Source organism: Miniopterus natalensis, chromosome 13, assembly GCF_054644295.1.
Source record: "Miniopterus natalensis isolate mMinNat1 chromosome 13, mMinNat1.hap1, whole genome shotgun sequence".
NCBI lineage: Eukaryota > Metazoa > Chordata > Mammalia > Chiroptera > Miniopteridae > Miniopterus > Miniopterus natalensis.
Window position 1 is genome coordinate 39,507,953 of NC_142093.1, and position 121,896 is coordinate 39,629,848.

General features: G+C 36.5%; 1 protein-coding gene across 3 annotated transcripts; it reads left to right on the forward strand.

Moving 5' to 3' along the window:
- The first annotated feature begins 60,538 nt into the window (after positions 1-60,538).
- On the forward strand, positions 60,539-118,999 carry ZNF638 (zinc finger protein 638). Of its 3 annotated transcripts, none has more exons than XM_016202606.2 (27): positions 60,539-62,062; positions 66,429-66,490; positions 71,717-71,755; positions 73,094-73,386; positions 74,991-75,268; positions 76,357-76,503; positions 77,423-77,545; positions 85,245-85,297; positions 85,514-85,566; positions 89,020-89,070; positions 91,173-91,244; positions 92,572-92,658; positions 92,911-92,979; positions 93,359-93,399; positions 95,149-95,280; positions 96,813-96,941; positions 98,382-98,423; positions 98,618-98,752; positions 100,657-100,782; positions 104,815-104,852; positions 109,028-110,243; positions 110,836-110,901; positions 112,197-113,148; positions 113,958-114,062; positions 116,627-116,728; positions 117,477-117,595; positions 118,632-118,999. In XM_016202606.2, exons 1-27 carry the CDS (start codon positions 60,749-60,751, stop codon positions 118,701-118,703), a joined length of 5,916 nt encoding a protein of 1,971 aa, XP_016058092.2. In that variant the 5' UTR covers positions 60,539-60,748; the 3' UTR covers positions 118,704-118,999. The 3 variants fall into 3 exon arrangements, with proteins under 3 accessions (XP_016058092.2, XP_087679754.1, XP_087679755.1); XM_087823628.1 differs by having other exon boundaries at positions 60,669-62,062; positions 93,362-93,399; XM_087823629.1 differs by lacking the exon at positions 100,657-100,782 and having other exon boundaries at positions 60,669-62,062.
- The last annotated feature ends 2,897 nt before the right edge of the window (positions 119,000-121,896 follow it).

The following is a 121,896-nucleotide window of genomic DNA, read 5'->3' on the forward strand; positions in this document are numbered from 1 at the left end:
TTAGAAATGGGATGGTGTGGGCTATAAGGCCCACAGGTATAAGGGTGGGGCCACAACACTATCTGCTACATCATTCTATCCTTAGCACCTAGAACTGTACCTGATATATAGTGGACACTCAATAAATACATGTTAAGTGAACACTGTTCACATGTTAATCAAATATCACAGATATTTTTCGGGGTGGGGGGGAGGAGAACATATTTTGCACTCGGCTCTTAAGTTCTCGCTTCCTACATTGTCATTTCTTTCATTTCTTTCATTCCACCAACCTTCAGTAGAGTGGAATACACTTGGGCAGCATTGTATGGTGATGGTGTGGACACTGAAGGAGCAGAATCTACGGGAGGGATGTGTCCAGGAGTCCCAGGTAGAGGAGGGAGCAGGGAAGGGTGGAACAGGGAGGGATACATACAGAGCAGAGAATGGGGGCAAAAAGAGAGATGTTTGGAAAAACTTCTACTTTTCCAGTATCTACCAGATGAAGCTGATTCTTAGATGGGTGTTTGGGCATATAGCTTTCTCTCTATTATTTGAAAAGCCACCCATATATCAAATATTAAATTCCAGTATATCTTTGTGTCTATTCTGTATTCTGTTTTGTTTAAGAGTCCTTTCTCTCTGTTCTTTTGCCATTTTTGAAATGTGGTTTAACTCTTTAAAGCTAGTTGGGTATTTTGCCCTGCTTGAAAGCTTGCTGTTAAAGGAAGTTTAGAAGTGTGCAGGTAGAGGAAGAAAAAGGTGCAGAAGGGAGCAGCCAGAAGTTTGTGCGACTAGAGCATAGAGGTCAAGGACAGATTGCAGATGGGGAAGCTGGACTTGTAGGGAGGGTTTGCTATAGTTTGTGTGGCAGATTGTATTTTCCATAGGTGGCCACAATATCTCCCATCTCACATGCTCATCTACGATATGACCTGATACTCTTTCAATTGAGAAATGAAGTCTATCCACCCCCCTGCCCCCCCCCCCAGCTTGAATCTGGACAAATTTTCTTATAACCAATAGAATGTGGTAGAAGTGACCTGTGTAAATTCAGAAGCTGTAAAAAATGGATATGTAGCTTCCACCTGGAGTACTTGCACTTGGAACTCTGAAATATCATGTAAAAAATTCTTTCTACCCTGAGGCGGCCAAGCTATGGGGAGCGAATCCACAAGGAGAGGATACACATACATGACCAAGTCAGTAATCCTAATCTCCACCCAACCCAGGCACCAGATGTGTGAGTGAATGAGCTTTAGATGATCCCAGTCACCATTCATGAAGACACCCCCAGGTAAAGCCCTAGACCTCAAGAAGCAGAGACAAACTGTTCCCCCTACGCCCTTTCCAAATCTCTGACCCACAGAATCCACAAGTCTAATAAAATGGCTATTGTTTTACACCACTAAGTTTAGAGTAGTTTCTGACACAGCCATAATAACTGGAACACTGTGTCTGGGTTTGGGCTTTATCCTGAACCAACAGGGAATCAAAAGTGGTTTCTGGCTATGGAGTAACCTAGTCCCACAGAGGATTTAGAAGGCATATTCCAATAGTAATGTATAAAATACAAAACCTCAGTGCTGCACAACTCCAGGAGGCACCAAGAATACAGGGTGGGGCAAAGTAGGTTTACCATTGTTCTTATGGAATATAATACTATAATTAGTAAATACTAATACAAGAATAAACTGTGTAGTGTTTCACGTACTCACAACTGTAAGCCTACTTTTGCCCCACCCTGTGTAGAATATGAAGTAATGATGGCATCTAGAATCATGCAGAGTGGCAACTCTGGCTGCTGTAGATGGACTCTCAGCAGCCAGAACTAAAAGAAAGAGAGCTATTAATGAGGCTATAGTAATATTCTAGGTGGGAGAAGAGGAGGGTCTGAGCTAGGGTCAGGAACATTTCAGAAATGTCTCAGAGGTAGATCCAGCAGAACTATGAGGCTGATCCTAAGCAGAGGTAGAAGTCTGGAATGACTTCCAAGTGTCTGGCTCAAAAAGGATGGTGGTATGACAGGGGGCTGGGCTGTGAATAATGTCTTTGGTGTCAAGAGTGTTAGTAATTAAAGCCATGAATGTGAATGATGTTGCAGTCCGAGAAGTTATAGAGTGAAAAAGAAAAAAAAGGGTTAGGACTGAACACTGAGGAATGAAGATGTTTAAGGGACAGCCCAAGGAAGAGGACCTCGTAGAGGATTTCCTGAAAAGGAATTACTGAATAAGTGGCAAAAGAAATAGAAGCATCTCGTGTCAGAATAACCAATAGAGGAGAGAAGCTTAATTTTTTAAAAATGTCAATAATCTGCCGTATCTCGAAGAGCAAGGACGGTGAGGACTGAAAAGTGGACACTCCATCTGAAAATTACAAAGCCGTTGGTGCCTTGGAGAGAGCAGTTTCTGTGGATTGGGGGGAACAGTGAACAACGGGTAATAGACAAGGGCTTACGCAGAGTGAAAAGAAACATGAGTTCGCTAAGCAGGCCTGGAGAGAGAAAAGAGCATTGAAATCTAAAATGGCAGGGAGAGGAGAGAGAAGGGGTGGGTGAGTGGCATGACTCAATCCTTTGTCATTTATACTGCAGGCCTTTGTCCCTTAGAGAGGCACCATGGAGGCAGGCTGCCTGCATTTATAGCCCAGCTTCACCATCCTTAATAGCTATGTAAACTTGGGCAAATTACTTAACTTCTTTGTCCTTAGTGTCCTGGAAAGTATAATTGTAACCACTTCTTAGGTTTTTGTGAGTACTTAGAATAACATGTAGTAAGCACCCAATAAATGTCAGCTATCAATAATATTATTACAATTATCATCATTATTACTACATTTGTAAATTCTCTCTTTTTCTCTTAGTGATATCTACGACTCTTGCTCTACGGCAGCGATTTTTGAAGTGTGATCCAGGGAACTCTGTGGGTCCCTGAAACTTGTTCAGGGGATCTGGGAGATCAAAACTATTTTCAGAATATGAAAACATGATTTGGCTTTTTCACTCTCATTCTCTCACAAGCATATAGTGCAGTTTTTCAGAGGCAATGTGATGTGTGATATTGTCACAGACTGATGCAGAAACACATGAAAATCCAGCTGCCTTCTATTAAGTTAGACATTTTAAAAAAGAGTTTTAAAAATGTAAGGGAATACTACACTTTTCACTGATTTTGTTGTTTTGGAAAACATAATTAGTTTTCATAAAAATTTGCTATTTATGTTAACATGTTTATTATTTTAGATGATTTCAAACTAAGTATTTTTAAATTTTATCCATTTTCATTTCTAATAGTGTAAATATTCAAGAAATATTGTCCATAAAAGCTCTTTGAAGTCACTACAATTTTAAGTGTAAAGGGAAACTGACACCAGAAAGTCTAAGAATCACTGCTTCAAGGACTACATCAGAATCAGAATAGAAAAATGTTAACTAGTTTGTACTTCTTTCTCTAGTCACACAAGACTACTTGATTCTCCCCAAAAGTTTCCCTTTTGCGTTCATAGCTCTGAATCTTTGCTTGTGCTGTTCCCTCAGTTTGAAGCGCCTCTTTACCTTTCTTTGCCTGTGAAAACTCTGCACGTCCTTTAAGACACCTGTAATCAAAATGTCACTGGCTTATGGTGAAGTAGGTCCTCAGCTTCCCTCCTTGGAAGCTGCTCAGAATCAAGTGTGCTTATGCTCCCTCCCCATAATCCTTTATTATTCATCAACCACAAACAAAAAAATAGTTATGGGCCAATCTCAGCAGAAGCGTGGCCAGTGTCCTCAGTGCTAAGGGTGCTACTCTCAACGTTCCCATGGCAGGAAATTCTTGAGTTGAACAATTGTACTGTCCCTTCAGTTCTCATTTTATAGCTGCTGCCATGCTCCAATTTGAGCAGAAGAGGGAGAATGACCCTCTCCCCAGCTCTTTGCTAAACTTTATCACCTAGGCCCCCAAGCACTATTTGTTGTTCGCTCACTCTCACAAATCTGCTACTTTAGTTTTGCTCATAATCACCTTTCTATCAGAGACAGAGTCTGGGCCTGAATGAGAAACATGATACCCTGCTCCCCACACCTTCATCTCTCTTATACTCTTCAGGGGCTCAAGCACTAAAAATGTCCTCTTTACAACAGTAGTTTCTGTCAGGCCCTGAACCTTAATTTAAGCTTAGCTGGGACCCCCTCTTGTGGTCATCTTCCTCTGTCTCACCATCATTCTAATCCTCATATGTATTCTGATCTCCACAGTAATTCTGCAAGGAACATGCTATCCTATTGTATTGTTTATCCATTGCTATGTAATAAATCCCCCAAAAAACTTTAAACAACATTTATGATCTCATCGCTTCTGTGGGTCAGGAGTCTGGGCTGGCTTAGCTGGGTTCCCTGCTTCACAGGCTGCCCTCAGGATATCAGATGAGGCTGTGGTCATTGCGAACCTCAACTGGGAAGGGATCTGCTTCCAGGCTGACTCACGTGGTGTTGGCAGGGTTCAGTTCCTCACTGGGCTGCTGGCTGGAGGCCTCCTTTAGTTCTTTGCCACGTGGGGCAGCTGGCTTCATTATAGCGTGGAAGCTAAGAAGGCAGTAGAGAAAATCCAGTCAGTCAGTCTTTTGAATCCTAATCAGGAAAGAGACATCCCATTGCTTTTGTGTATTCCGTCTGTTAGAAGCAAGTCGCTAGGTCCAGCCCACAGTGAAGGCAAGAGAATTACACAAGGGCATGAATACAGGATCGCTGAGGGTCATCTTGAAAGAGAACTGCCACACTCATTCTCTTAGATGGTGAAACTGAAACTCAATGAGGTTCAATAATTAGACCAAGGTCACTCAGTAAAATCCTGTGTACTGGCAGAGGTGGGTTTGAACTTGTCTTTCTGACCCCAAAGCTTACCTCTAGCAGCTATTTCATATATTCTTACATTGCTTTTGTCACTGTGACTATCTCCTTCATTCTACTGCAGCCTTATTAAGGGCCTGAGACGCTTATGTCCCTTACAGTGACAAAAGTGTTGGTGAATAGATGGATGGGGGAATACATGAATCGACAAAAATAGTCCATATGTTGGAACTGTGCACACAGAAATTGCTAAACCAGGATTCAAAACAAAACAGAACCGTAGAACAGAGCACAGGTCAAACTGAGACAGGAGGATGGAAGTGAGCCAAGGGGCAACCCAGATACACTGTTGACCCTATGGAATTCTTCACATTTCTTCTCCCCCTGTGTGAAACATAGCCTGTCTGTTTTGGTAAGCAGAGACAAATCCTGTGTACTGCCAGAATTTAGACCGTATAATTGCCAAGAATACTCAAAAGGCATTCTGAATAAAGCTGGATCCACTTCCCACCCCACTGTATTTAGCCTGTGTATTTATGTGTATTTAACCCAGAAAGTCCTGATCTATGTCACTGGGCTGCTTAAAAGAAAAAAATGGCTGCAGGCAAACTATATATGCTAAGAGTCTGAAGGAGTGAAAATCTCATGCAAATCTGGACGTCCGGCTTGTTCCTTCACCTCAAAATAAATGGGTTATTAATATATTGCCTGTAAAAGGTAACATTTCTAATAACGCCTATTTTACTGGTGGATACTTTTGATAATACATTTTGTCCAGAAAGTTCCATTGTTCTTGCTTTTTATGTGGTCTCCGTAAGATGCTTTCAGATATGATGTTATGAAAAGGAGGCTGGTTTGCTTCTACCACTCTTACCAGTTAGGTGAGAGCTTGCTGAGAAATAGTTATTAGGCCTATCCCTTCCTTTTCCCCTACTGTATGTTTAGATTGTATGTTTCTGGCCAGAGTCTTGTAGAAGGCATGGCTAACGAACTGAGCAGAGGCAGCAGTTGTGCAGCCTCTTATATGAAGGGGAGGGAAGTGGCAGCCAAGAAGTCCACAGTCTGTGCTTGTTTGTGGTACTCCCTCTCAGAGCTGGATGAAAGTATTAACCCACTTTGCACAGCAATCATCACAAAGAACCCTTTCTTGAAAGTGGGGATGGGATTAGCAACACTCCTGAAAACATTTTTTTTAAGTTTTCTGTTGACTAGATCCGTGCAAGGTAAGAATCCACCCTACTCTTTAACTCTTTTAAAGAGGGTCAAAGGTGGCAATCTCTGTGGTTTAAGTATTACCGAAATGGTGGGCTCATGACAGTGGAGCTGAGCATTTAAAAAACTTAGCAATTGTCAAAGAGGATTTTTTTCTAAAACTTTTGCATAAGCGCCCAGGATATGGCTATTTATAGGATTAGCTAGGTCGTTTGTTGTTTTCAAGTAGCATTGGTAATGGCTGAGTAAGGCTCCTTTAGCCATAAAACTGTGCTAACCTCTCCAGGACATTCATTCCTCAACTCTTTGCTGACAGTACACAAGTTATCATATGGCCTGCATGGGAATGTGAGGTACAGGTCTATTTTCAGCTCACCCTCTGGCTTGCTCCATAACCTTGGGAAAATCACTTCTAGGCCTGGTGCCATAGATCTGCCACCTGTAACTTAGAGCTGGTTAGTAACCCTCCTGTGGCTAAGTCATGAATTCTGGGGTTGGGGAATTCAGAACTTCAACATGGTCACTGAGAGTCATTTACACATTGAATCTTCTGAACTTTTCTCACAGGCCAACTTTCTTGAACATTTGATTATGTTTTTGTTCTAACAACACTTCAGTATAGAACAATTTTTCTTTTCGGACAGCCTAACTACATTCCTTCCAGCCCTACTAAGAGAGAATGGGTATAAATGTTTCCATCTTTCATACTCATTTCTGCTCCCCCAGCCATTACCCAAGGTGTACCTGGACACCACGTCCACTGAATTTTGCCATGGCAAGGACCTAGCCAGGATCCATTCATTTTGTTTTAGCAGTGGATGGAGATCAATATTGTTAGAACAGATGAGAATTTTTTAAAAAATTTATACATTTAAGTGTCTCATAAACTTAAAACACACACATTTACTTCATGTTATCTTCTTCTCTTTATGTAAGGCAAATGTCAGCTACAGCCTCCCTTGCTTTTGTAACCTAAGTAAGATTGTCCCAAACATCCAATTTGGATGTTCGAAGCCCTTTCCAATATTACCAGTTATTCTGAGGGGCCTCATTTTCTTCTGTCCTCTCTGTTCCTGAGCCCCTGCATCCATGGGTGCTGTCTTTTCACTGTTCAATGGCCTCGACTTCAGCCTCTTCCTCCGTTTTTAAAACCCCATTCACACAAAGCTTTAGTGAGATTTGAGTAAACAACTTAAAATTTATCTATTAGACACTCCTGTTCTTTAAAAACTCCATTTTCCCAACCTATCATGCACTGGTCCTTCACTTCATGCAACTCCTTTGAGGCCACTCTCCTATCCCCTCCTTACTTGGCCCATCTCTTCTCACCTCTCAGGAGCAGACATAAATTCCTCCCACGTTTTCATGCACAGCAGCTTTTCTTGTGTTGGTAGGGCTTCTGCTTATACCCATGTTTCCAGAGTCTCACCTCATACCTGAAACAGTTTATCTGGGTATTTTCCCAAACAATGACAATTTTTTCTTTTTCCCCTAAGAGAAATCCTGGTACCATTTAATACTAAATTTTCTCTTCATTATACTTAACAATGTACATTTATTTATGTGCACTCATCAGGATTTACAAACTAATTTGAGTTCTACTTTTCTTAGTATTTTGTATGTACTTTCCCATTTATTAATGCAGAGTGTGTTTGCTACTTTAATAAACACCCTCTCAATGATTAGGTATTTGAATTTCCAGATTTATTGTGTTTTGCATTATGAATAGTGCTGCTATAAACATTTAGTGAAAATTTTCTTTTCACTTGGATTATATTGAGGGAATATATTCTCAAATTTGGATTATGGGACAAACATGAATTATTTCATAGATTTAGTGCTTTGCCTCAATATTTTCAAAAACAGCTGTCCCAATTAATAATTTTATCAACTTATGAGGTTAGCCATTTTTCTTAGCTCTGTCAATATTCTCCTTTGTAATTTTCGGTTAGCCTTGCAGTAAGGCTAATCATCCCCCCAAGATTTACTTTTCTGAGTTTCTTCATATATGAAATATTTGGCCATATACTTTTGACCTCTTGTCCAGTTAAGTCTGGGTATTAATTTTGTTTTGACACCTTTACTGAGATACAATTCACATAACCATACAATTCAATAAATTTTAGTATATTTACAGAGCTGTGCAACCATCACCACAATACATTTGAGAACGTTTAATTGCCCCCAAAATAAGCCTTGGCCCAGCCAGTGTGGCTCAGTGGATTGAGCATTGTCTTATGCACCAAGAAGTCACCAGTTCGATTTCCGGTCAGGGCACAAGTCTGGGTTGCAGGCTTGATCCCCAGTAGGGGATCTGCAGGGGGCAGCCGATTGGTGTTTCTCTGTCATTCATGTTGCTCTCTCTCTCTTTTCCTCTCTCTCTAAAAAAAAAAAAAATCAATAAAAACATATTTTTAAAAATATATCTTTATTGATTTCAGAGAGAGGAGGGGAGAGGAAGAGAGACAGAAAATCAATGATGCCCCCCACTGGGGATCGAGCCCACAACCCTGGCATGTGCCCTGACTAGGAATCAAACCTCGATCTCCTGGATTATAGGTTGATGTTCAACTGCTGAGCCATGCCAGCTGGGCAATAAAAACATATTTTTTAAAAAAGAAGCCCTGTACCCCCTAGCCTTTACCCCCAAATCCTTCCATCCCATCCCCATCCCTAGGCAACCACTAATTTTTTATAGTTTCTATAGATTTGCTTGTTTTGGATGTTTCATATAAATAGAACCATACAATGTGGTCCTTAGTAACTGGCTTCTTTCCCTTAGCATAATGTTCTCAGTGTTTCATCTGTTGTAGCACGTGTCAGTCCTTCATTCCTTTTTATTGCCAAATAGTATTCCATTATATGGATATATCACATTTCCTTATCCACTCATCAGTTGATGGGCACATGAGTTGTTTCCACTTTTTGTCTATCATCAATAATATTGCTATAAACATTCATGTACAAGTTTTTATGTGGACATATGCTTCAGGGTGTATATGTAGGGGTGGAACTGCTGGGGTCATAGGGTAACCATGTTTAACTGTCTGAGGAACTACTAGACCATTTCCCAAAGTGGCTGCACCATTTTACATTCCCACCAGCAGTGTCTGAGGTTTCTACTTCCTCCACATTCTTGCTGCATCAGTTTGCTAGAGCTGCCCAAACACACTGGGTGCTTTAAACAACAGAAATTTATTTTCTCACAGTTCTGAAGGGTGGCAGTCCCAGCTCAAGATGTCAGCAGGTTTGGTTTCTCTCCTTGGCTTGCAGATGGTCACATTCTCTCCGTGTCCTCACATAACCTTTTCTATGTGTGTGAATATCCCTGGTGTCTCTTTCTCTTTTTATAAGGACACCAGTTATATTAGACTATGTCACCCTTATGACCTCATTTTACCTCATTACCTCTCTAAAGGCCCTATCTCCAAATACAGTCACATTGGGGGTAGGGACACAGTTTATGAATCTGAGGAGACACAATTCAGTTCAAAACACTTGCCAACTGCTACACATTAAAATTTGTATGTTGAAACCTAACCCACAATGTGACATTTGGAGGTGGTTAGGTCATAAAGGCAGAAACCTCATGAATGGAATTCGTGCCCTTTAAAAGAGATCCCAGAGAATTCCCTCGCCCCTTCCTCCATCTGGGGAGAAGACAGGCATATTTGAACCAGAAAGCAGGTCCTCATCACTGAATCTGCCCAGTGCCTTGCTCTTGGACTTCCCAGCCTCCAGAACTGTGAGAAATAAATGTTTATTTTTTAAGCCACCCAGACTATGGTATTTTTGTTATAGCAACCTGGAGGGATTAAGATACTAATGCTTGTCATGATCTGTTCTTTTGATTATAGCCATTCTAGTAGGTATAACACAGTATCTAGTTATGGTCTTGATTTTCATTTCCTTGATAGCTACTGACACTGAACATCTTTTCATTGGTCATTTTAGATCATGCTTATTGGTCATTTGTAGGTCGTCTCTGGAGACCTGTCTCTGCATATCCTTTGCCCTAATTTATTTATTATAACATTATTTTTATTGTAGATTATCTGCATATGGATTAATCATGTAGACAGATATCAAACATACCAGCAGCAAACATGGGAGAAATTTGGGGGTAGTGACAGCCTTTCTAAGGTAAAAAAAATAAATCTAGAAACAAATAAAAATTAATTAATGTGACTATGAAAATAAAAAAACAATTCATTGCAAAAAATACAATAAACAAAGCCAAAAGACAATGTGGGTAAAAGATAAGTAATTTATTCACAATGGACCAATTTTGTGTGTGTGTGTGTGTGTGTGTGTGTGTGTGTGTGTGTGTGTGTGTGTGTAGTCTCTGAAAGGACATGCAAGAAGTGAATTAACAGTGGTAGCCTAAAAGGAAAGGCAACCGGGGGTAGTGGGTAATGGAGACTTTATTTTCATTGCATATCATGAATTTTTGACGCTACTGAAAATGTTAACTATGTCACACACATTACCTAATCTTTACGCAAAAAGACAAAAGACAAAAGACGTGTGTACTGTTCTGTGCTGTATTCATGGCCACCAGAATTCCAGGGTAACAAGCCTTTTAGTTCTCCCTGGTTGAAATCCCCCCCACTCCACCCCAGCCCCCAGCGCCCAGCCCCCGTTGCAAAATATAGGATTTTGATATTGGAATGGGCGTTATGTGGGCTTCTCTAGTTACCCGTTTCTTTACCTGCTCCTCCACCCGACGGCCTGGGAAATCCTGGAAAGCAGGGGACGTTTCTCATTCCCGTGTTCCCCGGAGCACTGTGGCGGGCCCTCAGCAGGTGCTCTACAAACAGCCACGGAGAAGCATTTGTCTTAAAAAGAAAAAAGACAGAGCGGCCCCCCCAAATCAGAACAGTCCCGAACGTCTTAGACTCTCCCAGATCTTTTATTTGCAAAGTCTGCTTCCCCCGTCCCCTCCTCAGCCACCTGAAGCACGTTTCCAGCCCTGGAGACGCGGCCCCCGGGCTGCTCACTCCGGGCGGGCGAGGACCGCCGAGCCACCCGAGCCCCGGGCCTCCGGGCCCGCTCCCGCCCCGCCCCGCTCCCCCGCTCCCCTCCACACCCACCTGCAGCACGACGCGGCGCCCGGGGCTGCTCACTCCGGGCGGGCGAGGACCGCCGAGCCACCCGAGCCCCGGGCCGCCGGGCCCGCTCCCCCGCTCCCCTCCTCACCCACCTGCAGCACGACGCGGCCCCCGGGCTGCTCACTCCGGGCGGGCGAGAACCGCCGAGCCACCCGAGCCCCGGGCCGCCGGGCCCGCTCCCGCCCCGCCCCGCTCCCCCGCTCCCCTCCACACCCACCTGCAGCACAACGCGGCCCCCGGGCTGCTCACTCCCGGCAGGCGAGGACCGCCGAGCCGCCCGAGCCCCCGGGCCGCCGGGCCCGCTCCCGCCCCGCCTCCCGCTCCCCCTCTCCCCTCCTCACGCACCTGAAGCACGTTTTCAGCCCTGGCGACGCGGCGCCCGGGGCAGCTCACTCCCGGCGGGCGAGGACCGCTAAGCCAGGGGCGTGGCCCGGCCGCCTGACTCGCTCCGGCCCCGCCTCCCGCTTCCCGCGCTCCGCCGCCCTCGGAGTGGGCAGGACCCGGGGAGCCGAGCCCTCTGCCCCGGGGCCTGAGGAGCGGCGCGCGCGGCGCGGGGGGAGCTGCGCCGGTGCTGTGTGCGCGCCGCCCGCGATGTCCCGGGACCGCGTTCCCGCCGGGGCTGCAACCCAGGCGGCAGCCGGGGCCGCGGCGCCCAGCTCCGTGTCCGGGACGGCCGCGGCGGCGCAGGCTACCGACCCGCTGAAACGGTGAGCGCTTTCTTCGCCACCCCCGGGCTTCCTGCCCTCGCCGGTGCTCGGGCACCACTGGCTGTGGGTCGGCAGGCGTTGCGGGCGGCCCGCAGGGTGGGCGCCCGAGCATCCTCGGGTGTCGAGGTTCAGGTCCAGACCACTTTGCCGCCCCCCCCCGGGGTGATTGTCACCCCGCAGTCCTTGGCTCTAAGCAAACTGTGGGTGCGCAGGGGCCAGCCGGGCAGCGAGTAGCAGCCGAACGGCTCTCGGGCACTTGTTGCTCCGCTTCGCGGGGCCAGCAACTCCTCTGCGGGTCTGCACAGGCTCGGTGGACGCCGCGCAGTGCGGGCGGGTCTTGGGGGACCACGATTAAGCAAACGATCATTTATACCTCAAGGGTATTGGGGCGTGGGGGGAGGGGGTGATAAGGGATCGTAAAATGGCCTTGTGTTCGCTTCTAAGTCCGTGAAATAGCTCCGACGAACACGAGCTCTTTTTAAACATTGCTCTTTTTTAAAAAATGGCATTGTACAATTGCATAATATATTGTATGTCATCCAAAAATAGCTTCTGATGTCTGGGTAGTATTTAAATGCCACGTTGACACTTTTGTTTCCTAAACAAGTTTTGAGCTTTCTTATTTTAAGAGTAAGAGATTTTTCATGAAAGGAATTTCTCAAGGTGCAGAAAAATAGGAGAAGGAAGCCATGCATAGTGTGTTGAGTCATCAGTGTTGAGGGACTCCCGTCCCGGTTTGCTTAGGCTCGCTTTCACAACTGCGTACCCAGGTTCCAGATTTTGGAATGGGGTAAATAGTGCGCGTGCCCCCGCCCCCCTGCGGCTGGGCGGTGGAGGGAAAGCCGGCCACGCCCCGGAGCCTCGCCGGGCCTGTGGACTCAGGACCGTCTGGAGTTTGTTGCAGTGATTTGCAAGTTCTTAGATTCTTCGGGAGGCCGGGCTGCAGGCTTGTTAAGACGCTGCTCACGTTTCAGCCTGGGGGGCCCTTCGTCGCAGCAGTAGCTCTCTCTTTTCACTCTGGTGGCCCGAGTCCTTTTGCTGGAGCAGGCTAAACAGACGCTTAGACTCTAAGTTCTGAACCCAGTAGCGGTACTGTACTGTGCTCTCCCAGATTTGTTTTTTTCCCCCCCTTTCCCAGTTTTTGTGGCTTTTTTTTGGGGGGGGGGAGTGGAGAGAAGGGCAGACACTTTGCAGAACGGAACGCTCTAGTGTTATGTCATGCTTCTTGGCGCTGGTTTCTAGGTCCAGGTTCTGATGACGTTAATTCAGCCAGCGTTGTCATTTTCCAAGTCTACGCGGGTTAGTTTGAGTCCAAAAGGAGTGCCTATTTCTTATTACGTAAGGATTAGGAAAAGGGATTGCTTGTCTTCAGAAAAAGGTGCTGGAATTTAATGTGTCGCCTTCTGAGGATCAGAAGATTAGGGATTTTTTTTTTTTTTTTTAAATGGGGGCAAAAGAACTCATGTGCACGCACAACAGTGTGGTGATTGCAGGGAGATGGGGGTGGGTGGAGGTGGAAGAGAGTATAAGGGGGATACATGGTGATGGAAAGAAAAAAAGAAAAAAAAATGAGGGCATATTGGAGACTGTAGAATACTGTAATTATTAGTTTTACTAAGGGGCTGGAAAACTAATGCTGCTCTTTAATCCAGTAATTAGGAAAAGTGTAAGTACCTTAAATGCATCCTTTAAAATGGCAAATGTTGCTGTGAATACTCCTGTCAAGTCAAAAGGCACCCTTAATTGATCTCTTCTGTAAATATATTTTTGCATATGCTTTCAGGACATGGGTAATGTTTTGCTGTCCTTAGTTGTCAGGATTCTTAGTGACTTATTTGACTTTCAAGTGTATTTTAGGGAGGGGAATGGGGGAAGAAGCTATAAAATGTAATAATTCTTTTGCCTCTGGGGTTGTTTTGTGGTAGCCAAGAAAACTTATTTAGTACTTATCTATGAGAATAGAATAGTTTAAAGAATACATTGGGGCCCGGCCAGGCATGGCTCAGCAGTTAAGTGTCGACCTAGGATCCAGGTGATCAGGGTTCAATTCCCGGTCAGGGCACATGCCCGGGTTGTGGGCTGCAGCAGATCAATGACTCTCTCATCATCGATGTTTCTATCTCTCTCTCTCCCTCTCCTTTCCTCTCTCTGAAATCAATAAAGATGTATGAAAAAAAAAAAAAGGAATACATTGGGAATTGCTTTTAAAAAAAAAGTTACATTGTGTTCATTATGATTTCTAGAATTGTATAGTATGGGATATCTCTTCCAAAAATAGTTTTTATTTTTTTAAAATCCTCGCCTCAGGATATGTTTATTGATTTTAGAGAGAAGGGAAAGGGGAGAGAGAGAGAGAGAAACATTGATGCCTACTGTTTGGGCCCCCACCACCCTGCAACCTGGTTATGTGCCCTGACCAGGAATCGAACCTGTGACCTTTCAGTGCATCAGCTGACACTCCAACCAACCGAGCCACGCGGTCCAGGGCCAAAAATTGTTTTTAATGTAGAATAATCATTTGAATCAACACCGACACTTGTGATTGTTAAATAAGTTTTGAGCTTTCTTATTTTGTGGTAATAACTATCTTTCATTAAAGAAAAGTTGAAAAATACAGAAAAATAAAAAAGTATATTATTTGAATCATCAGTTTTGAAAGTATACTTAGGCCTGTCTTCACCTACAACTTCATACCCAGGTTCCAAATTTGGAATGGCATTAACAGTGTTGAATGTACAATTTCCGGGAGTGTGGGGCTTATAGGTTGTATTAAAATTTTTAGTTTTTTCCATTGAAATGTCAGCACCAGCAGAGACTGTTATGGTATTTTCTCCTCCAAGAAAGGGAAATGATGATAAAATGCTTTAATAATTTTGAATATTATAACTGCTAACATTAAATACTATGATATTTTTAATGGCATCATGTTGGAAGGCTTTGAGAACTTGGGTCTGTCATCTCTCAGTGACATGTCATTGCTAAAAGAGTTCTTTTTCTTCTTTCTCTGAAACCTCTACATTTTTCTTGCTGTTGTCACTTTAATATGAAGTTTCATTACCTTCTTTTTTGACTTTTTGACATGTTACATGCAAAATTTTGCAATTTGAGAATTGGGGATTCACTGGGATACCTGAAGAATCACAGATCGAATCAGTAAAGCATCCTCTAAGTACTTTCCCCTTATATTTACTTTCCCATTAACAGTTAGTTAGGTTTTTGGAGGGCATTTTGCCCATACTCATTAAAATTCTTGAATTTTTAGATACATTTTTATCCAGCAATTCCACTTCTAGGAATTTATCCTAAGGAAATAATAATGGATATGCACACAGGGTTAGCTACTGGGATGTTTGTTGCAACGTTATTTATGATGATGAAACTTTGAAAACAATGCCCCTAAATAGGAAAATGGTAAAATTGATAAAATAAATTAAATCCTAGAATATATGCTGTAATAATTCATCTTATAATATATTTATTAATTCATATGTTAATATAATGTAAACTTATGCAGCCTTTGCACATCACATTGCAGAAGAAAGTTGACCAAATCGAAAGATGGGTCCTATCTGGTTTGGCTCAGTGGTTAGAGCATCAGCCTGCAGACTGAAAGATCCTAGTTTCGATTCCAGCCAAGGGCACGTACCTCGGTTGCAGGCTTGATCCCCAGCCCTGGTCGGGGTGTGTGCAGGAGGCAACCAGTCAATGTGTCTCTTATTTTGTTCCATGGATGTCAATCTCTCTCTCTTGCTTCTACTCTCTCTGAAAAGCAAATGGAAAAAATATCCTTGAGTGAGGATAAAAAAATATATATATATATATCGGAAGATTGTCATAGTACAATAGCAGGGTAAAAAATAAATAAATTATTTCTATTTTGGTTCAAAGAAATATACACTTGTTCTTAGCCAAAAGGCCGACAAGCTATTCATTAAAAGAAGTATAAAAAGATTCTGAAGGCAAGATTAAACTTGACCTAATATTCAGCCTTGGCACTTTGAGAGGAATCCTTCTGCATAGTAAAATTTAAAAGCCCTTGAGTTACATTGAAAGAAGGGGGGGAAAAAGGCATTGAAACCATTCTGCTTTGAAATAATCATGGAATTCCTAGAGATGAACAGAGAGTTTTCAAGTGTCCTTGCTTATCCACAAGGCTTACTCCTTTTTAGTTTATTTGAGCCTTTCTAATCTTAATATAGGTTCATAGATTTATTGTTGTGAGGATTAAGAGACTGGCAGTTAGGTTCTCAAGTTGGCATGCAAGTGTACGCATTCAATATGTGCGATATGATGGCACTGTAGGCACATCAAAATGTTAAAACTAGTTATCTCTGCAGAGATGAGATTTGGGGCTATTGTTTATTTTCATTATTTCTCAAAGTTTTGAAAATAATTATATTTTATATTTTAATTGTATACCAAGATGAAGTATGACTTAAAATAAAAAACTTTTTTGAGTAAGCAATAATTTCACAGGGTTAAAGATCAAGAAGGAAAAAAAAGTATACAATGGAAAATCTTCCTTTCCCCGTGTTCCTCATCTCCTCCATTCGCATTGGTCCAATGTGCCTGCTCTGGGTAGTCATTATTACTGCTTTATTGCTTATCCTTCCAGGGATATTTTATGCATATCTGAGCCAAAACAGGTTTACATTTTTCCCTTCTTGGCTGAATTTGCAGTTTTCTTCTGTTGCTTTTTCCACGTGACAGTGTATTGTAGATATCTTTTCATATTAGTACACAGAGAGCATCCTCAATAAAAGGTTTTTTCTTAAAAGTGATTAGCACAGAAAGAGAATATAGACAGAAGATAGACCTTGATCAAAACACTGAAGAGACAATTAAAAGAAGAGATTTTTCTTGGTGGTTGGAGTGTTGAGTACAAGGCTCTTGCTGAGTGAAGAGGAAATCACTTGGAGTATTTGAACATGATGTGAGGAGTTATAAAACTGTCCAGTTTAATTAATCATTAAATTATCAACAGGTGTGTCACAAGAATTTTTAAAACATGAGATACCTGACTATTTAGTCAGGGGCACTGACTTCTTTTCCTTTAGATTGTCAAGTAAAAAAATGACAACCAACACAACAATAGCCGTTTGGTGTGAATGAATCAGAATTATACTTATTTTTTTTGTCAGATCTGTGAAACAAATATTTTTTGGTGTGTTGCAGAATTTCAGTCATTTATGTGTTCCATGAAATGAAAAAGGTTGAAAAATCACTGGATTACAGGATAGTTAACACAATTATGTGCTCTCTTGAGGGTGGTTTCAATTCAGAGGCTTTTCAAAGATGTTAGAGACACAGAAACAATGGACAGGGCTTACTTAAGGCAAACATAAACCTTTTGCTAAAGAAGTTATATGTCTGGGGTGTGACTACCCACTATGACCTGCTCCGTTAGAAATTTCTGATCAGATCATCTACCCTGTGAGGTTACGTTCTGTAGAACCCATTTTTCATCCACAGGATCTTGGGGGACAACTAGAATTTAACCAGAATCATTTTTCCAGTATACAAATATAGAAACTTCTGATTATACTTCCAAATAAAAAGCTGATCTCCTAAATGATTTCCAGACCTAGCCTCCTGGTATCCACACCCTTGTGTAGGCTCCCTTGACATTGTATCAGGATTGGTCTGTATACATGGTAGAAGTGGCAGCGTGTGTGGATCCCAAGGCTTAGTCATAGAAGACATTGCTGTCTCCACCTTGGTCTCTTGGCTTACTTGTTCTGAGGAAAACTGTCATGTGCTGGGAACACTCAAGTAGCTCCATGAAAAGGCTCAAATGGGAAAAAACTGAGTTTACTCTGGGCCAGTGGCCACTCAGCTAGAAAGTTTATCTTTGTGATTAAGTTCTTGGGAGCAGAAGAGAGGCGTGCAACTTCTGATACTTGCCTTTATTTATTTATTTTTAATTTTTTAATATGTTTTTATTGATTTCATAGAGAGAGAGAGACAGAGAGAGAGAGAGAGAGAGAAACATCAGTGATGAGAATGTCATTGATCGGCTGCCTCCTGCATTCCCCCTACTGGAGACTGAGCTCACAACCTGGGCATGTGCCCTGAATGGAAATCAAACAGTGACCTCCTGGTTCATGGGTTGACACTCAACCATTGAGCCACACTGGCCAGGCTGATAATAGCCTTTTAAAAAAAGAGTTTCTCAATCATTTTTTCATTATCACTCCCCTAAGAAGCCTTTTCAGATATTTTTTCCTAATTGCCCCCAAGAAATTTTAATACCACAGATATATATCGTTATATACTGTAAGTTAATAGGTGTGCTTCATCCATAAAAGACTAACATTCTTTTGCCTCTCCACCCCCTGAGAAGCGGCTTTTGCCCCTCTGGGGGTAATATTGTCCCTGTTGAGAATGCAGGAGTTTAAAAAGGGACTGGGTTTGCTCTCTTCTTCTCTTCCTCCCTTCCCGGGGGCTGGAAGGGAGAATTGTGTGGGGAGCTAACTTCAACTAGGCAGACAAAAAATAAAGAATGTAAGCAACAAGATAGGAGGAAGCTGGAGGCTTAGCATCACAGAACAAAGCTGCTAGCCTGTTTAGACAGTTAATTGAAAAAGAAGCCTACTTTGATCTTATTTAAGGCATCTTATTTTGGGGCCTTTGTTGCAGAAGCTTAGGCTGTATTCTAACAAATATGCATACCATTTCTTCAAAACTGCTTAGAAATTTTAAAAAATTTCTGTTTTGTTAGTTCCATACCACCTCGGCCTGTTATGGTTTGTAATTTCAATTCTGATTCTTTGATCCAAAGATTATTTAGTAGAATGTTTGTTAATTTCCAAGTATTTGTGATTTAAAAGATATTTTTATTATTTGGAATTTTATTGAATGATTAGAGAATATGACGTGCAAAAATCTACTTATTTAAAATTTTTTTACCCATTGTTTACTTTGAATGACATAGTTGAGCATTTTTCTATAGGCTTTTTTTGCTTTTCATAGAGAAGGTTGGAATTGATAATGGCTTCTGGGTCAGATAGAATATGTGCCATGTATTTGAGTTTTGACATAAACTGGCTACAGAAACAGAGTTTTCTTGTTTGTTTGCTTTTCTCTACAGGCTTAGTTTAGAAGAGCTAAACAGCTTCATTCTGAGCTGTTTTCTTAGAACAAGGGCAGTTTGGGTGACAGAAAGTTAGGAGATGAGGCCGTTATAAAAGTAAAAAGAAAAAAGCTTAGGCTTTTTAGATGCACTGGGCATTCCGGGCAGTTAACCAAGATTTAGCAGAACACTGTTAAGCTCCAGCCAAAGAGGGGTGGCCTTTCTGTGTGAAAGTTTGCTTTGCTAGTTTTACTAAGAATATAGATTGGTATTGGTAGGATTTCGATCTCACAGTGGGTTGGTGGAGAGGATGGAGGGGAATTTATGACAAATTGATGGTCTGTGGACCACTGATTGGGCCCTCACAGTGTCTTACATATTTTTGAATTAATTGGCAACGCTTTAAAATCAATCAATCAATCACACACACACACACACACACACACACACACACACACACACACACACACCTGCATTTCCAGTGTTTAAAGATTTGGTAGCTCTGAGATTGCATTAGCTCGTGGCTGCAATAGGCTGGAAGAGCCTGTCTCTTTTAGAGAGACATGTACTCTTTTCACTTGTATGGTCCCCACCATTCCCTCTTGCCCCCAATGTCTAGGCTAAGTGTCAGTAGCCATTTATCCTTTGCACTTGTGCTGCTGTATTTTAGGTCTACTTTTCTTTGAAAGGGGGGGAAGGGGGAAAGCTTTTTCATTTTTTTTTTAAAGAAAAGAGATATTTTTGGGTGTGGAAGTATTTTGTGTATAGGTGGAAGGAAAGAATATTCCTATGTTTTAATATTCAAACAAAGTATATATGTGGCAAAAGAGCACAAATTAAGATGCCGTCTTAAAACCAACCATACATAGTAAACACCATAAGTATTCTACAGAAAAGATACAGTAGGGTTTGTTTTTGAATGGGAATTAAACAAGGGGTACCTCTTTGATATATAGTTATTTATTTGGTAAAAAAAAAAAAAAAAAAAAATCTTGCACTAGCCATTGGCCCATGGACGGAACGGTCCTTGGTTTGATTCTGGCCAAGGGCACGTACTTCGGTTGCAGGCTCAGTTCCCAGCCCTGGTTGGGGCCCTTGCAGGAGGCAACCAATCGATCTCTCTCTCTCACATTGATGTTTCTCTCTCTTTCTATCCCTGCCACTCTCTCTGAAAAGCAATGGAAAAAATATCCTCAGGTGAGGATTAAAAAAATATTCCTGGGCATCAATACTTTATATAGATGGTAAGTTTCTAAGCAGTGCCTTTTGGGTAGAGCAGAAATTATGTGCCTCAAACATAAAAAACAATCTATATGAATGTTCATATAACTGGAAATCACTAGTTCATAGCATATTGAAGATATGATATGGCTGAGAATTTAAAAGGAAGGTTACGTTACAAATTTAAATTATTTATAGCATTTTCAATTTTAGCTCATGAAAACACATATGTAGAATATCACCCAGTCAGCAATATTTGTGGTATCCAAAAATTTTAATGGGTTGAAAAACTTTTGGATTTATTGCCCGAGAAAGGGCCAGTATAAATGACTGATTTATGTGTGTTGGAAAAGTCTGTCAAAATTTAATGAAAACGGGTAAAAATCTATCAGTTTGATTATAGATAGTACTCCTGAAATAAGAGTTGAGGTTAACATTGGATATTGATGACATGTTGTAAGGATAAGACATAGATTTAATAATTTGTTTATTGTAGACTTTACTAGAAATAATCTTAGGCCAAAAGCTTAAATAGCATTATTATCACCATAAACTAGATGCTGATTCTTGAACTTCAGGTGTTTCCAGGTTTTGCAGGATTCATGATATGCACAACTCTAATCTTCTGTATGTAGTTTAGGCTGAAGGTGCTTTTGTAACTGTTAAATCAATCTGTACTTGTCATTCAAGGGAAAATCTTTGTCTTAGTTTACCAATGAAGAATGTCAAAGATTTGGCTCTTTTGGTTGACATTACAACTCATCTAAATACTGCAAATATTTCTTTACAGGGACATTCACAAGGACTGTAACATTTATATGATTCAGTTCTCCCATTTGTAGTAAATATATGTTTTTTGACAAACATTTTTTTTGGTAAGGAATAATCTGGATCGCTTTCATATGCCGAAATTAGTTTCTAGAAATGAAAATTATCGCCTTAATTTCATTCCCCAAATTATGGAATTTTAGACTGAATTCCAAGGCAGGCTCTTTGATCCTATGCTTTATGAAAATGAACTAACATTTCTCGATTAATAGCACTAATGTGAAATGGATAGCTACAAGTGAAAGTATTAAAAATGAAATATAACATCAGAGCACTAAAATTTTGCAAATACCTTTGAATTACCCTAAATTTAAAAATTTGCAAATTTAAAAATTTCATCTTTGCTGAGAATGGCTGTATTTAAGAGGAGTTGTTTTTGCACTTGAAACTCAAAACTCAATTAAAAAAATTACTGCTCTTAGTTCAAGGATTTAGGTCTGAATTCTATATTACGTTGCATGCAACTATATTGACATCTTGGTATAGGCAAAAGGGTGTCAGGTTTTTTGGCTTTAGATCAAAGGTATTATGAGCTACAAGAAATATTTAATAATTAAGTGTTCCTACTTTTTTAATTTGTATTTTTTCAGTTTCAAATTTATAACCTCTAATATCATAGGTGATTGTATAATGTTACATGTCTAAATCATAGTTCATTGTCTTTGATTTTATTTCTCACATTTGAATTTTCTTTTATTTTGATCACTTCAACTATTTATGTTACCAGCTTGTCCCCTATAGGTATTTGAGATTGTGACTGTCGTCACAGGTGAAAGGTAAAATTTTAGCTATATCCTTAGGGAACATGCCTTTGAAAATATAGTGGTCACATCTTTTTAATTAATTTTATGCTGTTACCACTTTTCATTAACTTAGGCAGTAAACATATTTTCATGTTGGCTTGTTTCATGGTGGCTGTTTTAGGAAATAGAAATAGAAAATTCCTTATTTATTTCAACATTTTAAGTATATATTAGACAGCCCCATATCATGTAACAATATTTTTTTCCCCCTTCACCCTCTCTCACCTTCTGTAGAATTGTCAATGAGAATTCCCTGTGAAAGCTTCAGGGCAAAACATTAAAAATTAATACGCATTAGATTCTATAGGATCACAGGGTTCCCCCAGACTATTTAGACATGTAATTCTGTTCAGGTGAGGACCCAGAGGCTGTGCTGTGTTTTGCAATAACCCCCGAGTTTCTGTTGTTGCCTCATTGAAATTCTTTGGGTCGGGAAAGCTGTCTGCCTTCTGTGAGAAGCTGCCTGGTACTTCCCTCTCCCTGGCAGTACTATCCTCACCCTGGCTCGGATGCAGCTAAGGCTCTGCCTTGTCAGTTGCTTGCTGTGTGTTGCATTTTCGTAGAATTATAGGCCTTAAAGACTCTCTAGTAAAGCTTTTTAGACCACAGGAAAAAAAATTTTTTTTCTAAAGTTCCAAAATTAACCCAAGGAAAACAGAGAAAAAGGGGACAATGAAAAATATTTTTTAGAAAATGTTCTTCTAAATCTTAAATAATTTGTAGGTTCTGAATTATCAGGTAATATATCGCCTTTTCCCCTCTAAAGTTCAGTGTCTATTTGGGTGTTTAAATTTTAATTTTGCTGAATGTTTAGAAAAAATATATTTCTTTAAAGAAATGACAATATCAAGGGGTAAGGTGGCAAGTCTCCACTCTTCTTATTCCTCCTTGCTCCCTTTTGATCCTTCTTTGGGGTCAGATAGGTGCAGTGGAGTTATGTTTCTAAATATGCCTTTTTGAAAAAATCCTCACCTGAGGATATGTTTCCATTGATTTTAGAGAGAGAGGAAGGGAGAGAGAAAGAAAGAGAGAAACACTGATTTGTTGTTCCACTTTTTTATGCATTCATTGGTTCCTCTTGCATGTGCCCTGACTGGACATCAACCTACAAACTTGGTGTATCTGAACAATGAACTGAGCCACCCGCTGGGCCACAAAAGTTTTTTAATTTTGATGAAGTCCAGTTTATATATATTTTTCTTTTGTTGCCTATGCATTGAATGTGTAGATCACTTTGGGAATTGTTGACATTTTAACAGTTATAAGTCTTCCAATCCATTTATTTGTTGAATGTTTTTATTATGAAAGGATGTTGAATTTTGTCAAATACTTTTACTGTGTCAATGAAGGTGATCACGTGTTTTTCCCCCTCCAATTCATTTTATGAAGCAATTTGAGAAGGTTCTCTCTTCCTATTTTTTGACAGTTTTTAATCAGGAATGAATGTTAAATTTTCTCAAACACTTTTTCTACATCAGTTAATATGACCATGTGATTTTTCTTCTTTACCCTGTTAATATGGTGATTATGTTGATTAATTTTCAGATATTAAATCAGCCTTCATCCCCAGAATAAACCCCACTTGGTTGTGGTGTATAATTCTTTTTATATCTAGCTGAATTCTATTTGCTAATATTTTGTTAAGAATTTTGCATATATATTCATGAGGGATATCAGTCTGTACTCATCATTTTTGGAATTCTTTGTCTAGTTTTGGTATCAGGGTAATACTGCTTCATAAAATGAGTTGGAGGGAAACTTGTGGTGATGGAAATGCTCTCTGTATAGATTGTATCAATGTCAGTATCCTGGTTGAGATATTTTACTATAGCTCTGCAAGATGTTAGGGAAAAGTAGATAAAAGACACAAGAGGTTTTTCAGTATTTTTTCTTATAACTACATATGAATCTACAATTGTGAAAAGTTTAATTTAAACATTTTTTGCAAATGAATTCAGTGAAGTAGCAGGATACAAAGCCAACACACAAAAATTAGTTGCATTTCTATATACAATGAACATCTGAAAAGGAAATTACAAAACCAATTCCATTCACGGTAGCATCCAAAAGAATAAAATATTTAGGAAGCAGGTGTAAGACTTGTACAATGAAAACTGCAAAACATTACTAAAAGGAATTAAAGAAGACAAATAAATGAATACATATTTCATGTTCATAGATTGCAAGACTTACTATTGTTAAAATGTCAGTACTGCTCCCAAATGATCTACACCTTCAATGCAATCTGTCTCAAAATGCCAATGATATTTTTTGCAGAAATAGAAAAACCCATCCTAAAATTCTTATGGAATCTCAAAGGATCCTGAATAGCCAAAAGAATCTTGAAAATGAAGAACAAAACTTGAGGATGCATACTTCCTGATTTCAAAATTTACTGCAAAGCTACAGTAATAAAAAACAGTGTGGTGTTGGCATAAAGACAAACATCTAGACAAAGACAAAGACATTCTGTATATATGCCCATGGAATAGAATGGAGAACCCAGAAATAAACACTTGCATATATGGTTAAATGATGTTTGGCAAGGGTGCCAAGACCACTCAATGGGGGAGGACAGTCTTTTCAACAATTGGTGCTGGCGAAACTGGATATTAACAATGCAAAAGAATGAAGTTGGACCTCTACCTCACACCATATACAACACTTAACTCATAATGTATCAATGACCTAACTGTAAGATCTACAGCAATAATACTGTTAGAAAAAAACATACAGCAAAAGCTTCATGACATTGGATTTGGCAATGATTTCTTGATATGACACAAAAAGCATAGATAACAAAAAAAATAGGCAAATTGGATGTCATGAAAATTAGAAATTTTTGTGCATCAAGAAACATTATTAACAGAGTAAAAAGGCAACCTGTAGAATGGAAGAAAATATTTACAAAACATAGATCTGATAAGGGATTAATATCCAGAATATATATGGAACTAAAACTCAACAACAACAAAAAAACCAAACTTCCTGGTTCAAAAATGGGCAAAGGACTTAAATAGACATTCCTCCAAAGAACATATACAAATAGCTAATAACCACATGAAAAGATGCTCAAGATCAATAATCATTAGGGAAATGTAAATCAACACTGCATTGAGATACCACCCCATGCCCATTAGGATGGTCAAAAAACAAAAAAGTGCCCTGGCTGGTGTGGCTCAGTTGGTTGAGCATCATCCTGAGCACTGAAAGGTCTTCAGTTCGACTCCTGGCCAGGGTACATGCCCAGGTTGTGGGTCTGGTCGCAGTTCAGCCCCCGTTCGGGGTGCTTATGGGAGGCAACCAATCGATGTTTCTCTCTCTCCCTTCCTCTCTTTCTCAAATCAATAAAAACATTTAAAAAAGTGTTGGTGAGGATGTGGAGAAATTGGAACCCTTGTACACTTTTGGTAGGAAAGTAAATGGGATGGCTGCTTCGAAAAACAGTATGATGGGCCCTAGCCAGTTTGGCTTAGTGATTAGAACATTGGCCCTCAGACTGAAGGGCTCCTGGCTCGATTCCAACCAAGGGCACATACCTTGGTTGCAGGCTCGATCCCCGGCCCCCGTTGGGGCAAATGCGGGAGGCAACCAATTGATTGTCTCTCCCACATCGATGTTTCTCTCTCTCTCCTTTCGACTCTCTCTGAAAAAGCAGTGGGAAAACAATCCTTCGGTGAGGATTTTAAAAAACAAACAAAAAACCAGTATGATGGTTCCTTGAAAAAATTTTTTTAATTTACCATATGGGTCAAGCAATTCCACTTCGTATATCCCCAAATGAATTGAAAGCAGGCTTTCAAAGAGATATTTGTTAACCCATGTTCATAGCGGCAGCAGTTACAATAGCTAAAATGCAGAAGCAACCCAAGTGTCTATTGATGCATGACGGGGGTAACCAAAATGTGGTCTGTACACGCAATAGTCTAGAACTCAACCTTAAAAAGGAAGGGATTCTGCAATATGCTACAACGTAGACAAACCTTGAGGACATTATACTAATCGAAATAAGCCAGTTACAAGATGTCAAATATTGTATGATTCCACTTATATGAGGTACAACTTACCAGTTTTAAAAATAGTCACAGGGATGTCAAGTACTGTGAAGCATAGGGAATATAGTCAATAATATTGTGATAACTGGCCTGGCCGGGCGTGGCTCAGCGGTTGAGCATCGACCTATGATCCAGGAGATCTTGGTTCAATTCCTGGTCAGGGCACATGCAGGAGTTGTGGGCTCGATTCCCAGTTGGGGGCGTGCAGGAGGCAGCCAATCAATGATAACTCTCTCATCATTGATGTTTCTCTCTCTCTCTCCGTCTCCCTTCCTCTCTCTGAAATCAATAAAGGCATATTAAAAAAAAAATTGTAATAACTATGTGTGGTGCCAGATGGGTTCTAGACTTATTGGGGGGATCCTTTGTAAAGTATATAATGTCTAATCACTATGTTGTCCACCTGAAACTAATATAATATTGTATACCAACTGTTACTGAAAAATAAAATTTAAAAAATGGGTAGAGGAATAGATACAGTGGAATTTCATCAATGTTCACTTAAGTTACTCAAAATCAACTAATTCATGTAGGTAAAAATAAGTGAAACATATTACTAAACAGGGGCAGGGGTGTGCCACTGCCCTTTGTGAGCACATAGTCCATCCTATAATAATCTGTGGATATAGTTTGTGAATAATTTTAAACATTTTACTGACCATTTGTAAAGAAGAGTTATGTGTAATGCAGGAGGCCAGACAAGTGAACAGTAGTGGTTTTCTTATCACCCGTGCAGGTCTACAGTACTTATTTTAAGAGAGTGTCTCACACATTGCAGGAGTTTTCGTATATCTGGCCCTCAACTGTTAAATGTCAGTAGTTCCTGAATTATCGGATCAACCAAAGAACCACCCCTACAGATCTTCAAACATTAGTGGGTGGGCAGGAGTTAGGAGAAACTGCCTCAGGTTGAGAACACTAGAGGGAAAAAAGAAGAAATAATAAAAGGCCATAGAGAAAGCTGAGTGAAGAATTAGAACTGACAACTTGGTCTTTGGGACTGGTTGCACAGAACTGCGTATGTTGTATTTGAATAAAGATTTTAAGGACTTTACAAAAATTATGACTCTAAACAAGGCACAAAAGCAGGCAAGGTGGTTGCACTTAAGTTCTATCTGGTATTTAAGTTGGGCTCTCAGTTCCCAACACCAGGAAGCTGCGAGCAAGTGGATTTTTGCCAAAGGGAATCATCAGTCTTCCCCTCTGACCCTCACCCCGAAGTGTTTCCCTGTGCCAGCAAGTCCCCAGTGCCAGCCTGTCTTTCCTCCCTTCCAGAGGCGGGGAAATGGAAATACCTTTGAGAGGGAAGACCAGTCCTGAATGAGAAAATAGGATAGTGACTAATGAAAAAAATTTTGATTTGGTGCATTGTGTTACTGGATTAAACTAAGGAAACTCAGAATGAATTCAGCATAAAGGAATGTTTTGAGCCCTGGCTGGGTTTGCTCAGTGGTTAGAACATTGGCCTGAGGACCCTAAGGGTTGCGGGTTCGATTCCCTGTCAAGGGTACTTTGGTTGCAAGTTCCCCGCCCTGGGTGGGCACGTGAGAGAGGCAACCAGTCTCTCTCCCGCTCTCTCCCTCTCTTTCTCTCCTCCCCCTCCTTCCACCCTCTCTAGAAATTGATGGAGAAAATGTCCCCGGGTGAAGATTTAAAAAAACTCAACAAGAACTGTCTTGAGAGTGTTCCACCTATGAAAAGGCACACCAGCTTCCCCTGAGTGGGGTCTTGGTGGAGTAGTGTTCCTCAAAAGGTTTTGGGTGTGGCCAGCCTTGGTCTAGTACTTCAGTAATAGACTGGATTGTGCCCAATTTTGGTCACTACACTTTAAAAAAATGATGTAGATAAATTCAGGAGCCCACAGAGATGATTAAAACAACTTAAAAGCAGGCAAAATATCAGCCCTAACTAAGATTGGCATTGAATTTTTTTTTTCCTGGAGCTTAGGCCAGAGGCATTTCACATTTTCAATAGCAATACTGTAAAAGACCACAAGATGGCAAAAGAACTCTAAAATACCTTTTATTTCCTTTTTTAAATCTAGATTTGAGAGAGATCAAATGTTTCCTGATAAAACAAGGAAAAGAAAGTTTAAGGATGTCTATATTTCAAAACTTATGGAATGACTAAAGTACTTGCTCTGGCAAATTTTTGCAATGCTTGCTTACTGTTTAGGCAAAGGATTTCATACCTGTTAAAGAACAATATTGTGGTATCACTTATATGTGGAATGAAAAAAGCCCTGAAACTCATAGAAACGAGTAGAAAAGTGGTTGTCAGGGGCTGAGAGGTAGAGCAAATTGGGAAAGGTTGGTGAAAGGGTACAAACGTTCAGCTATCAGATGAATAAGCATAGGAGGAGAGAATGTAAAATGTGATGATTTAGTTAACACAGTATTATATAATTAGTTTTCTAAATTTAAATATAATGCTTAAAGTACCCCAAAGATATTGCATATATTTGTATGATACACTTGTATGATAAAATCATAAGCATGAAATTAATGCCATGTACTTCCCACTCAGTTGAAGCAAGAGTACGTTAATAGCCTGGCCAGTGTAGGTCAGCGGTTGGGCGTTGACCCAGGATCCAAGAGGTCACCCTTTTGATTCCCAGTCAGGGCACATGCCGGGGTTTCTGACTACATCCCCAGTAGGGGGCGTGCAGGAAGCAGCTGATGGTTGATGTTTCTCTCATCGATATTTCTATCTCTCTATCCCTCTCCCTTCCTCTCTCTCTAGAAATCAATAAAAACATATAGTCACATAGTAGCTGTCTTTGAAACCAAATAAACTGTTTCAGTATCACAGTGCTGGTGTTCCAGTAACCCTTATAGTAGCCTAACGTTAGTCACAGTGCCTATTTACCTCACTTCATCTCATCACATAGGCATTAATCATCTCACATCATCACAAGAAGAAGGTAAGTACAGTACAATAAGGTGTTTTGAGAGAAAGACCATAGTTATATAACTTTTATTATAGTATATTGCTATAATTTTTCTATCTTACCATTAGTTATTGTTGTTAATCTCTTATTGGTCCCAATTTATAAATCATACTTTATCATAGGTACGTATGTATAGGAAAAAAACAGTATACATAGGGTTCAGTACCGTCTGTGGTTTCAGACATCCACTGGGGTCTTGGAACATATCCCTTGTAGGTACAGGGTGGGGCTACTGTATCTGGGTCATGCATTTTATCCATTTTGATAATCTTTGCCTTTAATCGGTTTGATTTTACCATTTACATTTAATGTAATTATTGATATATTTGGACTTAGGAATACTCTTATTATTTTTCCAGTTGTTCCCTCTATTTTTGATTCTTGTTTCACCTTTTTTGCTGCCTTTTGAAATATTTAAACATGGACAGAGATAACAGTATGGTGATTGCCAGAGGGAAGGGGGAATGAGGGGAGATAGGAGAAAGTAAAGGTGATAAATGGTGATGGGAAGAGACTTGACTTGGGGTGGTAAACACACAATACAATATACAGATGATGTATTGTATAATTGTATTCCTGAAACCTGTATAATTTTATTAACCAATGTTACTCCAATAAATTCAGTTTTTTTTAAAAAGAAATATTTGAGCTTTTTTAGTAGTTTGTTCTAATTTTTTATTGTGATTTTGAGTATATCTTTTTGTGTAGTGTTTTTCTATTTCTCCTTTTATAATGGTTTCTCTAGGGATTACAAAATACACACTAAGCTGTTCACAGTACCTACAATTAATATTTTTCAAAAATATATTTTTATTGATTTCAGAGAGAAGAGAGAGGGAGAGAGATAGAAACATCAATGATGAGAGAGAGAGAGAGTTACCTATTGATCAGCTTCCTCTTGCATGCCCGCTGGGGATTAAGCCTGAAACCCTGGCATGTGCCCTGACTGGGAATCGAACCTCAGTCTCCTGAATCACAGGTTGATGCTCAACCACTGAGCCATGCTGGCTGGGCTACAATTAATATTTTGTAACTTTAATTGGAATGTAGTAGTATTCTACTATGTAGGTTTATTTTTTCTTTCCTCTATATGCTAAAGTTGACTTATATTACATCTAAATATGTCCTCCCAGAGGACAATAATTTTTGCTTTTATATATGAAATATATTTAAGGAATGACAGTGAAGAATAGAACATTATATTTACCCAGATGTTTGCTTTTGGGGAGCTCCTCTTTTATTCTTGATTTTTTTGTATATTGACACTGAGTTGATATAAAGCCAATCTTGTCCAATATTAGTATAGCCACTTCAGATTTATTTTTTAAATAATTTATTTACTTCACGTTTGTTGAGAGAGTCAAGATGTGTGTTTGGATGCATAAATGGGGTAGAAGAACATGGCTGTTATTTGTAGAGGTGTAGTATAGAAAGAGTTAGAAGAGAAGAGGAGAGGAATTTTCTGGTTGAGACTATTGCTTAATGGTTTAAAAGATACTATCTCCCAAGAAAAGGCCTAAGACCAAGGTCTTCTCTATAGAAGTATGAATTTAACTCCTTTCACAGCAAGAAATTCATAACAAAGAGTAATATAAAATGTCTCATTTATTCAGCTGATGTATGTTTTTCCATTTTTTTTCTTTTTTTAAAAAAATATATCTTTATTGATTTCAGAGAGAGGAAAGGAGAGGGAGAGAGAGAGATAGAAACATCAATGATGAGAGAGTCATTGATCGAACCCGTAACCCGGGCATGTGCCCTGACCGGGAATCGAACCCTGATCGCCTGGATCCCAGGTCTAGGATCAACTGCTGAGCCACGCCCAGCTGGGCATTTTTCCATTTTCAACTGATGCGTATCTTTGAGTCTAAAATGTATGTCTTGTAGACAATATAAAGCTAGATGTCTTTTTTATAACTTTTTAAATTGACTGTAGAGAGAGAGAGAGGAAGGGACGGAGGGAGAGAAGGGGAGAAAGAGAGAGAGAGACATCCATTGGTTGTGCCCTGACTGGGGATCCTAGGTATGTGCTCTCTCTGGGAATGGAAACTGCAACCTTTTGGTATGCATGATGATGCTCCAACTAACCCAGGGAAGTATATTGGCATTTTAAAAAATTATTTTCTTAGTTTTTGCTCTAGGGTTTACCATTCTCTTAACTCAGAATCCATTTCAGATTTATACTAACGTAATTGTACTGATATTTAAACACATTATTCTTGTATAGCTTTATTGCTTCTTCCTATTTTTGGTGGAATTTTAAAATACTTATTACTCTGTGTATGTTAAAAACCCAAAAATATATTGTTATAAATATTACCTTTTTATATTATTTTCTGTTTTTTAAAGAAGTTGAGAGGAGAAAGGAGAGCAAGTATATAGCTATACAGTTTGTTTTACTAACCTTCTTATTTACTAGTTTTGGTTCTTTTCATTTGTTCCTGTATTTTCAAGTTACCACCTGGTGTCATTACCTTGCAGCAATACAGATTTGCTTTCGCTCAACTCTTTTTACTGTTAATGTCAAATGGATTGCATTTCTATGTGTTATAGGCCAATAATGCAATTATATACCTGTTTTTTATATGTACTTTTCAAAATCACTTAAGAAAGGAGAGAGAGAAGAAATATGCATTCATATTGCCTTCTATAATAACCCTTTTCTGTTGTTGTTCCACTTATTTATTTTTCTTCTTATTGAATTCATTGGGGTGACTATAAGGGCGTGGGTTTATTTCTAGGCTCTGTATTTTGTTCCATTGATCTATATGTCTGTTTTCACACTGGTACCATGCTGTCTTGATTACTATGGCCTTGTAATATAGTTTGATATCAGGTAGCATGAGTCATCCAACTTTGTTCCTCGTTCTCAAGATTGCTGTGGCTATTCAGGGTCTTTTGTTTCCAAATAAATTTTTGGAATATTTGTTCTAGTTCTGTGAAATATGCCATTGGTATCTTGATAGGAATTGCTCTGAATCTATAGATTGCTTTGGGTACTATGGACATTTTAATGATGCTAATTCTTCCAAACCATGAACACAGTATATGCTTCCACTTATTCGTATCTCTCTTTGTCTTTAACCTTTGCCATTTAAATTATGATGTGTCTTAGTGTGGGCCTCTATGGGTTCATCTCGTTTGGGACTCTATGCTTCCTGCACTTGTGTGTCTTTTTACTTTACCAGGTTAGGGAAGTTTTCAGTCATTCATTCTTTTTTTTTAAAAATACGTTATTTATTTTAGAGAGAGAGGAAGGAAGAGGGAGAGAGATAATAACATCAATGAAAGAGAAACATTGATTGGCTGCCTCCTGCATGTCCCCTGACTGAGAATCGAATTGATGACCTCTCAGTGTACAGGATGACACTCAACAAACTGAGCCACACTGGCCAGGGCTCGGTCATTATTTCTTAAAACAGGTTCTCGATCCTTTTCTCCCTCTCTTCTCCTTCTGGTACCTCTATGATGTGAATGTTATGCTTCATGTTCCAAAAGGCCCTTAAACTATCTTCATTTGTTAAAATTCTTTTTTCTTTTTGCTGTTCTGATTTAGTGTTTTTTTCCTACCTTGTCTTCCAAATTGTTAATTCAATCTTCTGCTTCATTCAACCTACTGTTTATTTCTTTCTGTGTATTCTTTATTTCAGGTATTCTTCATTTAGGACTGGTTCTTTTTGACAGTTTCTATGTCCCTTTTTATGTTGTTGTAGTTCTCACTAAGCTTCTTGATCACCCTGATAACCATTTTTTGAACTTTATATCTGATCAATTGCTTGCCTCCCTTTCATTTAGCTTTTTTCCTCAGAGATTTCTCCTGTCCTTTCATTTGTGGATTGCTTCTTTGTCTCCCCATTTTGTCTGCCCCTTTGTGTTTGTTTCTATGTATTTGGTAGATCTGCTATGACTCTCAGTCTTCGTAGGGTCACCTTATGTAGTAGGTGACCTGTAGGACCCAGTGGTGCAGTCTCCTGTTCACCTGAGCTGGGTGTCCCAGGAATGTCCCTTGTATGGGTTACATGGGCACTTCTGTTGTAATTGAGTCTTTATTGCTATTGACCCCTTTGTGGTTGGATTCAACCCTCAGGCTGACTGACTGTGAGGATTGATCCTGACCACAGTGTACAAACTTCTGTGGAGGTACTGACCACATGAAGTGGAATTCACCTCAGCAGATTCTGGTACCTGCTGAGATTTCCCTTTGGAGATTCTGCTTGTGAAGCTAATTAGATCCTGCTCTGATGTTGTCTGAAGCTGGCCACTGGGTGTGTTGGTTCTGGGGCCTCTTGGGAGGGCCAATGCAGGCCAATGTCAGATGCTTCCTGTGACTGGCCCTGGACAGCCTGTTTGGAACTACAGAGTGATCCACAGTTTGTGGCTGCCTTTGCTGGGCCTGGGTGCATGCAGGAAGAACCAGGCTGCAAACCAAGGCTGGTGTTTACCAGCACCAGGCCTGAAGGCAGGTCAGCAAAACACCCAAGGCACCCTGTAATCCTTCTCTCCCTGCCTCTGCCTGCCAACTTCCTGTTAGGCTTAGTCACTGAAAGTGCCTTTGGTTGTACTCAAGTTGCATGAGGTAGGTTCTCAGTGAGTTACCAGGTAGAGGCAAGTGGTATTCACCAGACTGATTCAGGTTCAAACTCGGTGCCAGTGTTGGGTCTGAGGCCACTCAGCAAATGTTCCAGGGTATACCATGTCTAGTTGCCACCCACTGGGTGCTAGCACACCTTTGTGGTGGGTCGGAGTTTCAGGGAGTTGTCAGGATGAGGCAAGCAGAGTTTTTCAGGCCCAAACAGACCAAGATTTGGCCTTGTGAAGGGAGGGCTCTGCTTCAGTCGGGCATGCGAAGAAAAAAAACATGGTCCCTGTTTCAGAGTCACACAGCTCAGTCTGTCCCATATTCTACTGTGAGGAGAAGGAACTCATCAGATTGTGGCTCCTGAGAGTGGGGAGGATAGGACTATTGGAACTCCTGTGAGGGGAAGGTGCTGGTCAGGCTTCAGCAAAGCCGGAGATTTTGGCTTCTGCCCCAGAACCATACCACTTGGTATCTATGTCTCAGATTTTTCCCAACCTTGGCAGGGCAGAGACACTAGGAGCTGAGAGGGTGGGACCTCTGGAGCTGGGGCCAGAGCCCAGCAGTGGGTCTGCTGCAAGCCCAGAGGGTGGTTCTAGCAGATCTCTCATGATGGGGAAGTGTTAGTCAGGTTGACAGAGAAAGTGGGGGGAATGGCCTCATCCCCAAACCACGCAATTCAGTCACTGACACCTCCTGAGTCTGCCCAGACCTCTACATCCTGGCCAAGGCAGCTGACCTCTCAGCTGAGTAGAAGCTCCACAGGGTGGGGCGACAGGGTGTTCAGAGGGTATGGCTATTGCTTTTTCCCAAGCTGATGCCTCTTGGATTGGAGTGCCCCACCCAGGAAAGATGGTGTCTGTGGTGCTGGAGAGTGACTCAGCACAGGGTTCCTGGCAGCTGTCCTCCTAGGTTTCTCCCCAGAGTCACAAACCCCAGGCTCTTCTCACAGGACTCTAGTCTGCTTTCCCCTCCCTCCGCTGGAGTCCCAGTGAGTGGCTGCAAATGAAAATTTGTGCATTGGCCCTTTAAGAGGATGCCTGTGTCTCTAGCAGACTCTAGCCTCTCCCTGACTGACAGAAACGCCTCTGTTTTTCACAGTCAGATGATAAGTGGGTACCTTTTCTGGCTCTGGCACTCTGGGCTAGGGAGCCTGTCTTGGGTTTTAAACCCCACGCTTCTCAGGGGGCACCCCTGCAGCTGAGGTATCCCTCTGGAACCTCAGCCACAGCCCATAGAAGCAGGCCAGCCCCTTTCGAATCTCCACCCTTTATATCAGTCTCGATGTGGCTTCTTCTGTAAATTTTGGGTTATAAGACTTCTTCAGCTAGTCTTTACTTGGTTATTCAGGATGATTGCTCCACAATTTGCTTGAAATTCCAGTTTGGTCCTATTATTTCCACCTACTTTGTTGCCATCTTCTTTTATAATTACTTTTACTGGTGTCTCTCTTTTTATATTAGGATTGAAATTATTGTTTGGGATCTCTTGTTTTCCACCTCAAGAACTTTCTTCAGCATGTCTGGTAATATAAGTCTTCTTGTAACAAATTCCCTCAGTTTTTGTTTATCAGATTGTCTATAATAATGTGCTACATTTCAGTCAATGACAGACCACATATATGATGGTGGTCTCATAAGAATATAATGGATTATAGGCAAAAAATTTGCTTGTGATGTTGAAAGAAAAGGCTGTACCCAACTAATTTGAATTTACTGCTTACTTTAGGTGGTTTAAATAGATGAGAAGGCTCTACATGTTTTCTACATGCCCTGTCCCTGCCCACAGCTGCAACCTGGAGATGGTGAGGGAGCTAGGGGAGAGGGTGACTCCCTCCACAGCCCTGCCCCTGCTTCTCCAATGTGCTTGTGCACACACACATACACTTTTAATTATACAGTATTTTTAAAAAATATGTTTTTATTGATTTTAGAGAGAGAAAAAGGAAGATGGAGAGAGAAAGAGAAACATTGATCAGCTACCTCCTGTGCACCCCCTACTGGGGATCGAGCTTGCAACCAGAGCATGTGCCCTTACTGGGAATTGAACCAGGGACCTCTTGGTGCATAGGACAACACTCAACCAAGTGAGCCACAATGGCCAGGGAGTATTATACAGTATTTTTACTGTACCTTTTCTATGTTTAGATATGCTGAGATACTGCAAATACTTACCATGGTGTTACAGTTGCCTACTGTATTCAGTACATTAATGTACTGTACAGGTTTGTAGCTTAGGTATATAATAGGCGATATCATCCAGGTTTGTGTAAGTGCACTCTATAATATTTGCACAATGATGGAATTGCCTAATGACGCATTTCTGAGAACAAATCCCTGCCATTAAGCAACACATGACTGTGTTTCACTTTTATTCTTGAAAGATTGATTTGCTGGATATAAGATTCTTGGTTGACAGGGTTTTTTTCTTTCAGCACTTTGAATATGTTATTTCACTGCCTTTGATGAGAAATCATTTTATCATGAGTCACTTTTGTCTTGCTGCTTTCAAAATTCTCTTTGCCTTTCAGCTTTTTTTTGGTTTTTGTTTTTGTTTTAAAATATGTCTTTATTGATTTCAGAGAGAGGAAAGGAGAGGGAGAGAGAGAGATAGAAACATCAGTGATGAGAGAGTCATTGATTGGCTGCCTCCTGCATGCCCCCGACTGGGAATGGAGGCCGCAACCTGGGCATGTGCCCTGACCAGGAATCGAACCCCGATCACCTGAATCCTAGGTCGATGCTCAACTGCTGAGCCATGCCTGGCTGGACTATCTTTCAGCATTTTTACTGTGATATTTTTGTGTGTGGATCTTTTTGTGTTTATACTACTTGGTGGAACTTCTTGGATTGTAAATTAATGTTTTTCATCAAATTCAAGAAGAATATTAGGACATTATTTCTTTAAAAATTCTTTGTGCTCCTTTCTCTGTTTTCTCTCTCTTCCTCTGGTTCTCCCATTATGCATATGTTGGTGCACTTAATGATATCCAACATATCTCTGAGGCTCTTTTAACTTTTCTCCATTCTTTTCTCTCTCTGTTCTTCTGGTTGCATAATCTCCATTGGTCTGTCTTCAAGGTAGTTGATATTTTCTTCTGCCAGTTCAAATCCATTATTGAACCTCTCTAGTAAAATTGTTATTTCAGTTATTGTACTTTTTACCTCCACAATGTGTATGTGGTTGTTGTAAAAAATTTCTTTCTCCTTTATTGACATTCTCTATTTGTTGCAACATTGTCATACCTTCATTTATTTCTTTTAGCATGGTTTCCTTTAGTTCTCCCAATATATTCATAATGGTTATTATGAAGTCTTTATTAAATCCAGTATCTGGGCCCTTTCAAAGGCAGTTTCTGTTGCCTGTATTTTTTCCTGTGTATGAGTCACACATTCCTGTTTCTTTGTATATCTTGTATATCTTGTAATTTTCCTGGGACTTATTTTTGTTGCTTTGTTTAGTGACTTAACTGAACTATTTTAGTGAAGCCTTTTGCCCTTGCAATACACAGCCTATGTTCTTGCTCCTCAGGGGTTGCAGTCTTGGATGTGCATAAGGCACTCTGGGATGACAGTGGTTTAGCAGGGCTCTCTTTGACTGTCTCTTTTTCCTGATCTCTCTGTTAAGCTGTCTGCCTCTGTTGGTATCACACTTGTACTTAGGCTGAATGCTCTGTTGTTTCTGACCATGCCCTAAGACATAAATTTCTCTACAGTCTGATATAATTCAGTTTGGATTCCTTTGCTAGGCTACTTTTTGAGACCAGTTTCTGACATTTTTTTATGTCCCCAGGAGTCTCTTTTCACTTTTTCTTCCCCTAGTTCTCTCCTTTAAACCTGCTGGACTACTAGTTTAGCTTGTTGATATCATGAAGCTATCAGCTTTCTCTTAATTTCTTATCCATTTATTCCATTCCTTCTGAGATTGCCTTTAGGCTTGCAACTTTCCTATACTCTGCTTTTGTTACCTCTGAGGAGAGCTTAAGACCTCCCTGTTTGCCTCACCTCCTGGCCAAAATTTCTGGGCCACTGCTCCAGAGCAGATTTTGGGGACAGTATCTCACTGCTTTTAGAATGACAACACTGGCTTATGAGCAGGACTCTGGGCAGGGACAGTAGCCTCTGGTCTTCTTGGCTTGCCTCTCCTGGAGTGGAACCTCTGCCCTACCAACGTGTTGGGACAGGCCACTGAGAGCCATAGTATTTTTGACCTGCTTCATCTGGGGTATATCATTCAACTTATGATTGTGGACTGGGTTTAAGAAGGGATCCCTAAAGCTCTCTCCTGTATGTGCTGGAAATTTATTTTCTGTAACACAGAGTTGGGAGGGAAAAGAAAAGTTGTTGGCTTTTCCTTCTAGAGGAACACTATATTCCTTGGGAGGAAGGGGAAGAAGAGACCTCCTTTTCTTATCAATACCAACTAGAATAGCTTCCATCACACTTCTGTAGCAGGTTATGGATCAAGTTCCACAGACTCTCATTGTTCTTACCGAGATTTAGTAGATTTTCTTGAATAAATGTTTTTTTCACTTGCTGTATGCCCTTTGGACAAATAACAGAGAATACTTGTTTTTAAAAATAATTTTCACTCGTATGGTTGGTTCACTGGGGAGTGTGTCTGTAAAACTCTTCATGCTTCCATTTATTTTTTACTTATTTTTTAATGTATCTTTATTGATTTCAGAGAGAGGAAGGGAGATGATGAGAGAGTCATCATTGATCAGCTCCTCCTGCATGCCTCAGACTGAGGATTGAGCCTGCAACCCGGGCATGTGCCCTGACCGGGAATCAAACCACGGTCTCCTGGATCCTAGGTTGATGCTCAACCACTGCGCCACACCCGGCCAGGCCATGCTTCCTTTCTTGAAGTGGATCTTTTTCTTGAACTGTTTTTGTAGCTAGTGTGTAAATTCTATACACAGTGCTAGAGGGATAAGGAATTTATAAGATGAAAATCCTGAAAATAAAGGATTATTATTTTATGCTTGAACAAACTATTAATATTTCTTAAATTAGAGTTCTAGTCAAAATTCTATTGTTTCTAAATCCCAGATCATTGTTCACTGATTGACGTATCAGGTTTTTATGTGTATTTTAATGAATTGAAACCTTAATCTTTAGATTATAAGTGCATTAGTTTTGTACTGCTGCTTAAAAAAATTACCCCAAAACCTAATGGCTCAAATGATAATATACATTAGAAATCTTTTTATCATTTCTTATTTTTAGATAAATATTTTTAAAATTGATTTTTAGAGAGAGAGAGGGATGGAGAGAGAGAGAAACAATCAATTTGAGAGCAAAACATCGGTTGGCTGCCTCCTGCATGCCCTCTACAACAGATGGAGCCTGAAACCTGGGCGTGTACCCTGACCAGGAATTGAACCAGCAACCTTTCAGTGTACCGGATGACACCCAACCAACTGAGCCACACTGGCCAGGGCTTTTTATCATTTCTATGGGTCAGGAATTCAGCACTGACTTATGTAAGCAGTCCTTGCTAGGGTCCCTCATGAGATTGCTTTTAGGATGTCAACTTAAGCTGCAGTCTTCTGAAGGGCTTAATTGAGTCTAGAGGTTATATGTCTGCAAAGTGGCTCACCCAAATGGCTGTGGATTTGGTGGTAGTTGTTGGCAGGAGTCATTATTTCCTCTCCTTATAGGCTTCTTAACAGGCTGTATGAATGTTCTCGTGGCAATGAAGCTGGCTTTTTCCAATGTGAGTAATCTAAGAAAGAGGAGGGAGAGTTAAGCAGAAGCTATCCTTTTTATGGCTTTCACAGTATTCTGCTCATTAGAAAGAGTTTGCTAAGTCTGACAACATTCAAGGAGAGTGGATTTCATTTCTTGAAGTGAAATGTATCAAACAACTTGTGGATAACCTTAACAGGAAAGAGCAAACTGATTTCTGGTCACCACTGTACTAACTTTGATAAAAACTCAGACAAATAACTGCTTGTTTTCTTGAGTTTCTTTTCTAAACTTCTATGTATACTGTATCTGACACAAATGTTGCAAAATGCAAGTATCAGTAAGAACCAGGTTTTCTTGATGTTTACGTTCTTTTGCAGAACATCAAATGGCTATGCTACTTTTCAGACTTTGATCACAGCCCTGTGTCTATCTCAAAAGGTAGATTTGGATTCTAAAGACCAAAGAAGGGCAATAGTTGCCCCCAAATCCTATTTATTAGGACGTTTGCATTTGAGATGAAATGGTAATGAGATTCTTTATGTTGTTGAGACAAAGCCCCATTTATGTTAACAGATCACAGGAACAGGTTTGTGATGACTGTTCTTTTTAAATACTTTCAGGCATTGATCAGTAACTGTGCTAGGTGGGCAGAAACTGAGCTTTAGATTGAGCCGCTTAGTACTTGTCTGGCCAATCAGAAAATAGAGTGGGTGAAAGAAGAGGGTGGGGAATTGTGAAATAGAGTGGTGGTAAGAAGGGGATGTGGGGTAGGATAGCTTTTTTTCCTCTTAAGAACATTAACAGTTTTAGATGGGAATGAAAATTTCTCTAAGTGGTCCAAGCAGAGTAGAAGACATAAAAGTTTGGAGTAGACTCTAACTTAGTAGACTGTAAGTTAAAAAAATTTTTTTCCTAGGAATGCCGTAAATATTTATGAGCATCTTTCAGTTTACAGAATTCCAGACATCTTATGGGCAAGCTAATCTCATCCCTTCCCCCTTTTCACTTGTGAGAAACTGAAATCCAGTGAAGTTAGTATCACTCGCGGCTAGAAATGTAACTTGTGATTCCTAGATCCAGTGTTTTATGTGATGGTCTATATTGCCTTGAGTGGTTTCCAAGGCTTTGTGTGACCTGGTTCCTTGCTACTTCTCCACCCTCATCTTATCCTTTCTTTACACCATTCCACCTCAGCTGAGCTGGTCTTGTTACTCCTCACACATCCAACATGCTCCTGTTCCAGGGCCTTCGCACTCTATGTGTCCTCTACTGGAAAGCTCTTCTTTCAGATATCTGTATGGCTTTTCCCTTCTTTCTTTACATCTCTGCTCGTATGTGACCTTAGCAGAGAGGACTTTCCTGATTACCCTTTCTAAAGCATTACCCAGCCCCTCCTTCATCATTTTACCCTTATTTGCTTTATTTTCTTTAGTTTGTTACCACATTATATACTTATTTGTTTATTGCTTCCTTCTACTAAAATGTAAATTGTATAAAAGCAGGTACTTGATTTTTGTTGACTGCTATATCTCCCAGTGCTTAAAATAGTGACACAGAGTATGTCTTCAATATAATGTAAGTCAAACTATGCCATTTCCTTGCTCAAAACCTTCCCATCTCATTTACAGTAGAAACCAAAGCCCTTAAAATGCCCTATGTTATGGACTAAATTGTGTTCCCCCCAAATTCATATGTTGATGTCTTAACCCCTAGTACAGCTTAGAATGTATTTGGTAATTACAGTTAAATGAGGCCATATGGGTGGGCCCTAATCCAATGTGACCAGTGTCCTTATAAGAAAAGGAGAGACACCAGGGATACATGTGTACATAGAAAAGCCATGTGAGGACACAGCAAGAGGGTAGCCAACTGCAAGCCAAGGAGAGAAGCCTCAGGAGAAACCACATCTGTCCACACCTTGAACTTGGACTTCCAGTCTCCAGAGCTGTGAGAAAATACATTCCCATTGTTTAAGCTGCCCAGCTTGTGGCATTTTGTTGTGGCAGCCTGAGCAGACTAATACAGCCTTTAAGCATTCTTGGTTACTCTCACTTCATCTCCTATATTCCCTCTTAGTAATGCTGTTGTTGCTTCTGGCCTACTTGCTATTTCTTAAGTATGCCAAACTGGCTTTCACCTCCGAGCTGTATGTGTCACCACCGCAAGGCTGTATGTGCCAGGCTGTACGTGCTATGAGGACAGGAGTTAATGTTGTCATCCGGTTTGCCACTGATTTCTTGGTGCCTAGAAGAGTTCCTGGCACAGAGTAGGCCCTGAAGCAATATTTATTGGATCAGTTAATAAATAAACAAATGAAAGTTACCCATGGGTAGAGAAATAGATTAGCAAGACAGTCTAGAAGGTCTATAAATTCATTTCCCATATAGGACTTAATCATTTGTTGTTGCCATTTTTTTTTTTTTTTTAAAGGGAAGAGACACGATAGGGCTCATGTTCTAGTGGAGAGAGATAGATAAGAAACAATAAGAAATAAATTATATGATGTGTTAGAAGGTGATAAGTGCCATAGAAATAAACAAAGCCTTGTTAGGGGGAAACATAAAGGAAATGAAAGGAACTTAAGAGGTTACTTTGCCCAACTCCAGGGAAATGAATTTGAAAACCTAGATGACATGGATGCTTTTTAAGGAGAATATAAACTACAAAAATGATTGTGAAGGAGAAAGAGACATTTTAATCAAATTACATATCATAAAATATCTAGAGAAAGTTGTTCAGGAGCAGCTCCTAGAAAAAGCACCAGACGAAATATTTCAGAGGTGAATTCTACCAAACCTTTAAAGGACTTGCAAGTCCAATGATATTTAAGTTATTTCAGAGTTCAGAGAAAGAAGTGAGGTTGTGGAGAAATTCTACTATGTATTTAGTGGAAGTGGGAATTTGTACAGTATAAATTCTTTGGAAAGTATTCCAAAAATATATTTTAAAATTATATTCATATATGTCTTTTAATCAAGCAGTCTCACTATTGGGATTCTAGGCTTTAGAAATAAAAAATCAGTTCATAAGGCTGTTTATATAAAGCAATGTTTGTAGTATAAAAAGGACTCAAAACAACTTTAGTGTTCAATAATAGGTTGAATAATTGATGATAGAGCCATATTATGAGTATTAGGCCACAATTTTAAAAAGAGAGGATATATATAGTTTATGTGGAGAAATGGTAGTAATTACAAAAGCAAATACCAGGCTAACATGTAAATTTTTGGGAAAAGAATAAAGAATATTTCCCAATACATACAAATAACATGTTTGTGTGTATTTGTATTTTTTAAAATATGTCTTTATTGATTTCAGAGAGAGGAAGGGAGAGGGAGAGAGAGAGATAGAAACATCAATAATGAGAGAGTCATTGATCGGCTGCCTCCTGCACGCCCCTGATGGGGGATGGAGCCTGCAACCTGGGCTTGTGCCTTGACCCGGAATGGAACTGCGATCTCCTGGATCCTAGGTCAATGCTCAACCACTGAGCCATATGCCCGGCTGGGCTGTGTATATTTGTATAAATAGAAAGAAATGTATGGATGGAAATACATCAAACTTTAACATTGGTTATTTGGAGTTTAGGGAGAGCTTGTTGGTCTTTTCTTTGTTGTTTTTGGCTTGCTGCCTAGGCAGGATTTTTAGTTTGAAAGGAAAATCCAATAAGATATATTTTATAAAAGACTTTTCTTTCAGCCTTTTCTAATGTGAATGAAAGAAATACATCAGCTTGGGTGCTAGGTAAAAGTGATGCTTGAAACGCAGGGTAGGTGGTATTATTTGTTTGCTATCCATAAGGCAAGACTTGTGTGTTTTCCCAGATTTTCCCCAATGATTGAGTTTTTATGTTGCAGTAGTAGAGTAACCTTGAGAAATTACTCAAATTCTCTCAGCCCAATGTTTTTCATCAGTAAAATAAGGGTTAAAAATATCTACCACACATAATTTTGTGAAATGACATATGAAAGGATTTTCAGAGTGTTAAACTTTTAACTGAATAAGTTTAACCTGAATTATAATTTCCTGACATTTTGAGTGGCTATGATATGTGCCATAGGGATGCAAAAAAAAAAAAAAAAGTACAAGGCGAAAAGATAAAGGCAGGTAAAATCTTAAGCATGCAAAGCACGATATCAAGTGCCAGATGAATATTACCTAATTTAATGTATTATTGAAGGCAAACATGATCAAGGGAAACCATGGAAGAGGTGAGACAGTGCAGGTTAGCGATGCGCATGATTTGGGTAGGACTGGCACAGAACGGGCAGAGGTACAGATACTGATCGGTGCTGGAGTTTTACAAGACGCCCGAGCAGACGCGAGAGCGACCCCTTTCGGAACCAAGCTCCTTTTTCGTGCCTCCCGGCGAGCGCGGCGCCGGCTGTACGCAGGCGCCGGGAGCTGAGGAGGGCTCCCGAAGCCCTGTAGGCGCGCATGCGTGCAGCTCTGTGGAGGCGGTAGCTTCTTCGGCGTCGAGACGAGGCTGAGCGCTAAACTGTGTGGGGCGCAAATGGGATCCGGCTGTTAGTCGGGTAGGCATAGGTAGGACCGCTGCCTTGCGGGGACGAGGGGGTTGGAAGGCGGGAGCCCGTAGCGTGGGGGTCCTGAGCCTTTCCCATGAGCTCCGGGCCGACTATTGTATCTGTGTCGCAGCGGCTGCGCACAAAATGGCGTCGGGCAGACGGCGGGGGCAGGAGGAGGCTGGGGGACCCCCGGGATGGGGAGGGAAGCTTGGCTGTCCTACTCCCGCGTCGGCTCGCCTCACTGCGCCGGAAGGCCGGGTCGGGCGCCGTGCTAGGACCGTGCTTCAGAAAGAGCCGCCTGACGCCGTCGCCCTGGGCCGAGGAACGAGGAGCTACCCTTTGGCATGGCCGTGGCGGCCCCTTCCCCATCGGCGCCGGGCCTGCCGAGAGCGTGCCAGGCCTGACAGCCGGAGCAGCCGTGGTGAGGGAGCACCGCGGAGGGAGTAACCATGCCCACTGGGCCTTGAAGAGAGGCGGTGGAGCTTGAGCTGAGTCTTTGGGCTCGCGACGCTGTGCAAGAAACGTGGAGAGAGAAGAGCATGTGTTGGGGCTGGGGGAGTCTGGATGAAAGGGAATGTTACCGTCCAGCGGCTTCTGCTGGTCCGCGTTTCTTGCGCCTGCCGTGTGTGGGCATGAAAGCAAAGAAATTGTCACTTCAGTGCGGGACACCGAGGGCTCGTAAATATCTCTGGTGGTTATTTCCACGTCTCTCAGGGGAATCTTTAATACGGATCGTTAGTGGTGTATTTTTGCGTGACTCCTGGCTTGGACCCCGTTCTGTTAAAGGTGGGGGATGAATGTGTACCACATACATGAATCCTTGAGGACGTTTGAAACTGTCTTTTGTCGTTTGAGGTAAATGCGAATGAAGGAGACATATTCCTCCAAAATCTTTAGTTGAACTAGACGATGAAGACTGCATCAAGCTAATTTTTGTTAATCTTAAATTTTACTGTTAGGCAGAATTTGGAGGGAAATACAATTTTAATCTGAAGGAGTTCTGAAGAAAAACTTGTTACCAGGATCCGGCGACTTATGTTGCTTCAAATTCTTTTGCTAACGAGCTTTTAGATTTGTGCACAAAATCCCCCCCCCCCTTATTTGATGTAAAGTGTTAATTTATTTTTCAGGGACTTTTTCTGGTTCAAATTTGCAGTTAAGATTGATAAACTGGAAAAAGGTTTTCAAAAAAGATGAAGTTAATCAAGTTTAGACAGAAAAATAAACGCATAATTTACATTATTTCAACATAGCTTTACATTTTGTTGATTAGGTATTCTAGACTTAGTGGGCTTATGTTGCATTTTTAAAGAACTTGACAGCATTTCATTACACTTTATTTTGTATTTTCATACACTGTAACATGCACTTTTAAATTCTTATGTGGACTCAACATGTTAATACACTACACTATGCTGGGCCATTCCTTCCTTGGTCATGTTAAGCAAGTACGAGTAAAGATAAAACAGTTGGAAGAAATCACAAAATCTCATTCATTTTTATTAACTAGTTATGTCACACATGTCTTACCTTGAATATTGGTTATATTTTAGTTTTACAATCTCTTGCATGTAATCTTTCATTATGGAGGGTGTATATAGCGGATACTTTGGTTTAAAAAAATGCTGCTTATGATCAGTGATTACTTTGTATTTCAAGGGTGTCTTAAGAGTTTTTCTCTTGGGTGCTCTTAAGAAGGTGATCTCTGGAAATTTTGTTTTCATGTAGTGAAAGAAAATGAGAGAAATAGTTTAGTGGAGAGAATAGACTTTGGAATCAGATCTGGATTCAAATGCCTGTTTTTCCTCTTACTGTTTGTGTGAGATTATAGGTTATTTTATTTTAGTCTTTCTGAATTTGTTTCCTTATCTGTAAAATGGTGACATTACTACCTGTTTGGGATTGTTGTGAGGATTAAGTGAGACAATGTATGGAAACCTCTTATCCCTTGGCACACACTAGCTGTTTAATAAATGTCAGCTGTTACTTTTATTACAGATTTTTAAGTGCTTAGCATCTTTTTTTTTTTTTTAAATATCTTTATTGACTTCACAGGAGTGGAGAAGGAGAGGGAGAGAGAAACATCAATGATGAGAGAGTTGTCATTGGTGGGCTGCCTCCTGCACAACCCCCACTGGGGATCCAGCCCATAACTCTGGCACATGCCCTTACTGGGATTCAAACCTGGATCTCCTGGATCTAGGTCGATGCTCAACTTGCTGGGCTAGACAGCATCTTTTGATAGAAAATTGCAACCAGTGGGTACTCCCTTTTAATTAAAAAGAAGGGGCTTAAAGGAATTTAGAGTAAATTGATAAAATTTTGGAGCTGAAAGATCACCTAATTTTTCATTAAAATATTTTGTGCATCTATAAACTTTATATATGCCTCTCTTGTAGCACTTATCAAAACATTGTAACCATTTATTTATGTGGTGGTTATGTTCACTTTGAACCTGTCCCAGTGCCTGTATATATTAGATACAATTAGAGTGAATGAACTCAGCTGATAGTTGCCAGAGCCAGGATAAGAACACAGTGCAGACCCTTGGAATCCAAATTCTGCTTTTTCTACTATAATTAAATGTATATTGGTCAAAGTTTAGATAAATCTTTCCAAAGTCTTAATAAAATGCTGTACACGCTAAGAGACAGTGCTTCCAGTATGGGTACCAGGTAACATAATTTGGGCAGTTTTGTGTAGAAATGAGATGTTGAGTGTTGAAATGTAGTTTAGAGATCCTCCAAAACGGAAAGTAGTTATATTTGTGGAATGCTAGTAAGCCTCTCTTTGTATATCCAACTTTACTGACTCTCTCATTGCTTCAGCTTTATTTACTGTGGCCTGAATTTGTGGTTGAAAATTAAAATGGAAGGTAAGTAGATATATGGAAGATTAAAAGAAAAAAATGAAAAGGAAGAGGGTAAGGAAAAGATGAGGTGTAGAAATAAAACACAGCTGTAAAGATCGGAGGGTTAAGAATTACAGGTTTTTCTTTGAAAGAAAAGGTTCGGGGAGCATAGGAGGAAGTTTTAAGATACACATATTTTGATATTTTCTTAGTCATTACCTTGGGGTGCCTGTGTTTTAGGTTATTTTTCAACCCTTGAACTCCTTAAATACCAAAATATATTTATTGTTCCAGTCTTGTTAAAGCTTTCATACTTTTTTTCTGTCTCATTTCTGCAGCCTTCATTTTATTAAACTTTAAACTAATTTTCTTATTGTCCCTGCTAATGAGTGAATATTGCCAACCTTCTTTTGTTTTGAATTTCTTTACTTCTTTAAAAAACATTTTATTACGGAAAAATTTTAAACATACATAGAAGCAAAGAGTATAATACAATGTTTCAACACCCAGCTTTAAAACTTACAAGCTAATGTATCTATCACCCAGCTTTAAAAATTACAAGCTAATGTCAATCTTGTCTACCCTCCACCCTATTTTTTTTTAAAAGCAGATCCCATATCTTTCATAAATTTATAGTTCAAAAGTTTTCTCCTAAATATTTAGAGAAAAAATGCTTAACACACCTAAAATAGTAATTCCTTAATGTTAGATAGTTAGTGGTCAAATTTCCCCAATGTGTCTCATATAGCACATACGTGTGTCTATAAATTTATATTTCTACTACAATATTGAAAATTTCAAAAATTATCCAGGTCTTAATAAAAGGAACAGATACGTACTTGCTTCTTAAATAAAACATTTTGTTTACCATATAACATTTTTTGAGCACCCATGGTATGTCAGGAAGTGTAATTTTAATTATTCTTCACATCAACATTCTTAAGTGAGTATTGTTTTTATTCCCATTTTTCACATGATCAAACTGAGGCTTGGGATACTAATTTACTTGGGGTGACATTTTTAGCAACCAACAGGCCAGAGTTAAAACACTGAATCTAGGGTCTATGTTCTTAAAAAACACTATGCTACATTAGTGTTAAATTTTATTTATGGGAGTTAACCACTTTTGCATGAAGTCATTCAGTGGCACCCCTCCTACAGGGCGGGTGTCTTCAGATCAGTGGAAATTCCCCCAAAGATCAGATTATTATGCATTGCATAATGGGCTGACTAACAGTCAATAGTTAGGAAGTAAGCATGATGCAGAAAAAGAAGGGCCAAATTCAGACATTTGCTTAGGGCTGACATTCTTTACCATATTGCAGGTTTTCTTCCTGTTGCCATACTTGCTTATAGTCCAATCCTTTTTTGACTTAGTATACTATATAACTAAGAAGTTAGATAAGTAGTGCAGTGTTGAATTTAAAACTTTGGATCATTGACTGTTTTTGAGTGAAGTAAAGCCCTGACTGATAGGAATTCCTTGTCTCCCCTTCTTTTTTCTCCCCGCTATCCTCCTACACACACCCACATACACAACTGCCCCTCTCCCCCTCCCCCAGAATTATTTGAGAATAAGTTTCCTACATTGTGCTCCTTTACCCTAGTTTATTTTCTAAGAATAGAATATTTTCTTTTGTAGTCATAGTACAATTACCATCTCAGTAAATTTAACATTAATAAAACTCTGTAATTTACAGTGTTATGATTTTGTCAGTTGACCCAATAATGTTCTTTATAGCAGTTTCTGTTTTTGTCCCCCCCCACCCCCAGTACAGGATCAGTCTAGGATTAGATAATTGCCTTTAGTTGTCATGTCTCTTTAGTCTTCTTTACTCTGGAACATTTCCATAGCCTTTCTTTATCTGTGAAATTGACCTTTTTGAAGAATACAATCTACTTTTTTTTTTTTTTTAATAGAACATTTCTCATTTTGGTCAAAATGTTTGCTTTCTCCCCCCCACCCCCCCTTGAACTAACTGACTTGTGGAGAGACATTTTAGGAGTATGCAAATGTTCTACTCTTCATCAAAATTTCACTCTGGATATAATGTGCACAGATGATTCTTGCCTGAACCAATCTTTACTAGGATGGTTACAAAAATGATGGTTCTCCAACTAAGCAGTCCCTTTACATTTGCATTGCTCTATTGGTGTGGAGTTATGGACTCCTGGTTTTCTCAGTGGTTTATAAGGCTTATAAACCACTATCCAGTTCTTTCTTTCTTTCTCCCATTTTATATTTATATATTTTGTCTTCTACAGTGAGAACCCTGGCTCCCAGCACTATCAAAACTCTTATTTGCTCAATCCTATATCTAATTTAAGAATTGTTTCGCCCATACCGCTACAAAAAACACACCCAAAAAACTAAACAAATTAAGAATTTGTTTATAGCTCTTTCTCCTAGCTATCCTAAAACTGAGGGTGTATAAATCAAATAGTGGGTTCATAACTAACTTGCATTAGTTGTTTTTTTTTTTAAATGTTTTTATTGATTTTGGAGAGTGGGAGAGAGAAACATTGATGAGAGAGAAACATTAATCACCTGCTTCCTGCACGCCCTGTACTGGGGATCTAGCCTGAAACCTGGGCATGTGCCCTGACTTGGAATCAAACTGGTGATCTCTTGGTGCATGGGATAGTGCTCAACCAACTGAACCACACTGGCTGGGCACATTGGTTTTCTTTTTCCCCTTCAGTGGGTTATAGTATTCATTTGGAAAATGATTTAATTAGTTTGCTTTTAATTTTAGATTTTTCCCCTCTTTTCCATTCTTTTCATTTTTTAAAAATGTAGATTGTTAACATGCTTTTAAAAGTTAAAACTATGTAATAAGATGTACTTCATGAAATATTCCCCCACTTTTTTTAAAGCCGTTCTATTACCTCTGTAGGTAACCAGTTTCATTGTTTTCTGTATTATCCTACCTATGTGTTTTTGTAACTATAAGCAGATATGTGTTTTTTTTATCTTCATTTCTTATACAAAAAGTAACATACTATATGTGCTCTTTTGTATTTTGTAAAGACTTTAAGGCATTTGACATTTTAGGCATACTTGAAGATTTTGGAAACCTATTTTAGGCAGATGGGAACATTTTTTGGCTCATGTACTTCATGAAAGAAGTAAACAACCAAATGGCAGGGAGAGCAAGGATGCAATTAGGCTTCAGGAACAGTTGGAACGGGGCAGTGAATGTCTTCAGTACTGTATTTACCTCTTGGTCCTGCTTACCTCTGTTATATTGGCTATATTTTGTTTCAGTGTTTTTGCTTTCTCACTAAAATAGTAAATATGCTGTCAACATTTGAGTTTTATCAGCATCTACCACTTTTCTCATTCCTGGTTTTAAAAACAATCCCAGGAAGATTTCTTTATTCCAAATTGGATTAGGTGGTTTCTCTTGGACTAATGTATTATATTTGTTGAGGGTAACAAAGCAGGACCACCAGTACACATCTCTGACATTATTTACTATGAATACAATGTTATAGTACTATGAGTACAATTATGTATGCAGTTCATATGATCCTAAAAAAAGTATATATCTGATTATACTCACATATCCTGTTTATCAAAAAGTTGTTTTCCTGGAAATAATAACTATTAAATCATTGCTGTGGGGTTGTTAATGCTTGGTTCTCATGGTGATTTGTTCCTGTCATTCCATTCCCTTTCTAATCTGAAATCATGTTTATCGTTTATCAATCTTTCCAGGTAGTGGTGAAGTTTGTGATGCCCTTCATGTTACCAAATGTTTCTAATGTCTGCTTATTGTTTTTTTGACAATTTCCTTGAGGTACCACACTTTAGCATTTTTACATACAGCGTGATACTCTCTATCCACACATAATGGCTCCTTCAGAATTATGACTTGCATACCTTTTGTGAGATACGAGGGTATAAAACTAATGGTAGAAAAGAGTTGGTTGAGTAAATCTCTGCATATACTAGAAGAAAATAGCAGATTGAATGCTAGTTAAATTGAGGAAAGCACAGATGATATGTACTCTTTTATTATTAACTAGCCAGTGTAATACCTACATTCTTAGGTGGAAATATGGATTTATTTATTATTGTAAGGCAAATAGTCGCTCTAACAAAGCAGTACCAATTGAGGTATGTGGATATATAGTAGAAAAGTAATATTAATGGTAGTTTTCCCTTTGTGGTAAGATTATATAAAGCTTTTTATTCTTTTCTCTATGTCATCAGAGTTATTTTTCTTTTGGGGAATGGGAGTCATGAACATATATTTTTTATAATTAGAAAAGCAAAGTTATAAAATAAATTTAAATTTTATGTATTTGGAATACAGCATGGAAAGAACACCGAGAGTTAAGGTACTAGTTGTGATCTTCCCACTTGGTTTCAAGGTCTTTACTTAATTTGTAAACTGGGATGCCCTTGCTTACAGGGTTGTTTTGTGGCTCAAATGAGATAATGAATATTAAAGTGTTTTGTAAACCATGAAGTGCTATAAAGTTCAAGTGTAGGGTTTGCGATAAATCTATTTAGAATCTGATGAAACCATTATGATCTGGCTGATTAATTCTTTTTCTTTTTTTAATCCTCACCTGAGGATATTTTTTCTGTTGCTTTTCAGAGAGAGAGTGAAAGGGGGAGAGAGAGAGAGAGAAACATTGATATGTGAGAGACACATTGATTGGTTGCCTCCTGCATGTACCTCCAGGGATTGAGCCTGCTACTGAGGTATATGCCCTTTGCCGGAATGGAACCCTGGACCCTTCAGTCCTTGGGCTGATGCTCTAACCACTGAGCAGAATCAGATAGGGTGGACTGAATAATTTTTGATGATGCTTTTATATTTATAGATTTCAGATTTCTTTACCAATATCTAAAGAAAACTAAGAATTCCTTTTCTTCTGAAAGACTGCATCAAAATAACAGGCAATTCTTGACTGTATAACTCAGAAATACTTCGTGGGAGCTAATGTTGATATCTTTTTAGTCTGTCAAACCATTTCTTCATGTTTGCCTCGAGAACTCAGTTTCTAATAGATGCTTCTGAAAGGATTTTATGGTTGACATTTTACTGAATATTTCTTGTTTCAGAGTGGTATGTTTTAGTTCCTAAAAGGACGTAGAAAAGCGTTTTTAACTATTTCTTGTCAAAATAATGTAAAAAATTTTTCAGGAGTTCACAGTGTTTTGTGACTATTAAATGTCCTGTTTTTGGGGAAAAAAATTTTTTATTTTTTATTTTATAGAGAAAGCGGAAGGGGGTGGGGAGAGAGAAAAACATCAATTTGTTGTTCCACTTATGCATTCATTGGTTGCTACTTGAATGTGCCCTGACTGGAGATCAAACCCGAAATCTTGGTGTATCAGGATGATGCTCTAACTAACTGAGCTTCCTGGCCAGGGCCTGAAAAATACTAATTACAGGAAAATAAAATGTTAATTGAAAATGGCAAATAGTATAGTTTTAATTTCATACAGTAAAATTTGGTGTATCCTACTTCCCTTACCATCCATGCATGCGTGCATGCATGTACACAAAACTAGAAGAAATATCAAAATAATAGTTCACTCTAGGTAATGGTTTTACTGATAAGGATTTCAGTTACTACTTTTTACTGTTTTCTTAACAAGCTTATGTTCTTACAACGTCAGGAATAAAATTTATTTTAAAGGGTTAATACTATTTAATTGCAATTGTTTTCAAAGGAGTTAATAATTAAAAACTCACATCTCAACCCAGATTTTTCCAAGTTAAGTTTAATGATTTCATAAGTTGGCTATCTGTAAATTCCTCTAGCTAAATGAACCTCTTTATGGCCAGAGATTTGGAGTTCAGTGAAAAAAGCTTTATGATGAGTTACTGTCTTTATTTGTTCAGTTGTTTTCCAGGGGTTAATGCCAAATTTACCTTTGTCTTACTGGTTCTTGTTTTTTTAATAACATTGTTTTTAGGTTATATCAGTCATTTTCAAAAGATAGAAAGGATTTATTTTCTTGGATGTGGCATAACCTAATTCTTAATCAGAGATTTCTAATCAAGAACCTTTTGCTTGTTTTGCTTAATTTTACTTTCTTTGTTTCACAAATTAGTTTTGATCACTGAAAAGTTATAATGAAACAGAAAAAGAGTAGAATATGAAACTTTAATAACTGGTAAGTCAGTTCAGTGAGATGGGAAGGACTGGTATAGAGAATAATGAAGTAACGAGATTTTTTATTTAAATCTGCATTTGTTATTTATACATTGCTTGTTAATCATAACAAGTTAGCTGATTTTGGCTTTTGTTAGACTTTGGTGTGATAACGTTAGATTGAGAAGTATGAAGTTGTGTTTGTTTTATACTCCTTTTTTGTTTTCTATTAATGTCATGCTTAATATTTAGCACTTCAACTTTTTATTTTGGAAATGTTCAAACATGTAAAAAAGTAGAGAGGAGCGATAATAAATCCTTATGAAACTGTCATTTAGCTTCCACAGCAAATATGTTTGCCAGTCCTGCTTCATCAGACTTCCTTACCCACTACCTACCCCTATGTCTTACTCAGAAACACCCTTTTTTTTCTAGGTTATTTTAAAGAAAATTTCAAATTTATCATTTCACTTTTTAAGTACATGAGTGTGTAGCATTTGATTTTTATGCCAGTTAATCAGCAAATCTATGTGGATAACTAGATTTTCAGTTTACAATAGCCAAAGAAAAAGTGTAACTTTAGGCTGGCACATACTATTAAGCAGTTTGGGGAGCTTGCTTGCTTCTGATTTCTTTGCATTTTGAACTTTTTTTTTTACTAAAGATGTTTACATTATTAGGAATTACTGCTTTAAGACTTTTATAAAAAGCAGCTGACCTTTTGGATTGCTTTTACCTCTGGGTTCCAGAGCACAATTACATTGTTCTTACAGAATAAGTTTTATTTTCTGGAGATTTAACTGTATTTTTGTGACTCTGTTAAGATAGAAAGACATTGTGTGTGAAAAGGGATAGGAATTATTTTTATAATTTCTGCTTTTCTCATCTCTTGCCCCCACCCCCACCCCAAATTTAACAAACTTTTGCTCTGCAGAAGCAGAGATTTAAAAGATATTGTTGCTCAGAACTGTGATTTGTCTGTTCAATGAAGGAGTGGAGGGAGAGTGGAACTAACATTTATTGGGCAAGTCCTTTGTCAGGCACTGTATATATTTATATTTTATCTAATTTAGTTCTTAATCCAGAGAGGAAGATACTTTCCCCACTTTATATACAGATGGGAAAACTGATGCTAAAAAGGTTAAGTATCTTGTCCATCAATAGTAAATGATGAATTTGTTAGAATTCAAACCTTTTTCATCTGGTACATATTACTAGCTTAGATATGAATTTGAAACAGAATTTTATGATTAGTTAGAAATGGAGAATATAATGATTGGAACCTTGTTGACTGAGGGAATTGGTGTAGAGAGCAAAGATTTGAAATTTGATAGTTTTTGGAGAAAAAAGTCAGTATAAACTGGCTAATATAAAATATTTTTTTCTGTGTTCATAGATGCTTTTATCAAATAGTTCCTGAAGTTACCAAAGATTCAAATGTTTTAACTGAAGCTGTATTTTTGTCTTGTACCAGAATTTTGTATTTTTGTCAGAAATATGTAGTTAATAGATTTATTTAAAGTCATTTCAGCACTGCTCTCTCATTACAGTACTTGATTCAGGACTTTTAACCCAGGCTATTCTAATTTTTTTATAAGTTGATAAGCATATGTTTAGTTAGACCTTATTATTTGAAATCTCACTTTTCCCAGTTCCCTCAAAACTATGTTACTCATCCTCCAAAACTCAAGCATTCATTACCTCTTCCAGAAATAAATTCTTTTTCTGATACTTGAGCATTGTAGTAATACTGACATATTGCACTACAGTTGGTTACTTTGTTTTTCTTGTTAGATTGCTTACACTTTGGCTATAGGAATCATGTTTTATTTGGTTTTAAAACTCCAGGGACTAGCATTACTGTCATTATTATTAAACTCTCAAAAAATATTTAATAAATTTAATGAATGATTCTGCATTTATCCCTTTCTACTAAAATAAAAAAATAAGGGGGAGAGAGATCTGTGGTAAAGAATCAGCCTCTGTGGCAGTGTGAGAGAATCAGTAGCTAAAAATTGGATATGGGGAGAGAAGTGTATAGGGAGTTTTCTCAACCACCTAAATTTAGGCCTTGAAGTCCTAGATTCTGATCCCCTAAGTAGGAGTTGTTACCCTTTTTGGGTTATAGGCCTTTAAAAAAATTGGATGATAGATTCTCTCAGTTTCAATTTACTGCCTCCCCACCCCCCACCCCTCACCCTGCTCCCCAAACAGAACAAAAACTTTTCTGGAGTATTGTTCCACATCCTGGTTTCAACATTTACAACTTGTCCTATGTCTCCAAATTCTGAAGCTCCTTTCCAACTCAGAAAGAGTTTCCCTGTTTTCTATGTGGTTCCCAAGCCTAGCCATTAAAAGCCTTTCAATATTGTAGCCTGTGCTCTGTGCCTGAAAAAATTTTTCATTTAGAACCTCAGTGGAATTAAAAAAAAAAAATTAATGTGTATTTCTCCCAAAGGCAGTGAATACTATATATTGCATGGCTGGAAGAATAAGAAAAATGAAAAATTCTAAATTCCTTATTGAAGCACATTGTTAGGAAGTATTTGTTTTAAAAACATTTAGCCCGGCCGGGCGTGGTTCCGCGGTTGAGCGTCGACCTAGGATCCAGGCGATCAGGGTTTGATTCCTGGTCAGGGCACATGCCCGGGTTGCCGGCTGCAGCCAATCAATGACTCATCATTGATGTTTCTATCTCTCTCTCCCTCTTCTTTCCTCTCTCTGAAATCAATAAAGATATATTTAAAAATAAATAAATAAAATAAAAACATTTAAATTGAAATGTAAAGGATTAATATTTTAGCTGTTAGGATACTCAGTTATCCTGAAAATGACATATTCTTTAACGGTTCTGGATAATAAAGATGATATTTACTGTATCAAGCATTTGTTCTAAGTATATGGCTATCACTTGTTACTCTGAATGTATAAATTCTGTGATATTAGCAATATTTAAAATTATCAAATTAATAAATGCCAGTGTTGGTAAAAAAAACACACCTTGGGTTTCTTTACTTCTAATAGCAGATTTGAAATACCTAGGACTATTACATTTCTCATTTTGGTGTTAGAAACCAACTTGACTTTATCCATAGGTTAAGTGAAGTAATACTGTTTACATATTTACATATGTAACACTATTGTATGGATGTTTCACTTTTTAATAGCATTTTATTTTATTTCTTGTCCATAGGCTAATATAAAAAAGGAAAATAACTTGAAGGGTTTTTTCATCCACTAGTTCTTATCCTTAGGATCTATCCTAACAGGGATATATAGCAGCATTCCGTTTTTTCCATATGCAAAATATGGACATAGCATAGTTTATTCAGCCAGTTTCTACAGACCCTCTTAATTGCAGAGGTGTGAAAAGGAAAATTTCCAGGAGATTTCTAACTATATTTTATCATTTTGATTTCTTTAATTTTTATGTGATACTAGCTCCATCTTAAAAATTGAAGTGTTAGCTCTGAAGGAAGAGCTCTGTCCTGGCTTAATAACCTTCTACTTCCTCACCTAGAACGTCAGTTATTTTGTAATGGATGAATAACAGCTGGATTTGAAATTACTCTGATATATTTATTCTTAGGAAGATAGTTTCTCTAAGTGTTTTAGCATTTAAAAAAAATATCCTGAATGACCTGATACTTGATTTTGGAAGTTTATTCCCATGAATCCATTGAGAACGTTGTAAAGTCCTGTGTTTCTATCAGGTGTTAGTATTTGCATTAAGTAGTTTTACCCTGGGGCATCATTGTTAGGACTCAAGTTTAAACTTGAGAAAGGGGAGAAAAGATAAGCGACAGAGAAAAGGGTGCTGATGGTGTGGGGGCTTGCCTTAAATTAGATTTGAAGAAATAAACGCTTCAGAATTATAATTGCAGAATGAAGGTTATAATGCCTGACAAATAGAAAGCTTGAAATATAAACACAAGCATCATTTTAGTTAAAACATCTTATTTGGAGTGAATGTGAATGATAGCTGTAAGACAATTAAACAGTAACTTACCTAAATGGTTAAAAGTGTGCTTATACTTTAAAATAAAAATTATTATGCAAAAGAAATATGAATATACTTCAGTTTCATTCACTAAGAAGATACAAGATTACTTAAGTTTTTTTAACCATTGAAGATAATGTTATTTGGAATATAGATTGTAGGCAGACTTTTTATTATAGTTTCAAAAATGTATTTGTCAGTTCTTGCCAATGCCCAACATTGTGTTTCATGTGTCTGATTTAAAATTCACATCATTGTAGTGAGAATAGAAATGAAGAGCTGAACACGTATATAGTAAAGTAATATATCATACTTTCTCTTTTAATGGTGTTTTGATGAACGACATTGTTGGAAACTTTTCAACCAGGATTAGAAATGATATGTTGTAGCATAAGAAGGTGTTTGATGGTTCTATATTAGTGGATTACTGCCTGAAAATGTTACTGAATAACAAACTAAAAGGAATTAAAACATGCTGTACTTCAAAGTCTGAAATTTGGAAGGAGTCTTGGGATAAAGGTTAGGAGAAGTGTTGGCTTAAAGTACAAGAGGGTTAAAGAAACTTGTTCTCAGAAAGGAGATTGGTGGAGAAGACCTATTGAAAGTGACAGTTTTGTGTAATGATGGATTTTCCAGGATATGCATGCCAAGAGAGAAACTTTCTTGTCTTTAACTAGCAGGTCCTGGAATTAGAATGCTTAATAAATAACTGTGGCTGAACAGGCCTCTAACTTGTCTTACTGAGAGAGGGGAGAGATCCCTTTGGGGAGCTAGGACTGTTAATTTTGTCCTCATTATATTAGAGTTCACAATGGACTAACAATATGGGAAGTCTAGTGTGATTTTTTTTTTTTAAGACCCCTAAAAAATGCAAACAGGCCAAACCTCTGCTCATTGATAGTTGAACTCTTTAATTAGGAAAAGGCCTTTTAATTCTTCTCTTTGTGTGTATTTTAGACTGTTGTGTGAAAGACTGGTGTCTTTTTTGAGGACTGATATTCAGTGACTACACACTGGTACAGATATACTAGTTGTTAAAATATTGAAATAATTTTGCCCTGATTAGTAAGTAGCTGTTGCCCCAAAGGTGGATGTCTACGTTTCCCACTTTTGTACTTCCTTCTTGAGAACCGCCCTGCCATCACCTTGTATACAGCAACTAAAAACTTGAGAGTGAAGGAAGGAGGGGCTCAAATTACTGTCGATTGTCCATTGCTTGGGCTTTACCAATTACCAAATATTCCAAATATCACTCCTGGGTATGTACATGAAGGAAAACTCAAGGTTGGGAAGTGCAAAATGAAAAAAGGCTTTTGATAAACAACAGGGCACCTCGGAGCCTTTAATATGCAATAGTTACTGTGCCCCTCTACGAAGGGTAGCACATGAATGCATTTCAAACTCTCTTGACCAGGGAACTAACTCCTTTGTAGAAGACCTACAGTCTTACAAGATACTAGTTTCTGCAGAATACAGTATGTGAAGAGCTGCTCTCTTGCAGTCTATAAAATGTATACTTACGTCAGTGTTAAGACAGTGCTGGGAACATTAGGAAATACGTACATAGATAGGCTTTTTACTTTTAAAGAACTTAAAATGTAGGTACTTCTAATGATACGTGCTCATAATTCCATGTGGTAATTAGATGACTGATTAAAATCTGTTCCTTTATTATTGGGGGAAACAATATTAGGAAGAATTTGTGCTTCTGAAGTTGAGAGAAATCTTCACTAGTTCAGGAAAGTAGTGCAGAAAGAGTGTAACTAGGTGACAGATTGCTTGCATAAGCAATGATTGTTTTTAAGGACTGGGTCAAGACAAAGTTCTTGGAAGTATTTTTGTTTTGTAGAAGGTAGGTGCAGTTTCATATGATTTGTTTGTTTAAAAAGACCTAGAATTTGTGATAAATGAACATTATTTACAGAGCTTGTGTCTGCTACTTGCATCTGGTGAATCAGAAGCCTGCATAATATTGTATTTTTGTGTTTCATTCTAATTTGAAAATTAATCATCTATGTCAATTATGAGGACTTTGGATGTGATCATTCAAATAGCTTGACAAATATTTGAGGGTATTTCAAGTAGGAGTAGAGTTATATATCCTTGGAAGATAAGACAACAGTGAACATCCCTTTAATTGAGACTAGATTGTTGAAAAAGACTGCACATATGAATACAAAAACAGGAGAGTAAAAAGTACAAGTCCCAAAATGATATAAACAATAAATAAGAAAGTTTGTTGGAAGACTCACTCTGGGTCTTGGTAGTCAAGCAAGTTTAATGGAGACTGACCTTGCAGGATGAGTAAAATAAAATAAATCAGGTCCAGGGCACAGTTATTTCGTTCATGTGTTTTAATTGGAAGGGATAAAGGAAGTGTTTGGTAAAGTTAGAAGGGTAGAGATTGGCTAGATTGGTTATACTTTTCACATAAAACTAAGAAGTAAAGGGAATGAGATTTTCTTTGATTTTTTTAACAGAGTAATGTGGCAAGAATGTCCTTTTATAAAGATTAAATGTGGTGGCAGCCTGCAAGATGGTTGGAAGGGAGAGTGTTAGCAGATAAAGGCATTTCTCAGCCAAATCACCATTTCATTAACATTATACTGTATATAAAGAAGAAAGTGTATAGTGGAGCTGTAGATGAAGTTATAGTTTGAATCAGAAAGTGATGATCATCAAGTAGGATTCATAGTATAGGTTTCCATAGTAGGCATACGTGCCTAAAAATCTCACATTTCCCACCCTGCATTTCTATTGTGTATCAAAGTAGGGACTTGATAGAAAGCCTTGGCATGGTTTAAGAAGGGAAGACAAGTCCTGTGACTGCTGACCTTGGTCCTGAATGGTGCAATTTCTCTGAGAAGTGGGTTGGAATGAGTTGTGCTGCATTCCAAAGGGCTGGGCAGCAACCAGTTTTAACTAATACACTGCCTGGGTACTGCAGGATGTTCTTGCTCACATCTATTGGTAGTTAAGAGTATGGATTATGGAGCCAAAATACTTGGAGTGCAAATCTTGGCCTGGCCACTTACCTACGTAAGTCACTTAATTTCTCTGTGCCTTAGTATCCTCCTAAACTGTGCATATATCAGGGGATTGCTATGAAAAATAAATCAGACCAAGTACATGTACAGTACTCTATAACACTATAAAGTTAATCATTGTTATTGTCCATATATACAGGGGTGGGCAAAATTAGGTTTACAGGTGTAATACAAATAATACAGTAATTAATAATACAAGAATAAACTGTTTCACGTACTCACAACTGCAAGCCTACTTTTACCCACTCCAATATTTGTCAATACTCTCACTCTGGAGGGAATCCAAGAGAAAGGTGACTGGTTTTGTTACGTATTGTTTTTGTATGTTATAATCCATGCTACTGTACACTCTTGTCAAACTCTGTAGTCAAGTTATTGGTGACAGGTTTTCGTCTTTAAAAAAACAACTGTTTAACAGTAGAGCCTTAAGCATAGTTTAATTGCTATATGGAATTTATTAGATGTGATTGCAAGGAAGTTGGGTCTTAGAGAAATGGGTCTTGGAAAATTTGAGGCTTACAGTTCCTGCTTTCATTGTTTGTACATCTGATAACATAAGTGTTAAGTGTGTGTGTGCATTACTAAGCATTTTTAATGCCTTCGTCTCCCCCCCCCCCCCCCCCCCCCCCCAGTATTAAAGCATGAAATAATCCCCAGTTACTCAAGATTATTTAGGAGTTGTAATTATTGCTCAGCACCTAGGACAGCGCCCAGTGCAGCACTCAGTGCAACACAGTATACACGAACCTCTGGCTTGAGGTTTGGGGTTTGTGTTCTGGATTTGGGAACGAAAAGAAGAGAAAGTTTTGGGGAAAGTTTAAAATCCTCGTAAGCACTTAATCTAAAAGTGTATGAAATGCAGAATCCTTTCATGGCTTTGTTTCAGAATGTTTTACACTGGCTGTAGAACCCACTTCATGAAGTAGTTTGAGTTAAAATGATCTAATATTTGTGTTTTAACTTTCAGCTTTGTGTTATTCTTGGAAAATTTCGCACCACTTGTGAATTCCTTGAACCTGGGCATTGCAAACCCACTTCTGTTGGGCCCATCTCCTTTGCACTTTGCTCAGATTAAGACTCAGTTGGCGCTTCAGCAGCTGAATGCCGTTGCCTCACATAGTTCAACACCACCTTATACTTTATTAAATCAGGCTTTCTTGAAAATAGCCATGTCGAGACCCAGGTTTAATCCTCGAGGAAACTTTCCACTTCCGAGGCCACGAGCACCTAACCCTCCTGGGATGAGGCCTCCAGGACCATTTATGAGGCCTGGATCTATGGGTCTTCCAAGATTTTACCCAGCAGGGAGAGCCCGTGGAATTCCACCCAGATTTGCTGGCCATGAAGCTTATCAGAACATGGGACCACAGAGAATGAATGTTCAGGTAACTCAACACCGAACTGATCCAAGATTGACCAAAGAAAAACTGGATTTTCACGAAGCACAGCAAAAGAAGGGGAAGCCTCATGGTAGCCGGTGGGATGATGAGTCTCAGATACCTGCATCAGTGGGAGTGAAACAGAGTTCTGTAACACAGGTTACAGAGCAGAGTCCTAAAGTGCAGAGCCGCTATACAAAAGAGAGTGCCTCAAGTATCTTAGCAAGTTTTGGATTATCTAATGAAGATTTAGAAGAACTCAGTCGCTATCCTGATGAACAGCTAACTCCTGAAAATATGCCATTAATTTTGAGGGATATAAGAATGCGAAAAATGGGGCGCCGGTTACCTAATTTACCTTCTCAGAGCAGAAATAAAGAAACACTCGGTAGTGAGGCAGTTTCAAGTAATGTAATTGATTATGGGCATGCAAGCAAATATGGATATACAGAAGATCCACTTGAAGTACGTATTTATGATCCTGAAATTCCAACTGATGAGGTCAAGAATGAATTTCGGTCACAGCAGAGCATTTCTGCATCTGTTCCTGCACCAAATGTGATATGTAATTCTATGTTTCCTGTTGAAGATATGTTTCGACAGATGGACTTCCCCAGTGAGTCCTCCAATAATCAGTCCTTTTTCTCAGTTGAGAGTGGAACTAAGATGTCAGGCTTACACATTTCAGGAAGACAGTCAGTCCTTGAACCTGTAAAATGTATCAGCCAGTCCATTAGCCAAACAGCTAACCAGACAATGAGTCGGTCTCTGATTCCTCCATCTATGAACCAGCAACCTTTTTCATCGGAATTAATTTCAGCTGTAAGCCAACAAGAGCGGATTCCACGTGAGCCTGTGATTAACTCATCTAATGTACACAGATCAGGAGGAAGTAAAAAGAATTACCAGTCTGAGGCTGACATTCCCATTCAGTCTCCCTTTGGGATTGTGAAAGCATCCTGGTTACCAAAGTTTTCACATACTGATGCCCAGAAGATGAAGAGACTTCCAACTCCTTCTATGATGAATGATTATTATGCAGCATCTCCAAGAATATTTCCACATTTGTGTTCTCTGTGTAACGTAGAATGTAATCATTTGAAGGTGAGTGTTTTTAAACATCACTGTATAATGATACTCAGCGCCCAAGTTTCCGCTAAATTCTCATGTATGCTGGTGTTAACTGGGCATTAAGGAAATGGCAGAAGTTAATTTTGGTTGCAACATGAACACTTAGTTGTAATCTGAGTAGTCTTGGCCTGAGTACTGAGTTGAGTGTTAGGCTCTCTGTATTCCTGTGATTGGGCACACCACATGGTTCTTCCATTTATTTTGAACTTTTGCTTAGTTATCCCAGAAATTTGTGCAGCATAAAATTTATATAACATAAACTGTATACTTATAAGACAGTGTCACATGAGTCATTTTAAACAAGAGAATCTGTTAGTATAAAAAGAAAAAGTTGGAATAAAACATTTGTACTATACACTTTGAAGAGTCAGTATATTGTAGCCTTGCATGTATCTACGTGTCTTGGGCTAAAGACAGTTCATGCCAATTTAATTCTTTTCTGACTTTATCTGGACTAGGATTATTAGTGTTTCATGAGAAGTAGCTTCCTAAAATAACTTAATGACAGCAAAATTGAGTCAATGAGTTATTTGGGTACCAGTTGTGGGTTCAGCAAATAGAGTGTAAAATGATGTAAAGAAGCCTTAACTATCTTCATGATTAATAGTTAGAAGGAAGTGTTTTATAGAGGTGCTGAGGAGTAATGTAAAATATACTATTAGTAATCACTGGTGGATTTGAGTAGGAATTTCTAAGTATGTGTTATTTACTTACGTATGTTTGGAAACCACTGTTCCATTTACTGATGTGATTTGTAGGTTTATATCATAAATGGTCAAGAAGAGATGTACTTCCCATGGGAACAAGCATTAATTCAAGGCCATAGCATTGATTGTGTACTTTGAGTAGGCTTAAAAATGTGTAGGTATTAATTCTCTTGTTTTTTCTCCTTCCACTGCTCCCCTTTTATTGTCTTTCTGTTACTCATCAGGTTTCAGCCAACAAGAATCTGATACCTAGAGCTGATGCTTTTGTCTTAAGGTTAACTCCAGCAAAGGAAAGCGGCATCCTACCTTTAGCCAGATTTGTTGAGTTCTAATAAATAATAGTTGCCTTACCCTGTCAAAGGGGATAGCAAACTTGATAAATCTCAGAATGATTTATAGCACTTAGTTATAATCTGTAAGTAGCCCCTGGCCTAAGTACGGAATTGAATGTTAGGCTTTCTGTATTCCATTTATTTTGAACTTTCAGTTAGTCATGATGAATCCAAGAAAAATACCTTAAAATAAAGAACTTAAAAGTTTTCATTTTTATGCCATAGAATAGAAAAGGTATACATTTATTCAGTTGGTATTTATTGATTACTAGTTTTATATATGACTATATTAGGTGTTGGGGCAGAGGTGAAGAACTATATAAAATTTAGATGTTTATAAACAGATTATTGAGTTTCACTGTCTCCTAATTACATACCTGAGGAGTTTAAAAAAAAAAAAAAGAGGACAACAAATGGTTTGGTGATTGTATTTAACTTGTTTGGGTATGCTTAGGGGAGATACTTTATATTTTTATCATGATTTCGGCTTATATCAGTACAGGGCAGCATTATCAATTTCCAACACCTATTCTATATTTAGCAGTATGTAACTAAAAAGTATGAATATACTTTGACATCAAGAAATGTGTCTAGTTAAATAAGACTAGTTAGTCTAGTTAAATAAAACTAATTGAGTGATGGTGACTAACTGCACTAAGTCTTTCTGGACTTGAATGATCTGAGAGGGAAGACTTTATGGAATAGGTTGAAGATGGGTCTTGAATGATGAATAAGCTGCAGTATACATGGGGAAGGAGGAATTACATTTCCGATGTGAGCAACAAATATAAGTACAAAGGGACTTGAAAAGCTAGCCTAAGAAGTTTAGACTTGAGGTGAGAGGCATTAGGAAGCTAATTAAGGTTCTAGATATGTGACGTAATGTGTGAAAATTATATTTTAGGGAGATAAATCTATTTGACATGTGCAGGGTGAATAGGAATGTGAGAAGAGATAGAGCAAGGCACTAATTCGAGGCTTCCCTGGTGAAAGGCTGGGTTAATTTATTCAATAAAAGTAAAATTTAGAGGAAAGGAAATCATTTAGTGATCATTAGAGCTCACTGAGATTGCCATTTAAAACAAATACTTTTAACAGTCAAAACAGCACAATAGGGCTAGCCAGTGAATGCTTCACTACTAGGTGACTAAATGATAGGGATTTATGAACATGGACTTATATGATACAAACTATCTCTCTTGTTTCTGTGATATATTTTGTTGCCTTGTAAGTGTGCATATATATGATGTTATAAATATGTGGCAAATAAATGTAAATTACCAATTGTAAATTTTTTCTTGCTAAGTAACATCTGGCAATATGATCCCCACCTCTGGAGTCTTTAAAAATGTAGCCTGAAAAAGGAAACTATATAATGTGAAATGTATTTTTATTTCAAAATTGGGATTTAGTTGTTGGAGGAGGAGCTGTCCTGAGTTTAGAAGGTATGATATTTTTTACTACCCTTGGTTCAGACGTCTGTGCTTGATTTTAAAGCTGTCTTTTTGACTGAAATAATTCAGCTCAGAAAGTACTGACTGACAAAAGATTTTTGGGGTAGTTGGAGGATAGTGAGTGAACTCTGATTCGGGTAGGTATTTTCACAGTTTGATTCTGGGCCCTCTCAACTCTTTAGTCCTTGCAGCATCTCCTGTTTAGGTAATGATCATTCTTTGGAAAGGCAGTACTGCTTTGGGACCTTCTTTTAATCTTCATATTGTTACTAGACAGTGTCGAAACTGGGGTGGCATAGCTATATCTACTGAACTTAAAACAAGTGATGTCAGTGAGTAAGTGGACCTATTAAAAGACAGGAGAGAGTGGGGCGTGTGTGTGTGTGTGCGCGAGTGTGTAACTGGAGAGAATATGCCTTAAATAGGGCAGCTGTCAGCGTCAGCTGATAGTTGCTATATAGAATACATGCCTAGTATTATGTCGTTATATTTTTTTAAGAAAAGCTGGAAATCTGGATTTGGGGGTAAAATCTCTGATGAATATTGGCATCTCTTTTAAATGTTGGCAACTTACTCAAACAAAACACATTTTAGTCCAAATAAATCATGCCCAATCCACTACCTGCCATTGTGTATGTTTCATGTAAACAGTGTCCAGTTACTGTCAAAGAAATGGTTTCAGCAGTACTAAAGACTCAGTAATTGCCAATCTCTACTAGCTTTCTATTTGTATCGCTGAGCAGGATGTGCAAACATTTATTATTTTTGTAGTCTACAATCTGTTCCATGGCTTAATGAAATAGTTCAGGGTTTGTCATAACCTGTTGTTGAGTATTGCAGGTAGCATTCATTTATTTTCAGATAGTTCTTGACAAGGCAGATTCCATAATTAGTGTCAAAAGGGTTTTAACTAGAAATTTCTAGTTCGTCTTTAGCAATGACAAAATAAAGTGTTTTTGAAATGGAAATGAGTAGCATTTTTCTCAAGAAAAGTTTTCAAATACAGAATTGTTTAGTAAGTTTTCTGCCTATCCAAATGCTGGAAAAACAGTAAAACACTGAATAATATATATGTTGCTCTTAACTAATTGTTTCACTTGGAAGACTGTATCTTTGAAAACTGTAATTTTTTTTTTTTTTATCAGATGTATCTTCCAGGAGTTATTTATGGGTATAGAATGTAATTTTAGGGCAGATTTGTAAAGGAAGTAATGTATGGGAAAGCATTTTGTTCATTGTAAAGCTTTATATGTAAGGGATATCGTGTCTTTGAAATGGTGTTACTTTCCTTTAAATCTTAAAAATAAATTAGATTTGATCATCAGCTTTTCATGTTTTTACTAATCTTACCCTTTGCTAATATAGTTTGGAATGGTACTGGCCTATGAGGTAGGATTTTTTTATTGTTAATGTTATTAGCTTGAAGTTTAGAGGTAAAAGTAAGTAAAACTGTGTTTTAAAGATGCCATTTCAAATACCATTTTATTGAGTTTTTTGTGTTCTCTGGTGTGTTGTTTTTATATCTGAGATGAGTTATTTATGATCCATGCTTTTATTTTTCCCCGTTTAGAGATATATTTGATTTCAAAATGAGTATACATGGGTATGATTTTTTTAAATGCTTAAATGTTTTAAAATGGCATCAATGAGATATGGTATTAAGTGACTTTGTTTGGAGGCCTTTATTTTTGGTTGTAAAAGATTTTATTGAATAGCCAAATGCTGTCTGTAACTAGATTTGCTTAATTTGGGAGGGAAAAGTATGCTGTGTCAACTTAAAAAGCCTAAATTCATAATTCAACATGAGAAATATGCTAATTTCAGCACTTTTCTCCTTTTACAATAGGATTGGATTCAGCATCAAAATACGTCTACTCATATTGAGAGCTGCCGACAGTTACGTCAACAGTAAGAACAACTTTTTTTCTTTGTTATAGGTAGCAAATTTATAAAATAGCTAATGCTCAGGTATAACTGTTTTAATACTTTTAGTATGGTACTTTAGAGAAAAATATTTTTGAAAGCTATTGTCTATTTGAAGTATTCATTTTATAGACGTTAAATTATGATCATTTCTTCTGACTTCTTAATTTAATATTAAGTAGATTTTTTTAATATCATTGGTTCATACCTTCCTGGCTTGTGTTCCTTGGGATGGTTTATCTATTTTAGAGTAGATAGCCTTCCTTTCTCCTGTCTCGCCCCGCCCAAAAAAACCACACCCCACGATAAATAACTAAAAACCACTCAACCCAAACACCAGTATTTAATTTCAGGTCTAAAGCTTTCTTCTGGCTTAGAACCTATTTTCAGAATAAACCTTAAGTAGGAGATGAACAGGCTAGGTTTGTTGGTTCCTCAAATCGATTATTTAAATCCTCTGACCTTTTCCAGTGCAGGTGAAAAGTGTGGTTTTGACAGTGTTCTCTTATGTCCCTTGGAGTAACACAAAATTAAATTGTTTTTCCCTAGCATCATTAAACATTTTGATACAGTTGAATGTCAAGTTCCTCGTCACTAGACTTACAGTAATATGTTTTGGTCAAATGGACCTGTGGCAGCTGTTTGTTTTGTTGTTGTTGTTCTTTATGAAATCATCACCAGATTTTTTTGAGATTATTTAGGACTCTAGTTGTAAGTGATGAACCTAACTCAAAGTAGTTTTCAAAGCAAGAGAACTTATTAGTTCACTTAACTGGGAAGCTTAAAGAGTGGTTCTAGTTTCAAAACAGCTGAATTGGCTGCTCAACAAAAATTGAAGTGTGAGAAATATTTTGGTTTCCTGGCAGTTTTCTTTTGCTTTGGCCTCCTGGGATCTCAGGCACACTTTTCTTCACAGAGCAAAATGACTCCCATAGTTCTGGACTTAAGTGACTTGCATAGCTAGTAATTTCAAGAGTTAAAAAAAAAAAAAGTAAACACCTCTTTCCTCATGAATGTTGCAGAAGTCTTTGGTTTGACTCCTTTGGTCTACTTTGGGTTAGTCGTCCATCTCTAAACCAATTATAATGATTATGGGAACAGGGTATTCTACGTCAGTTGTTGCCATGTGCCTACTCCTGGCATTGTGTGTGACATAAACCCTACCTGAATCATAAAGACTAAGAATGAAGATTGGAGTTGCTTCCTTATATAGATGCTGTGCAGAGAAACGTAGGTTATCATATAGAGATAATTGTTACCTGAATTGGATAGGCCTGACCACCACTGTAAATGGAAAATCTCTAAGCCATAAGTTTTCCCACAGATACCCAATGGGGTGTCTAATTTTTATGAAGGTGAGAGACTTAGGTGGGAATGAGTTATTTACTAAGGGGTTTAGGTAGGAATGAGTTACTTGCTATAGGTAGGCATTAATGTTAGTAAGAGGATTCTAGCTACATGCACTGACTTTAATTTACTAGAGCAAATGGCACAGATGCCTGTTAAAGCCTTTTCTGTAGATTGGCCTATTTTTTCCATGCACATATTTTAAAGCATGGGCTCTCCATGCTTGCCACTTTAATAGTCTATCCTACATTTTTACCTTTTTTCAAGTTGTATTTTCTTTTTTCTCCCCCCTTTTTGTCCCCCCCCCCCAAGTTGTATTTTCTTGAATAATTCCTTCATGGCTTTCTCTCCACTACAAAAACAATTAACAGATAAATTAAATTTGATTAGGTGCTTGGAATTCTTCCATGGCCAAATACTATATGCTACTCTATTCTTTGTTGTTTTTTTCTTAAGCTTCGTTGTGTTCCATTATGTTTTATATACCTTAATCTATTTAGTCATTCCTTTACTAATGTATTTTTGTGTTCTTACTCCTTTTGTTTTCATTTTCTGTCTTTGTTGGGTCTTTCTATACACAAGAGTGGTTGGTTAACTTGAGAAAAGATACAGTGCATCATAGTTTTAATATTAAAAATAAATAATAATATCTATTTTCTTATTGTGTGCTGGGCATTATTCTAAGTGCTTTACATAATTTATTTACTCTTCAAAGCAATTCTGTGAGATTGATTTATAATGATTATTTGTGATTTTACCAGTGAGAAAACTGAGGCACAGTGAGGTAAATTTCATACTATCACACAACAAATAATTGGCACAACTAGTCTGTCTAGCTCATGGATCTTTGCTCCTTTTTCCCCCCTCAACAAGTCAGTAAATATATATTCTTTATCTTTATTCACCAATTATTAACATTTGCCACATCTGTTTTATATCATTATATATACATTTTTTGAACTATCTGAAAATAAATTGCAAATATTGTGACAATTCACTGCTCAATTCAACATCTGCCTTCTACTGTTTCCCAAATGCCTTTTATAACTATTCATACCTATTCTCCACCCACCCCCATTAACACGCCCAATTCAGGATTCAAAGCAAGATTCGTGCATTCAGTCTCTTAGTCTAGAACAGTCCACCCTGTGGCCTTTATTTTTGAGGAGGATATTTTCATGATTTTGACTTCTTTTGAAACATCAAAGAAAATTGTTTTGTAGAATTTACCACATTCTGTACTTTTCTCAGGTGGTTTCCTTATCGTTAAACTCAGGTTGAACATTTTGGTCACATTTTTAATGTGTATGCTTATTACATCCTGTTGGGACACAGATAATGTCAATAGCGTAAGTCCTTGTTCTTAGCCATTATATTGTACAGCATATGTAAGGAGTATTATACTTCTGAAACACATTTTTAAACTAGATAGGCAATATATAGATAGTCCAAACTCTACTTGCAGAATAATATATATGTTTTATCTTTCTGCTCTGGGCAGCAGAGGTAAGAACATGCATTATAGCAGTCAGCCTAGTGAAGAACTAAACACTATTACCAACTTTTGAGTAATAGGCCTCAAGCTCTCATGAAACCATAAACTGGAAAGCTCTAGAAATTCAATAACTTGCATGTGTTGACAACCAGGAAAGTTAAGGCTTACTCAAATTAAGTAACTGATTTTCAGATACACAGCCATTAAATGGGAGCCACGTACACTTAGATCCAACTTTGTTTGTTTCCAAAGGTGTTAATTAAAATACTGTACCACAAAATTAGAAGTTGATCTTAGATGGTACAGAGTAAGGAAAGTTTTAAAAAGTGTAGGAGTAGATGAAACGTTAGTATGCATGTTTTGACAGTTGTTGATGCTAGGTGATGGACACATTGAATTAAAGTTAACTTTTAAAAAAAAAAAAAAATCTTTATTGATTTCAGAGAGAGGAAAGGAGAGGGAGAGAGAGATAGAAACATCAATGATGAGAGAGTCATTGACCGACTGCCTCCTGCACACCCCCGACTGGGGATCGAGGCCACAAACCCTGGCATGTGCCCTGACCAGGAATCGAACCCCGATCGCCTGGATCCTATGTCAACACTCAACCGTTGAGCCACGCCCAGCCGGGCTAAAGTTAGCTTTTTTTGTCTTCATAGTTTGTCACCTCAAAGCAAGAAGAAGGGAGCAAAAGCTTTCTCAGAAGTCTGCTTTGTACCTATGTCTCATTGGTTAGAATCTATCACTGCCTATCTTGTAAGGAGGCTGGGAAAGCAAATATTTAGCTTTGTTAATTAGCCTTTGTATTAGAGGCAGGCAAGGTAAAAAGTTGAGAATTGCTGTCAAGTTAACCTGCTAACAATGTCTGAGACAAATAGCAATAAATAAAAACTACTTTAGCCAGGCCAGTGTGGTAGGTTCAAGCCCTGATGGGGGCCATGCAGGAGGCTGCCGATCGAAATTTTTCTCCCTCTCTCTTTCTCTAAAATTAATAAAAATGTATTTTAAACAACAAAAACGCCTACTTTACGTTTACTAAGGTTTTGACCTAGCTATTTTCCTGCCAGGTGACTGCTGAAAGAGTTTACTGCTTCCATTTCCTTACCTGGCTCTCTTCTTGGTTACTGTGAAATGATATTGTTGAATACTAGTGGTTTCTAATTCTTTTATTTAATCACCATTTCCAGTGAACCTTTAGAATCCACATTCTCTAGAAAAGTTAAGGATGAAGATGTCTTTTTATTAGGTTTCTACGATGTTACTGTTCCTCCTACTTTTCCTTTCTGTGAATACCCCTTAATATCTTTCATTGGTTTATCTTTGTCTGTTGTACTCTTAAGTGTTGGTGTGCAGAAGATTCTGTCCTCAACCCTCTTTTTTCTTACAAATTCTTATTCTGTGTTAGTCTCTCACTCTTAGTACTATAGTGTGGCTTCTATGTGTCTGATTTCTAAATATCTCAACCCTCATCTTCCCTCCTAATTCCAGATATTTATTTCTGATTCTGAAAACATTTCTATTATTTTCTTCACTTTAGAAATGTATTTGTTCCCCATTGCCTTTTATTTATGTGCACCCTCTTTATCTGTTTTCAAGGACCTTCAGTTTGTCTCTGAGATACCTTTCCAGGTTTTTCCCCCTCATAGTTCATTTTCATCATTTACATACTTCAGCCAGATTGGTTTCTGTTGATATATGTTTTTAAGGGTTACCTAAAAAGCAACCTTTTCTGTGAATTCTTTTCTGATTCCGTCTGCTAGGTGTATCTCTGTGAGGACCACTTGGTACAATGTAAGGGGCACCATTCATGTTATATTTTGTAGAATAGTGTCCCCTGGAGTTCTGCGAAGTAGGTGAAGTGTCTTCCCTCTTTTAACCCCTACCCGAGCTTATATCTTGTACCTCTTTTATGTGTACTTCATGTTCTACTTAAAAAAATTTTAAAGTCTTTACCCTTTATGGGGAATCCATTTCTTTTCTCTGAATTGCCTACTAGCATAATACTTTATTGAATTAGAACAGCAATTTTCTGACAAAATAAGTATAATTTTGATTCATTCACGCCAGATAGCTATTGTTGTCTTGGCTCTTGTCTTTTTTTAATTTTGACACTCTAAGGGAAATGCGATTAGTGCCCCTGACTAAATAGTCAGGTATTGCATGTTTTAAAATTTTTTATAGTGCACTGGTTGAAAATCTCTGAATTAGACACTAAAAATATTTCATTCCCAAGAAAATTTTCATACTTTAATATACCGATTAATTACTATGTAAATATAGGTTTTGAACAGAAAGATATATTGCAGGGAATGATCAGTTGAGCCTTATAGTCTTATTTGATTGTTAATTAATATTTATTCTCAAAATAGGTACCCTGATTGGAATCCTGAGATCCTCCCATCAAGAAGGTAATTATTATTTTTTAAAATATATTTTACTTTATTTTTCCCATCATCATTTATCCCCTCTATGTTTCTTCCACCTCCACCCTTGTCCCCCCCCCAGTTACCATGGAAGATACATTTTTAAATAGGGATATTATTGAAATTTTAAAAGTAAAATTTTATTTTTATGCCCAGCTGGGCATGGCTCATTGGTTAAGCGTCGACCTAGGATCCAGGCGATCAGGGTTCGATTCCCGGTCAGGGCACATGCCCAGGTTGTGGGCTGCAGCCGATCAATGACTCTCTCATCATTGATGTTTCTGTCTCTCTCTCTCTCCCTCTCCTTTCCTCTCTCTGAAATCAATAAAGATATATTTAAAATAAATAAATAAATAATAAATAAATAAATAAATAAAAGTAAAATTTTATTTTTAGAAGTAAGCAAGTACTTTTTTAAAAAAAGGTATTGTTTTTAATTGAGTCCTCTTTTAATTACCCCAGCTTAAATGTTATAGTTCTCCTCTTCTACTTTTTAGTCTTTTTCTCAAAATACTTTATGCTTTTACTATTATTTTATATTTGTGGATTCTTGGATTATAAATGCCTTGCCCTGGCTGGTGTGGCTCAGTGGTTAGAGCATCAGCCTGCAGACTGAAGGGTCCTGGGTTCTATTCCTGGTCAAGGGCACATACCTGGGTTGCAGGTTTGATCCCCGCCCCAGTTGGGGTGTGTGCGGAAGGCAACCAATTGATGTGCCTCTCTCTTTCTCTCCCCATCCATCCCTCTCTTCCATTCTTCCATTTTCTCTAAAAATCATTGGAAAAAATTATCCTCTGGTGAGGATTAACCAAATAAATACCTTGAAGGATGGGAATGGTTTTATTAAGCTTTGTATTCCCTAGGGGGGTTCCCTATTCAGTGTGCATGTATACAGCAGGCAAAGAATATTTGTAGATGGCATAATCTTTTAGGAAAAAATGTTGAAAAGCATTTCTTAATATAAATTATTCCTAAATTCTTTTTTTTTTTGTCCTAAATTTTTTATATAACTGAATACTTTCAAAACATATTTGGATATAAATGTGGTACAGGAAAAGCCCAAGAAATTGATGATGATATTCTTCTGTAAATTAGCAAAACAGAGGAGTTCAAGCCATTAGAAGCTGATCATCTGTTCTGATTATTTATTTATCTCAAGGCTAAATTATATCATAACAAACAAGTTTTTTGTTTTTAATAAATACACAGTATCAGAATTTGGTATGATTAATAATCTCTTTTTAAGAAGGTACTTCTGTCATTTAAATAGCTTAAATTTACATTAAATTGCTGAATTTTGTGTGTCTTTTTTGTACTTTGTAGAAATGAAGGCAATAGAAAAGAAAATGAAACTCCAAGAAGGCGTTCTCATTCCCTCAGTCCTAGACATTCTAGGAGATCAAGCTCAAGTCACAGATTCCGTCGATCCCGAAGCCCAACACGCTATATGTATAGACCAAGAAGTCGAAGTCCAAGAATTTGCCATCGTTTCATTTCTAGATATAGATCCAGGTCCCGTTCACCATATCGAATGAGAAATCCATTTAGAGGTAGTCCAAAAAGCTATCGATCAGTTAGCCCTGAAAGGATATCAAGGAGATCAGTGAGATCATCAGGTACAGTTATGATCATGAATAAGTCTACCTATTTTGACTAAATTTTTTAAGTTTTTTCTGTTTGTTTGAATTTTTATATATATATTTGTGTGTGTGTGTGTGTATGTGTTATCCTCACCTGAGTATATATTTTTTCCATTGCTTTTCAGAGAGAGTGCAAGTGGGGGAGAGAAAGAAACATTGATGTGAAAGAGACACATCGATTGGTTGCTTCCCGCACTTACCCTGCCTGGGTCTGGGGATTGAGCCTGCAACCAGGGTATATGCACTTGGCCGGAATTGAACCCAGGACCCTTCAGTTCTCCAGCTGATGCTCTAACCACTGAGAAAACAAGCTAGGGCTATATTTGTATACTTTTTTAAAAAAAATATATCTTTATTGATTTCAGAGAGAGGAATGGAGAGGGAGAGAGAGAGATAGAAACATCAATGATGAGAGAGTCATTGATTGAACTCGCAACCCTGGCATGTGCCCTGACTGGGAGTCGAACCCCGATCGCCCGGATCCCAGGTCGACGCTCAGCTGCTGAGCCACGCCCGGCCGGGCTATATTTGTATACTTTTAATAAGTTTGAAATGGTGACTTACATATTACTATCAAGATTTAACAAAAGTTGACATTTGAGCTATTTTCCTCAGCTCTAAACTTTTTAAGAAATGAACTATTCTATTTTATTAAATTTTAGAATTGCTGTATGAAATCTGACTCACATCTCAACCTAGTTTATTCTTCTTCCCTTTATTAACTATTAGAACAAGTGTGCAAGAGTGTATATATCTACCCAACATCAGTTTTAAATACCAAGGATATACAAACATCTCAGTTTGCTTAATACTTGATTATAAACTTCTATGAATTAATTTTAAAGCTTTTAAAAATTATTCATGTTTTCAACCTGGTGTTAATTGGTTTAGTGATCTTTCCAGAAATAGCTCTTATATATATTACATATATATATTCTTGGAGATCTTTTCAGAGGTCTGTGAGGTCTTCCCTTTTTCAACTAACTGCATGTCTATGTGAAGCTAAGATCTTCTTTTTATATTTCAACCAGAATAATGTATCCAGCAGAATGCATGCAAAAATAGATAGGAGAATATAGGCATCTTCTCTTAAGCCCAACATTAAAGTGTTTGGGAAAATGTTCAGTGCTGCTACTCATCTAATTTTTTTTGTTTTGGGAATTCAAGTGTTTCATAAAAATATGTTATTTATGTTAACACGAGTTTATTAAATGAATAATAAAATGTTTTTAAAATATGATTTTAATTTATTTTATGGTAAATACTGATAAATTCAACACAAAAACTTTTTGGGGTCCTCGTGTTTCAGAGTGTAGAGGGACACAGAAACCAAAAATTTGAGGACCCCCTGGTGTAAGAGAAGCTCACTGAATAGAGGAAGTTCATGTAAAAGCCTTCTAAGTGAAGAATTAAAGACTAAGAATTTTTTGTCTGTGTATGCTCCCTGTTTGGCCTGACAGTCACTCTATGTGATAAATATTTAGGCAGTTGAGGGATTATTCTTTTTTTTATAATGTGATGAGATGTTTCTACCTTAAGTTCTTTTCAATTAAAGTAGTATTTATATCCTTTTTCACTAGATAGAAAAAGAGCATTAGAAGATGTAGCACAACGACCTGGGCATGTGCCAGAATTCAATAAACAGAAGCATTTTGAAGCAGTTGATAAAGGACTGTTACCAGCACAAAAGCCTAAAACTGGCAGTGGATCAAAGCCATCAGTTAAATCTATAAGCTCTACAAAGAATGATGCAAATTTAGGAGGATATTCTACTCGTTACAAATCAAAGAATCTTGAAGATGGCACCTTATCAGAATGTAAACAGGTGTCTGATAAAGCTGTTTCTCTCCAGCGTAAGGTCAGTAGTTCTTTAATTTGTTAGTGCAGGTGTGTGCATACATTTGCTATTATGACAAAGAGGAAACAGAGTTGTCTGAATTTTTTTATTTTCATTTTGCCAAAAGTTTGAAATTATGATGTTAAAATCTGTCGGTATGGAATATTTTATTGGTTTTTCTTATGAATATAATAAAAGTGCAATAATTAAAAATCTTATAGTTTACAAATCCTAGAGGTTTGGCATTTGATCTATCACAAGTGAGAACGTTTTGGTGTTTTTGGCTAGCCATATAAGCAGATCATGATGAGTTTTGCTATCTTATTGGGAAAATACATGCAGTCATCATCAACATTAATGTTTTTGTTGTCTCTGTTAGTAAGCTATAACAATGAGTCTTGCCCTGGCTGGCATGGCTCAGTTGGTTGGAGAGTCAACCCATACACCAAAAGACAGCGGGATGGGTTCTATTCCCCACCAGGTACATACCTGGGTTGCAGGTTCGATCTCCAGTCAGGCATTATTAAGATACTAAGATATTAACCAAAGAACTTATATGCATATATGCATAACCCATGGACACAAACAGTAGTTCAGTGAAGGCCTGGGCCTGGGGTGGGGGTGGGAGTGGGGTGGGAGGGGGGTCAATGGGGGAATAAAAGGGGACATCTGTAATACTTGCAACAATAAAGATTTTATAAAAGATTTTAAGACAATATTAAGCTATTGTCAGTTATTAGAACACAAAGCTGTAATTTCAGCTTCATTAGTGATGTGATGAACCATGCAGATTCATACAGTAAAATATTAATAGTTTTGGACCATTCCATTGGTCTTGTTTGTTGTAAAATGCTTCTAAACAGAAAAGAGCATCCGTGATTGGTTACCTATAAACTCATTACTACTGTTGGGTTTGAGTGGTAAAATATAAGACATATTTCTTACTACTTTACTTTAGCATTGACAAAAAATTTCTTTATTGTGCTAAAGTATTTAGAAGAGACTTTAAAGGAATAAGATTAATGGTAGAAGAATTTATATTGGGAATTATTACTGTACTTTGTGCATTAATTTGGCTTATTTTAAGTTTTCTTTTATTCCAAAAATAGCTTCGGAAAGACCAGCCTTTGTATTATGGTTCAGTTCTTCTTATATCTGAATTACCAGAGGATGGCTATACTGAAGAAGATATTAGAAAACTATTTCAACCATTTGGAAAAGTTAATGATGTCCTGATTGTTCCATATAGAAAGGAGGTGAGTCATTCAGTCTTTTCTGAAAATACAAAGTTATTGCTTTAAAAAAAAAACATTAGATTTTGTAGCTACTTTTACTACATATCTAATATACATAAATTTTTAATTGAAAGTTATGTAAATATTTGGATTCAAATGAACAAGTTCCCAGAATACTGCTTAATGTATTTTAGAACAGGGGTTGGTATACTTTTTCTGTAAAGGGCCAGATAATAAATTTTAGGCTTTGCGTGCCATGGGATTGCAGCTACTCAACTCTGCCAGAGTAGTACAAAAGCAGCCATAGATAATATATAGATGCATGAGCATGGCTGTATTTAAAAAAAACTATTTATAAAAATAGGTGACAGGCCCCACCTGGTGGCTTGGTTGGAGGATCATCCCATGCACTACCCCCCAATAAAGGTTGTGATTTCTAGTCAGGGCACATACCTAAGTTGTGGGCTTCATCTCTGGTTGGGACGAGTATGGGAGGCAACCAATTGATGTTTTTCTCACATGAATGTTTCTCTCTCTCTCTCTCTTCCCTCCCCCCCCCCCCCCAATCTCTCTAAGATCAATAAACATATCCTTGGGTGAGGATTAAAAAAAAAAAGTCAGACTTAAGGCAGCTAGACCAGATCCTGCCTTATTGATTGTTCATTGAGCCCTGTCTTCCCATTTCTCATTGTTCCATGAGCCTGTCATGGATCCCTGTTTCCCTCTTCTTATCTTGGTAATGGTATAGAAATTCTATAAGGTTAAAGGTCCATTTCATGTGTGAAAACATCCTAAAGGTCAAACTACACTTTAGCAAAACAAAAAGAGGTAAAATCAGGACTTGAGGTAATTTCATAGTTTTATGTTCCACAAAATAGTATTAAGTTACGCAGAGAATTTCAAGTTAGATTCTTTGTACTAATAATACATTTTATTTTAGGCTTACTTGAAAATGGAATTTAAGGAGGCAGTTACTGCAGTCATGAAGTACATTGAAACAACACCTCTTTTGGTAAAAGGGAAAAATGTGAAAGTATGTGTTCCAGGAAAGAAAAAAGCACAGGTAAACTGGATTTAGACTTGTTTCGTTGTTGATTAGATTAAGGTATTTTTGCTTAAGTGTGGCACATACAGAAAAAATGCGTAAAACAAATGCTTACACAGCATATTTTATGTGTATAGATTTAAATACAATGAAATTAACAACTTTTTAATATGTGCATATACAATCATGTTTTGTTGAACAATTGAGATACGTTATGAGAAGTATGTCATTTGGTGATTCATCATTGTAGGAACATCATGGAGTGACAAACCTAGGTGGTGTAGCCTACTGCACACCTAGGCTATATGGGATAGCCTATTGCTCCTTGGCTACAAACCTGTACAGCATGTTACTGTACTGAATACTACAGGCAGTTATAACACAATGGTAAATATTTGTGTATATAAACATATCTGAATATAGAAAGGTACAGTAAAAATACAGTGTAAAAGATAAAAAATGATATATCCGTATAGGGCACTTACTGTAAATGGAGCTTATAGGACTGGAAGTTGCTCAGGATGAGTCAGTGAGTGAGTGGTGAATGCATGTGAAGGCCTAGGACATTATTGTACACTACTGTAGATTTTATACGTACTGTACACTCAGGCTACACTAAATTTATAAAAAATATATTTTTCTTCAATAATAAATTAACCTTAGCTTATTGTAACATTCTTACTTTATAAACTTTAAAATTTAAAAAAACTTTTTGACTCTTTTGTAATAATACTTAGCTTCTTCTGGAATATCTCCTGAAGGACCTGCCTGAGGCTCTGCTTGAGGAGGTGTCATTCTTTTCAGAAATATGTCCATGATGGTTTACTTGCTTGCTTTTTTCCATCATAGATTTGCTTGTGAGCAGAAAATGTGCTATGAACATTCCTCTCTGTTAATGAAAACCTTTCAGTGTTGGGGTCCATGTTTTCAAACTTTTTAAGGAACTTGTTGAAGTCTGCAAAAGCTTTTACTAAACCATTCACTGTTTTCTTGGGGGTTCTTCTTGTGGGACCACCATTATATATGTGGTTTGATATTAGCCGTTATGTGGTACATGACTATATAGCTTATACACAGTATTAATGGTAAGCAATAGACTAGGCGAAAATACTTAACAAAATCAGGAAATATCTGTGAGACCTCTACTTGGATCACAAACCATAATATTGATAACATCCTGGAAGCCCCTTGCATGCTTCTTACAAATCCTTACAACTGTTCTTTCTGCCCAGATGTAGCCCCTAACTTGATTTCTAACACTATAGTTGAGTTTTGCCTGTCTTGAATTTTATATAAATACAATTGTGAAGTATGTATTCTTTTGGGCCTTATCTACAGTGGAATTTGCTGGGTTATAGAATATGTAGGACAGTAAACCCTCTTTTGCGGACCTCAATTTAACGGACTTGGATTTAATGGACACAATTTCTAGTCCATATGTCGTATGTGAAAATTAACACCTTGTTAGTTTTAAATGCTATTAACCAAGATTTGCTTTAATTAACAGGTTATTTTTTGTTACTAATTCATTGTTATTTTTAACAAATTTCAATGACATAAATATTACGCATCTACAACTATAGTCTACATATTTAAATCCAGGAGTCACCGCTTGTAAACAGTGTTTGGCAAATGATTAGCTGCATCGAGCAGTAATTGGTTCTGTTGTCTGGCATGACTTTCTGCTGCAGTTTTAACACATGCCAGCTGGTGTTCTTACGTGCACTAAGCCACACCACAGCTGTGTGCGTTTGTTTATTCGAGGTGACTGGTGAATTTACTAGACCTATTCAGTATAAATTTAAAAGTACAGTAATACATATAGAAAACTTTTCTGTGAAATTAAACTTTTCATAGATAGTTAATTTTAATTACACAAATGTGTCTACATAAGTAAAAACAGGTAAACTAATTTGTCAGGTTTTTAACATACGCATTCGGAAAACCTACTTTATTATGTTATGAACTTTTGGCTTTAATGGACACCCCCTTGCCCGAATTAGTCCTCATCATATCGAGGTTTTACTGTAATAGATAATACCACATTGCCCATAAAGTAGCTGTAATAATTTACAGTGATAATTATGAGCATACTGGTGCTTCTATATTATCAGTAGCATCTTAATGTTTTCACTTTTAAAATGCAGTATGTAAAAAATGGTATCTAGTTTTAACTTGCGTTTTCCAGATTTGTATTGAATTTCAACTTCTTTTTCATATTTTTAAAAATTTATCTTTATTGTTGAAAGTATTACAGATGTCCCCTTTTTTCACCCATTCATCCTCTCCATCCCGCATCCACCCCACCCCCAAACCTTCCCCATACCATGTCATAGGTTATGCATATAAGCATGTAAGTTCTTTGATTAATCTCTCCCCACCCACTCCCTCACTCCTGCCTTACCTCTGAGATCCTTCAGTCTGTTTCATGCTCCTGTGTCTCTGGGTCTGTTTTGTTCATCAGTTTATTTTACTTATTATATTCCATATATGAGTAAGATCATGTGGTACTTGTCTTTCTCTAACTGGCTTATTTCACTTAGCATAATACTCTCCTGTTCCATCCATGCTGTCCCAAAGGGTAAGACATCCTTTTTTACAGCTGCATAGTATTCCATGGTGTAAATGTCCCACAGCTTTTTTATCCACTCATCTACGGATGGGCACTTGGGCTGTTTCCACATCTTAGTTATTATAAATTGCACTGCTATGAACATAGGGGTGCATAAGTTCTTTCTGATTGGTGTCTTGGGTTTTTTAGGATATATTCCTGGAAGTGGGACCACTGGGTCAAATGGTAGTTCAATTTTTAATTTTTTGAGGAAATTCCATACTGTTTTCCACAGTGGCTGCACCAGTCTGCATTCCCACCAGCAGTGTCCTAGGGTTCTCTTTTCTCAACATCTTTGCCAGTACTTGTTTGTTGATTCAACATTTTTAATATAATTATTACTATTTCTGTTACTGTTCTAATGAGTTATATATATAATATTTTTTCACATTTTCCTATTGGGTTGTCTTTTTTTTTTTTTTTTAATTGCATCTGAAGGTGTTCATTATTCTAGATCCTAGTTATGTATTTTATGTTAGAAGTATTTTCTTCTAGTCTGTTGGTTGTATGTATACATGTATAAAGTTTTTAATTTCAGTGTACTCAAGTTTCTTAGTTTTTTCCTCTTACAGCTTTTTTTTGGTCTTGTTTTAGAAGACCTTTTCTATACCAGTGCCAAAAAGATAGACTTCCATTACTTCTTAAATCTATAATTCATGATATAATGCGTGATTGAGATTAATATTGTTTCCAAAATATGTAGCTAATTAGCCCAACATCATTTATACCTAATTTGTTTTCCCCTGTTTATTTGAAAAGCTAATTTCATGTCTGTAAATTACCCTATATACATAGATGTGTTTCAGGCTGTTCTGTTACGTTAGTATATTTATTTTTGTGCTAGTGCTATGTGATTTTACTGGTTATAACTATAAAATTTATAATATTTGCCTATTTTTCAAGTAGAATCTTTTTTCTTCTTTATTTAAATTTGTTTTGCTTACTCCTGAACATTCACTCCTGCATATTAGTTTTAGAATTAGTTTAAGTTCTCTGAAAAATTTTATTGGGAGGTTAATCAATACTTATTGAAATTGTATTGATGTTTTTATAATACTATTTTTCTGTTAAAAAACACGGCTTATCTCTTCAGCAAGTTTTCTATTTTTTTCCATAACATTCTTGTAGTTTTTGGAGGGATGTTAAGTTTATTTCTTTCTTAGATTTACTTGTATATGTATTATTAATATTTAACTTGCCATTGGAGAAAGGATTTTTATTTCTAGTTTTCTCCTAGAGTAACCCATCATCCTAGTTTATACCTGCTACATGCCATCCATTTATTTCCATTGTCCTGATTTAAATAATGAGTTATGTGGTAATCCTAGTCATTACCAATTTTGTTATTTAGAATTTCTTTTATTTTTGACCAGTGTTTATTAAATAAGAGATTTTTTAACCCATAACAGGAAATCTTCAGGTAGGTGGTCCATGTCTGGTACAGCAACTCCATAATCTTTGGGAACCCAGCCTTTTTGTTTCTCTCCTCCACTATCTTTAGCGTGTGCTTTTCATCCTCAGTTGTAAGATGGTTGCTGTACCTTCTGGCATTGTTTCTGTCTTCTAAGCAGGAAAAAAAGGAATAAAAATCAAGAGCAAAATAGATTTTTATTTTTATTTTCTTTCTTTGTTTCTGGGAATGATGAGTGACTTTTAACCCACACTTGATTTACCAGAGCTGTGACACACAGTCACCTCTGGTTGCAGAGGTTAAGGGGATGCAGAATTAAATGCGTAATTTAATAACTTAAACTTTATCCTGTAGACAGTTAAATATTATTTGAGTAGAGATATGACATAATGGATAGATTAGATTTATCTGGAAGAATAAATTAGCGGATAGTGGGGCAAATGACACTGAATGCAAAAAAAGCTTAGCAGATTGATGAAAGGGGAGAAGAGAAACACTCAAGTCCAGACCACTCATGTAGTCATCAGCCTATTGTGATAACAGAACAGTTTTAGGTAGGCCTGGAGAATAGAAAGGAGAAACATTGTACCAGTGACTTTTGAGCAAGACCTGGCTGATCATTAAATTTGGAGAACTGGGGAGAAAGGTCAGTCCTTCATTCTGAAAAGTTCACTCTGGGAAAATAGATGAGTAAGGATACATTTAAAGCCTTAGAGTATTTCAAATAGATTAAAATAATTCTCTTGGATGAATTTTGATGAGGTTGGTAAGGTAGCAATATAAGTCCCAAGCCCAACCATATTTACTATCTTGATTTTAATAAAATGCATAGTGGAAAGTATAAGCGTTGGAAACTAGAAAACAAGCCCCATCTACTTTTCAGAAACAGTGAAGGAGCCTTAGAAGGCTAACTTGAGATTCCTTGTTGTGATAAAGTATCAGATGGTTTAGGGATTGACTGGGGGGGACCCCCAACAACACTCCAGTTATGGCTTCTTCAGGTTGGAAGTATATGGATATAATCTTTTCAGCCTGTTAAACCATAGGGGGCAACATCAAGTTTTCCTGCCAGAGCAAGTCCAAAAGAGGCTGGAAACCCAAACTAGGAAAGAGAAGGGCAGTGCTACAGCTTTCTTGGTCCAGATCATAATTTTGACATGAAGTCAAAACCAAGAAAAAACTTTAGTGCCTGCATTTGATGTTTCATGTTGTAACTGCCTTTGACTGTGGCAGTGATTCACAGAACATTCTCTCCATTTTGCTGCTTCTTGGAATCAATAAAGAAGGGTTACAGAACAGGGAGAAATTTCCTACATTCCTGTATTTAAACCCATAGGATTAAAGTATGGGTCTACACACACTGACAGAAACTCAGGTACCTTGTTGTTTAATTATAAACCAGCCTAGACGTCAGTGATTCTTGTCCTTTTTTTTTTTAGCTATTCTCTGCAGTACCACTATCAATACAATGAAAGCAAGCATTCTTTTTTTCCAGAGAAATGGGCACATGGCCATACTCACAAAATTTTCCTTAAAGAAGCAGGAGCCCTCGATTTAGAAAATGTAATCACATTTCCCAAAAAACAACAAACCTTTGCAATTATGAAATAGTGCTACAGCTAACCCTCAGCAAAAAACACACACAAACCTCAAGACTTAAAATTTTAATTTAGTGTTTTCAGCAGAATTCATGGGGACTTTATATCCAAAACCTAAAACAGTCACCTAAGGTCCAAGATTTCATGGAAACGAAAAACAATGCTGGGGAGCAATGAGCACTGGTTTGAGCGTTATGGAAAATCTAGAGAGTAACAAGGAGATAAAACCAAAAAGATACAATCAGAATTCAGATGAGAGTTCAATTTCATTTGAATCAAAAGCTATTTTTAAACATGGGTTGAGTGTCAGGCATTGTGGTATCTGCAGATAATCAGTGGTGAACGAAACAGATGTGCTTCCAGCCTTCTTGGAGGTTAGTCTATTTAGAAGGTTAAAGATCCTAAAATGATGAAAAGGAAAGACATGGATACATGTTAGGAGAACCAGACTGCATTTAATTGTAATTACGGAAAGAGGATACCACTTAAATACTGGTTAAGATTTTAAATTTCATACTTATGGAGGGGCAACCTACATTGGTCCAGCCAGAAACAGTATAACTATAAAAAGGAATAGTCTAGCCTTAGGTAGCAGAGGAACACATTTTCAAGGTTGATTGGGAAGAAGATTGATTCATTGTAGTTCTGTACATCTATATCAAGTCAAATTCTACGTTGTGTGCTAGGACAGTATTCTCAGACATGCATGGGCTTATAAAGTATTTCATCTATATATCTTCCCTAAAATATTATTATAAAAATAACATTAAGAAATAGAGAAGTTATTATGTAAAATGGTTGGTAATGAGCAATGAAACCATTTAAGCAATAAAATTGAAATAAGCATATATTTATAAAATAACATTGCAAAAAATGTTACTTAAAATGACAAAAAATTTTTTTGCCTTAAATGTATCATCAAAAATTGGTATGTAAGGACTAAAATTTTAAATTTATTTGGAAGAAATCTGTAGTTTCAAAATTCTCTAAAAATGGAAAATAACCACCAATAGAATTAAAAAGTAGGAAGATGAATATCTTCTAACTCACTGGGGTGAGGGAAGTGATTGGCATAAAATCCCACACAGCAAAAAGAAATGGCAAGGATGCCCAAAAAGAACAGAAAATGTACACATAACATGACAATTATTATGAAGTTCAGATCAATTTAACATATATTTACTGAATGTTCACTAACTGCCAAGCACAATTTTAGGTACTGGAGATAGTAGTTAACAAAGTCCCTGTTCTCACCGAGTTTAACTTCAAGGGGTAGGGAAAGGAAGACCAAAAGAAAATGAAAAATGTATACATATTATGTCTGTTAGCAGCAAGTATGGAGAAAATAGAAAAGGGGAGTAGAAGTTCTCTTGTTGGGGAATGAGGCACTGTGCAGCTTTCAGTAAGGTAGTTATGAAAGAGCAAACATCTGAAGAAGGTGCGAGAGTACGCCATTCCCTGGGTTGAGAGTGTTACAGAAAGCGAACAGCAACTGTGAGAGTCATTTGAGATCCACTCATATGCAGCTTGCTTGAGGAGGATAGAGGGTGCTTGGGGTTGGAAGTAGAGAAGCATAGGAGGAGGAGGTATGTAGTGATTTGGGCCTCAGGATGGGTGGACCGTGTGGTGTAAACTCTAGGGTATTGTAAGTATTGGCTTTTCCTCTGAGTGTGATGAAAGGTCTTTAGGAACAGCAAGATCTGTACTGAGAATAGAGTGGGAAGTGGGTGGGTAAAAAGGCAAGGACAAGCAGACTGTTAATGAGGCTTTTGTAGTCAAAGCAAAAGATGCTGGAAGATTGGATCACTGTGATAGCAGTTAGACATCTAAAATGTCATAGTACTATTTGAAATGTTTTTAAAAGATAGTGATAAGATGCAGATGAGTGGTAAAAGGTAGGATGAAAATTATGCCATATTGATCACAGATTGAAGGAAATATTTTTATCTGTAAATAGATAAAGATAATATGCATTTATGCTTTAGGATAGGAAGATTTTTAATTTTTTTGAAGTTCTTTATGTTTTCTTTATTTTCTAAAGCTTTTTATAACTGAGAAAGAAACTAAATTTTTCTTTAAAATATTCTTCCTTCATAGAACAAAGAGGTGAAGAAAAAGATAGCAGATTCAAAGAAAACATCTACTTTAAAGTAAGTGATTTGCATGATTTCATATGTGAAAATGAATGTGCATGTGAATTAAAATTTTTCTGTTTTTACAACTACATTTTTAATGTTTTATCACTCTGACTCCAGCTGAAATTGGATAGTGTTTAAATTGAATTATTTTAAACTTTTTTAGATTTAAGCTTTACATCTCTACAAGTTTTAAAACAGAATTTACTAAATTTTTCTTCTTTTAAATAGAAAAGACACAGATGCTTCCAAAGCTGTTGAAACTGTGACTTCAGCTTCTACTAGTAAGTTGTTACTTTTAATACTCCTTCTCCAAATGAGTATATTTTGTCAATTTACTAGAAACTTCTTGCAAGATGATGTTAGGAAAACATTTATTGTGCTTTAGTAGTAGGGACCCAAATTGGCTCTTATATTAAGCTATTTACTACTATGTAGTTAAGGGTCCTCTTCTGGAATACCTGTCACAATTCTGTAGTTAATAGCTGTTTACATTAGTTTTGCAGCACTTCTCTTTATCCCTCCCAGTAAACCCACAAGTCAAAACATAAAGTATGTTAAAGATTGCTTGTCTGGCCCCCTTTGTTGTTGAAAGAGCCAAAGTAAACAAAGACTAAACAGAAATAGATATTGTACTCATGTGGTTAAAGTTGTTTCTTTACACACAGGAAAGCATTTCAGACGTTTATTATGAGTCTAGCTAAATGAATTGTTCATGCAATTTTAATCCAGTTAGGATTTGTAAGGTGGAGACAAGTTATTGCCAAATTATACACTCTTGAGTCTAGTAAGAATAAACGGCTTGGTAGTGAAGGATAAGACACAAAAGCTAAAATGAAGTAGACATAAAATGTATTCAGAATGTTAAATTGTGTTTTATATGTTCTCTTTTGGAAGGGTAGGTGTATAGTGTGTTCTGGATTTCTATTCAGAACAGATGAGTTAGTTTTTGGAAAATTAATATTTAGGTGACTGGAAAATCGGGTTTTATAAAATATCTTATTTTTTCCGTAATGTTTAGTTGGATAGTATACTGAAGTTACTGGAAATTAGTGAAGGTGACTATGGATGGCTTCTGGAGGGCATTAAATTTTGACTAAAGTTTTAAATGTGAATGTGTAAACAGATAATATATAGGGGCAGAAGATATACTTCAGTTAGAGAGATCACATAACAAAGGTAACAGAATTGAGGAATCACTGTATAGAAGGCCTTGAAGATTCATGCTAGGAAGTTTTAAAATTTGATGCCATTAAAAATGTAAGCTGCAATTTCTATAATATTCTTGAAAAGATAAAATAGAAATAGAGAACAGATTAGTGGTGTCAAGGGTTGGAGGGGAGGGAGGGAGGTGGCTGTTGCTATAATGGGTAGTAGGAAAGGTCCTTGTGATAGAACTGTATCTTGACTGCTGGTAACAGTAATTTACAAATATATGATAAAATTTCCTAAAACTAAATATGCGTTAAATTAGTGCATGTAAAATTGGGGAAACATGGATAATGGTAGATTGTATCAATTTCTTGTTTGTTATATTATACTATAGTTATTCAAAATATTACCATTAGTGAAACTGAGTGAAGGTTATATGGGATCTCTCCTAATTATTTCTTAAAATTCTATGTGAATTTACAGTTTTCTCAAAATTAAGAGTTAAAGTTTTGTAAATGCTGATAAAGATATCATAGTAAATTAAAACTGTAGCCCGGCCGGTGTTGCTTAGTGGTTGAGCATCGGCCCATGAACCAAGAGGTCAGTGGTTCGGTTCCCTGTCAGGGCACCTGTCTGGTTTTTGGGCTCAATGTAGGGGGTGTGCTGGCGACAGCTGATTGATCTCTCTCTCATCAGTGTTTCTATCTCTCTATCCCTCTCCCTTCCTCTCTCAAATCAATAAAAAATATTTTTTAAAACACTGTAGAATAATTTCATATATTAATATATTGATACAACATTTTTAAGTAAAATATTAGCACGTATTGTCTGGGAGCACATTAAGGAATAATATACTGTGCCCAAGAGGGGCCATATCAGAAATATAAAGATGTTTCATAATTAGGCAATGTGTTCATTCAGTTTAACATATTAGAGGAAGATAAATGCTGCAAAAAATATTTAGTAAAGTTTAACATTCATTCCTAGCATTAAAAAAAGTTCTTAAAGTAGATAACTACCTTCTTAATATGATAGTGTGTTTGTGTATTTTATACTTTTATTCCTATACACAGAAACATATATACATATATCAAGTCAAAAGCCAGCATATGCTTAATAATGAAACAGTAGAGTGTTCCCATTAAGGTTGGCAACAAAACAAGGAATGCTCATCACTCTTTGAGTTTACATAAATATTATTCTAAATATAATAGCCAGTAGCCAGTGCACTCTAGGTCGAGAGGCATAAAAATTGGAAAGCAAGATACATCATAATTATTTGCAAATATGTATGTATGTATGGCAAATCCAAGATAATTATTACAGTGCTGTTAAATATAGTCATCTTAATTCTCTAAATAAAAAAAGCTTTTAGTTGCTTTATTATATAAGAAGAATAACAACTTACATGTAATTTAATAAAATATTCCATGTATTCCATTTATAATAATAAAAAAGGTAAAAGCTATGAAAACTTTAAAATACTAAGAGGCATAAAATAAAATGAGAAATTAAAGGAAAAAATGGCTCATTTTTAGATAGAAAGCCTGCATTAGAATCTGCCTTTTTTTCATGTATTAAAACATAAATATTATGAACCTAGTAAAATACCAATAAGATTTTTTTAAAACATGTAAGCTGATTATAAGCTGATACTTTTATATATAAAAAATTTATTTAGAATAGTCAAAGTTATACAAAGGACAGGTAATTAGGATGGACCAGCACTAACAGATATTAAAATATATTATAAAATTAAAGATTCAGAATAGTTTCATATAGTTGGGTTAACAGAAGATCAGTAAGACAGAAGAAATATTCCCTAAAACATGGAATATCAGTGAATCATTATGGTAATGGTTCAAGTTAGTGGGAAAAAGATCAGTTATTCATTAACTATCTACTTTTTATAAATAAAGAACTTATACTGTCAATTACAGATGGGTCAGATTTAATGTTACATATAAGATGCTAAAGTACTGAAAGAAAATGTAGGTTTTTTTGTTTTAAATTTCAAAGTGAGGAACATCCTTCCTCTATTAGGGAGACATTTGACTGCATAAAAAGTATTTTTTTAATAAGTATTTTGTATAACTTTAAAAAATATATATTACCTGTGTGATATAAACTAACCTTCCTAATATATAAAGAGCTCTAATAAATAATAAGAAAAACTTCAACAACCCAAAAGATAAATTGGTAGATATAGGCAAATCATAGAGATGAATTACACACATGAAAATTAACACTTTACTCATAATTAAAGCAACAAAAATTGTCATACCAGTTTCTATCTCAGATTGGAGTGATTATTAACTTATTTTACATACTATATTTGTGTGGAAATGGGGAAGCCCTTTCTGGAGGACAATTTAATGTTAATTGTTAAAATTTAAATCTATGCCTTTATTTTAGTAAGTTTGTGTCTAAGAATTTACCTACAGTTCCAAGTGTATACAAAGATGAGTATAGGGATGTTTCTTGCAGTATTTTTCAAAATCATTGCCAGGTTAGCTCTTTCCTAAATCTTATTTGTAGCGTATTATTTGTAATGTATTATTGATATATTTTTCTTGTTATTTTAGCCAAAACTGGACAAGCCAAGACATCTGTAGCCAAAGTGAATAAATCTTCAGGTATTTTTTTAAATTAAGATTCTAGATATATTAGTGTTAAATCATTTAAGAAGGATATAGCAGTAGTGTTGGATTTCATGTGAAATAGTAGGTGCTGAGTGTATACTAATCTTTGAAATTTATAGTCATCTAGAAATTCTGAGGAAGGAGATTTAGTAGATAATGCTCTTTCCTTGCAGTAATTATGAAAATAAGATAATTTGACTGAGAAACTATTTCTCATGATGGGTATCAGAGATATTTCCCTCTTTTTTATTGAGGTCTTCTCTCTGTTTACTTTCTTTTACAAAAAATAGTCCAGATAAATTTACTGCAAATTATATTCTCTTTGCAGTTTTTATGAGCTATCGTGGGTTTTAAAATAATTTTTAATTTTTTTCTCTTTCCCCTAGCATTATCTTTCTTTCTATTTTCCCTCCCATTTCTGCTAAATGCCAGTTAATTGAGTGGATAGAGGTCAGTGTATTAAACTCTTCACTCTAATGGTAGAAAGGAAAGGAAGCAGCATTGGACTGGCAAATATTCGTGGCAGAGCTAGAATGTTCATATAATAGTTTCTTAGAAGCAGTAATCTGAGGGTATCAGGGATGGCTAGAAAACTTGTTTTGAAGATGCATTTATTTAGCAAACAGCTTGATATTACTTTGATAATAATTTTATGTAAGTCACTGCTGGAGATTTGGGTGAGTAGGAGCTAAAGCTCCTTTCAACTGTTGGAAATTAATTTTAGATATTTTTTCCTTACATTCTGCTCTCCTTTAGTAGTAGTAAACTGAATTGACTTGTGGTAGTAACCAAGATAAGTGAAAGAAATAATTTAAGGGCTCATTAGGGCTCAGGTTACTGCAATGTGACACAAAACTTTTCAAGTGACAATTTATAACGATCGGTATTGCTCTTTTTGAGCAAAGATTAGGCCTGTCTTTGATTATAAAGGGTGGATTTGTAAACTATTTTCAGTTGATTGTTGTGGATGTCAAGAATTCTTTTCCTTTGTATAACTTTTCTAAGCATGATCATATTCTCACAGGGCTCTGTTAGATAATTATGGCAGTTACCACCCTTGTTTATAAATGGGGAAACATGCACAGAAAATTGGTTAATGCTCCACATCTTCACAACTTAACTTGGAATTCAACTTGGAGCTCCTGACTTCTGATCTGGGCTTTTTCCTCATATTACCTTGCTAGTTGTTATGAATCCTAATTTTCAGAGCTAAGCCTCCTGTTGTTCTCTGAATAGAAAGGATTTTGACTCTGTGGTGATCTTTTCAGTGACCCTTTGATAATCATAGTCTTTATAAAAAACATCATTCTGGAAAAGAATCAACAGTAATAGATGCATATGTAAAAAGAAAGGTCAGAGCAATGTAAGTACTCCTGTTCAGATAGCGCCCACTAGGAATTAGTCAAAGTAATCTTTTTGTGGCGTGACCATGATGTAGGTGTTCTTTAATGCTTTTCAATCAACTGGGGGCCAAGGAAGCATGAACGAGGAGGCCCTAAATATAATTGCTTTTGGAACCATTAAAAGCTACATGGGACTATTTTTTATACCCTTGCAGCTAGTAATTTTGCTTAAAGTTGATCCACACATTCAGAGATTTATTTAACTTCCCTGAATGCTATTTTTATGTACTCGAGTTCTTGCTTCAGTGATGTTTTTCTTCCTGAAAGTATTATTATCATTGCTAGATTTAAAAAATGGCCTGTGTTGCCCTGGCCTGGCAACTCAGTTGGTTGGAGCATTGTACACCAAAAGGTTGCTGGTTTGATTCCTGGTCGGGGCACATACCTAGATTGTGGGTTCAATCCCTGGTGGGGACACCTATAGGAAGCAGCTGATCAATGTCTCTTTCACATCAATGTTTCTCACTTTCCCTTCCTCTCTCTCTAAAAAAACCCAGTCAGTTAAAAAACAACAACAACATATCCTTAGGTGAGGTTTTTTTAAAAATGGCTATGCACCCAAAGGTGATAGCATTTCGTGTTTTGATTAAAACATAGCCTACTGCTCTTATATTTGTTCTTTGTGAGGTTCTTTGGGGATTGTTGATAGTAGTTAAATAAACCAGTTTTGACTACTACTTTTTTGTGATTTAGGGAAATCAACAGGTTCTGTTAAATCTGTGGTAACAGTAGCTGCTAAAGGTAATAAAGCTTCAATCAAAACAGGTAAGACTGTCAGGAGGGAGAGGTGTTATTAAGTATGTTCTTTTTGCAGTTGACATTCAACGTTGTATTAGTTTCAGATTTACAGCATAGTGGGTAGATACTTATATAACTTACAAAGCGATCCCCCCAGTAAGTCTAGTACCCACCTGACACCATACATAGTAATTAAAATATTATTGACTATATTCCCTACTTCAAACTGTATTTTATTTCATTTTTTTTAATTAAATTTATTGGAGTGACATTGGTTCACACAACCATACAGGTTTCAATTGTACAACACAATAAAACATCACCTGCACATTGTATCATGTACCCATCACCCCAAGCAAAGTCTCTTTCTGCCCCCATTTTAAGTATATTCTTAATCTGCCTTAAAGAATATAATACAGTGATATCAAAGAACACAGATAATAGCCTGGTGAAGGCCTGGGGTGGGGCAGGACCTGGGAGGACGGGGGGAAGGGAAGGAAGTTGGGAGATGTCTGTAATACTGTCAACAATAAAACAAACAAATTTTAAATTTATATAATTTGTAGTGCCTAATAACATCTTGAAAAGTTTAGTAGATACTTCTTTGATATTTAAAACCTAAACATATAGGACTTTACATTTTTGGTACTTTGGTCTTTGACATTACCTACCATTGTAGACATGTTTTTGTGTTGAAACATTTCTGACAGCTGTACAGGGTGGGGGTGAGTATGTGAAACAGTTTATTCTTGTATCATTTATTAATTATTGTATTGTTTTCCAAAGGGACAACTGTAAACCTACTTTTGCCTCGCCCTGTATTATCGCAGGCTGCCCTGCCATTCCCCCCTACAAATTGTATACTCATTGTTTCCTTATTTTTTTTAGAGCAGTCACTTCATATTACCTTCCCTAGCTTGTACAGTTCTGGTGTTTGCTACTGTAAAGATTTTTTTCTTTACATAAGAATGTATTTTCTTTATAAAGAAATGGAATGCTTTTTTAAATAAATGTAACATGTTTAACATAATCTGTTTATTTTTCCAATAGACTAATGCAAAGAACCTTTGTAGAAATTATAAATTATGATTTTTGTGTGTGTGATTATAATGTGCTTCTGTCACCTGAGGGTTAAATTTGTGTCTCACTAATGGCCATTAACAAAAATTGTATCTCAGTTTAAGTTTGCTTTAAGTCTTATTAGTAAACAGATAGTGAAAATAAATGGAAATATATAGAAAAGAACTGCTTTTATAATAAAGTTTGCACTACTTATTTACTAATATGTTAGTATGAAACATACTAAATAACCAAACAGACCCTTAGAATAATGGTTCAATTTTGCTTTTGACAGCAAAATCCAGTGGAAAGAAGTCTCTAGAAGTCAAAAAGGCTGGCATTGTCAAAAACAAAGATGCCAGTAAACCTGTGACTGTATCAGGTAACCTTGAAATACTGTCATTTAGATCCTCTTGGTGTACATTCAAGGTGTATTTTGAAATTGTTGCATAAAAATCTTAAAGGGGATTGTTTCGTTTTCAAAGAGAAACTTGTATTAGCTTTGACTTAAATTAGGTCATCCTAAAGAGAGTTGGAGTGACAAAATAAATTAGCTTAAGTTTCTTTTTAGATTCATTAGTTTAATTATATTAGTGTGTTTTTCTAGACTATTAAAGCAGACTGTTTCATGCAGAAAACTCTGAAATAAAGACCAGCATGGAAGTCAAAGCCACTGAAAATAGTGCTAAAGCAACTGTTTCAGGTAGGCCAATAGAAATTTTATTTTATTCTCTTATTCTAAAGATAGAAAATTAAAATTTTAAGAAAATAAAGTATTTTTTTGTGTTGTGTTTGTTTGTTTGTATGTATATATGTATATTTTTAAATACCAGGGTCATAACCTAAGTGAAATTAAGAATATTAAGATTCAGATGTTCACCCTGTCTCTTGATTATTCTGAAATTTTGTTCTTGGGATAAAACTAAATATATTATTTAAAAGCCGTGGTTAATTCTGTACTACTTCCTACTTCTGTGCTCTTTTGTCAGTTGTATATATTTTTCTTGTAGTTACTATTTAATACATTGTTGCATCTTGATAAATAAAATATATGTGCATGAATTCTTGTTTTGTGTTTTAAGAAGCTGCTTTGGTGGTCACAGAAAATGAAACAGTTAACAAGGTCAGTTTTTATATTTTGCTTATTTTTTTAAAGCTTAAGAAATTTTGATGAAACATACTTTCTTTTACTATAAACCTATGTAGAAAATGTACAGGATTTGGCACGGTGAAAAATCCCAGTTATTTTTTTACTTTAAAAATATGGTTTGAATTAAAAAACCTTGAGCTGCAGAGTAAGTCCCAAAAATTTAGGAACAGAATATCAATAAGTGTACATGTTTATGAGGATTACTTTTCACTGAGAATAAAACGTTAGGCCAAAATGGTGTTTTTTTAAAAAAATATATCTTTATTGATTTCAAAGAGAGGAAAGGAGAGGGAGAGAGAGAGACAGAAACATCAATGATGAGTTATTGATCGGCTGCCTAGCCCGCAACCTGGGCATGTGCCCTGACCGGAATCGAACCCCGATCGCCTGGATCCTAGGTCGACGCTCAACCGCTGAGCCACGCCCGGCCAGGCCAAAATGGTGTTTTGAGTAAACAAGTTGTCAAAATAGAACCAATGGAATTTTATGAAATCCTTTTTTCTTTTTAACTAGAGGCAAAGGATAGATATGTTAATATTTTATTATTATTTTGTTAATCCTCACCCGAGGATATTTTTTCCATTGATTTGGGGGGGCGGAAACGACATCAGTGTGAATGATTGGTTGCCTCCTGCACATGCTCTGACCAGCTGGGACCAACCTGCAACCCAGGTACATGCTCTTGACGGGGAATCGAACCCAAACACCTTTCAGTGCATGGGCTGATGCTCTAACCATAGAGCCACACCAGCCAGGGTGATGTGTTAATATTTAGAATGCCAGTAGTTCTTTGTGTTTTTAGAGGAGCAAGTGGGATATGCAGTTCTATTTGAAGGACATAAAGTCCACTTTATTGTTTTCCTGTGGTTACATCTGTCATTATGAATATATTAAAATCTCAATAATTTAGATTTTATTGGTTAAGATCTTGAGATCATTCAGGTGCTGAACATAAGTTTACTTTTGACTGGTAGATCTGTTCTCCATGTAGTAAGTAATATGTCTTCCTATGTTGTTGTAGGAAGAATATTTTAAAGCACTAATAGAGTATTTTATATTCACATATAAAGCACTTTAGAAGGAACCATTTTTGAACACAGTTGATGTACTAGTTAAAATCATTCTCATCTGGTTTATGAAAATTATAACTTTCTACCTTTTTTTCAAAAGAAAAGTCAGAAGTTGCCAAATTTACTATTGTATACCTTTGGGGATTTCCCCAACATCCACTAAAGGAAATATTGGCGCTGATGAGTCATCTTGATGAATAAAATAGATCTGAGAGAAGAAAATGCAGAAAAGAAAGTATTAACTTTAGTGGGGATTGGGTTATAGGGTAAAGATGCTAAAGACTAGGTAAGCTTTTTTATATTGCCTATGAGTAATTATTTTATTCAGTAAGGTAAAAGGATTTGTAACTAAAAGGAAGAAGTTGTGGTCAGAGGCAGGCAAACTTGTGTTTTTAGACCATTACTGAAAAAGAGAATTAAAGACCTTGACTAGATGACAGGTGGTATGCTAAAATTAGTCTATGTACTTGAAGAGAGGAAATTTGCATTTTGTTTTGGTTTAAATTTGAGGTTCAGACCAGCCTTCGGAATTGATCAGTTTTAGTACTAAATGTAACGTAAATACTTGCATAAAATTATCTGCAGTGTAAGCTTAGGTCATATAAAAGCAGTTAAAGAAATTTTAATGTCAGTTCTTAAATTTGTTTTGAAGGAAACAGAGGAAATGTGTGTGGTACTTATTTCTAATTTGCCAAATAGAGGATATTCTACAGAAGAAGTTTACAACCTAGTAAAACCATTTGGTGATACAAAGGATATTTTGATTTTATCATCTCATAAAAAGGTAAGAGTTGATAACAGCTGTTCTTCTCTGCAAGCACAGTTTGAAAAACATTAAGTTCACAAAAAGTTGAAAAGCAGTACCTCAAAATAAGCTGTTTTAAACTAAGGAATTTTTAAAATATAAAACACAGATAGTTTGCATTATTCTAATGAGACAGTTTTAATGATGGGGAGGAATGGCTTACTAATGTGTCAAAGTTTTGCTCAAAATTTTAGGTTAATAGAAAAATTTCCATTTTTATTATGTTAATATAGGTCTTTAAATGACCTATAAAATTTTGAGAGCACTTTTTTACTAGTATTTCTGCTGTCTTACAAATCATACTCAAATGGGAAGTAATCATTTTCTGACGCAAACTAATGATGTTATCAGTACGTAGAACAACCTAGGTTTATTTGTATATTTTAAATGTTCTATGATAAGTATGTATCGCTTTTGTAATTTTAAAACAAAAAAAGTATTGTTATGAATTATGGAAGGTATTTTATAGAAGGTGAGATAGATTTCAGGAAAGTTTAAATAGTGGAAACAAGACATTAGATTGGTGGGAAGCAGTGTTCTTACAATAGAAAACAATTGGTGATCACTAGAGATCTTTGAGAATAGAGTAGGATATATGTTTGATGGTAATCAGAGCTGGTGTGCTTAAGAAAACAGGATAGGAGAGGAGGGTTGGTACAAGTGAATTATATGCAATTTCATATTAAAAGTAGATTATTTGTATGGTTGCACAACTTTGTAAATATACTAAAAACTTAAGTGAATTTAAGTTCACTTAAGTGGGTGAACTTTGATATGTATATTATATTTTAGTACGGCAGTTAAAAAGATTATTTGTAATGTTTAGAGACAGACAAGCATAAAAAGGAATGCATTTTTTTTAATATAAAAATTTTTCTGTGACAATACATTGAAATAGGAGAAAATTACGGGAATCTGGGAGCAAGTAATTAAAATTAATATATTACATCATATGCCAAAATACATCTATAAGTAGGTAGATTAAGTACAAAATAGAAATATAGATCTGGATTATTATCTGTCCAGTTTTGATTAGAGCTGAGCAGGAGTATTAACTATTTGGAGATTTAATACTTTCCTTGATATTTCAAAAAGTATCAGATTCAATTATATAAACATTTTAAACATTTGTAAAAGTAACATACAAGCAAAATGGAAATAAGTGAAATATATGTGTAATATGGGAAAGGATTCATATCCACATTATGCTATAAATATTTAAAATTTCAATAAGTAGACAAATGACATAAAGATACTTTTTTAAAAGTTACAACTATAAACAAATATATGTTGCCTTTTAGCGTTGCTTTATGAGTTCAGTTATTCATTATTTCTTGCTTATGGTTGTAATATTCTGAATTTATCGGCCTCATGTTTCTGAGGAATGCATTTTTCTAATCTTAAAAATATTTACTAAGTTATTCAATTTATTTGACTCCAAAGTATTAAATCTTTTCAAGAAGAATAACTTAAATAACACATTTTTTCATTCTTATAATTTGTTTTAAAAGGCAATTATAGAAATAAATAAGAAATCTGCAGATTCTATGGTAAAATTTTATACCTGCTTCCCAATGTCAGTGGATGGAAATCAACTCTCTATAAGTATGGCTCCTGAAAACATGAGTGTAAAAGACGAGGTAAATAATACCATCATTTTAATTAAATTTTTATTAGATTTATTGTAGTCTGTTATATGATTTAGTTTTCTTGTTTGGTTCACATTTTCTCTCGGACAGTGAGAAAGCTTCTTCCTGTCCCTCCACAGCCTGCCCTCCCACCTTTTTAGAGTTCCTTCCATCTTAAGGGAATCCTCTTCCTCGTGGATGTTCCATTGGGGAAAAAGTTAACAATTGTCTGTTGAGTATTTGTACTACTGTCTGGACCCTTATCTCTGTCATTATCTGTCATACAAACTAGAATTCAAGAGGTTATCTTTAATTTTTTCTCTCTCATTTCTTACAAACAGTTCGTCACTAGGTCTTGTCTCTTTTAAATTCTAAATATCCCTAGAGTTTGTTCCCTGTTCATCCCATTCACCATTGCTTCACCTCTGAAAACCTCCAAGTAAAGTAGCTCTTTGTATCCTCTACCTTCATTTTTTTTTGAATCCTCACCCAAAGATATGTTTTTCATTGATTCTATAAAGGGGGCGCGGACATCGACTGGGGATCGAACCCAAAACCTGGGTATGTGCCCTGACTGGGAATCAAGCAGCCTCCCTGCTGTGCATGGGACTTCCCTCTCACCAGTTGAGCCACACTGGCCAGGGCTCTATCTCCAGTTTTATTTCTCTGAAAACTTTTCTCCACTATGACATAAAATTCAAATCTGCTAAAATTTAACTGATTTAGAAACTCTTCATTGTTTCTGTATGGCCTCCTATCAAATGCTAAGAGGCACAAGGCAGAGATGTTAGATAGAATATCTAGAGCAAGGTAGAAATGCATGTAATTTGAAAAAGCCTTCTATTGAGAATCAATGTGATGCAATTGCTGGGATTGTTTTATACACGTCAGTAGTATTGAAGAGAAAAAAATTTAAGAACCGTAGTCTCGTAAGATAAAGTTCCTTTCTTGTACATGTAAGCCTTCCATTAGCTTTGACATTCTTGTCTCATACCACTCTTGGCCTCTTTATAATTTGGCAGCACCAAATTGCTGTACACTTACTACCCTGTGCAGTTGTTTTTTTTTAATAGCCTACATCTTTGTTCTTCCTCATCCCCTACTTAGCTTAGTTAACTTTTTGTTTTATAATTTGAATTTTCTTACTATCTGCTAAGTTAAATCTCTTATTCCTTGTATGAGTTTGAGTGCCCTCCCTAAATGGTACCACATTATTAATCTTTAATGTACTTAGGAGATTAGGATAAATTAGGCGTATGGGTAGGGTGGGACTTACATAACCTATTTAGGAAGAAGGAAAGATTTGGAAGTAATGGAACTTTTGCCAACTCTTCATTTTATGAAACAGTGCTTAATGATTATTCATAAATGTTATTTTATTATAAATCTTGACTAAATATTTGAACGAGAAAGGTCATCTGCCTTCAACCTTATTCCATTTTGTTTTCCTAGGAAGCTATATTTACCGCCTTGATTAAAGAAAATGAGCCAGAGGTGAGTTTTGCATTAAGTGCTTTCCTAGACTTATTTAATTGATAGAAATATTGGTTGTTTATGTGTTCACCTGCTAGAAATTAAAGGAAACCTTAGTACTAATTTTAAAATTAAATTACTGTTAATCTATGTTCTATGTTCGACACTTCAGCTGTGGTTTTCTTTTTCTGTGCTGCCTCTTAAAAAAACTACAGGCAAATATAGATAAAATATACAATCGATTTGTACATCTTGATAATTTGCCAGAAGATGGACTTCAGTGTGTACTTTGTGTTGGACTTCAGTTTGGAAAAGTGGATCACCATATATTCTTAAGTAATAAAAACAAGGTAACAAAGTCCTTCCTATTTTAGCTGTATTGTAGAGAATATAAAACTGAATCCTATATTCTTATGGTCTGCAGCTTTTAATTCAGCTTCTGAACTGAAGCACCTATAAGCAGTATTCAGCCTCTTAGCAGAATTATGGTAGAACAGTGTATTTTCTTTGGGCTGTGACAAGAAGGAATAGATGACCTTTCTCTCTCCTAGAACTTCCAGTTTTAAGGGGACATAAAACTTGCACAATGGAGAAAGCTAATATAGTACAAAGAGCATTATTGTATGGGAAGGTTTAGACTTGAGTTCATCTAGCTTTAACCGCCTTTGTACCTTGGCTACGTTGGTTTACATTTTTACTTCTTATTTGTAAAATGAAAGGGTGTTCCCAGTATTTTCTAAAGTCCTCTCCAGCTGTAAAACACATAGAAAGTTAGGTCTCTTTGTTTAGTTATATGGAAGTATAAAATTATCATTCCTTCTATGCTTTGGCTTCTTAAAAGAAATTATTAACTTTATATTTGCTATGCCCTCTGTGTTTATTATTCAATTCAGATATCTGTCCATTAAAAGTAGATTTTGATCAACCTTATATTATCTAGAAAATTAGGGTTTCATATGAAAGTTGGAAACATTTGCTTTATAAAAAGTACCTAATTGACCAACAACTAGTTACTGATTTCTTTGGCTTGCTTCTCACTGATACATAGAACATGGTTGGTATTTTAGAAATAGTGATGTAGGATGGAAGGGCAGTGACAGATGGCATAAGGAATTCTAAACCTTTACTTTAGAAATCTTTAATTCTCTTGGTTTTAAAAATACCTACCGTCCTTTTTTTTCTTTTTATTTTTTTATTGTTATTATTTTTTAATATATCTTTATTGATTTCAGAGAGAGGAAAGGAGAGGGAGAGAGAGAAACAGAAACATCAATGATGAGAGAGTCATTGATCAAGCCCACAACTGGGCATGTGCCCTGGCCGGGAATCGAACCCTGATCGCCTGGATCCAGCTGAGCCATGCCCGGCCGGGCCTTTTTTTTTTCTTTTTAAAAAAATTGATTTTTAGAGAGAGGAAGGGGGAGAAAGAGAAAGATAGAAACATCGATCCTTTTCCTCACGCATACACCCGGATCAGGGATTGAACCTGCCACCTATTTGTGTACTGGATGTTGCTCCAATCAACTGAGCCACACCAGCCAGGGCCCTGCCATCCTTTTCAGTTTTGCCTTGACTTTGCAACATTTTAAGGATTGTTTTCTCTTGTTTACTTTGAAATAAGGATTAACCTTACCTTTTTAATCATGTTTGAAGTCTGGAAAAATATATATTCATACTTTAAAAAATAAAAAAATATTTTTATTGTAAAATATACGTAACAGAATTTATCATCTAACTATGTTTAAGTGTCACTTCAGTGTTATTAATCCTATTCACATTGTGCAGTCATCACCACTATCCCTCTTTCCATTAAACAGTAACTCCCCATTCTCCCTCTTCCTAGCTCCTGGCAGCCACCATTCTACCGTTCTGCTTTTGGTCTCTATGAATTTGACTACTCTAGGTACCTCATATAAGCGGAGTCATACAGTATTTGTCCTTTTGTAACTGGCGTATTTCACTTAGCATGATGTCTTCCAACATGTGTTGTAGCATATATAAGAATTTCCTTTTAAGACTGAGTAGTACCCCATCGTATGCATGTGCCACACTTTGTGGATGGACACTTGGGTTGCTGTCACCTTTAGGCTATTGTGAATAATGTTGCTATGAACATGGATGTACAAATCTGTTCAAGTCCCTGCTTTCAATTTTTTTAGGTGTATACCAAATAGTGAAACTGCTGGATAATATGGTAGTTCTATTTTTAAATTTTTTAGGGCCTTATTCAAACTTTTTTTTATCTTCTCCAAAGGCAATTCTTCAGTTAGATAGTCCTGAATCTGCTCAGTTAATGTACAGCTTTCTGAAACAAAATCCACAGAACATAGGTGACCATGTATTGACCTGTACATTATCTCCAAAGGTGGACTCATTAGAGGTAAGATTTCTTTGTATCAACTTTTATGCTTTTCGAAGATAAAGAAAGAGTAAAGGTCCTTTTCCCAAAGCTAGATAATGTACACTGAAGGCAATTTCCAGAATTATTCTTGGGCAGTAATCAAACTGGTTGTGAGTTTAGATTCTTTCATTTAAAAATTTATTTTGCAATCACTGTTCCAATTTTTATGTTTTATGGAGCAGTATAAATTTGAGAATAAGTTGAGGTAATTTTGAAAAAAATGTGGCATAAAACTTACTTTGGACATATGTGTAGAGTGATTCCATGTTATGTAATAGGATTATCTCCAGAGTGCAGAGACTGCTTTGAATTCATTTTGACTTTGTCCTGGTACAAAGAAGTTTCTTCATCCTTTGACTTAAGTTATATTTATTATAAACTCTCTTCTTGTATAAGAAATAAGATTTTACAGGTTCTGGGCTTATACAGTAATAATACATGTATGAAAACTATGAATAGTCCACCTTTGAAATTCAAACTCGTGTTTTCTCTTTCTAATAGTTTCATTGTATCTTAGTAGCAGTGGGTAAAGAGTAGGGCTTATATTTGGTGGCTGCATATTTTTTGTTAATCTGCCAAAAATCTTGTGCTAGCTCAAGAAAATGAAAATTCACTTAAAAACGTGTTAGGTACTGATACAAGCACAAATTGAGGGAGTAAAGTTTTTAGTCCTTTTTTTCTCAACATTGTATTTTTAAAATTTTGTTTTTATACATTTAAGTTATTGCTTTGTTCAACTAAATTCAGAAATTATATAAAACCTCTGCCTGAATTGATACTTTACTTACCAAACCCTTACTCAGAACCTTATTCTTACAAATGAATAGATTGGAGATCCCATTTGGCTTATTGTGAAAATCTTAGCTACCCCACTAATAAGCTAGCCTTGTGATCTTGAGCATATCACATAGTGCCTATTAAATCTATTCAATAAGAGATATTTTGGATAGTAGATGCAGGTAGACTGATTTCAAGGTATATAGTCTATGTAATAGTCTATAATTGTCATTTGTAATAGTCTATGTAAGAATGAAAGCCCTAAACTAGGGAATAGATGATGAAATTGAAGTGATTCCTGCTCCCAGAGGTTTTAAACAATAGTTTTTAATTTGCCATGTTTATAATGAATTATAACATCCTTATGTATATTATTCTTTCTTCAAATGGTCCTCCCCTTTTTGTTATATGTAAGTTACTTCTACATGTAGTACTTCAGTCTTTAGTTCTGTAAATATGTTTTCCTGCATATGAAGCACGGAGGCTTAATTCTAAGTACTGAAAACCAAAGTCTGCGTTTTTCGACGTCTTGATTATGAAGATATTTACTTCAGAATTCAGTAGTAATGGGAGAGGGTCTATAAAGAAGAAAATACATGTCTATAACATGTACGCTTGGAGGTGACTTTATTATATTCTCAATCATTTCTCAAAATGATGGTATGTTTTTGTTCATTATTTAGATTATGACTTTCCTATAGAGTTTAGGAATTATTTTTTTGTTGTTGAAAAAAGAAGACTGTCTTCATTGTTTTTCAGTTCATATAACTTACTATTTGTTAAATAGGATCTATTCTCTTCTTGAAGCTAGTCTTCTGACTCCCTGATCTGAATTTATTGCCATTTCTTTGTAAAGCAACCATACATCTTTGATTTTCTTTTTTCTCTTCTGAGTTATTTTTGTTATTTCTTGGATTCTGTATCTCCCACTCTCTTGGGTTAGTTTTCTGTTTGCTCTAGAGTGCATTGTCAAATAATTTTCCACAGAAAGTATGTGTGGGCAGTACATTTTTAAATATGAATCCCTGCATATTTGAAACTGACTTTATTTTGCCTTTACATATTTCATAGATAGTTTCCTTAGGTGGAAAATCCTTACTTCAGATTTTTTTTTCTTTTATTGTTTTTTCCTATCCAGTATTGTTGAGAAGGCTGATTCCAATCATACTTTTTATGTATTCTATTCTCTCTGAAGGCTTTTAGCATTTATTCATTAAACAAATATTTATCTAATTCCTTTTCTATGCCAGCGCTGCTTTATACATTGGAATACATTGATGAACAGAGGAATCAATGTCCCAGTCTTCAAGGAGCTTATTTAGTGGAGGAGATGGACTATAAATAGATAAGAAATATATATAATGTCAGGTGGTAAAAAGTGCAGTGAAGTGCTGTGGAGACAAATCAAGATAAAAGGATAGAGAGTGGTGGAGGAAATATGTGTGTTTTAGAGTGGTCAGGGACAGACCCCCTGAGGTAGAGTTATTTGAGAGACCTGAAGGAAGTCAGAGAGCAGTAGCTCTATGAAAAAATCAAGAAGAGGTTTTCAGAAGAGTGAAGGCCTTAAGGACATTTAGTGATTCGGGAATTTTCAAGGAGGATCATAGGGCTAGTGCTGTGAGCAAGGTTTTACCCTGATTTAGGACTTATTTTCTATATCCTGCTTAGAGCACTGAAGGAATTTATAAAAATCTAAAGATTAGTGTGTTCCCGTGCCTGAGGAATGTTTTCCTCTTATTTCTTTGATTATTTCTTATTCAGTTTTAATGTTCTGTATTTCTGCAAATAACTATATCAATTTTGTGGATGCTGTATCCTGTTGAATTTTCCTTTAGAGTAATTCTTTAGAGAGGATATTCTTTAGAGGTGTTTTTAAAGCTCTTCAGTTCTTAGCAGTACTTTCAGCCGTTTTTGTGTACTGTTCACTTTTGTGCATTTGTGTGTTTTGTCTATTCATTTATGAATAAAGAAGCAACTTAGCTAATGAAGGTATCTGGTGTAGATTTCCTCTGCTATCACATAGAGGTTTTCTCTTAATAGCTTCTCCATGAGTGGGAAGACTGCTTCAGAATATTGTGGATGGAGCTTATTAACTGCCATCTTTAATTTCAGTCATAAATCATTACGATATAGACTGGCTCCCCAACCAGATATCCCAGTAAAGAAGGCCGTTTCTCTGGGACTTGAACACTCACACCAGGAATTCTCTCTGAGCACATTGCTCAGGTTTTTTTTGAAGTGCAATTCTCAGTTTTTAATTTGACAGAATCTAGAGAAAGATAATTTTCAACTCAAGAGGACACAATTCTCACAGAAAAAGCCTCCAGCTTAGCATGTGTAAGCTCTAAAGGGCGTATATTTTTATAGAGAGAGGGTGACAGCTTTGTGGAGGCTTGGGAGGAGTAGAGAGAGTGAGCAAAAAAGAGAAAAAGAACTCATGGACACCAACAACAGTGTGATGATATAGGGTGGAGGTGGAGGAGGGCATATGGGGGATAAATGGTGATGGACAGAGACTTGACTTGGGGTGCTGAACACATAGTACAGCGTACAGATGATGTGTTGTAGAATTGTGCGCCTGAAACCTGTATAATTTTGTTAACGAGTGTCACTCCAATAAATTCAATTAATTAAAAGGAAATAAAAATAAAGGGCATATATTTTTGTTGTTTTCTTCACTCACTGATGTGTCCTAAGTGCCTAGACCAGTGTTTGGTACATAGACACTGAATTTTAATTTCTGCTTTCATTTTGGGCCCCCAAACATTGCTTTCTTGGTGGTTCAGACGTGTTTAAAAGGATTGTTAAATTTTTGTCTAGCCTTTCTAGGTGTTTTGAGTAGAAAGCTTTTTACGTCAACTAGTTTCCCTTATAAATAGAAGTTTTTTTCAGTGATAATTGCACAATGAAGATGTTGATATTTCAGGTTGATTGTTTTTATTCTTAGCTTTAAAAATAAAAAAATTGTTTCCTATTTATGTCAACTTTAAGGAAACTTATTTTTCTCATTAATTGCTGTGTGAGAGTTTTTCTCTAAATCTAACTTTATCTAATGAGAAAAAAAGTCTAGAACCTGATGGTTAAGTGGACACTGAAAATTAACTTTTAATATATTTTTAAGGTATAGTTTGTTTTTTTAGCTTAGATTTTAAGAATTGAAATCATTGTACTGATGGGTTAAATATTTAAAGCTCAGTAGAATAGCTTCTGATAAAATGTGGAATTATGTTACAGGCTCAAGCTGAGAAAGACCAAGAACTAGGAAAAGAAAGGTATGTTACTTTAAGTTTGCTAACATTTTCATATGGTATTTAGTTAATTACTGCATTTCATTTCTGTATTTTCTAGTAATTATTCACATGTGGCAACAATTTCATATTTTTCATGTTCATTTTGCATATATACAAGTGTTGTGGTTTTCTCTTTTGGTTTTGTTTGACCAAGGGTGTTTTTTTGTTTTTTGTCTCAGTCTTTACTGATTTTTATTTTATTTTAAAAAAACTGTATAAACATGGTTTGAATTAAATATATAAATATGACTTCTTTATGAAATGTTTTGCTAAGACTTTTGAACACCTTGACTCTGATCAGTATTATATTCTTGCTACATTTTCTTTTCCGAAATAGTTACAATAGTAAAACTTTAATCTTTTTGCATAATCTTTTAAAATTTTATTGACTTAAAACCAAAAAGGTAATATTCCGTGTGTATTTTGATACTTTTTAAAAACAACTGGGGTAGGGGGAAAGAGTATTTGTAAAACAAAGTAATATGTACGCTGCTTTATATTTTCAGAGGATGAAAGCTTGTTCTTCAGAATCTACACAAAGTAGTGGCTCACAGCTTTTTTTTGACCACGTTATCTTTTTACTCACTTTTTCATCCTCATGAATCCACTCTTATCACCACCTTTGCCCCACCAATGAATAACCTGCCTTTTACTACTCTTCATTGGGATTTACTGATTTAAACTTTTTTCCCCGTCTCTTATATAAATAATTTACCCTTATTTGTTAGAATTAATGTAGTAAGACCTTTTAAGTATGAAAGAGCTTTTTGAAAGTGTTTAAAATGTGGAGAGTTTATTTGATACCCTAATTTTAAGATGCCAGGAAAACAGGATGTCTTATCAGTTTTTCTTCTCAGTAATTAATTTTTATAAAATGAGACATAAATGGTAAAGATGGTTATGAGTACATTAAAATATGTTGACAACTTTAAGCAATAGGTTTGATGTATGTGTTAGCACAGACTTTTTAAAGTTGCGTATCATCATACCAATTATATTCATATGTTTGCTATATGTTTACTGAGCCCATGAAGGGCTTAGTAACAATGCCACATGTAGTAGTAAAGATAGACCTACAGTTTGGCCACAGTAACTCTGACTGGTAAGTAAGTAAGCTCTTTGAAAAATCTGTTTTATATATTTTATCTGACAGCTTTTTCAGGTGTGCAAGAATAGGTATCATCTGTATTTTGGTCATTCCTCCCCCCCCTCTATTTTGACTTTCAAAATCAAATATATTTCTTAATGAATTTAGAGATAGTTGCCTAATCTTAAAAATCAATTTTAAAAATTCTAGCACTAATAACTTTAATGCCCATTTTGCACTCTGTTCTTTTCTGACTTACGTGACATTAGAGAAAAAGCTGTGGGGTTTAGCCCAAATACTTGACATTTGTTTATTGGAGTAAACTGATCCTGAGAAAATAGAGGTGGTTTTGTGCTTGTTTGTGTGTAGTTGAAGTATTTAAATATATTTTTCTACTGAAAGGAAATCTCATATGGATGTTAATAATTTAATAATAACTCTACATTTTGCCTGTTCTTGCCTTCCCCAATATATAAACATTATTTATTTATTATGTGATTAAGGCTCAAAATAGGGAAGCAAGATAAAATTTTCACCAGTTCATTAATAATGTTGGGAATCAGTGGCCCTCTAAAATAAATACTGATCTTCAGTATTGTTAAGTCTCAGTCTAAAGTTTCTTGTAAAGTGTATGGTATAGTGTTAACATTTGTTCTCTTGCCCAGCTTTTATTGTATGCCTTTTCTGAAGGTTTTGAAACTGGTATTATGGGAGGATGAGGGTGGGACAGAGGGTGGGAAATTAATGCCTGTATCCTGAATGCCTTCCTGAAATCATTGTTTATGCCATTTCCCACAATATGATTGTATTTTCCTTTGCTCTTTTGAAAGACTGGTTGTGTTTGACTCTAATGTTAATAATTACATCTTTTTGACATTTCAAACTGACTTTCCAAGCTAACTGGATGAACAATGAGGCTTTTTCCCATATTAGCCAGAAAACTGGATATTAATTTTTGGTAAATGAGTTATCTATGAAGAAAGCACTGTAATTTAAAAAAATCAGTGCACAAGAACAAATATGGAATTGAGCCATTTTCCAAGTAGGTCTGTGCTCTCTGTTTGAAATGTGGAACTGCTGCATTGTGATTCATTTTGTAGAAAAGATAATAGCTTCTTCTTCCTCTTTTTTTTGTTTTGTTTTGTTTTGTTTGAAAAACTTTGTAAAATATGGTAATGGGGAAGGAGTTGCTATATTCTAGAACCGGGAATCAAATCTCCACTGCTAGTCTTCTAGACCAGTAGATTGGTGTTTTTGTAATAGCCTTAATTTGTCAGGTTTAATGTGCAGTTCTGTAATGAAGCAGGAATTTGAATTGAATCCTTATCATTGGACATGAGTCGTGTGATTGAAAAACAAGCTTACATTTTGAGAAATCATATTTATGTAACTGAATGTCACAACTTTTTCTTGTCTTTGTCATATTTGTGCTTGGCCACTAGTTTTATTTTGACTAGTCCTAATTTGGAACGCTTAAAATCAGCCATTGGTATTTTTTAATATAAGGGATGTGAACTGTTTCAAATAACCTTTAAACCCTTTCAGCCTGTAAAGGGTAGCTTATATGCTTATATAAATGAATAGACTATGTATTGATTAAGGTCTCTGGTTACTGGCTATTCAACTTAAATTCCTCAACCTCCTTGCCTTTACATTTTTTTTGTAAAGAGGTGTTTTTCTGATCTCTAAGAAAAGCTTTCTCCTTTGGAAGTTTAAACTTACCAACTTTAGGGGAAGGCTCAAATTGTTAGACCCTCATGTGGTAGCACTTTTTCCAAACTTCTAAAATATTATTAACATGTCAAGACACAGATACCCATTATCTTGTATTAAATGAAGAATATATGGTCACCCCTTGAAACATGTCATAGAGGGTGTCTTATCACCTCCTTTTTTTTAAAAGTAGGAAAAAGAAGACAATACTCTTTCCTATGAGGTATTGATGTGGCATTATCACTTTCCGTCTGGTGTCTTCCTCCACGCTGCTGCTTCTGATGTAATTAAATGAATGTATTTGTTGAACTTCAATTTGTGTTGATAACATGCTGGACACTGTCTTCGAAAGCTTGGATTTTCCTTGTTACTCTTCAGAGCAGTAATATATTCTGTCTCTGTTTCAGTGAAAGTAGTTGAATTACAGAATCACACTTTTGTTTACTTTTGATTTGGGAAGACCATGATGAAATAAGATCAATTACATATACTTACCTGGTATTTCTTCCCATTTCTTCTGAATAATTTTACTTACATTTTTAAGTTATGTATTAGAATTTTAAATTATTCTCTGCAACTGGAAAGATTTCTTTTAACATATTCCTTCTCATAATATAGCCAAAGGCACATATTTTATAATAGGACTGCATATTTATGTTAGGGTGATTCTATCAGTTTCACCTCTAACTTTAAATCTCCAACAGAATATTTAAAAGATACTTCCAAAGAATGTTTTAAGTATTAGTAACAAGTACATTTCTTGGGAAATTGAAAACAAATCTATGTCATCTAAAAAAAAAAAAAAAAAAGGAAGGTGACTTGGTTAAGAGTATGTATGGCCTTTCCTCCCTACCAATTTCCGTTTGTGTTCCTTTTAGGTAAGGCTTCAAATTTCAATGTATGGAGTGTTAGTTTTATCATAGAGCTGTACACATACTATTATTTCAGTTGCCTGTTGGAAAGGTAGGGCCTAATAGTAATTTGAGATGTTCACATTCAGCCTTTCGATGTCAGAATCAGATTTGACACAAGGAAAAAAAATCTGTTATAACTTAAATGAGTACAAGGATCCTATCAGTGGTTATAATTTTGCCATTTCCTTTGAACTAAAAAGAAATCTTCAATGCAGTGGAGGATCTCTTTAAAATTTTGATATTGTTTACATATTTACATCAAAACATCTTAACCATTTTAAGGCTGATTGGCTGGATTTCCCAATGCTTATTATTAATGCATCTGGAAGTCTTAACAATTGGCATCAACAGGATTATTTATGATGGCTGAATTCTCATCATAGTTTGATTTTTGTTTGTGTTTTTGTTTGTGTTCTTTTTTGTTTGTTTTTAAATACTTTTAGCCCTGACTTGAAAAACAATCCAGTTGGTGAAAGTGAGGTGCAAACAGCAGCTGCTAGCCCCTCTGTTAAACCTAGTGAGGTTGAAGAAGAAAGTATTCCCAACATTCAAACAGAAACTTCTGTACAGCAAGAAGAGCCTTGTGAAGAAGAACCTGGCAAAACACTATGTGACTCTGACTTTGCTATTGAAACATTGGAAGTTGAAACTCAAGGAGAGGAGGTCAGAGTGGAAATTCCTCTTGTAGAATCCATTCCAACCAGTATTGGATTATTCACTGAAAATGTAGAGGAGTCCGTTTTAAATCAGCAGGTGTATACCAGTGACTTTGGGAAGGAAGAGGCAGAAATGATTAATTCTGAAACAGAATTAGCAACATCTGACAGTGCATTTATAGAAGAAAGGAACATCCAAGGAATCCTAGAAGAATCTCCATCTGAAGCAGAAGACTTCTTTTCTGGGATTACACAGGCTATGATAGAAGCTATAGCTGAAGTGGACAAACAAGAAACTGTTTCAGAAATAGTGCCATCTACTTGTGTTGTGGCCTTGGTACCAGGAATTTCCACTGGGGATGAGAAGACAATGAGCAAAAAGGGAATTTCTGAAAAAAGTAACATGGATGAAAAGGAGGAGAATGAATTTAATACTAAAGAAACTAAAATGGATCTGCAAATAGGAACAGAGAAGGCAGAAAAGAATGATGCTAGGATGGTTGCAGAGAAGGTGGAAAAGATTGTGGTAGCAATGAAAGAAAAGCCTGCAGAAAACACTGTGATCAAGGCATACCCAAATAAAGGAGTGTGTCAGGCTATTAAGCCTGATGAAACTAGTAAAACTAGTATGCTGGCTGCATCAAATGCACCTAGTAGTAAATTAAGCATAAAGACTGGTATGGTCTCTTCTCCAAAGGCAAAAACTACAGCTTCAAAATCTGAAAACCAGAAAAGTTTTCTAAAATCTGTACTCAGAGATCAGATAAGTGCTGAAAAGAAACTTTCAGCCAAGGAATTGGTTCTTAAACCTTCAAGTGCCAGGTTGGCTGAAAGCAGCAGTAAAATCAAACCCACTCAGAGCGGTATTACCAGAGGAGGCAGTGGAAGGATCTCAGCCCTGCAAGACAAGGATTCTAAACTGGATTACAGGGATATTACAAAACAGTCTCAGGAAACAGAGGCTAGACCTTCCATCATGAAACGGGATGACAGCAACAATAAGGTGAGGAGGGTAGGAAGAATGGCTCAGTGTATTTTTGAAGTGATTAGCTCTCCTGTTATAGCTATGGAGTAGGAGATGTAATCTTTTATACTTTCATCTCCTCACTTCACTCCCAAGCTCCCATTTCCCTTTCTGATTCCATTGATCTAAGCCAGTAGATACTTAGAATAATAAGCTCAAGTTCGTAATTATTAACAGGTGTGAAAAGCATTATTTGGATAAAATGTGGTCAGAAACATAACTGTGGTTTAAAAATAAAGTCTGCATTGAGTCTCCTGAGGTAATTTAGTACTCCACTTCTGAATGGGAAACTTTTCTCTTTTAAATTGAAGCTTTACTTACCAGCTTACTGATTACCCAACTTAGACATTGTTGATAAAGGTCAGTAAAACTGAATTTAACTACAACTTATAATAGATTATGCCTATACTGTTATTACCTGTTGACTTAGTTTGGTATACCTGTTAAACATTGGCATAACTAAATGTGCTTGGATAATGCTTGTTGTTTGAATTCTCTTTCTCTTTTTAAAGAACATTAATAACCTAGTTGTAAATTTTTTCCCCCCTGTATTTTTCACTTAATATTTCAGACTTTGGTTGGGCAAAACACTAAGAATCCTAAAAGCACGACTGGTAGAAGTTCCAAATCTAAAGAGGTGAGAAATAGTTTATTAAAACGAACCCTTCTGTTCTACCCATCCATGGAACGGTTCATCTACCTTATAACTTGTGTCTCTCCTGTGATAATTGATGTAGAGCAAAGGATAGGAATGAGATGTTTTATTTTCTTTGGACCCTACCACCAATTGTTTTTGACCTTGAACTAAACTAGTTTGTGTTCTTTGTACAGGGCAAAAAGTTACCCAGGGACAGAAGGAGAATTAGAGTAGGAAAATACCTTCAATCTCATATTGACAAGAATAGGTTATAAACACAAAATAAAATCATATGTGAAAAGGATACTGACATTTGGAGTCTTCCCCCCATTTTGCTCATTTCCTAAAAGGTGGTAATTTTGATAAAGGATGGGCTCTTACTTTTCTGGTACTCAGTTGCATTGCCAAACATACAGCTTACATTTTATATTTGGTTGTTTGCTATTTTAGGTTTCTAACATTCGTAGAATATTTTTTCAATCATTTTACTTACTTTCCCTGGTAAGGGAGGAATTTGGGCCTATTTTATTGGGACAAGGGGATATGTTAGTTTAAGAAGCAGAAGTAAGGATATGGGTAGTTCCATTGGCTTAATAAGTTGATAATACAATTGCTTACAGATTCCCCCCGCCCCAAAATTACTGGAGATATATACAAATGTCATTATTATACGTACTAATAATTGATCATTGATAGCATACTAAATGTCATAGGAAGCCTGCTGGGAATTTATTTTCTGAAGTATTGGCATTATTTTTTGAATTACAGATATTTTTTCAAGTGCAGTAATATTTGACATTAAGTCTTAGTAACTTTCCATATAACTTTATCAGTATGTAAACTTTATATCTTAGTGTTGCATATCATAAAATATGTATTGGTCAACGAAACAATCTAGGTGTAGCTACTTACTTTCTAGCTTCATTGGGATATTTAATATATGGAATAGTAAGTTCTTTATATTGTTTGATAAATGCTTTTGTAGTATTTTTGTGCATCATATTTTTAAACTTGTGCATCATTTAGGAATTCATTGTAGTCTTATTGAAATTAAGTGAAGGTGGAATTAGATTGTTATTACTAGGATTTTACCCTTGGCATTGTTTACTTTGTGAATTTCAGCTAATTTATTTGCAGGGCTTTTAAAAATAACTAATTTCAACCTTTAGGAAACTTCTCTACACTGAAATTCTCACAAATGATACTTCATGCACATTTACTGGGACTATTTGAAACCTAGTCAGTTTATTAGTTATTCACAGTTCTGTGATTTTTTTTTTTTAACCTTTCCACAGGAACCATTATTTCCATTTAATTTGGATGAATTTGTTACTGTGGATGAGGTTATAGAAGAAGTGAATCCTTTGCAAGCCAAGCAGAATCCACTAAAGGGAAAAAGGAAAGAAGCTGTCAAAAATATCCCTTCCTCTGAACTTAGTTTAAAGAAGAAGAAGGGGAAAACTTCTGCCCCTCATGTTGTCGAGGGAGAATTATCTTTTGTAACATTGGATGAGATTGGGGAAGAGGAAGATGCAGCTGTACATCTAGCACAAGCTCTAGTCACTGTAGATGAAATAATTGATGAAGAAGAAATAAATATGGAAGAAATGGTAAAAAATTCAAATTCACTTCTTACATTAGATGAGTTAATTGATCAAGATGATTGCATTTCTCATGGTGAACCTAAAGATGTTACTGTACTGACGGTGGCTGAAGAACAAGATCTTCTCAAACAGGAACGCTTGGTAACTGTGGATGAAATTGGAGAAGTAGAGGAGCTACCTTTAAATGAATCAGCAGACTTAAATTTTGCTGCTTTAAATGCTAAAGGAAATGAGGGAAATACTGGAAGGGATTCCATTGGGTTCATTTCTTCTCAGGTGCCTGAAGACCCTTCTACTTTAGTTACTGTAGATGAAATACAGGATGATAGCAGTGATCTGCACTTAGTAACTTTGGATGAAGTAACTGAAGAAGATGAAGACTCTGTGGCAGATTTTAACAACCTTAAAGAAGAGCTTAATTTTGTTACTGTTGATGAAGTTGGAGAAGAAGAAGATGGAGATGATTTAAAAGTTGAGTTGGCACAAAGCAGAAATGACCGTCCCACAGATAAAAGAGGGGATAGGAAAAAGAGAGCTGTGGACACAAGGAAGACAAAACTTGAAGCCTTGTCCCAAGTGGGTCCAATAAGTGAGAATGTTATGGAAGAAGATCTGAACGCCATGATTGAAAGGCACTTAGCAGGTAGATACTTAGAAGTGGTTGTCTTTCTATTTTATGAGGGTATTACATTTAAAATATTAAAAATACATGTTGCAGCATTACTAATACTTTTACTCTGTATTGATGAAAGAAGTCAACAAATAGTTATGGCCAGTGGTATTTTCCAAAGAAATGTATACAACTTTCACAGATTTCTCTTAGTTACAGAATAGGCCTTGCCCCAAGTTGTTATACCTCAAGAAAAGATGACAAAACTAAAAAGCAAACTAGAGTACCCAAATTAGAATTGGAATGGAAATGGTATATTTGCATTGCTGGGAAAACCAGCTTTTGGTAAAAAGAAGAATGTTTATACAAGACTGCCTTCCCAGTATTTGCTTAGACTTTGGATTTAGAAAAATTCAGGAAGGTACCATTTCACTTTTAAGTAATATTTTGGGGTATAGAATAATGGGTCAGCTCACTTTCAGGACTTCAGGGAAATCAAAATAAATTCCAATAAGGAAATCTTGAAAGAATTAACTAAGAAGAAAAAATACTAGGAAGGTCCCACAGGTTTGTGGAACAAAATAGAAAACAATGTATAGGCTTCTTGGGGAACACAGGTAGGAAGGTATAGTTTGGAACAAGATAAATCAGAAAATAAAAGGAGAATGTTTAGACTAATATTGAATGTTTTTAAATAGAATTCTATTTTATATTAGAAATCAGCTTCCTTCCCAAATTTGAGTGCTGTTTGCAAAAGAGGTGCTAAAATTGTTACTCAGAATTAAAAGTAATTACTGTTGCTGTAGCAATAAATTAGGCTTTTTTTTTTTTTTTTTTTAAAGCTAAAACGCCAACCAAGAGAGTTAGAATTGGAACAACTCCACCGTTGGAAAAAGCTATTGAGACAGAACCAGAGCAAGATGAAGAGGCCTACCAAATTAGTGAAGGTAAAAAGCAGGATTGATGGAAGCGGGGCAGGAGAATAACACAGCAGAGGGGGTCTTAGATCTACCGCTGAAGAAGAAAAGAAAAACAGTAAAAAGAGTGGGGTAGAGGGGCGGACTTATAATGATTAGATCTGAGTAAAGATTTTTATCTTTGTAATTTAGAAAGAGAGAGAGAGGAACATAATGAAATGGGATAATAGAATAGTAGTTGATTGTATTAGAATGTGACAAATTTGTGAAAGTGATCCATGAAAGATTATTCTGACCATGTTGCAGTATCAAGTGGAAATCATTTATTAACTAGCTCTTATTTGTAGACCAGATCTGATGCTTTGTGGATGCTGCTAAGCAACCAGCCAGTGAATTCAGATGTCTTAATAACATTAATAAAATTATGTTGAAACAAATAGGGAACATTGTCTAAGTCAAAGAGTTCTTTAGTCATGCAACAAATATTTGTCATTGTGTCCATTATATTTATAGCAAAATACTAAAAAGGGTAGGAAAAAAAGGACACCATTTCAGGTCTCAAGTTTATTGGTTCAGAGAGGTAAAGCAAAAAATCAACTACCCAATGACTTAAACAGCCCTTGTACCATCCTCTTTGAAGCACTCTTCTTGCCCTCTTGCTTTTCTATCCTCTCTAAGGAAATACTACTACTAACTGTAATTCAATTCAAGTTCACTGAATCTGATCTTAGCTGGGCCTTCAGTGCTGCTCCAGAATCTATTATAGGCCTCTTTCCTTTCCCATTTCCTAACCAACTATAATCTAAGCGTTTTTCTTTCCTCTGCTGAATAACCTTGCTTTCATTTCTGTTCACCAGAACAAATATATGATCTCCTCTGTCTGCCAGCTTGTATTTTACCCATATTGCCTCCTCACACATAAAATATGCCCAAGTCTTTCCCATTTAAAAAATCATGCCCTTAACTTTGGAGTCCTTCTGCCTGCCATCTTTTCTCCTTTTTTTAAGAGCAAAGCATTTAGAAAAACACCTATTGTTACTTCTTCATTTCCTATTGAACTGAATATATTTTGATTTCTTTCTGAACCACCTTCCTGAATTGGTGTTGATAGAGAACCTCCATTGGGTTGTTGTGAAACTTATTTAAGTTTTTTTTCTTCTTAATTTAGTTTTATTTGACTTCTTCATTATTTGTTACTATTGATTATGCCCTCTTTCTTGAAGCTCTCTCCCAAACAGGTACTCTTCTGTCTTTGTCTCTTCTCTATAACCTCTCCTTAATACCAAGCCATCGTTAGTGGTTTAGTTGAAGAATGAAGAATAGAGAAAGGATGATTTATTTACTGCTTCTGTAACAATTTATTTCCATTAATAGAGAGACAGTATGTTTGGCAATATGTTTTCTAGCTTAAGAAAAGATCATTTTTTAAACTTAAAAGATTTGTTTTAATCTATGTGAATTATATAATTATTATTTATTATTATGAGATAAATGTGTCTTTGGAGTTTCTGGAGTAGATGTGTTTGAGATAGTTTGTTTTTTTGCCGAGGGAATAAACTTTTGTAGGAAGATACTGGATGCTATTTTAACCGTCAAGTCAAGAAAAGGGATACAGTCTTTTTTTTATTTATTAACTTTTTAGGACTTGACCAGTAAAATGTGATGAATAAGAGAAGAATAAATAATATCATAATTTCTAACAATCTCCGATTTGGTAAAGATAGCCCAGTTGCCTAGAGAGGGAACTGAACCTGTGACTGAAGCAAGTCACAAGTCTTGCTTGTAGCCTCTATCACTTAACTAGCCATGCAACCTTGGGCATATCAGTTTCTTCCTCTCTCGGTTTTGCTTTCTCCATCTATGAAGAAATAGGGATAACAGTGATTTGACCTGCCTATCTCACACGAGATAGATGCTAAATGAATGATATGATGTGGAAGGGATTGGTCAAGTACTGTGCAACAGTGTAAGGTATTTCAGCTCCTGAGGGTAACCAAAATTGCTTAGAACCAGTAATGTCTGTCTTCCCCCAGGATCATATGCAGTGTCTGCTAACACGAAGTGCTTCTTACATATTATTTATTCTGCTGGGTTTTAACATTTGTATTTTCACTTGTGATTCTGTCTGACAAGGGTCTTAGTCCATCAGTTTTGGCTCAGTTGGGTTTTTGTTTTTTGGGGGGCGGGTTTTGATGGAAGGGTCTCAGTACAGGGCATTAAAATTATTCTCTGCTCATATCCCTTTCCCCTTAATCCACACTCTTTCCTCCAACCCAACACTTTGCATGCACAAGGTAACTCTTGACAGTAATTATTGAACTTCTTCCATTATCCTTTAAATTCTTTCTGGAACAATTTATAAATAAAATGAGCTGTTAGCTTTAGTTCATTTCCTTTAAATTCATTTAATAAGGTTAAACAGATTTACCTATTTAATTCTTACATCAAAGAATCTTGGAATAGTGGTCAGCTGGGATTAAGCAAGGTGAGCCATAAATTAATTGTTGAAGGAAGGAATTATCTAATGTTAGCTTTACAAAGTCTGTAAATTGAGTTTAAATAATTTTTTTCTTTAAAAAATGTAATAACTTTAGTTGATGAAGACTCTGACTTTAAGGATTCTGAACCAGACCGAAAACGCAAGAAGATTGAGGACTCTTCTTCAGGGACATCAGTGGCAGCTGATGTCTCTGAAGGTAAAGTAACGATGACATTTTTTTCCTTATCCATATGAAATAAAAATTCAGCACTGTAATGAAGGTTCTGTTAGTGAGATGAGTAATGGAATAACCTTGCTTAGATGATTATTTTGGAGTGGAAAGTAGCAAGTTTTGCGCATTGGCATTTCTGTAAAGTTTATTAGGCTGTGTTTTCACCTAGCAAGGATATTTTATTGATTGCACTCTTGAAGTCTAGGATATGTCTCTCTTTTTTTTATTTCTGGTACTTTTTTACTGCTCTGTTAAGAATTGAAATAATACTTGCCCAGGCAGAAATTTCATAGTGAGTAGAACATACTGAAAAGCTTAGCTAACCGACTTTGCTCATGGCTAGCTAAGGTGATCTGAGGGATTCCTTGTCAGAATAGTCCTCAGGCAGACAGTTGCCCATGATTTTGCCTCTTTCCTGTTTTATTTTAATAGAGGATTCCAAAGACGTTTATTTCAAAGAATCTCTGTGAGATTCTTTTTCAGTCAGTTGCCATTCCCTGGCATTCCTGGAGGCTCTGGAATGTTATAGAATTTGTTAAAGAAATAAAGATCTAATTTTTGTGATTAAAAGCTTAATTGCTCTTGATCTCTAGATATATAGCATTGTATATTATGTTTGTATGTAAGTATATACTGTGCTTAGCTTTTTGTCATGTTTAGATAAATTGATTAACAGAGCTATAGAGAAGATATCATAAATTTTCCTCTCTCTTTCTCTCATTCTATCCTCTAGATTTAGACTTTCTTGTACCGAAGCCTGGATTCTTCTGTCCAATTTGTTCCCTCTTCTACTCAGGTGAAAGAGCAATGACAAATCACTGCAAGAGTGCACGTCATAAGCAAAATACAGAGGTAAATTTTATTATTAACTCATAAAATTTTCAGGTGATATAATCAAACTATTTAAGTGTCCACCGAAAAGGTACATTCTTTCCCTTTGGGAGAACTTTTGAGGATGTCAGTTGATTTCTCTTAAGTTCAGAATCTTATTCCTCTTCTTCATTGTACCTTGCCAGTCTTTCTTTCCTCTGGGAGCATTTGCCAGAGTAGATTCCGCAGATCTGTAATCCCATGTGACACGTCAGTAAGTGTGGGAAACTATTCTGATATGCTTTTGCAGAGTCATAGACACACAGCATTTAAGTTTCTGAATTGTCTAGTCAGAAAGAACTGCTGAACTATTTAGCCTTGAGGAAACAGGCTTAAAGAATATCTCAGCCCATGTATCTAACCCCAAGGTCGCATAATGGCAGACCTAGATCTAGGATTTGAACCTATCTTTGTTTTATTCTGGGCTTCAGCCCTTAATTGCTATGTTCCAGGTTTTTTTTTAGCTTTTTGTTTATTTTTCTTTGCTGCTTTTGCACCTTTATATTGCTGTTCCTTTTCCCTCTCCCAGTCCCACTTGTATTTCTGGTTGTTCCTTATCTCTGAGATTTCTACTTAAATATCAGCTTCCCAGAAAGGCTTTTGCCTAAGAAAGACAGAGCTAAAATAGAATGCCCCCCCCCCCCCCACGAGTCAACCTTAATCAATTACCTTATTAATTTTTCCTTTATAAGGCTTACCACCACCCAAAATTATCTTACTTATTTTTTTTATTGTTTCTCTTCCCCCACTAGAATGTAATTTCCGTGAGGTAAAGGGTCTTACCTAACTTTTTGACCACTGAATCTCCCCAAGCACCAAGCATAGTACCTGATAATTATTAATATCAGATGACTGATGAATGGAAGGAAGGAATGTTAATGTAAGGCACTGTGTTTCAGATCTTTATTTTATAAGATCAGGCTCTTTTAAATTGTAAATATAATGAAATATATTAGATTTGTTTCTATACACAGCAAAGCAACATCTAATATTTTATATTGCAAATTAATTTTAACAGAAGTTCATGGCCAAGCAAAGAAAGGAAAAGGAGCAGAGTGAGGTTGAAGAAAGAAGCTCAAGCTCTAGGTGATTGGGGAAAAGGGGAAAAATTTGTTAGACATTTGTTTAGGGTCCAGTTGATTTGTGTATTTTTGTTATCATTAATTTGTAATTTTTGTTTCAGAAGCAAATATTCATGTTGTACAAATTTCTGATTGCCCTTGGTGTAGAGACTGATGGGGAAAGTATGATGGGTTTGATTTTTATATCAAATCATCAGGCATGGAGAAATATCTTTTAGAAGTGTTAAAATAAATGTTCCTACTGTATATTTAAAATACCATCTTGTGTTTGTGGCTGATTTATTAAAGACTTGTTTACCTCTGATGTTTGGGAATTCTTCATGTGTTAAAACATGACAGTGTTTTACTTTTCTTCAACCATCCATGTACAGGTCAAAGATTTCTTAAAACTCCCAATTTTTCTGGCTAAAATTAGTTTGTAGCATGTTCGGTCCAGGTAGGTTTGAGTAAAATGCTACTTGATTTTTTTAATGTGTTGGGAAGATATTTTTTCTGTTTCTGGATATATTTACTATTTCTGCCACATCCATTTAGGGTAGCTCCTTGAAAATCATTTAGTATTAGCCTGAAACTACAAAGACAAAGCAGCCTTTACTTCTGTGCACCACTAGAGTCACTTTTTAAACATTTGAATACTATTATTTAATGTGTTTGTAAAAATTGTAAGGGTACAAAAAAAATAGTACAGTGAATTGTTAAATGCAGGACATAGCCCTGTACTATAAATTTTAGATTAGGCCATGATTCAGAAATAAGTCTGCTGACTTTGAATTATTTTAGTACCTCATTTTTTTAGCTCTTCCAAGATTCAAGTGCACCAATTAATAACATAGGGTGAATGAAGGGAAATGATACTACGTTTTTAGGTTTCTTTCTCATCATAGCACAAGAGTTACAGCAAGAGTGGAGTGAAGTTGCTTACCTTATAAAAGAAAAAAGCTCAAATCAATTCATAGCTCAAGAAACTGGAAAAAGAAGAGCGAAATAAACCCAAAACAACCAGAATGAAGGAAATGATAAAAGCAGAAGTCAATGAAATTGAAAAGGAAAAAATGGGATGCAAAAATCAATGATATATAAAGCTAGTCCCTTAAATCAATAAAATTGATAAACCTCTAGCAAGATTAACAAAAAGAAGGCATAAACTAATACCAGGAATGAAATGGAATTTACAACAGATTCAGCTATTAAAAGAATAAAGAAATATGAACAACTCTGTGTTCAAAATCAACAGTTTGGAAGAAATGGGCAAATTCCTTGAAAATTGCAAACCACAAAAACTAAGCCAAGATGAAGTACAGAACCTAAATAATTGCAAATTGAATTTGTAATTAAAACTCTCAAAAAAGATACCTCCAAGCCCATTTGGTTTTACTGGAGAATTTACAAAACATTCAAAGAATTAATTTATACAATCTCTTCCAGAAAATTGAAGAGGGATTACTTCTCAACTCATTTTATGAGGGATTGACTTCAATCTATCTGCAAGGCTGTTTCAATATTGGAAACTCAGTCAATGTAATCTACCATATAATATCAAAATTCAGAAGAAAGGGCATTTGAAAAAATTCAACCCCACTCATAATAAAAACTTTTCAGTACACTAAAAATAGAGGGGAACTTCCTCAGTCTCGTAAAGACGACCTACCAAAAAAAACCTCCAAAAACCTACAGCCAGCATCATATTTAATTTTGAAAGACTGAATGCTTTCCCTCTGAGATCAGGAATAACGAAAGGATGTCTGTTTGTACCTTTCGACATAGTACTGTAAGTTCTAATCATTGTAAGAAAAAAATAAAAGGCATACATATTGGAAAAAAGAAATAAAACTCCATTTGTAGGTCGCATGACTGTCTACATAGAAAACTCCCAACAAATCTACAACAAAACTCCAAGAACTACTAAATGGGTTCAGTAAAATACAAGGTTAACACAAAAGTCAATTGTATTTTCTATATACTGACAACAAGCAAGTGGAAACCGAACTTTAAAAAAATTTGGACAGGTACATGCAAAAAAATGAAACTAGATCACCAACTTACATCATACACAAGAATAAACTCAAAATGGATAAAAGACTTAAATGTAGGTCATGAAACCATAATCCTAGAAGAAAACGCAGTAAAATCTCAGATATTTCACTTAGCAGTATTTTCACTGATACATCTCTGGCAAGAGAAACAAAGGAAAAAATAAGCAAATGGGACTACATCAAACTAAAAAACTTCTGCACTGCAAAAGAAACCATCAGCAAATGAAAAGGGAACTCTGTATGGGAGAACATATTTGCCAATGATACATCTGATACGGGATTGATTTCCAGAATATATAATGAACTCATACAACTGAATACCAGGAAGACAGCCCAATTAAAAAATGGGTAAAGGACCTAAATAGACATTTCTCCAAAGAGGACATACAGGTGGGAAAAGGTTAACCAAAGACCATATATGCATAACACACACAATAGTGTGGTGAAGGCCTGGGGTAGGGTGGAAGCTTGGTGGAGGGGGGCAAAGGGTGGTGGTGGTGGATGGAATGGAGGACACCTGTAATACTGTCAGCAATAAAAATAATAGTAAAAAGTACAGTACCATTTACAATTGCTCCAAGGAAAATTACTTAGGTATAAGTGTACCAAAACATATATAGGATCTGTATAATAAAATTATAAAATGCTGATGAAAGATATTAAGGGAGACCTAAATGAGATTGTATTGTTAATGGGTTGAAAAATTTAATGTAGCAAATATGTTAATATTTCTCTAAATTGCTCTACAGGTTTAATGCAATTTCTATCAAAGTCCCAGCAAGTTTTATTTTTTTAAATCCTCACTTGATATGTTTATTGATTGATTTAAATTTTTTTTTAGAGAAGTAGAAATGTCAATGTGAGAGCAACATCTATCAGTTGCCTCCTTTCTGTTCTTTGACCAAGGATTAAACCCAAAACCCAGGTATGTGCCCTGACCAGTAATTGAACCTGAAACCTTTTTGGTATAGGGGACAAAACTCCAACCAAACCACTTTGCAGGGGGGGCTCAGCAAGTTTTTCCTGTAGACATGGACAAGCTTTTCTAAAGTTTATGTGGAGAGGGAAAAGCCTTAAAATAGCCAAAACAATTTTGAAAAAGAAGAAAATGGGAGGGATCACTTCCCAGTGTTGAGGCTATACGGGTGCCAGCAGAGGGAAAGACACC

What these genes read in the sequence shown, in the direction of transcription:
- ZNF638 (XM_016202606.2), top strand. Translation starts at nt 60,749, where the DNA reads ATGTCGAGACCCAGGTTTAATCCTCGAGGAAACTTTCCACTTCCGAGG. An exon ending in GAGATCAGTGAGATCATCAG is followed by an intron (nt 73,387 to 74,990) that starts GTACAGTTATGA and finishes CTTTTTCACTAG; the next exon opens with ATAGAAAAAGAGCATTAGAA. An exon ending in GGCAGCTGATGTCTCTGAAG is followed by an intron (nt 116,729 to 117,476) that starts GTAAAGTAACGA and finishes TCTATCCTCTAG; the next exon opens with ATTTAGACTTTCTTGTACCG.